At 47.8% G+C, this 114,211-nt stretch overlaps 6 protein-coding genes across 12 annotated transcripts; 4 read left to right on the top strand and 2 right to left on the bottom strand.

The window, feature by feature from the left end:
- Positions 1-3,402: 3,402 nt before the first annotated feature.
- LOC310697255 (vomeronasal type-2 receptor 26-like) lies at positions 3,403-15,308 on the bottom strand. 3 transcript variants are annotated; one of them, XM_083483708.1, is made up of 6 exons: positions 14,537-15,308; positions 13,450-13,741; positions 7,559-8,413; positions 6,579-6,797; positions 5,885-6,011; positions 3,403-4,650 (listed from the first exon to the last, which is right to left on the bottom strand). In XM_083483708.1, the coding sequence occupies exons 1-6, from the start codon at positions 14,749-14,751 to the stop codon at positions 3,746-3,748; spliced, it is 2,613 nt and encodes an 870-aa protein (XP_083339834.1). In that variant the 5' UTR covers positions 14,752-15,308; the 3' UTR covers positions 3,403-3,745. The 3 variants fall into 3 exon arrangements, with proteins under 3 accessions (XP_083339834.1, XP_083339835.1, XP_083339836.1); XM_083483709.1 differs by having other exon boundaries at positions 5,885-6,008; XM_083483710.1 differs by lacking the exon at positions 6,579-6,797.
- Positions 15,309-21,431: 6,123 nt separating this feature from the next.
- On the top strand, positions 21,432-30,253 carry LOC310697580 (cathepsin S-like). The gene is made up of 7 exons (XM_083484307.1): positions 21,432-23,237; positions 23,808-23,933; positions 24,656-24,814; positions 26,333-26,557; positions 27,607-27,766; positions 28,567-28,666; positions 29,993-30,253. The coding sequence occupies exons 1-7, from the start codon at positions 23,109-23,111 to the stop codon at positions 30,084-30,086; spliced, it is 993 nt and encodes a 330-aa protein (XP_083340433.1). The 5' UTR covers positions 21,432-23,108; the 3' UTR covers positions 30,087-30,253.
- On the bottom strand, positions 29,778-40,387 carry LOC310697549 (uncharacterized protein). Its single transcript, XM_083484272.1, has 5 exons — positions 38,922-40,387; positions 38,533-38,620; positions 37,102-37,169; positions 36,792-36,853; positions 29,778-34,320 (listed from the first exon to the last, which is right to left on the bottom strand). Exons 2-5 carry the CDS (start codon positions 38,588-38,590, stop codon positions 34,146-34,148), a joined length of 363 nt encoding a protein of 120 aa, XP_083340398.1. The 5' UTR covers positions 38,591-38,620; positions 38,922-40,387; the 3' UTR covers positions 29,778-34,145.
- Positions 35,909-76,403, top strand: LOC310697434 (cathepsin L2-like). Of its 3 annotated transcripts, none has more exons than XM_083484105.1 (8): positions 35,909-36,088; positions 51,546-51,682; positions 66,907-67,017; positions 67,238-67,396; positions 68,712-68,936; positions 70,741-70,909; positions 73,588-73,702; positions 75,770-76,403. In XM_083484105.1, exons 2-8 carry the CDS (start codon positions 51,554-51,556, stop codon positions 75,867-75,869), a joined length of 1,008 nt encoding a protein of 335 aa, XP_083340231.1. In that variant the 5' UTR covers positions 35,909-36,088; positions 51,546-51,553; the 3' UTR covers positions 75,870-76,403. The 3 variants fall into 3 exon arrangements, with proteins under 3 accessions (XP_083340231.1, XP_083340230.1, XP_083340229.1); XM_083484104.1 differs by lacking the exon at positions 35,909-36,088 and adding an exon at positions 42,040-42,170; XM_083484103.1 differs by lacking the exon at positions 35,909-36,088 and adding an exon at positions 45,672-45,781.
- A 1,247-nt stretch (positions 76,404-77,650) lies between these two features.
- Positions 77,651-87,608, top strand: LOC310697440 (interleukin-27 subunit beta-like). Of its 3 annotated transcripts, XM_083484116.1 has the most exons (7): positions 78,849-79,077; positions 80,314-80,431; positions 81,045-81,290; positions 83,678-83,792; positions 84,420-84,592; positions 86,732-86,895; positions 87,081-87,608. In XM_083484116.1, the coding sequence occupies exons 2-7, from the start codon at positions 80,344-80,346 to the stop codon at positions 87,231-87,233; spliced, it is 939 nt and encodes a 312-aa protein (XP_083340242.1). In that variant the 5' UTR covers positions 78,849-79,077; positions 80,314-80,343; the 3' UTR covers positions 87,234-87,608. The 3 variants fall into 3 exon arrangements, with proteins under 3 accessions (XP_083340241.1, XP_083340240.1, XP_083340242.1); XM_083484115.1 differs by lacking the exons at positions 78,849-79,077; positions 86,732-86,895 and adding an exon at positions 77,651-77,922; XM_083484114.1 differs by lacking the exon at positions 86,732-86,895 and having other exon boundaries at positions 78,830-79,077.
- A 3,587-nt stretch (positions 87,609-91,195) lies between these two features.
- On the top strand, positions 91,196-92,552 carry LOC310697186 (lamin-B2-like; the record flags this gene model as incomplete). Its single annotated transcript, XM_083483508.1, has 4 exons — positions 91,196-91,278; positions 91,403-91,510; positions 92,139-92,258; positions 92,436-92,552. The coding sequence occupies exons 1-4, from the start codon at positions 91,222-91,224 to the stop codon at positions 92,550-92,552; spliced, it is 402 nt and encodes a 133-aa protein (XP_083339634.1). The 5' UTR covers positions 91,196-91,221.
- Between the last annotated feature and the right edge of the window lie 21,659 nt (positions 92,553-114,211).

Genomic DNA, 114,211 nt, shown 5'->3' with positions numbered 1-114,211 from the left:
GACAGCGCTGGCCCCCGGCCTCTTGAGTGAGATGGGCGCACAACCCTAGAGTCTGTCAAGACTGGCCCGTACGGGCAGGGGTACCTTTACCTTTACCTTTACCCATGTACTATCAGAAACTAAAGGGGTGCCCTGGTTGCCAGGTGCGAAATATCTTGGCCTTCTTTCCAGCTCACCTGCCCCCACCATCCTTGCCACTTCTCAGGGCCTCCTGCATCGTTTCCTTTTGGACCTTGATCCTCCACCTGTCATGGGAAAGCCACTCTGTGCATGCTCAGAGGGCCAAAGCTTAGGCTGGAGGATGGGAATAGAGTCCAGCTGGGTCCCTGCTGTGCCCTCTCCTCCATATTCCGTCCCATGTTGGCCGTCCTCCTGTCAGAAGTGTGTAGACAGGACTATTGACAGCTCCTTCTGGCCTCTTCTCCATCTCCCCGCCTGATATTTGCCATGTAAATAAGATGCCCCAGGATGGAGATTTGGGACCTTCAAGCTGCACAGGGGCTACAGAGTTGAATGGGTGGGCTTAGCCAGAGGGTGCATGTTCCTATCTTTGCATATAAAGATATATATTCAGTCTGCTCTGGCTTCCAATGACTAAAGGACTCTGGTGTTGTGCCATTTGAGGGTAAACGCTCGGCATGAAATAAAGAGAATGTTGTACAAAAGCCAATGCTAATTCTGTGTTTGGAATGACAAATTCAGAAGGGAACGGATACATATCCCTGTGGCCAGAATGAGGACGTTATGCAAAGCTGAGCAGGGTGGCTACAGGACCTGCTTAGCTTAATTGCCGTTGCTCATTTATTTGTGTAGCCGAAGGTATTACAAAGCCAGATGCATAAGAACAAAAAAACGCTGCACAGATTTTTTAAAAATTGTTTTTATTAAAGATTTTCTGGGGTTGCAAAAGTACATACATCGTCTCTGTTTTCAAATCACGAAGCCCTTTCTACGGATCTGTGAGGTTTTTACAAGCCCTCTACTCTCAGCAGCCAGGAGCATCATGGCAGAACACTAGAGTGATAACTTTTTGACTTTCTTTTTTTCTTCAAAAACAAAAAAGATTTCCTGTATCATAAAGGGATGAACATTTGCTTAGAAACACTGAAAAATGGACTAATTCTTCTCAGTTGTGAAAAATGGTCACCCCAAAATGAAAAATTGGAATCACTGTATATATAACCTTACTACTCATAAGTATGAACACGTAAAAACTTCAAGGAACTGTTTGGAACTTTTACAGCTGTCTGAAACTACCTAAAACTGTCTTGGAGAAGCCTGGGAAGTGGGAGCCATCCAGATCCCATCTGTGTGCACAACACGCAACCAAACTGATGTGGGAAATTTATGGTGCTTGAAGCAGAAACCAAGGCCTTGATTTATTCTAAGCAATAAGAGGGGGTGTACAATGTATAACACTTTGTGCAAGTATTAGAAAATTTGCAAATTCAATTTCCCCCTGTATTGTACAAAAAATACATTATACAGTTACATATACGAAAAATGATTTGTGGATTTTGGGGTGACCTTTTTTCAAAAGATTTGGAAATGATAGTTCATTCCTTTGTTTTTAGGCAATAGTTTATCTAACTAAGCTTCAGGAACAGCAGGTTGTAAAAAAGTTATAACCCTACTGGAAACTAGAGGGATCGGTCTGGAATGAACATGGACCACTGGTACCAAACCGTATGGATAACAGCTGTACTACAAAAACTAACCAACAGACTGAAACTGACACGGGGACAAATAACAGGACGCCTTCACCCTGGGGTGGCTCCTCTTTCATAGACACACAGCCCAACAAGATAATAACAAGAACCCAATGAGAGCATCCGAATCGATAGGGCTAAGTTGAGCCAACGCACACATGCAAATAATACACTGCACAGTTATAATCATTTTTGGTACCCAGCATTCCATCAGGTAGAAATGTGCTCCCCTGAACTTTTTAACTTACTGCTCCTGCAAGCTGTCCTTAAAAGGGCCGCTCTAGGGGCAGCTCAAGCCACCTCTCAGAAACGGAAGAACTTCCCAGACACACACACACACACCCCCGCCGCAGGGCCTATATGGCCAAGGCCTGGACCACCTCTTGAGTTTGAAGAACCAGGTGCCTCCCACCACCCACCACCAGCCTGGAATTGCCCCAGAAGGGAGGCTCTGGGATGGAGGAGCATCTTCAGGTGACTCTGAAGTCCCTTCCCACAGGGGTAGAGTCTGGGGGACTTAGTCTGGACCCAGAGGGATAAAAGGCCTCTGCTGGCTCCCAACCTCACTTGCAGCAACTCTCTCACTGGGAACTCTCTCTGGTCTGGCAACCTCCAGCCTTTCTCTGTGGGATCTGGCACTGGAGCAGAATATATTATTCCATTGGAGACGGGGGCACAGCTAGGTTTTCAGAGACGGGCATCCTCCACTGCCCAGGGGACAAAGCGATGGTGGGGAGAGAGACAACCATAGAATTGTAGGGTGGGAAGGCCCCTCAAGAGTCATTCAGCCCAACCCCCAAAGCGTCCATGCCAGATGGCCCACCTCCGAGGAAGGGAGAAGACACAGCAACTTCAACACTTGAATAGAATGGCACAATTCTCTCTGGTTTTTACACAGTTTTTATTGATTGAGAGAAAAAGGATATTCGGGGGAAATACAGAGAATTGCTTAGACTTTTGGAAAGTAACCAAACCTGCTCTCATTGCCAAGTGCAGAATTTGACGGGAGAGTTTGTATTGATAACTAGGAAACTGTGATTCATTTTTGTGGGGATGATTAGGGAGGCAGGAGAGGATATATTATTTAATCATATCCTTCCTAACTTGTGCTAGCAAATTCCATATTCTAGCAGAGTTCCAAACATCCCCCTTTTTAAATTACACAGTGGTTAGCTTGTTGCTGGCTTGTCGGAGCTTCACTACTTAAGATTCCTGGTGAGATCCCTTCTACTCCCTCTTAAAAAGAATAGACATGAGAATCTGATTAATGTTACTATAAAAGTAGTTTACTCAGATTCATTCAGGTTCACAGATGAAATATACTCAGAGTCGCAAAGTGATTTCATGCTCTTTATTCAGCTCATAGTGGTGAGGAGGAATGAATGAATAAAAGTCCCCTCAAAGTATCTGCTTTATATACATTATTTACACAATGGGCTGCACATTATTGGTTAATTCTGGAATTCTACTGTAAGCCAATCAGGTTGTGGATTCACTTATATCTGGAGCATGATTGGGTGGTTCCTGCCAACCAATCATACTGCTGCATTGTTCTTGGACCAATCAGACTGCTGCATTCTGGATCCTACTGTTCTAGGACCAATCAAACTGCTGCATTCTGAATCCTATTGTTCTAGGACCAATCAGACTGCTGCAATTTGGATCCTATTCAACTCAGTACATAACAACAGACCTATCCCTGAAGGCAGGCTTGGGTTACATAACAACTAGAACTATTCCATAAAGAAGTGAGTCCCAAGTGACTGTGACTAAGGAGTCACTTCTCCAAACACACAGCAACATACGCAATGGAGAACACACACTGATCAGAACATGAGGCCGTGGGCTCCTCCATGCTAGTACAACAGACAGCACCCTCTGCAAGTCTGTCCCAGCTCAGCAGGAAACAGGAAGTCTCCCGAGTGGGACAAAACATCCCCTAACATGTCCACTGTATGAATGTTGTACTTGACTGCTATAAGTTTTAAATCCTACAATTTTGTGAAAATTTAACTGGCATGGAAGATTGAAGTGGGTTACATTCCCGTTTTCCTCATTAGATGTTCTCTGCTGTTGAGGTTGGGCTTCAGAAGAATAATGTAGCATTTGGGGAGAAAGATGCAAGCCAGGAGACCAGCACCAGAGGCCAAGATGGAGAAGATCTCCACAGCCACCATGATCTTCCCTTTGGTGCTCAGGTAGGTTGGGACGAAGGAGACCCAAACGCTGCAAAAGACCAACATGCTGAAGGTGATAAACTTGGCTTCATTAAAACTATCAGGGAGCTTCCTAGCTAGGAAGGCCACCGTGAAGCTGACGAGGGCCAGGAAACCCAGGAAACTCAGGACATTATAAAACATGGTGGTTGAACCTTCATTACATTCCACTACAATCTCTCCAGCTATGGAATGGAAGTCCAGGTTTGGAAATGGGGGAGAGGTTGCCAGCCAAACAACACAAATAGCAGTTTGGATGAGGGGGCAGATCAGAACAACAGAATTTGCTGGTTGTCTCACCAACAGTTTTCTTGCCATGTTTCCCGGCTTGGTGGCCATGAAAGCCAGGACCACCGTGATGGTCTTTGCCAGGACGGAAGAAATGGCAACAGAGAAGACGATGCCAAAAGTAGTTTGTCGGAGAAGACAAGTGACCTTCCTGGGTCGACCGATGAAGAGGAAGGAGCAGAGGAAGCAGAGCAGGAGGGAGACGAGGAGGACGTAGGTGAGGCTGCGGTTGTTGGCTTTGACGATTGGTGTGTCCCGTTGTTTGATGAAGGTCGCCAGCATGAGAAGTGTGATCAGAGAGAGGAAGAGGGCAAGGGAAGCTAAAAGAAGACCCCCAGTCTCTCGGTATGGAAGGAAATTGATCTTCTTCAGCAGGCACTGGTCACCGTCCTGGTTTGGGCATTGGTCTTCAGGGCAGCTGGTACACTGAGTGGCATCTGGCATAAGGAAACACTGTTGAAATATATCACATGTGCCATTTGTGTTTTCGACTGTGGTTGCCGCTCTGTCAGGCATCAGGGAATTGGCTTCCTCCCCTCTTTGGCAGTAGATAAGCAGAACAAAGGAAAAGGAGTCTTCTTACCAGTTAGAAACTTTAATGATCACAGCGAGAGAACAAAGAATCCATTTCCTAGGGATGGAGGTGCTCCCAGTTAAGAATCCCACCCACTTCCTCCCTAGTCACCTGATCTCGTAACCACTGTGCTTTCTGTGCTGCCTCCTTTTCAGCTCTTCTTGACCTTGGGCTGCGCGGATGGATGCTTTCCAGAGACAGCGAATCTGTTAACTCTCTCTCTCTCCCAGTGCTTCTTCTAGTAGCTGTTCCCCATTCAGTATTTCCCAGCTTCTGCCTTCTGAACTATGTCCCTCTGCAAACCGCTGTTCCAAATCTATACTACTTCCCTGCTCCTGGGAAGATTCAGGATCCTGATCAGGAGCTGAGGTGGGAGGCTCCCACCATTTCTCTTTAGTGCAGCCCTCCTCAGCACGATCCCTGACACACTTGGGGGGGGGGGGGGAGTTAGACAATTCTGTTTTGGATCACAGGGTCAGATTAAAACCCCAATTAGCTGAGTCTTTAACCACAGCTACGGAAACATGTCTTGATGTGAAGTGCTTAATCTGGGCTCATCATCACCTTCACTAATAATAATAATAATAATAATAATAATAATAATAATAATAATAATTTGTATACCACCCTATACCCGCAGGTCCTAGGGCGGTTCACAGGATAAAATCACAATATAAAAACACAAAATACATAATCAAAATAAAAACAAGAACAACCCAATACCCACCACCCCATTTTAATACACTTTTAAAATGTATATGTTTATGAAAACAGAGGCTATGAAAATATGGAACAGTTTCTCATAATTATCAGTGGTTTAGAACTTATTAAACTATTGATAACTATTCTGATGAATCCTAGAGTCATACTTTAGAGTTGGAAGGGACCCCAAGAGCCATCTAGTCAAACCTCTGCAATGTAGGAATCTTTTGCCCAAAATCCACGACATCTTTGTGAACAGGTAAAATCATAAACCCAAATCCAAGTTGCAGGGGGTTTTTCCACTTCTCCTCATCCAGGATTTCTCTCTCTCTCCACAAGCCACGCTTCTCCTAACAACTTCTGCACCTCAATAGGGGTTTCTAGATTTGACATACCTGTCTGGTTAGAAAAGGTCCCTTCTGGGCAAGAAATGCATTCATAGCAGCAAAGCGGCTTCTCCTCTGGGACTCTTCTGCTCTGCCCCGGAGGACATCTCTTCACACACCTGGCAAAGGGGATCTTCTGAAAGAGAAGAGCGAAATTGCTGAGTTTTGCTGCACAAGGTCAATGCTTGTCTTGCAGTGAAAAAGGACTTGGAGGGATTTATCTACTTGAGTGGTCCAAATCTCTTCCATACCTCTGCAGGTTATAGGGAACCACAAAAACTGAGGCTCACAGAATAAATGAATCATTTAGGGGGACATTGTGGACGAAGACCACTTTGCTTTGATTAAATAGATTTTAAGAAACCCCAAAAACTAAACAGGACTTGGAAGAGGTGACGGGAGATTCCCTATTGATGGAGAGAGACAACCAGCTTGGGAGTGCCAGATCCATTTCAGAACTTTGCAGTTTCTTTAAATGTTGCAAAAATGAACTCAGATCAAGTTTGTCAAATGTAGTCCACATTTCAAGACCAAATGAGACTGTGGTTTGATCTGGTCTGGGGAACAGCACCCCCACAATGCAGTGTGCAGATGTGGGGCCCACTGATCCCACCATGAAAGAAAGGGCAGGTAGTGATGGCTGCGGAGAGATGGGAGCCAACTCTTGTGCTGGCCTTGGCCTTATGCCCTCATTTTGCCCCACCTGGGAATCCCACACAATGGTGTCTGGGTTGATGCTGAAGGCCTCGCCTGGCGGAGCCTGAGGATCCAGACCTCCAACTTCCACAACAGCACAAGAGTCATTGGGGAAGAAGGCCCAGTGCAGGATATCAAAGCCAGCTGGTCTCCTGCCATGTTCAGAAAAGGAGACTTCGTCCCCAGCGCTGTTGTTAAACCGAGTCTTCCTCAAAGCGGCAAGAATCTGAAATGGAAGAGACACTCAGAAAACGGGGAGGGGGGGGTTGTTGGTCTGGCTCCCTTGGACCCACTGGTTTCTGACCTTTTTGAGTCCACTGCTCCCTCAACCAGCCACATTATTTCTGCAGTTCCCGGGTAGAACTCCCTTACATAGAGGTTCTGTTACACTAAGTTGGGATTTCCCCATTCCGGCACCATTTTTGGTGCTCATGTAAGTGGGAGCGCATGCATTGATGGGAACCCAAGCAGCTCCGCTGCTCTGCAGGGCCCCGCATGGCAGCCCCAGCCTGCCTTTCCCAAAATTAGGGTGCGCATGGGTGGGTGGGTGGGGGACGAGGAGAGGGCAAAACCAGATGAAGATCAGAAGCAGCCATATTTTGTCCTTGTGGGGAAGGAAAGCAAGAAACACAGCACAGGGCACACGCCCCAATATGATCCTTTCCTGCAACTTTCTCCCCGTCACCTTAAAGCTGGGTGACTATTAAGGAGGACAGTCTATATCAATATATCGCAATGCTTAGCTGGTGATATATCACAAAGTTTAAAAGCAGCTCCACCCTTATTTCAGCCATTGTGATATATATATATCCCAAAGTTGGAAACTAAATCTCGTCCAGCCCTACTGAGGAGTTCTGAGGACCAGAAAGAGAACCCAGATGGGTCACATGAAGCCCTAGACCTGAGGTTCCCCATCTCTGTTGCAGCTTCTGCAACATTCTTGCTGCTCCAATCAAGTCACCAAACTAGGCAGCGCGAGGACATTACCTGCCATGGCTGGAGTTTTGGAAGACGGTTGACACCTCCCATCACTGCACGGTTGGTTCCCGGTGAGCGCATGGTGTCATGCAATGCGTGGGCCACGGAATGAACGGCGTTGTAGATGCTGTAACTGTGGCCAGTCATGGTCACTGAGAACAAGAAGGCCGGCAGGTCCTCTAGTTTTTCCTCTCCTGTGCATTTTCTCTTGCTCCGTGAAGGTCTGAGGCCTGGTCCCAGAAACTCACAGTCAAACACAACTCTCCACCAGCGACAGAGAAAGGCATCTGCCTGTGGTTGGCATGGATGTAACTCTGAGAGAAACTGGGCAAATCCTGGCACTTCCTTTGAGTGGATTTGGAAGGAAAGGGCCCCATGGAAAGATTTCAGCCCCTTCCATTGCTTCTGGGACCCCTCAGAGACGAAATCCCACTGGGCTGTCAGGACCCAAACTTTCCTGGCTGAGATCTTGTTGAGCTTTTTCATGACAGAAATGGGACCCAATAGGTTCCGCAAGGTGTTGGAGTCCAAAAAGACAATCACCACCTGGACGTCGCTCTTGAAAAGATCTGAAACATGTTTCATCCATATTTTTCCATGCTGCAGAAAAGCCACCGTTTCTGGAATGACCCTTCTGGCAAATGCCACACAGATATTGTTCTGGGTGAGGAGGGGTGTCAGAGTCTGGATGAAGTTTTCGCCACTGCTCTCCTCCGGAGAAAGGAGTCCAATCCAATTCCAGTGGAAGTACAGGAGTAACTGGACTAAACCCCGGTACTGGAGGACTTGGTTGGGGTCAATGCGGCAAAAAGACGAGGATACCATTTCATCTTCCTTGTCAGAGTTAAAGGAGCCATAACCCAGCTGAAAAGAGCAAGAAATGTGCTTTGAAAGTGACCTTTGAGACATAATGTGAACGTTCCGTGATGCCTTCTAGGCCCCTCAGTTCCTGCCACCCCGTCCTCCATCAAAACTATACACACAAATTTTTATTACATTTTTTGAACATTTTCACCAGAAGCAGCACCTCCACAGTGTCTTTACTCAAACCTTTTCTACTGCATTCAATCTTTATCTATTACAAAAAGTTTCTTCTTCTTCTTCTTCTTCTTCTTCTTCTTCTTCTTCTTCTTCTCCTCCTCCTCCTCCTCCTCCTCCTCCTCCTCCTCCTCCTCCTTCTCATTCTTCTTCTTCCCCCATCTGACTGGGCAGCTTCCAACATATATAAAAACAGTAAACATTACAAGCATCCCTATTGCAATTATTTTGTCATTTCTGCTGCTTTTATCTCAAATGCTCCCCACAATTTCATTTGGCTGTAATATTTTTTTAAGTCATCCACGGAAGATCTATAAGAAGTTCATCATAAAAACAAAGCTTTCAAAGAGTTACTTGCAGTTTCCAATGAAGCCTGAGCAAAATGCCATCTTTAAAGTTCAGACTGTCTCCCAAAATTCACTTTCAGCATCGACTGAAGGTTGTCCTTTTGAGAATGCAGGACTCTGGATTCCCTGGACTTTGCATAATGCAATTATACCCCCTCCCCAATATAATTTTTATTGAACATAATGCTTCAATATTTTTCACTCTGTCATTTCCCCCTCCTTCATGTGTCTAAAGTTTGAATGAAACTATTATCTGGGTCAACATGGTAGTTTAGGAAACTGCAACAGGTGAGTAAATTTTGTCAACTGTAGCCAAATTTGCTCTGGTAGCTAAAAGCTCTGTCCAAGATATATTAATGCTCTCTAATTTTAAAATCACTTCATGGATCACTGCCTTGCCGTGGCGAAGGGGCTTGAATAACTCAGAGAAGCTATGAGCTATGCCTTGCAGGGCCACCCAAGACGGACAGTTCATAGTGGAGAGTTTTGACCAAACGTGATCCACCTGGAGCAGGAACCGGCAAGCCACTCCAGTATCCTTGCCAAGAAAACTCCATGGACAAAGACAACAGGCATATAAAAGTTATGACGCTGGAAGATGAGCCCCTCAGGTCGGAAGGCGTCCAACATGCTACTGAGGAAGAGCGGAGGACAAGTACAAGTAGATCCAGAGCTGATGAAGCGGCTGGGCTAAAGCCGAAAGGACGCTCAGTTGCGGATATGCCTGGAAGCGAAAGGAAAGTCCAATGCTGTAAAGAAAAATATTGCATAGGAACCTGGAATGTAAGAGCCATGAACCTGAGTAAGTTGGATGTGGTCAAAAATGAGATGGCAAGAATAAATATTGACATCCTGGGCATAAATGAGCTAAAATGGACGGGAATGGGCGAATTCAGTTCGGATGACCATCATATTTACTACTGTGGGCAAGAAACCCGCAAAAGAAATGGAGTGGCCCACATAGTCAACAAAAGAGTGGCGAGAGCTGTACTGGGATGCAATCTCAAAAATGATGGAATGATCTCAATACGAATCCAAGGCAGACCTTTTAACATAACAGTAATCCAAGTTTATGCACCAACTACTGGTGCTGAAGAAACTGAAATTGACCAATTCTATGAAGACTTACAACACCTTATTGAAGTGACACCAAAGAAGGATGTTCTTCTCATTATAGGGGATTGGAATGCTAAAGTAGGGAGTCAAGAGATAAAAGGAACAACTGGCAAGTTTGGCCTTGGAGAGCAAAACGAAGCAGGGCAAAGGCTAATAGAGTTCTGTCAAGAGAACAAGCTGGTCATCACAAACACGCTTTTCCAACAACACAAAAGACGACTCTACATATGGACATCACCAGATGGGCAGCATCGAAATCAGATTGATTATATTCTCTGCAGCCAAAGATGGAGAAGCTCTATACAGTCAGCAAAAACAAGACCTGGAGCTGACTGTGGCTCAGATCATCAGCTTCTTATAGCAAAATTCAAGCTTAAACTGAAGAAAGTAGGAAAAACCACTGGGCCGGTAAGATACAATCTAAATCAAATCCCTTATGAATACACAGTGGAAGTGAGGAACAGGTTTAAGGATTTAGATTTGCTGGACAGAGTGCCTGAAGAACTATGGATGGAGGCTCGCAACATTATACAGGAGGCAGCAACTAAAACCATCCCAGTAAAAAGGAAATGCAAGAAAGCAAAGTGGCTGTCCAACGAGGCCTTACAAATAGCGGGGGAAAGAAGGCAAGCAAAATGCGAGGGAGATAGAGAAAGATACAGGAAATTGAATGCAGAATTCCAAAAAATAGCAAGAGAAAAGAAGGCCTTCTTAAACGAGCAATGCAAAGAAATAGAGGAAAACAATAGAATGGGAAAAACCAGAGATCTGTTCAAGAAAATTGGAGATATGAAAGGAACATTTCGTACAAAGATTACCATAATAAAGGACAAAAGTGGTAAGGACCTAACAGAAGCAGAAGACATCAAGAAGAGGTGGCAGGAATACACAGAGGAATTATACCAGAAAGATATGGATGTCTCGTACACCCCAAGTAGTGTGGTTGCTGACCTTGAGCCAGACATCCTGGAGAGTGAAGTCAAATGGGCCTTAGAAAGTACTGCAAATAACAAGGCCAGTGGAAGTGATGGTATTCCAGCTGAACTATTTAAAACTTTAAAAGATGATGCTGTTAAGGTGCTACACTCAATATGCCAGCAAGTTTGGAAAACTCAGCAGTGGCCAGAGGATTGGAGAAGATCAGTCTACATCCCAATCCCAAAGAAGGGCAGTGCCGAAGAATGCTCCAACTACCGCACAATTGCACTCATTTCACACGCTAGGAAGGTTATGCTTAAAATTCTACAAGGAAAGCTCAAGCAGTATGTGGATCGAGAACTCCCAGAAGTGCAAGCTGGATTTAGAAGAGGCAGAGGAACCAGAGACCAAATTGCAAACATGCGCTGGATTATGGAGAAAGCTAGAGAGTTCCAGAAAGACATCTACTTCTGCTTCATTGACTATGCAAAAGCGTTTGACTGTGTTGACCACAGCAAACTATGGCAAGTTCTTAAAGAAATGCGAGTGCCTGATCACCTCATCTGTCTCCTGAGAAATCTCTATGTGGGACAAGAAGCTACAGTTAGAACTGAATATGGAACAACTGATTGGTTCAAAATTGGGAAAGGAGTACGACAAGGCTGTATTTTGTCTCCCTGGTTATTTAACTTATATGCAGAATTCATCATGCGAAAGGCTGGGCTGGATGAATCCCAAACCGGAATTAAGATTGCTGGAACCTATCAGCAACCTAAGATATGCAGATGATACAACCTTGATGGCAGAAAGTGAGGAGGAATTAAAGAACCTTTTATTGAGGGTGAAAGAGGAGAGCGCAAAATATGGTCTGAAGCTCAACATCAAAAAAACGAAGATCATGGCCACTGGTCCTATCACCTCCTGGCAAATAGAAGGGGAAGAAATGGAGGCAGTGAGAGATTTTACTTTCTTTTTTTTTAAATAAATTTTTTTAATGGGTTTTTCACAATTTATATAGACACAAACAATACACAATACAAACAAACAAACACATAAACAAACATGTATAATTTCATATCCTTTTTTCTTAAACCTTACTTCACTGACTTCCCCATACCTCCCCTTTCTACATCCCAATTTCCAAATTTGTTTCAGCAAATCCTCCCCCTTAAGTTTATCTAATTTTCCCTTGTTCTTTTCTTTTACTTAATCTTTTACAGCTGTAATCCCCTTTTTTCTATAACCTCAACATTTTAGCACTCGAGAGATTTTACTTTCTTGGGCTCCATGATCACTGCAGATGGTGACAGCAGCCACGAAATTAAGAGACGCCTGCTTCTTGGGAGGAAAGCAATGACAACCTAGACAGCATCTTAAAAAGCAGAGACATCACTTTGCCAACAAAGGTCTGTATAGTAAAAGCTATGGTTTTCCCAGTAGTGATGTATGGAAGTGAGAGCTGGACCATAAAGAAGCCGAAGAATTGATGCTTTTGAATTATGGTGGTGGAGGAGACTTTTGAGAGTCCCATGGACTGCAAGAAGATCAAACCTCTCCATTCTTAAGGAAATCAGCCCTGAGTGCTCACTGGAAGGGCAGATCGTGAAGCTGAGGCTCCAATACTTTGGCCACCTCATGAGAAGAGGAAGACTCCCTGGAAAATACCCTGATGTTGGGAAAGATGGAGGGCACAAGGAGAAGGGGACGACAGAGGACGAGATGGTTGGATAGTGTCTTCAAAGCTACCAACCTGAGTCTGACCAAACTGCGGGAGGCAGTGGAAGACAGAAGTGCCTGGCGTGCTCTGGTCCAGGGGGTCACAAAGAGTTGGACACGACTAAACAACAAAATTTTAAAATTTTACGCTGTAAACTTTCTATGCTGTAAACTTTTATAGGGTATGTTGTGTGATTTCAGAGGAAAGCCTTGTAAAGGCCTTTGGCTATGCACAATAAATTGATGGGGGGGGGGGAGTAAATTTTGGGGCAGGAGTTCTTCATTGTCTTTCTAAAAAGAACTCTTCCCTCACAGACAGAGGTGGAATAATACCACCGGTAATATGCAATGGGATTATAATCAGGACATTCATTCATTGGGCTGGAGAAAGAAACTAAGGGATAAAAATGGATTAAAAATGAGATAAGAGGGAATGGGTAAGTGGGCATTAGGATCAATCGCACCATATCTGATCATGATTCATTGTCAACAGCTTAATGAGGCACTTGAAGGCAAAAGACCAAACTGATCACTAACCATCACAGTCACAGAATCGTGGAGTTGGAAGGGACCCCTGAGGATCATCCAGTCCAACCCTCTGCAAGGCAGGAATATGCAGCTGCCCCATGCAGGGATCAAACCTGCAGCCTTGGCGTTCCCAGCACCAGGCTCTAAACAGCTGAGCTATCCAGGCATTATAACAGAAGCAGTTTACAGAGAATGGGTTTTTGTATATTGATAGCTTCTGCAAGTGGCTCTCCTCACCTGCGGGATCTTGAAGGAGCCCAGGATGGATGCCATCTGTCTTGAAGTCGTGGCGTCTAGGCTTCCAATGACGGACAGCAGCTGGTCCCGACTGTCGCACTTGTAGTTAGGCACCATTTGTCTCCGCGTGGAAAGCAGAGACAGCGTGGCCTCCATGGTCTTGCTTGCAAAATTGCATTCTGTGTAGATACGGAAACCCAGAGTGACATTGGGGAGGAGAGTCCGGTCCTCGTTGATCTCTTTGATAGCAAACTGCAAGGCCAGGATGTACTGGTAGTTTTTGGGGACAAGCCTGCGATGCGAGTAAAATGGTTATGGGTGGAACAATAGGAAAGTTGAGCCCTGTATCAGGAAGTTTTCAATGTTTGATGTTATATTATGTTTTGATATACAGTCATACCTTGGGTTGAAGTAGCTTCGGGATAAGTATTTGCGGGTTGCGCGCTACAGCGACCTGGAAGTGACGGAGCGCGTTACTTCCGGGTTTTGCTGCTCGCGCATGCGCAGATGGCCAAAATGACGTCATGCGCATGTGCAGAAGTGGCAAATCACGACCCGCGCACACGTAGACGCGGGTTGCGTTCGCTTCTGGATGCGAATGGGGCTCTGGAACGGATTCCGTTCGCATCCAGAGGTACCACTGTATGTTGGAAGCCTCCCAGAGTGGCTGGGGCATCCCAACTAGTTGGGCAGGGTATAAATATAATAATAATAATAATAATAATAATAATAATAATAATAATAATAATAATAATAATAATAATATATTGGAAACCCAGAAAATCATGGAAATGGGTTTAACTGGGAAGAGAGAGAAACATTTGAATCTCACAAAATTAACAGTGATGTTGAACAATAAGGAAGCAATTGGATGCAAAGCAGTGATTTCTTACTAAATGAAATGGTGACATTGAGAGGGAGACTATACAGCAAATTGCTGTAGAGATATTTTACTCCTTTCAACCTCCCCAGCAGATCCCACCCCACTCCTGCCCTAGCACAAGAAAGATGAACAGCATTTCAGTTGGGGGGGGCAGGGAAAGCAACCCAGTTTCCAACTCAGAGCCCTACCTGTCTGAATACTTACTTTAAATCAGGATGGTCCTGTTCTTTGGAATACTCTTTAAAGGATGGGTCTTTGACCACAGCCCTGAACAGGGGTAAATTCCCACCCACAATGAGATCTCCCTCCCTATGGAAGTGTTCGTAGAGTTGAAAGGGCTTCATGGATCGTGTCTCTGTCCCTTTCATCAAGCAGCTGCCTTGAGGCAGGAGCCAGGACAAAAGCAGCAACCGAATCATCCGCAGCTCAGAGAGATATTATATTCCCCTTGAAACAACAATTGCACCTTTGCAGAACCTGATTTGAAAACTACCAATTTCAGCTGGGGGTTTAGGTCAGAGAGATCAATAGTCAGGCATAAAATGGAGTAGCTCAACATGATCATTTTTCTTATTATCACAAGATGGTTTTGTCCTGTATTTTGCTTTATTATTGACTCGATGGTTGTAAGCCTCCAGAGGTTCAACAGGAATGACTGTTATTGCGATAATTTCAGGGAAGAGAAGATAATTCATGCTGCAAGTTCTTTTTGCACCATCTTAGGAAGAAATGATAAACATGTTTTCTGGAACCATGGAAATTCGCTATAGGCCATACCAGCCTGGATGGACCACTCTCCTGGCAAGCCTATAAAACGATTCATTCAAATCAAAGGGACTAGAATCACAACTTTGCTTTCTAATGGAAAGGTCCATAGTTCAATATCTGAGTGCCTACTTTGCATGCAGAAGGTCTCAGGTTCACCTTCCAGGAGCAGTTCCTGTCTGAAAATATGGAAGGGCATTGCCCATGTTTCATAGAATCATAGAATCATAGAATCATAGAGTTGGAAGAGACCACAAGGGCCATCGAGTCCAACCCCCTGCCAAGCATAAAACTATAACAGTTTTATGAAAGGTGGTTTTTTTACACATTAAACAATAAAATTCAAGCTCATTTATAAGAAAATGCAAAACACAATTATATAGAAAAGAAAAAGAGGGGAAAGATTAGAATAAGGGTAACTAAAAAGACCCTTTATCACATTTATATAGTGCATATCTTATCATTTATCCACACATAGAAAAGCAGACTCCCCCAGCTCTCACCTGGGTGCCCCCCTCTTCTCCCAGCCTCCCACCCTGATGAAAATCCGTCCTACTTTTCTTGCAGGTATCGCCCAAGGAGAGTGAACATTAACAACAGGCCTAACCAATGTTGATGACCTGGTTAGTGGGGTAGAAGGATCATTAGGCACAAGTGATCATGCTCTTCTGAAGTTTACTATACAGCGGAAAGGAGCAGCCAAGCATACTAGGACTCAATTTCTTGACTTTAAGAAAGCCGACTTCATAAAACTTAGGGAAGTGCTGGGTGACATCCCATGGACAGTAATACTAAAAGGAAAGGGAGTTCATGATGGCTGGGAGTTTGTTAAGAGGGAGATAGTAAAAGCACAATGTCAGGCAATACCAATGAGACAGAAACATGGAAGGTGCCTAAAGAAGCCAGGGTGGCTATCTAAAGAACTTTTAACTGAGTTAAGATTAAAAAAGGATGTGTACAAAAAATGGAAAAGGGGGGAAACCACCAAAGAGGAATTCAAACAAATAGCCAGCATGTGTAGACACAAAGTCAGAAAAGCTAAAGCACAGAATGAACTCAGGCTTGCTAGAGAGGTTAAAAGCAACAAAAAAGGCTTTTATGGGTATGTCCGTAGCAAAAGGAAGAACAAAGAAACAGTGGGGTCACTCAGAGGAGAAGATGGTGAAATGCAAACAGGGGACACAGAAAGGGCTGAACTCCTCAATGCCTTCTTTGCCTCAGTCTTCTCCGATAAAGAAAACAATGCCCGACCTGAAGAATTTGGAGCAAATGATTCAGCAGAGGAAACACAGCCCAGAATAACTAAGGAGATAGTACAAGAATACTTGGCTAGTTTAGATGTATTCAAGTCTCCAGGGCCAGATGAACTGCATCCAAGAGTACAGTGGTGCCTCGCAAGACGAAATTAATTCGTTCCGCAAGTTTCTTCTTCTTGCGAGTTTTTCGTCTTGCGATGCACGGTTTCCCATAGGAATGCATTGAAAATCAATTAATGCGTTCCTAGGGAAACCGCCTTCAGATCAGGTCCGGGGACAGTCTGTCCCCCGACCTCTTCTGAAGGCTGGGGGGGGGGACAAGGGCTTTTCTTCCCACCCCCAGCATTTTAAAAAACCCCGGGACAGCGGAGGGCTTCTCCGCTGTCCGGGGCGATCTTAAAATGCTGGCGGGCGGCATTTTAAAATCGCCCCGGGACAGCGGAGGACTTCTCCGCTGTCCAGGGCGATTTAAAAGCCCCTGGGAAGGCAGGCAGGGGGGACAAAGACTTTTGCCCCCCGCCAGCCTTCAGAAGAGGTCCTGGACCTCTTCTGAAGGCTGGCGGGGGCGAAAGTCTTTGCTCCCCCGCCTGCCTTCAAAAGCTGTCTGGCCAAGGCTTCGCGGACCTCTGCCGGCATGCCGAAGCCTGCGCGCGCTGACATTAGCGCGCCCAGGCTTCGCGGAGCGCTCCGCCAGCAGCGGCAACGCTGCCGCTGCTGGCGGAGACTTGCCCGCCTGCCGAAGCCTGCGTGCGCTGACATTAGCGCGCCCAGGCTTCGCGGAGCACTCCGCCAGCAGCGGCAGCGTTGCCGCTGCTGGCGGAGACTCGCCCGCATCCCGAAGCCTGCGCGCGCTGGCATTAGCGCGCCCAGGCTTCGCGGAGCGCTCCGCCAGCAGCGGCAGCGCTGCCGCTGCTGGCGGAGACTTGCCCGCATCCCGAAGCCTGCGCGCGCTGACATTAGCGCGCCCAGGCTTCGCGGAGCGCAGACTTCGCGGAGACTTGCCGGCATGCCTCTCCTGCCTTCAAAAGCCGTCCGGGATAGCGGGAAGCGCTTCCCTGCTATCCCGGACTGCTTTTAAAATGCTGGCGCTGGGGAGCAAAGCCTTTCGGCCCCCGCCAGCCTTCCTGGACCTCTTCTGAAGGCCGGGGGGGGAAGGCTTTGCTCCCCACCGCTAGCATTTAAAAGAGGTCCCCGGAGATTTCCCTATGGGCTTTCGTCTTGCGAAGCAAGCCCATAGGGAAATTCGTTTTGCGAAGCGCCTCCAAAACGGAAAACCCTTTCGTCTAGCGGGTTTTCCGTCTTGCGAGGCGTTCGTCTTGCGGGGTACCACTGTATTAAAAGAACTGGCAGATGTGATCTCAGAACCACTGGCAGTCATCTTTGAGAATTCCTGGAGAACAGGCGAAGTCCCGGCAGACTGGAGGAGGGCAAATGTTGTCCCTATTTTCAAAAAGGGGAAAAGAGAGGACCCAAATAATTACCGCCCAGTCAGTCTGACATCAATACCAGGGAAGATTCTGGAGCAGATCATTAAGCAAACAGTCTGTGAGCACCTAGAAAGGAATGCTGTGATCACCAACAGTCAGCATGGATTTCTGAAAAATAAGACATGTCAGACTAACCTGATCTCGTTTTTTGACAGAATTACAATCCTGGTAGATGAAGGGAACGCAGTGGATGTAGCCTACCTTGATTTCAGCAAGGCATTTGACAAGGTGCCCCATGATATTCTTGTAAAGAAGCTGGTAAAATGCGGTCTTGACTATGCTACCACTCAGTGGATTTGTAACTGGCTGACTGACCGAACCCAAAGGGTGCTCATCAATGGTTCCTCTTCATCCTGGAGAAGAGTGACTAGTGGGGTGCCACGGGGTTCTGTCTTGGGCCCGGTCTTATTCAACATCTTTATCAACGACTTGGATGATGGACTCAAGGGCATCCTGATCAAATTTGCAGGTGACACCAAACTGGGAGGGGTGGCTAACACCCCAGAGGACAGGATCACACTTCAAAACGACCTTGACAGATTAGACGAAGAGAATCACAGAACGGATTATTTTCGTCTTGCGAGGCACCACTGTATCTGTGCTGTAGGTATGATGTATCTGGGGGTGGTCTTGCGCTCCAGGGAGGGAATTAAAAATGTCTCTATAAGGGCGGGCACCCCTTGGTTCGGGGTCCGCCTCCTTTCCCCTTGGTTCTGGCTCTGCCTCCTGTCCCCTTGGTTCGGGGTCCGCCTCCTTTCCTGTTGCAACAGATCAATCAAGATCAGGCTTACCAGCTGCTTTGCTTCTCAATATTCTCTGCTTGGCCTCTGTTCTTTTCTCTACCAATAGGGAACCCATGTAAGGACTCTAGATGGGCTCTTGGATACCCCAGAAGGCAGGTTTTCATGTCATATATATATATATATATATATATATATATATATATATATGATTTTTATTTGTTTTACAATCACATTGCATAACACCATGCCCTCTTGTTTTATCTCTTTGGCTCAACTGAGCCTCACGACTTTCCTTCCTGACACGCAGCGTAAATTCACAAGGCAGAGTTTTAGAGAAGAAGAGCTTTGCTGAGTTGAAATCAACTTCTTCCTAAACAACCTGCTTCCAAAGAGTCTGACTGAGATTCCATCCTGCTCAGAACCGAGGTGACTGACTGACTGACATCTTCCTGAGGACACAGAGAGAAAATGGCTGCCACTTCGAAGGGGAAGGAGTCCCATGCCAGAGTGAGAAAATGGCTGCCAAGTCACATGACAGGGTCACATGACCCCAGTTGGCCATCAGGCCTGGATGACTTGACTCGGCCCCAAGGACTTCCCCGCCTGCTTTGCGGCTTCGGCTCTCCGGGGTCTTGGTCGCATGGCAGCCAGAAGATTGTGGGGGAGACAGTCCCCAAGCCCCTTGTCCTGGCCTGTCCCCTCATCCAGGCTGCTCACTTCTCCCCGTTCCCAAACTGGGACCTTCCTTCTCTACCCAGCGAGATTGTAGTGGAATGGAATGAAGGCTCCCTCGCCATGTTTCCCTCTGTCTTGGGTTCCATGGGTTTCCTGGCCTTGCCAGCTTCACGGTGGCTTTCTCAGCAGGGAGGTTGAAGATATGGGGCTCAGTTTAAATTGCACATGATTTCTGTGGGGTTGGGGTTTTTTTTGCATAGATCTTAGATATGGTTGCTCAGCTAATAAGTCTAAACATCACTCTTGCCCTTCCCTCAATTGATACAGGTTTACATGCTTGTTTTCCTTAACAAATTAGTGTGCCTTTATTAATTAATTCATTCAGCCTTTATTGGCACAATTTAGACAACAAAAGCATTAAAAATTGATAAAACACTGGTAATCCAGACATATGAAATATATAAAACAATAGCCACCAATAAGTAAAAATAAGTAGTTTTAAATTTGACTTTGAAAATATCCTTGAACAATTTCAGTAGTTTCAGAAATATTATCCCTCCAAAAATATTGGATTACAGATACTTTAAGCTTCAAAGGAGTCGCCTGTAGGTCTCTCCAAAGGGTGCTGAAGAGAGGAAGTCCCAAATTATGTGGTATGTTGTATCTGGTGTGTTCATACCACAAGAGCAAAGTCTATTCTGGAAGGGGATTTTTGGGAATCTCCCTGACCATACAAATGAGGGGGGTGCATTTAAATGGGCTAGCATAAAAAGTCTATGATACAATGGGGTATCTAAGTTTTAAAAATAGCTGGGCCTTTATTAATGATGGCTCAAATGTACCGTAAGTGGCTGGTCACTTGAAATTATGCACAGGATTTATTCCCTAGCTAAGAGTGTGGGAATTAACGTTATCAGAGCAGCTGAAGCATCATGGTGAGCTTTCCAAGGAAGTGATGCAGTGTGATAATTTTATTGATACGTGGCTTCTATTTGCAGTGTATTTTAACAAAAGCAGCCAAGGACGTGCTGGGCTAAGTGGCACAGCTCCAAGGTTCTTTTGGTGTGGAAGTGAAGTGTTGGCTCCATCCATCCAGCCCTGCGTGACAAACACACTGCTGTACTTTCCTTGTTGCTATGTTAATGTTCTGCTTATGGATACAATAAAATATACATATAGCAAAATAAAATAAAGTTGCACCACTGAAATGCAACCAGGCTGATTTATTTAATTATTTCTCGAAACCCACACACCCTCTGATTGTGGAAAAACCTCGGAACGGTTTAGAAAAAGGGATAAAACTTTAAAACTACAGTGGTACCTCAGGTTAACTACTTAATTCGTTCCGGAGGTCCGTTCTTAACCTGAAACTGTTCATAACCTGAAGCACCACTTTAGCTAATGGGGCCTCCCGCTGCTACCACGCTGCTGCCGCACAATTTCTGTTCTCATCCTGAAGCAAAGTTCTTAACCCGAGGTACTATTTCTGGGTTAGTGGAGTCTGTAACCTGAAGCATATGTAGCCCAAGGTACCACTGTACCATTATTTAAGAGTTTCAAAAAGTGAAAATGACAATAAACGTCTGCAAGGACAAATCCCATCGCACAACTTTTTTTAGTTTGTTCAGAGTGTCCACAAGCATATAAACAGTGGTGATCCACTAGCTCTGCCACGCTAGGAATCCAGCAGTGAAGATGACAGCAATGAAGACCCCCCCTCTTGGCCTAGCGGATGGGGACCAAAGGAAAGCAGAACAAGACACTGGGCACTTGCTTGGCAGCAGGAGTTGCTGGAAGGAGGCGTACAAGGTGCCACCCCAGCCGTCTTAGGGACTCCACTCCAGATTTGTGTAGGGTTTCCTCCTGAGCCCTTTCTTCTCCTGAAGCTGGGAGTGGAGGTTTAGGGTCCTTCTCCTAGAGGGGGTTCCCTTCCCAGGTGGATGAGCCCCACCTGCCCCTCACTTCCCCCTGCAGCACAGGTAGAAACCACCTGCTTGGCCGTTGGACCCCCTCTTGGCCTCATCCACTCTGTCTTCGCATGCAGGGATGTCCCTAACTCACCAAGGCTTCGAGACGCATCGGCTCCCCTCACCTGGTTTAGCCAACCAGCTAAAGCTGTTCCCAGGATTGTGGCCACTTTCGCCTGCTGACAGCTTCCACAGGTGAGAGCTGAGCACAGGGTGGGGACCAAAGGTGGACAACTGTCCTAGAAGGAGCAGGATGAGTCCCCCACTAGAGGTACTGCCTCTCCCAGCACCCCAAACACCCCTTCCAAAGACTCTATAAATATTCCAAAACCTCTCCATATTTTTTGTACTCATCATCATCATCAAACCTTTTATTGGCATCACATACAAACATCCATAGTAAATCAGTACAGAATTACCACCTCCCCAATGTCACAGAACATTTGTCAAATGAAAAGAGGCGAAAAAGTCTAACGTTACATCTCTAGGTCATTTTTGTACTCAATTATGGTCTGGTCAATGATTAGTGTGAGTGCGGGGGGTGTGGTTGGGTGTGAATGTATTACTTTATGTGTGTATGAAACCAAACAAAAGTTATACAAATAGTGGGTACAGGAAAAAGCTGTGCCTGTCTTCCTTTGGACATTACGTTTCTGAAACTGTAACAAGGTTCCCTAAATTTGTGATAAGGTGAGGTTTTTGAAAGCTGAATCCGGAACGCCCATGTGCTGCTTTTCCCACCAAATTGATCAGAAGGAAGGTACCACACCTCTTCCTTTGACCATGAAATGTCACTATTGCTCTGTTAAGTTTTGACAAATTGTTTCTAGGAACTTAAGGTGGGAGAGGAAATTAGATACGCACACTCTTTATAAAAAGGGGACTGGAACTTATTCTGCCCAGACAGACGGGGTGGACAGACATCCAAGATCCTGTTCTCTGAATATTTCCACTTGAGGGAAAGGTAAGGTTTGTTGGAAGCCAGATTGGAGATTATTTATAAAGAGTAGACGGCATGTTCAGAGAGATTTAAATTAAAATGATTTCCCGCCCCTCAAAGCACCATTGCTGTGAATGTTCATGCTGGATATTACCTGCATTCAGCAAATGTTTGATATTCAGAAACAGCATTTAATAATAATATAATAATTATTTACTATTTATTTTCCCCAGCCACTCTGGGCAGCTCCCAACAGAAATTTAAAAACATGATAAAACATCAAACATTAAAAATTTCCCTAAACTTCATCTAACAAATTTCATGAGTCACTAAGGATAATCAAACCTGAAAATTTCAGTTCCTCTGTTACTTATTTCCCTAGTCTTGAATACAGTTCTCCACATCACTTTGCAATTTTTTTTAATCCTCTTGAAAATTTATCATTTTAGTGCACATTCTTGCACAGCAATTTTGCTATTTTCTCCAGTATACACATTTTTAATGCAGACTTTATCCCGGTGTATGAATTTCACACATTACTTGGCTGCAGAATTGCATTTGATCCAACACAACTAGGTTTCAGTTGCCCAGGAAGACACATTTTGCGGTCCTTTGAGAGCGGTGAAATTACTGAGACAGAGCAACTGGTGTTGGAAGGGACCCAAGGGTCATCTAGTCCAACCCCCTTGCAATGCAGGAATCTCAGCTAAAGCATCCATCCAATCTCTGCTCCCATCACCACCATCACACATAGAGCTTAATGCAAAAATGGAATGAAATTAACATGTATTTCAGAAAAAATGTGTACTAAATGTGTATGTTTAGCAGGTGTATATATTTGGGGAGATGTGTGCATTTTGAAACTTTTTTTAGAGAAAATACTTGCTTGAGAGAAAACATAAATGAAATTATCTTAGAGGTTTAGGTTGTCTCCTGTGCAGATATGCATCTGATCTCTTTGCTGGCATTGACCGGCCTGGTCTTGCTGAAGACGTTCACCTTGGCCAGGGACCCAGCTCTGGATGAAGCCTGGAGTGACTGGAAGAGGACCCATAATAAAATATACCGTGAGGTGAGTTTGCTCCAACTTAACTAGAATGAACACCATGCTTGTGTCTCAGAAAATCTTGCACTTTGAGCCATGTGCTTCTGAGCATGGGTAGTGTGTAAAGGATTCAGCCTTTGTCCAGCAATAGCAGCAAAAACATAGGCAGGGCATGAAAACAATCCCTCTGCCTTCTAACTCCAAGAAAATTGCATGTGCAACAATGCACAAAGACACACATTCCTCGTCGACTGGTAAGAAATTGGTGCATCCTGGTGCAGCTAAATTCTGATCTGGAACCATTTCCCTGCAACTGGCAGACCCTCCAAGTGTCCCTATTTTCCAGGGACAGTCCTGGATTTACAGAAGCCATCCTGGTTTCTGATTTGATCCTAGAATGTCCCACTTTTCTTTAGAACGTCCTTATTTTAATCAGAGAAACGTTGGAGGGTACAAAATAGGATGTGCCTATTTTTATTGGGAAAATGTCAGAGAGTATGAGCTGAGCTCTTCTGGCCTCAAGGCCTTCTGATTCTTTGAGGCAAGAATGATCTTGGGCTCTGTCCGTTCATTCTTAACCAAGAGGCTTCCCTGCAGAGGAATGCAGAAGACTTCCGGAGAACCGTCTGGGAGGACAATCTCCATACCATCGAAGAGCACAACCGCGAAGCTGCCCAGGGGAAACACACCTTTCAGATGGCATTGAACCAGTTCAGCGATTTGGTAAGCAAACTCGGAGTCTGGCTTGTATCATGGATTTTGCGGCTAGTCAATCCTCTCTCAGCCCAATAGACGAGCTTATAATTCTGCTCAGTCCTCTGCTTGTAGCTCGTACGCTGAGGTCCAAAACTAGGTATTTTGGAGACTGGGACAAATAACATGAAAAGCACCCTTAAACCAAATCTGTATTTTATAACATAAGACATTAACAGCAGTTACAATGAAAATCATGTACGTTTCCAGGTTTGGGTAACACTCCACTAGTGAATATTATTATTATTATTATTATTATTATTATTATTATTATTATTATTTAAATAAATAGCTTTATTGTTATGCTAGCCAAAGGCCATGACAAATTGAAAACTAGAACACAAAACAGAAAAATAAAGCACACGTTACATACTACTTAGGGCTGTCTAGGCTTAAGCTAGAAGAAAACACATAACTAGGAGATTCTGTGCTGCATATTCTGTCCCTGTCTAGACCTCTGCATCCTCTTTGCAGTTCCTAGTGAATATTCACGAATTATTTTTAGGAAGTCTAAACTGGTTGTTGACTCTGGAGTTGCAACAGGCAGCCTTGGAGGTTGGGGCAGCTCAGCCCATTTCACCGCCTGAAGCAAACTGGAAAGGGGCCTCCCTGCTCCTGCGAAGCCTGGCTTCCCAGGGGGGCACAGCTACTTCTGGCGAGATTGACATAGACGACTCTCCTCTGCTCCCCAGACAAAAGAAGAATTTAAGGAGAAGCTGAATGGGCTCCGCCCTGACCTGCCCAGGCAGCAGGGGGGCGGCGCAACCGTGCACGAAAAGTCTGGCACTCTGGCGCTCCCTGAATTCGTGGACTGGCGCAACACAGGTTGTGTCACCCCCGTGAAGGATCAGGTGAGAAGAAGGCTGCGTGGGAGGGAAGGCTTGAAGGACCAGGCCAAGGACTCAAGGTGTGTTGCAATGATGAGAATCCCTCAGGTGGGGGTAGGGATGTCAGAAGGTGTCCCCCCCCATCTGAACCAAGGCAACCAACCGAAGTCCATAGCAAGGCCAAGACGCAAAAGAAGCTAACTTTTGCGAGCCCCCTGTTTGCCCTCAAGGGTAAGAGACAGACCCTTCTGTTACTCGATGGCTAGCTGAGCTGTCGCTCCCCGCCAAAATAAAAAATAAAAATCCAAACCTGCTTCGGATCCAAACCCACGCCATCACAACCCACTGTCTCCATGCTTCCTTATTCAGCACCCTGTCTGTTTTAAATTGCGGCATGGGGTGGGGGGAACTGGTTGGCCGGCACACAGCTCTCCCCGATGCTGCTGCGGGTGGTGTGCTCTCAAGGGAGAGTTTCCTGCCCGCATTGGCGTGGCGGGGGAGAGGCTGTCCCTTTGCCCACCCCCAGCAATGGCCCTGCTGGAGCTATGGCGCCATCAGAGAGGGCTCTGGGTGCCCACTCTGGCACACATGCCATAGGTTCGCCGCCACTGGTCTAGTCCAACCCCCTTGCAAAGGAGGTCTTTAAGCTGAGGCTTGACAACCATACGTCAGGAGTGCTCTGATGGTGTTTCCTGCTTGGCAGGGGGTTGGACTCGATGGCCCTTGTGGTCTCTTCCAACTCTATGATTCTATGATTCTATGATTTTGGTCAGAATCAACGCTAAATAAATTTCTTCTGATAAATGAACCACCATAGTCACTAGAGGGCCATGAAAATTTGCATCCTGGGCTTTTTAGACTCATCTACCCATGTACTAGGGACGCAGGTGGCGCTGTGGTCTAAATCGCAGAGCCTAGGACTTGCTGATCAGAACGTCGGCGGTTTGAATCCCCGTGAAGGGGTGAGTTCCTGTTGCTCGGTCCCTGTTCCTGCCAACCTAGCAGTTTGAAAGCACGTCAAAGTGCAAGTAGATAAATAGATACCGCTCCAGCGGGAAGGTAAACGGCGTTTCCGTGCGCTGCTCTGGTTCACCAGAAGTGGCTTAGTCATGCTGGCCACATGACCTGGAAGTTGGACACCGGCTCCCTTGGCCAATAAAGCGAGATGAGCGCCGTAAGCCCAGAGTCATCACAACTGGACCTAATGGTCAGGGGTCATCCATGTACTATCTGAAACCAAAAGGGCTCATTGGTTGCCAGATGTGAAATTATCCAAAACCAAAGGGGCACAGTTGTTGCCAGATGTGATTTTTTTTCCAACTCTCTTACCCCACTAATCTGCTCAGCTCCTGAGTTAAATGCAGAGTCCCAGCATCTGTCAGATTCCTGCCCCAGCTTCATTCGTTTCCCCACTTTCTTAGCCGAAGGCCTGGGAGTATAGAGGAAGAGCAAATTGCCCGAGGTGAGTCTGCTGCAGAGAGTGTGGAGCAGACGCTGACCCACCTCTGAGCACCAAATCAAACTGTTTTTCCCCTTCCGCAGGGCAGCTGTGGCTCGTGTTGGGCGTTTGCTGCCGTCGGAGCCCTGGAAAGTCTCCTATGCATTCAGACTCGTAGGCTGATCACGCTGAGTGAACAAAACCTTGTGGACTGTGCTTGGTCACAGGGGAACTATGGCTGCAATGGAGGGTGGCCGAGTCGGGCCTTCCAGTACGTCCTGCAGAACAACGGAATGAACTCAGAACGCGTCTACCCCTACACAGGACAGGTAGCATTTGAACATGACATGCCATTTTGCAACCAGGGGGCATACGCACAGGGGCCTCCCATTTCATTTTACCACCCGAGGCCAAATGGGAAGTGTTTGCAGCCGGAACTCACCATGAACATCTCCCTTCTTCTCTTATGATGGTCACGGCGCCCACCTGAGAGGGGCCAGAAGTGAGTTTTGGCAAGTTTGGACTGAAGAAAGCAAGCCCTGAACTTCTCACCTTTGTCTGTGAGAGACACCAGCTCCAGTGTGTTTTTGCCCTTATAATTATTCATCAAAATATATATTTCTTTCCTCCCTCAATATTTAGTCCATAAGACTTTGAATTCCTCTGGACAATGGGAAGGAAAGAAACATTTAGTGATAGGCAGGTGGCAAATTTTGGCTCACACCTGTCAATTGCTTGCCACTGCGTGCCTGGTGGTGGTTTTACCACATCCCAAAAAATGGTGGTTATTGTTGTTGTTGTTGTTGTTGTTGTTGTTGTTGTTGTTGTTGTTGTTGTTTTACCACATCCCAAAAAATGGTGGTTATTGTTGTTGTTGTTGTTGTTGTTATTATTTCAATACCAGTAATTTCATTATTGGTACCAAACATTAAAAACCATTATAGTAACCAAAGAGGCGAGAGCCCCATTTGAACAGATTTGTTTCCCCCACCAATGACACATGATGGTGCAGTTTATTGGGATGAAGAATAAGAAAGCTTCATCAGGACCTCATCTGCATCTGCGTCACATTTAAATGTGCCATGCATTGTACTGTTATTAAATGGAAATACTGTGAACCGCCCTGAGATCTGGGTGGTATGTAAGAAATCAATAAACCAAAAAATAATTGTTGGTTTCATAAAAAAAGAATTGTTTCTGCCCTCCCATATACAGAAAACCAAAATATTGGTTACCATTATTTCTGTTACTATAGCTGTTATATGGCTGTTTCTTTGTATATATTTCCATTTTTTAGTATATGGATGTTTTAAAGATAGTCTATATCTTTAATGCCCAATAAAGGTTTGGAGAAAGAAAATTTCCTATTACTTTGCAGGATGGAAACTGTAAATTTCAAAGCTCAGACCGAGCGGTCAGGATCCAAGGGTGGGTCGATCTCCCTCAAGATGATGAGAGGGCCCTGGAAGAAGCTGTGGCCTTCAATGTGCCAGTTACTGTTGCGGTGGATGCTTCCTACTTCAACCTTTATGGTTCAGGTAAGGTGTGGAACAGCAGGGGCTGCAACACTCTTGCAAGAATGAGCCCAGTCTCTGGGTGACGCTCAACGCACAGCAGTCCCCAATATAGGGAATGTGGAGGAGGGGGGTTTATGATCGAGCATAAGAATACAAGAAGAGCCTGCTGGATCAGGCCCATATAAGTCCAGCATCCTGTTCTCACAGTGGTGAAACAGAGGCCCGCAGCGGCATAGCATGTGTTGCCAGAGCCCAGGGCAAGGCAAGGACTGCAGCCACTAACCTCACTGCAGGTGCCGCGTGGGAGGCAGCAGGCGGACTTCACTTGCTGCACCCCTGGGGTGGCTGCTTCTAATGGAGGCCACCTGCTGGTCGCTGCGTTTGCCACCTACTGGTCTCAGCTTGGCGAGCTCTCGGTGGAAGCGACTGGCACTCCTGGGTGGGCTTGGCAGTGTCCCAGCAGCACTTGAGCCGCTGCTGCAATGTGCCTAAGAGGATGGCGTTGGAGAGCAGGCAGGCCAGCTCATTTACTTTGAGAGGGAATCCTAAATTTGCTGCCAAATCCCTCAGCTTTTCCTTGAAGGAAGTGTGGAAGGGCAGTGGCTCAGGGAGCAACCTGCAACTAAGTCCCATACAGAGCAGACCAAATGGAAATAAATAGGCTTAAGTTGGTTGTGTCCCTTCATTCAATGGGACCAATGCTGGATAGTGCCCAGAATGTGAGTTGCCTTTTCCAGAGACAACCCAAGAATGTCCTCCCCATCTTCTCTTTCATTCTCACCTTGTCTCCCTCCCCCTTCCCCAACTCCTTCTTTGTCCAGGAATCTTTGACTACCCCTGCGGGACCAACCTGAACCATGCCGTGCTGGCAGTTGGCTATGGTGTTCAGAATGGAATTCCTTATTGGATCATAAAGAACAGGTAACATGGGGAGCCCAGGAGACAGAGATGGCAGCTTCATCCTCTGACCTTCAGCGTACCTGGCCTGGGCTTTCAACAGCTAAACATTGTGATATACTGATATATGACAACGTCTGAAATCAGGATGGAGCGCTGGAGAGCAGTGGCGTAGCGTGGGTTGTCAGCACCCGGGGCAAGGCAAGTAATTTGCGCCCCCTAACCCGTGGATTTGTGCCCCCTAACCCCCAGATGTTGCGCCCGGTGCAGCCGGCCCCCCCTGCACCCCCCACGCTACGCCACTGCTGGAGAGGCACTGAGCGTCTTCACGGTTTTTCCAGCATTGTGATTTTTGCATAGCACACACACCTCATGATTCGTTTTTGACCAGGTCAAAAACTATGAACCTGATATCACAATATGGACTTCAAATTGGGTTTGGACGATATATCAATATATCACTAAGCCCTACTTGGCACCTAGTAACGGTAATCCTTTTTTGTGCTCCTGTTGCCTCCCCAGACTTTCAGTGGCCACGGGACAAGATCCCACTTCTCAGTGCCCTGCAGATCTGTTGCCAGGCATCAGGTCTGGATAATACAAGCTGGGGCTTGGGTGTCCTCATTTGGACCGATAATATTGAACAGCGGCAAGAAACAAAATTAAAGGATGCACTGGTGATATTTCTGTGGTGGGGACTAAAGCTGCCCTCAGCCTCAGGTGCCCCTTATAGGTCCCCCATAACGCAACCCATGGGTCACTGCAATGCCATGGACTTTTAATTATGAATTAAAGGGTCACCTGTCCTTGAATATAACCCAATATAACCTATGCCATCTGCATAGATCCACTTTGGTCCAATTATACCCCCCCAACCTCGAATCCACCAACGTTTTATTCACTGGATAACCCTAAACTGTTATGGTGCAAGAAATTGGATTCAGTTTGCATTTGAAGGCAAACTGACCCATTTTGCACTTTCTGAAACAATACAGAAACCACACCCATCCTTCGAAATTTGCCCGTATTCGGATTTTACACTGCTGTTCTCCCTCCAAGAGATGGTGAAGCGTAGAACATCAAAATGCATATTACTGAAAATAACAGAAATGCAGTATATTAGGAGACGTTGCTCTGCAGAAATGTGTTTATTGAGGAAAATTCACAGGACAACATGCCTCTGAGTTTTTGGGGTGATTTTTTTTTTTTAAAGCGAACTAGATTTAAGACTGGAAAAATGTGGAACTAAGAGGACTGACAGATCCATGCACCGAGTCTGATTCCACTTTGATTCACCAGACTCTCCTGTCATTTCCTGTTGAAGCATCCTTCTCTCTCTTGCTTCCATAGCTGGGGACCTTACTGGGGTGAGAACGGCTACATGCGGATGCGAAGAGGCGTCAATCTGTGTGGCGTGGCGCGTGTGGCCAGTTACCCTGTGTGACCAGCTAAGGCTCCACAACCCTTCCTCCTGGAATCTTCCAAACTTCAGAGCAACGAATCATCAGGACGCTTCACCTCTTATTTCATAGCTACCAAATAAAGCACATTGAAATCAAATAATATAGAGTGCCATCTCGATTTTCAGATATTAATAAATACTTAAGCATGCGCTTGGCTGTTTTGTGTGAGTTCTTGCAGAAATCCAGCACATTCTGTGTTTTCTGAAGGTTGCATTTAGTTTGGATTTGGGTGAGTATCACATCCAAGGCACTTTTGGTGCAAATCTAAAGCCCATGGCTTCACCCAGAGAATTCTGGTTTGTTGATGGTTCTGGGGATTGCGGCTCTTTGGGTTGGGGGTGGGGTGGGAATCCATAGTTCCCAAGATTCCCTGGGAGAAGCGGCATGTTTTAAATGTCTTTAAATGTCTGGTGCAGATGTCACCAAGGACACCGTTTCAAATCCCCGCTCTGCCAGTATTTGTATTGCATTTTCATTGTGAGTATTTCACAAAGAATAAGTGTCACTGGGGAAAGGAGTTGGTTGGACATTGTGTCAACTGACTCTTTGGCCGAGAACATGGGAGTGTGGTGACTCCAAGGAATTTGTGAGGACAAGCAAGCTATGGATTAATAACTTATTCCCTGCTATGAAGGTGTTTTGAAAGCAAAAGGAATAATAATAATAATAATAATAATAATAATAATAATAATAATAATAATAATTTTATTATTTATATCCCACCCATCTGACTGTAATATGCAGCAGCCACGCTGGGCAACTTACAGTATATATAAAAACATCAAACATTTAAAAAATTTCCCGATACAGGGCTGTCTTCAGATGTCTTTTAAAAATCAGGTTGCTTACCTCCTTGACATCTGGTGGGAAGGTGTTCCACAGGGCGGAGCCACCACTGAGAAGGCCCTCTGCCTGGTTCCCTGTACCTTAAAAATGTAACTGTCTAATTGGCATTATTGGGAGAAAACAAGGTGAGATAGGCAAATAAAAATATTAAACTGAACAGCTAGTGGTAAAGCATGTCTGTTAATGATTGTCAGTCAAATCCCACCAGCAATGTGTTTCTCCCTTGAGCCCAAGAGAAGGACCAAGTTTGTAGCCTGGGAGTAATTTTGGACTCACAGCTGTCCATTGAGGCACAGGCCAATTCTGTTTCCAGGGCGGCTGTCTACCAGCTCCATCTGAGACCCGCCCTGCCTATGAATTGTCTTGCCAGAGTGGTGCATGCTCTGGTTAGGTGCCTGTAACATCATAGTGAGGGAACTGCCAGAAGGCCCTCGGAGCTGGACCTCAGTGTCCAGACTGGACAATGGGGGTGGAGATGCCCCTTCGGGTATACTGGGCCGAGAGCATTTAGGGGTTTAAAGGTCAACACCAGCAATTTGAATTGAGCTCAGAAATGTACTGGGAGCCAGTGAAGATCCTTTAGGACTGGGGTTATGTGGTCCCAGTCTCCAGTCTGGCAGCCGCATTCTGGATTAGTTGTTATTTCCGAGTCACCTTCCAAGGTAGCCCCACATCTTCGCTAAATTATTCAGTGCCAGATATCATCTATAAATAATTTTCACATAATTTTCTTTCAAAGTATAACATGCTATGAATTTCAGATCAGTTTTCCACAATTTATCCCGTAAGCTGAATTCAGTGTCATGTCCTACATCCCTTGCCCCGAGTAGCATCTAAATCACAAAACTTGTTTGAGCTTAGATTGACACCCACCTCTAGCCATCGAGTTGACCACAGAAATTCTTCCTTTTGCTGTTTCGTCTGCTTGTATTTAGACAATTGTTGTGTGGTGAGTTCCACCCCCCCCCCGCCATGAAAATAAAGACACATGACACAATTATTAAGGTTAATGGGCTAAATAAGGCAACAGCTTCATTAGTTACAGGTGATGAGCGGTATTGGCTTAGGCATTGGTCCTAACAGACTGTATCTGACTTCAGCCCGTCTGCTTGAAATCCGGGAAGGGTTAACCACCAGTAGGGGGAGTCCTGCTGATGCACATCAACTAGGAAATGCCCCGGGGTCACCCACTGTGGGCGTGCCTTAGGTGCTCACCTCCACTGGCTTCGGACAGGGCCACGCCCCCCAGAATCCTTTATCGGACTACCCTTCAATATGTGGGGCAGGTGATGGTGCTACCTCCCGTCTTCCTTCTACAGAACTATATGAATGCCTAACCACCAATACCCAGAAAGTTCTGACGATTTACTACGAGGTGGGCGAAAACCAAGTGGTTGGTGCCAATTTGCCAAGTGCAAAAATTCCTACCAGGCCGCTCAACGGCGACCAACTGAGGTCCATAGCAAGGTCAAGGAACAAAAACCTTATAGAGTGGGAGGGTGGGAAACAGGAACAGCTGGCAGGCGGGGAAAGAGGGAGATCCCCGGCCGCATCCTGCCTTAAGTAGGGCAGGCCACGCCCCCAGAGCCAGCCAATTGGGGATGACGCGGCTGGGAATCCCCCCAATCGCTCCAGCCGCCGCGCACGTGGTGGGGCCGTGAAGCCCACAACTCCACCTCCTTTTAGGGCAGAAGTGGCTTTAGAGAAGGCAAATGTTGGAAAACAAGCAAGGCAATAAGGACATGTCCATGCAAGGACAAAGACCCCTTTCTACCAATAGGGGCACAGCAGAGACCGCAGGGGAGGGCGAGGGAGAAGAAGACACATCAAGAAAGCAGATGACGGTATCACCTGGTGTACTTTGCCTAGCCTTGGGAGATGACTCCCCTGGACTATTCAAACTAGCCTGAATAAACCTGTGTTTTCCCACTCGCTTGTTGTCCTGTGTGGCTGGAGAAATGGACTCGTTGGGCCTTTGTTGCTGCAGGGCTCTTCTTTGGTGAGCAAAGTTCAAGCCAAACTCCCCCCTCCCAAACTCACACATTGACTTATGTCAAACTCTGGATGTTTAACACAAGCATGTTTATCTCCAGCTCTGCAGCTGATGCTTGAGCCATTCAAGACTCCAAAAAGTTGCAGAGGTGAAATTTTATCCATGTATAATCATCTAAATCATAGTGATTTCTTCTTTTAAAGCTCAAGAGATATTTCTGCAGGTGGCATAAGCCTCGGAAGCAACAACAACATGACAATATTAATTGCACTGTGACAGGAGAGGGGAAAGCTGGTGCAGAGAACATTTTCTGTGTCGGAGACACACAGAGTCAAGATTTAGAGCTTAGAGATATAGTGCTTAATACTTCTGAAGCCAGATCTGAGCTTCACCCTGATCACGAAAGTCTCTGTCACTTGGGTCTCACCAGAGTTTTCTCTTCTTCTGCTTCCCTGGTCCAGGAAGTAAGAGGAGCTACTGACAATGCAGTTGTAGGAAGGAGAGTCAGAATGAGACCCCTGTGCCTCCTCCTGCTGCTGCTTTTAATGATGCCCCATGGAGTCTGTGGGAACCAGAAGGCAAAGTGTCCTTTGAATCTGGTCAGGGATGAAACAGATGCTCGCAATTCCTACAGGCCTGGAGACTTTCTCATCAGTAGGATCGTATCTTCAAAACTTTACCTAAAACAAGCTGCTGTATTGAGGTGTTTGGTGTTTCACCTCTCTCCATAAAACTGGCTCCTCGCTAACTGTTTTTGAGCCCCTTTGAAGCAGCCAGAGACCAATGCAGCAACTTCCAAGTACAGTGGTAACTCGGGCTACAGACGCTTCAGGTTACAGATGCCTCAGGTTACAGACTTGGCTAACCCAGAAATAGTACCTCGAGTTAAGAACTTTGCTTCAGGATGAGAACAGAAATTGTGTGGCGGCAGCAGCAGGAGGCCCCATTAGCTAAAGTGGTGCTTCAGGTTAAGAACAGTTTCAGGTTAAGAATGGACCTCCAGAACAAATGAAGTTCTTAACCCGGGATACCACTGTATTAGGAAGGATTGTAAGCAGAGGAGGCTGAATGTTGGAAGATTCAGGGCAGGTGAACGAAACTCCTTCTTCACAAAGTGCATAGTCAAACTATGGAACTCACGGCCACAGGAGGCAGTAGGATTTAGGCAAATTCATGGAAAGGAGGCGAATGTCCTGGGTCCTCAAACGCTCTGCGCTTCAATCAGGAGAAAGCTGTGCTTGCAGAGCTCAGGTGATATTGGATTTTGGCAAGCCCACTCGCCACGATGAGGTGATGATCCAGCGAGTGAGTCCAAACTCTTTATCGGGTTCCGGCAGGAGGAAGAACTTTTCCAGAGGGAAGTGTGGGAGAAGAATCTACAGGTGATTAAAGAGCACAATTTGGAGGATTCCCAGGGGATGCACACCTATGAGCTGGGCATGAATCACCTTGGTGACTTGGTAAGTGGTCCATACATTGGGCAGACTTTTCTGCATTCATTCCAGACGGGTTGTTTATTGCTGTGGTCAAGCTCCTCCTTGGGGAAGGACGACAGCATCCGCCTTCCATGCATAGAATCATAGAGTTGTAGAGGCACAAGAGACCCCCTGGGTCATCTATTCCAACCCCCTGCAATGCAGAAATCTCAACCAGTGCATCCATGGCAGATGGCCACCCAACCTCTGCTTAAAATCCTCCAAGGAAGGAGAGTCCACCGCCTCCCAAGGGAGACCGTTCCACTGTCAAAAAGCTTTTCCTGTCTTCTTGACCTTCTTCCTGAGTGTCAGGGAACTGCCATCAGAGGGAAGAGGAGAGGAAAGTCGCTCCAGTGATGCAGGGGAGGGAACTAGCAAGGAGAGAGAGAGGGTTCCCACGGGGGAAAGAAATCCAGGGGACACCAGGGAGAAAGGGGAAGCCGAGAGCAAGGCGGAGGGGAGGCTCAGAGACTCTTCCAGTGAAATCAGCGGAGAGAGCACAGGACCTCCGCTTGGCACGCCCACGCTGCGCAGAAGGCTTCCACGCAGGGAATCTAGGAGGAGACTTGGAGTCAAACAACTCCTATGTTGGCGCAAATTTAGGTCCCGCCCACTGACGGATTCTGCCAGTGACTAAGACAGTCGCGTTTCAAGGGCTGTCAACCGGGGAAAGTTTTAGCTACACGGTTAGCTTGGAGCAGTTTGCAGTTTACGCACAAGCAACCCCAATTCCCATTACACTGAGGTTTAGCCCGAATCTCCTTTCTCGTAATTTGAAGCCGTTGGCTTGAGCAGGAGAAAACAAGCTTGCTCCACCTTCCATGTGACAGCCCTTAAGATATTGGAAGCTGGCGCTCATATCTCTTCTCAGTCTCCTCTTTTTCAGGCTAAACATACCCAGCTCCTTCAACTGTTCCTCATCAGGCTTGGTTTCCAGACCCTTGATAGCCTTGATTGCCCTCGTCTGCACACCTTCCAGCTTGTCAACATCCTTCTTAGATTGTGGTGCCCAGAACTGGACACAGGAACTCCATGTGTGGTCTGAGCAAGACACAATAGAGTGGCACTTTTCACTAGACTTCTGTTGATGCAGCCTAAAATAGCCTTCGCTTTCTTCACTGCTGCCTCGCACGGTGGGCTCACGCTAAGCTGGTGGTCCACTACGTCTCCTAGGCTTGTAGTCTTTCTTTGTGTAAGCATAGGCACAATCTGACGGGCAGCATAAATTAACAATGCCGAGTTTTAAAGAATAAGAGCTTTACTGCGTTAAAATCAACTTCTTCCTAAACAACATGCTTCCAAACAGTCTGACTGAGATTCCATACTGCTCAGAACTGAGGCGACTGACTGACTGACATCTTACAGAGAACACAAAAGTGAAACTGGCTGCCAAGTCACATGACAGGGGGACTCCCCAGTTGGCAGTCAGGCCTGGAGAACCTGACTCGGCCCCAAGGACTGGACAGGCCCAGCACTTCCCAGCCTGCCTTGCTGCTTCGGCTCTCAGGACCCCATTACTTTCAGGAGCTGAGGGCCTCATCACACCTAAATCCAGCCCTGCGTCGGACGTTTGGCTTCCGATGATCATTCACAAACGGGAACACTCACTTCTGGGTTTGTGGCGCTTGGGAGCCAAAACGTTCGAGTCGCAAGGCTTTTGAGATCCAAGGTAGAACTGTATGTTCTTTTAAAGTTGTTTTTTTAATGCTTTCAGCTTTAGGTTTGTCTTTGCTGAATGCAATTGTCTTAAATAGATGCTGTGAGCTATCTTGAGCGGTTGTGGAAAGATTTTGAGTATTTCAAATAAACAAATGGCAGTGAGTGAAGCCATCAGCAGGATCAGTCCTCAGACCAAAAGACTCTGCAATACTCCCAATTTTTTTTCAGGATAATATTTGCCAGTGCTGAGCCTTCAAATCTGCTCTCATGTTGCAGTGCAATGAAATGTATTTTTAACAAATCCGATGCAGGAAAACCCCCAATAGTGAGCCCACCCACTCCAACCATCTGGAACGAAGGACCTGGGTTTTCAGAACAGAGGATAGGACTTCCGGTCTGGATTTCACTTCCGCTCCTTTCCTTTTTTTTTTCTTGTTGAAAACACCATCTTCAGGTATTCCAGTTGCTGGTTGTGGTCCTACCCTGTCTTTTATCCCCCATATTTCTGGACATCTTTTTGAGGCAATTTTGTGCCCCACCCCTCACCTGCGCCCCTGGCGGGGGCCCACCTCATCAACCCCTAGCTAGGGCCCTGCCTGGACCACAGAGAAACCCTCTCCATAAAACTACAGGGATCTCTAAATCAGGCCTTCCTCCTCCACCCCCAGGATCACTGGGAAACACTTCCCCTGCCACATAAGGTCACAACATACCTCCGGATTTTGCTGGGTTTCCCTGCACCGCTGGGCTGCTGCTGGTTCCCCAAACCACGGCCCTGCAAAGGAAGAAGGACATTGTACTCTCTAGGGGGGCAGAACAAGCACCCCTGCCAGGCTGCCCATGCCCACGTCACCACAGGCTGCCAGCCTGCTCCTGCCTGGGCACCTGACCCCTGGCTTGGAAGGAGGGGAGCAAGGGGCTGGGGCGAGACGGGACTGCAACCCCCCAACCCAGCCCTGTTTCACTCAGGTCAGCGCCATGACCCCCCCGCACATGTGGGGAATGGATTCCCCATGGAATTACCACAAACTCCAATGGTTGATTCACTCCAGCCTCCTTCATGGTTTGGCGTCTCAGGAGCCTTTTTTGTCCTAGGAGACAGAAAGGAAAATAAAAAACAGAGGAAGAGGTTACAGGTGGGAAATGTCCGGGAATCCCAAAGTCTAAATTCAGAGACCTAGACTCAGGATCCAGCCTGGACCTCAACCTTTCCCTGTTCCCTCCCTGTGTCCTATTAAAGATTGTAAGCCCCTCGGGGCAGGACCCTTTCGATGAAGGGTCATGTGCAGTGATGGCGCAAATAAATAATTCGGAAGTAATTTCACCAGGCTCCTGCCCCGTGCAAGCTGAAGCCTGCTAGGCGCCTTTCCTGAATACTCCAAATCGCCCACATCCTACCATTTCTTTCTTAAGAGGGCCTTCTTGAATGAGCAATGCAAAGAAATAGAGGAAAACAATAGAATGGGAAAAACCAGAGATCTGTTCAAGAAAATTTGAGATATGAAAGGAACATTTCGTTTAAAGATTACCATAATAAAGGACAAAAGTGGTAAGGACCTAACAGAAGCAGAAGACATCAAGAAGAGGTGGCAGGAATACACAGAGGAATTATACCAGAAAGATATGGATGTCTCGTACACCCCAAGTAGTGTGGTTGCTGACCTTGAGCCAGACATCCTGGAGAGTGAAGTCAAATGGGCCTTAGAAAGCACTGCAAATAACAAGGCCAGTGGAAGTGATGGTATTCCAGCTGAACTATTTAAAATTTTAAAAGATGATGCTGTTAAGGTGCTACACTCAATATGCCAGCAAGTTTGGAAAACTCAGCAGTGGCCAGAGGATTGGAGAAGATCAGTCTACATCCCAATCCCAAAGAAGGGCAGTGCCAAAGAATGCTCCAACTACCGCACAATTGCACTCATTTCACACACTAGGAAGGTTATGCTTAAAATTCTACAAGGCAGGCTTAAGCAGTATGTGGACTGAGAACTCCCAGAAGTGCAAGCTGGATTTAGAAGAGGCAGAGGAACCAGAGACCAGAGATATGCAGATGACACAACCTTGATGGCAGAAAGTGAGGAGGAATTAAAGAACCTTTTAATGAAGGTGAAAGAGGAGAGCGCAAAATATGGTCTGAAGCTCAACATCAAAAAAACTAACATCATGGCCACTGGTCCCATCACCTCCTGGCAAATAGCCCAGTACTGTGAAGCTTGGAGGTGGGATGTGAGGCATCTGGGCTTTAGCAGTGCAGTGGTACCTTGGGTTAAGAACTTCGTTCTGGAGGTCCGTTCTTAACCTAAAACTGTTCTTAACCTGAGGTACCACTTTAGCTAATGGGGCCTCCCACAGCTGCCACTCCACCGCTGCGCAATTTCTGTCCTCATCCTGAAACAAAGTTCTTAACCTGAGGTACCATTTCTGTACAAGCCAAGCCCTGGTTCCATGGCTCACCTGAATTAATGGAATCCTCTTGCAGGCCAAGTTGGGAGAGACCCCCTTCTTTCGGCATTGAACGGCCACATGCTCAGAGCGATGGCGGCTGTATCCAGCTCAGCTTCACCCCCCCCCTCGTGCCCCCTTCTAGAACCCACAGCTCTCAACCAACACTCACCTGCCCCCCCCTTCAAACTCCCTTTCCCCATGGAATTAACTTACCACAATCTCCAATGTTTCTTTCAGTGGCACACCAGCCTCCTTCATGGTTTGCCGTCTCAGCAGCCTTTTATGTCCTAGGAGACAGAAAGGAAAATAAAAAAGGAAGAGGTTATATGGCTCCATGGTTCACCTGAATAAAGCGAATCCTCCTGCCGCCACATCCTGACAGCAATAGCAATGGTGGCTGTGCTGCTGCTTCTAAGTCCAGCTCAGTTTCATCCCCCCCCCCCGTGCCCCCTTCTAGAACCCATCGCTCTCAACCGACTCTCACCTGCCCCCCTTCAAACTCCCTTTCCAAGCCTCCTTCCATCTTCCGTCTCCACCAGAATTCCACTCTCTCTCTTCCCCCTCCCTCCCTGCTTGGCATTCCCTTTGGAATTGTAATAGCATCACCTCACAATAATAATAATGCCACTCATCTCCTCTAGGCCTCCTACCTGGAGAATCCATCTTTCTCTACCAACTCTCACTGTCCTCTGACAGGCATCCCCCTTGCAGGGCATTATAAGGCTTGCTTGCAAAGCAGCACTTTGTGACATCAGCTGGCAAACGGGCCAGGCTGCTGGGTTGTCCGGCAGCTGAATGAAGAAAAATAAAACCAGACTTGCAGAGGCGAGGGAGGGCTGCTGTGGGGTCCCTGGCCCTCAGGAGGGGTACTCCTGTTCAGCGGGAAACTCATGCAAACAGATAACTTACAAGATAAATACTGAATCAAAAGCAACCTAAGAAAAATAACTTTTTTTTAAATGACTGGATAAACCACTCATTCAATTGACTGATTGGTTGGAGGAGTTCCAGATAAATATATAGATTGTAATATTTATTATTATCATCTATATGCTTAGACATATTCCTGGACATCTTTTTGAGGCAATTTTGTGCCCCACCCCTCACCTGCGCCCCTGGCGGGGGCCCACCTCATCACCCCCTAGCTAGGGCCCTGCCTGGACCACAGAGAAACCCTCTCCATAAAACTACAGGGATCTCTAAATCAGGCCTTCCTCCTCCACCCCCAGGATCACTGGGAAACACTTCCCCTGCCACACAAGGTCACAACATACCTCCGGATTTTGCTGGGTTTCCCTGCACCGCTGGGCTGCTGCTGGTTCCCCAAACCACGGCCCTGCAAAGGAAGAAGGACATTGTACTCTCTAGGGGGGCAGAACAAGCACCCCTGCCAGGCTGCCCATGCCCACGTCACCACAGGCTGCCAGCCTGCTCCTGCCTGGGCACCTGACCCCTGGCTTGGAAGGAGGGGAGCAAGGGGCTGGGGCGAGACGGGACTGCAACCCCCCAACCCAGCCCTGTTTCACTCAGGTCAGCGCCATGACCTCCCCGCACATGTGGGGAATGGATTCCCCATGGAATTACCACAAACACTAATGGTTGATTCACTCCAGCCTCCTTCATGGTTTGGCGTCTCAGGAGCCTTTTTTGTCCTAGGAGACAGAAAGGAAAATAAAAAACAGAGGAAGAGGTTACAGGTGGGAAATGTCCGGGAATCCCAAAGTCTAAATTCAGAGACCTAGACTCAGGATCCAGCCTGGACCTCAACCTTTCCCTGTTCCCTCCCTGTGCCCTATTAAAGATTGTAAGCCCCTCGGGGCAGGACCCTTTCCATGAAGGGTCATGTGCAGCAATGGCGCAAAGAAATAATCCCTAAATGGTGTAGTGTGGTGTGGTGGTTAAGAGCAGTGGACTCGTAATCTGGTGAACTGGGTTTGCTTCCCCTCTCCTCCCCATGCAGCTGCTGGGTGACCTTGGGCTAGTCACACTTCTCTGAAGTCTCTCAGCGGGGGGCAAGTTCTCGTCTGCACCATCTGACTGGGCTCTTCTCCCCCATTCCCTGAGCCCGGCATGCACTCCTGGGTGGAAAAGATCATCCTGCAATGCAGCGAAGGGTCTGTGGCCATGTTTTACGTTGCCCTCGGCTACCTGGGCTTCTTGGCTGCCACCTGCTTCATGGTGGCTTTCCTAGCCAGGAAGCTGCCTGGCTCCTTCAACGAAGCCAAGCTGATCACCTTCAGCATGCTGGTCTTCTGCAGTGTTTGGGTGTCCTTTGTGCCCACCTACCTGAGCACCAAGGGCAAGTACATGGTGGCCGTGCAGATCTTCTCTATGTTGGCCTCCAGTGCGGGGCTCCTGGGCTGCATCTTCCTCCCCAAGTGCTACGTTATTGTGCTGAGGCCTGATCTGAACACAAAGGAGCACCTGACAACAAGAACTTAAGATGGCATCGGATTCAGTGTTGACAATGGCCATCAGTGCAGTGATGAAACACAAGTAGTTGTCTTTGGATTACAGCTCCACATAGCTCTCTTCCTTCTACATGAATCATGAAAGATAAAAATAATTGCAGAAAACCTGCAATGGCCACAAGGCTACTGGGTCCAATGTTTAGCCTGTACTGCTTTATCACTGCCTGATTCCCACTAGATAACTGGCGATGAGCTACGTTGGCCGTGATGCTGCTAATAGGTCACAGTCGTCCTATCCTTTTCAGAAGTTGGAGCTTAGGGACACTGTGGCAAAAACTTTGTTTTAGCTTCTTCTCTTTATATTTTAGGGATTTTTCCAAATATAACGGAACTTTCCCTTTGACCCACTATAACACCTTACCATCTGCTCTATTGCCCCCCCCCCCATTTAGTAATGAAAAACGGAATTAGAATGGCAAATAAAAATCCATTAACCCAACAGTTGTTGATAAAGCATGCGTATGAATAAGCCCTGAGTGGCATGCTCCTCAAACCTTCAACGATGGAAATCAGCGGAGCGCTTACTAAACTCCCACCATTATAGAAACAATACCTCATGATTATTGGGGTGAGGATGTGGAGGCTGCAAGAGAGGCTGAAGAGGAGAAGGCAGGGCGACATTTCCTGCTTTGCCTCAAACCGTGAAGCATCCTAGGCTGCCCCTGCCCCTTGCCCAAAGTGTTCCTGGCCTGGCACCTTGGCAAACACTTGCCCAAACACTTTCCCTTCAGCCAGGCATTTGATAAATAATAATCTTCACACACTTTAACTCAGTGGGTCTGACATCTGAGGAGATGCGCAGAGAAACATTCTTGGCTGAGTTGCTTTTACTGGTATAATTTTATTCATTTATTCATTTATTTCATAAAATTTATATACCATATGATTGTAAGAAATACTCCAAAGGGGTTTAATATGAAGTTTCTGGATGGGGTAACTGTGAGGTAGTTGACTGAATGAGCCCAAAGAGGGCTTATAAATGGTTCCTCGTCATCCTGGGGAAAAGTGACAAGTGGGGTGCCGCAGGGCTCTCTCCCGGGTCCGTGGTTGTTCAACGTCTTTATAAATGACGAAGGATGGAGGAGTTGTAGTCCCAAAACAACTGGAGGGCCAAGTTTGCCTATGCCTGCCTTAACATTTGGGTGTACATCGGAAGGGTTGAGCGTCAGGAGAGAGGTACATTTCCTTCTTTTTAAAATCTAAGGGCTTATCCACACTTAAATTTTGCCCTGTTCTTTCCAGGTCTGTGCTTTAAGTCTCCGTCTCTGAGTGTGTTCGGGGGGGGGGGGCTTTCCCTGCTAAAACCTGCTCTTTTAGGCCAGGAAGGTTGAAGTGGCCGAAACTTGAAAGATTTGAGGCCTAGACCTCCAACTGTCTCTCCTCAGACCAGGCAAGGAAGCACTGAAGAGGCTTAATTCCTGACCTTCACACAACCTGAGGCCTTTTATTGAGGTGAGGGGGGAGAGAAGAAAAAGACTGTTTGTTTGGGTTGCACCACTTTGAATTGCAAGGTGCCCCTTGCAAGGACTGCTCCTCCCTACAGAAGCATTCCCTCCCCGCAGAAAACGAAAGGTTTCTTTTATGGCTCAACCCGACCAGCGCAATGAGGAACGCTAAGGAGGTTAGATAACAGCCCTACGGAACAAGTGCAGGTTTCGTCTGCTGATAAAATAAGCAGACAGCCCTCGACTGATATAGCTTTGTTAATTATCGGAATGCCTGCCGGAAGGAGAAAACGAGGTGCAAAGAGCCAGAAGAGCACAATTGGGACTCACAATTCCTCTAAAACAAAGAATCAGCAGAGAGCCAGCACCATCTTCCCTGGCTCAGAAACAGAGCGGGTTGAGGAAGCCGAGAAAACGGAGCAAATAGAGCAAACAGTGAGTAATCCGTCCAAGAGGGCAAGAGCAGGAGCAGGAGGGATTCCTCCCACGCCTAACGCTGACCCACCCAGGCCTCTAGAACAAGATATCAGAGGAGCCTGCTTTCAACCAATTCGGGATACGCACCCCTACCAAGAGATTTGCATGTTGTCTGCAGAAACTATAGTTCTGGTTCTCCAAAGACTGAATGAAATCCTCACCAAAATAGTTAACATTGAGAAACAATTGGATACTAGCTCCTCCCCTTTAAATGCCCAAGGGCTTAAAAGGATGATAAGAAATGACTTTGTTAACAACTCGCCAACTCAAACTAGGGATGAATTGAGGTCCTGTCAAGTCTTGCAAACGAACCAGATAGAATCATAGAATCCTAGAATCCTAGAGTTGGAAGAGACCACAAGGGCCAAGCAGGAAACACCATCAGAGCACTCCTGACATCTGGTTGTCAAGCCTCTGCTTAAAGACCTCCAAAGGAGGAGACTCCACCACACTCCTTGGCAGCAAATTCCACTGTCGAACAGCTCTTACTGTCAGGAAGTTCTTCCTAATGTTTAGGTGGAATCTTCTTTCTTGTAGTTTGGATCCATTGCTCCGTGTCCGCTTCTCTGGAGCAGCAGAAAACAACCTTTCTCCCTCCTCTATGTGACATCCTTTTATATATTTGAACATGGCTATCATATCACCCCTTAACCTCCTCTTCTCCAGGCTAAACATGCCCAGCTCCCTTAGCCGTTCCTCATAAGGCATCGTTTCCAGGCCTTTGACCATTTTGGTTGCCCTCCTCTGGACACGTTCCAGTTTGTCAGTGTCCTTCTTGAATTGTGGTGCCCAGAACTGGACACAGTACTCCAGGTGAGGTCTGACCAGAGCAGAATACAGTGGCACTATTACTTCCCTTGATCTAGATGCTATACTCCTATTGATGCAGCCCAGAATTGCATTGGCTTTTTTAGCTGCCGCGTCACACTGTTATATGATAATGCTTGAGATTCACCGATACACTCATAGGTGGATGAACCGCAGACAAATTACTATGTCCTTGTCTCAGCTCCTGACATTACCGAAATGTAGATCTAGAAAATTTCCACTTCCTGCCTACCTTGAGAAACATCATGCGCCTATTTATGACCTTTAGGTCATCAGCTCTCCCATCTCGATTCATGGAGATAAAGGATACTCTATGGTGGTTCCACTCTCTCCGCCCAGTGAGGGTATTTAAAAACGAAACAAGGAGGCAATTGGTCCCTTACATAGAGTCAAAGCTAATGCGGATAAGGGAAACCAAGCTCAACACTAGAAATACTAATTGCCCGAAGGAAGAAAAGAACTTTGTAAGCCTAGAATTACAAGACCTGAAGAAGAGGCTAATGAGTATAAAGACTGAGATTTCTACCCAAAATATAAGGACAGTAGAGCCTAGAGCACAATATTTAAAGACGTCCAACAGCTCTTTATCCCATAGAAAGATATCAGTGCAACTCCCTGTTCCCTTTTCAAGCGACACCGAATTAGATGAGGAATTTGGCGCCTCCGACATTTTTATGGCAACAACACGTAAAGAACTCTATGTTGCTGACAAACTGGAGAAATCCAGCACCCAATCTACATCTGGACCTTTGCCTAATGTTCCAAAAACTTATCAGAATGATCAACCTTCTCTACTGTACTCCTGGCGAAACAGGATGGACAGATCTTCTGAATTCGAAGCTGGCTCTTTGTTGGCCAGTGATCCACATTTTATAGCACATACCTCATTAATACACCCACAGCCACAGATAGAACCAACAGTCCTCCAATCAATCCAGGAAAGAGAGGGGGACTGACTGTTAACGAAACACCATGGGACTGCCCTCCCCGCTTGGGGTGCGGTGGGTTGGGTTTTATCTTCTAGGGATACTTACCCTATCAAACCTTCACCTCTTCCCCATACCATTTTGACCCAGGAGTCCTGGCCCAGGGATGACTTGTTAGTAGGGGATGTTACCCTATTGGGGAGGCTAGTATGGGGTCTGGGATTTCCACTATTGAAGGGCTAGGGAGGAATGGCGGTGGGCGCTCTGCTTCAGGGCTCGCCGGGCGGCAGGCTGCTATCCGCAGCGTGGAGAGCCCTGTGGGAACTCCCGCAGGGCTCCCCACGCTGCAGATGTCTGCCCCACGCGAGGGGCGCTCTGCTTCAGGGCGCGCTGCGCGCCGGGCGGCAGGCTGCTATCCGCAGCGTGGGGAGCCCTGCGGGAACACCCGCAGGGCTGCCTAGGCTGCGGATGTCTTCCCGAAGCGCCGGGCACTCTGCTTTTGGGGCGCCCGGCACTCCGGGAAGCAGACTGCTATCCGCAGCCTAGACAGCCCTACGGGAACTCCCGCAGGGCTGCCTAGGCTGCGAATGTCTTCCTGAAGCTTGGAGAGCAAGAGGGGTCGGTGTGCACCGACCCCTCTCGCTCTCCAAGCTTCAGCGAAAGCCTGCATTCGCCCCATAGGACGCACCCAGATTTCCCCTTCATTTTTGGAGGGGAAAAAGTGCGTCCTATGGGGCAAAAAATACAGTAACTAGATTGATCCGTCCTGGAGGGGGAAAGAGTTGGGATTTTGTTTTTGTATTTTTTCTCCTTTTTGTAATTGTTATGTATTGGAAATTAATAACACTATATTAAAAAACAGCCTGTTCTTCCAGCAACCTGACTTGTGCAAGCAGGCAGACCAGTGTGTGTGTGTGTGTGTGTGTGTGTGTGTGTGAGAGAGAGAGAGAGAGAGAGAGAGAGAGAGAGAGAGAGAGAGAGAGAACAAAAGGAAGTTGTGCTTTTTAGGGCAAACTATCTGCGTAAGTGTCACGGTTGGTTTTCCTCTCACAGAGTGAGGCAAACCAACAGGCAGTCTATTTCCCCCCGACCCGCCCTGCTGCACAGAGAGGTAGGTTGTGTCTGCCTGTGTGGGAATCAATGGTAGGGGCTGCTTTGTATGCAGGAATTTGCAGGTTTAATGGCTGCTGACCCTGCCAGCTAAAACAGACCGAAGAGCAGGTGGTGGGAAAGACCTGGGTCCCTGTTTTGGGAGGTGGGCATCTTCCTAAGTTCCTGTATTGTATAGAGATTGGAACCAGAGCTCAGTCATTCAATCCCCAGGCATCTCCCGTGAGAAGGAGAGGGTGAAGGTTCTTCCTCAGAGGCTGTAAATGCCTCTGAATATCAGTTTCTGGGAATCACAAATGGGGAGACTTGCTATTGCCCACAACTCCTGCTCTTGGGCTGGGCATCTGTTGGGCCACTAAGAGGACAGGGTTGTGGGTGACAGGGGACACTGGCCTGGCCCAGCTGGCTCTTCTTAAGGAAAGAACACCTCTCTGCTTGAGATCCTAGTAAGCTGCTGCCAGCCAGAGCTAACAGTCCTGGGCTAGATCAATGAATAGTCTGACCTGCTGCCCTAGGCTCAGAGGTCATTTGCACTCCAGCTGCCACCGAACTACAACACCCATCAGTGACATCTGGAGGGCCAAAGGGCCAGATCAGGGCTGAAATTAGACTTGAAAGAACCATTCTGTTGTAGGCAAGAGGCTCTGTCAAGGGGTGTGCTTTGTAAATGTGCCTAGCCCTCCCCACAACCTGCAGCATCCATGACTGGTGGCTGGCTGGCCTGCCTCTTCAGCAAAAGCAAGGCCACCATCTCCTGAGACAGCCTGTTCCCTTGTCCTATACTCTGCATCCTCAGGAAGATAGCAAGCCACTTCCTGTGTGTTTCAGGCTATTGAAATGGGGGGGGGGTAGTGGTGAGCGAATGGACCTGTGGAGAGCTTAGCCAGTAGAGCATGAAACTCTTCATCTCAGGGTAGTGGGTTCAACCTTAGACAAAAGATTCCTGCGTTGCAGGGGGTTGGATTATTTGACCCTCATGGTCCCTTTTAGCTCTACAGTTCTATGATTCTAGAGGCCACTTTCTGTGTGTGGCTTTTGATACACTTGATTTTAAAAAGAATCTATGATTTAAAAAAGAATCTAACAGCAGAAAACTTAAATCTTTTTGGAAGTCTTGTTCCACAGGTGCTGAAAAGGCAACTGAAATGGTGCCTGTCCAATATCTAGCAGGAGGGAGCTTCCAAGAGTTGGGGCCACAAAAGCCTGATCCCTACGTTGTGTGGAACTAGGATTCCCAGGGCGTGCCTGAGCACGCAGCTCTCTCCTCTCAAGCCCAGCCCAGTTCTATTCTCTCCCACCACTAAGTCCTGGAGAAAGAGGTTAGTTGGGAGAGGGGGAAGAGGACACAAACACACACACACACCGCAGGAATCCTGCAGGAATAATTTGCAGTCAACTCCTGAATGTTGCAAGCTGCGTGCCCAGTCTTCTTCTTCTTCTTGTGGACTCTCCTTCCTTGGAGGTATTTCAGCAGCGCTTGGGTGGGGGCCCCTTCCAGCCCTGCAGTTCTGTGGTGGTTGTGCTCCAATTTGTGTGTGGTTTTCTAATGCACAAGTTAGGAAGGGTTGCCATTAAATGCGAACTGAGGAAGCTTCCTATGTTCTGTGATAGGAATTTTGAGGTCATAGATATATGTTCATAAGTGTACCAATCAAGTACATACATAGATCAGCACAGGAAGATCGACCTGGAACCATTTTGATTCCTAAACTGACCAAATGTTTTCTCTGCAAGGTCAAAATGGAAAAGCCTCCCCATTGTCTTTTCCTTCACAAATCCTGTCTTAAGGGTATGTCTGTGTTTGAATAGGGTGTGAGCCTGTGACCTGGCCCAGGAACTAAGTATTTATCATTACAAAAGACTGGCCAGGCTACCCAGGCAATCCAATCAAGTAACCTGCCAGACAGGAGATAAACAAATTTCTGTTTTAGACCCGCCTTTTTGTGATGTAGGTGTGATGTATCTGAGGGGTGGTCTTAGGTTACACCCCTTCTGTGATGTATGTATGATGTTTCTGGGGGTGGTCTTGATCTAAAGGGTAAAGGGACCCCTGACCGTTAGGTCCAGTCGTGGCTGACTCTGGGGTTGTGGCGCTCATCTCGCTTTACTGGCCGAGGGAGCCGGCGTACAGCTTCCAGGTCATGTGGCCAGCATGACTAAGCCGCTTCTGGCAAACCAGAGCAGCACACGGAAACGCCGTTTACCTTCCCGCCGGAGCGGTACCTATTTATCTACTTGCACTTTGACGTGCTTTCGAACTGCTAGATTGGCAGGAGCTGGCACCGAGCAACGGGAGCTCAACCCGTCATGGGGTGAAGGTCGAACCGCCGACCTTCTGATCAGCAAGCCCTAGGCTCTGTGGTTTAACCCACAGCGCCACCCGCGTCTCTGGTCTTGATCTACAGGGTGGCAATTTCAAAAGTCTTTATAAGGCCTTGCGCACCATTTTTCGGGGTTCCTCCTCTCTCCTGCAAGTGAGGGGAACACCCTGTTGCAACAGATCAATAAAGATCAAGCTTACTAGCTGCTTTGCTTCTCAATATTCTCTGGTTGGCCTCTGTTATTCTCTCCTACCAATAGGGAACCTATGTAAGGACTCTATATGGGCTCTTGGATACCCCATAAGGGAAAAGGGCATATTTTTGTTTACAACAGTTTGTAACTGTTCACCCCAATGAACATGTCTGGATAGGCTTGCCTTGGTGAAGAAATTCTTAGCAGGCATCAAAATAATAATAATAATAATAATAATAATAATAATAATAATAATAATAATAATAATAATTTATTTATACCCCACCTTCCCCTGCCAAGACCGGGCTTAGGGTGGCTAACATCAGGTATAAAAACAATTGATTAAAATACAACTTAAAAACAGGATTAAAGTACAACTTAAAATGCAGCTTCATTTCAATGGAAGCCCAGATCAAAAACTGTTTGGGAGGAGAAAATGTCAAATCTTCACCAAGGCCAACTATCCAGACTGGTCCTACGTGGACCAGAAAAAACCAGGGAAGTCCCCAAATAGGAGTTCCATCACAGAGGGAAAAGGGGGGAAAGAAAGGGGGGGAGGGGATCAAGCTGATTCCAAACCAAAGGCCAGGCAGAACAACTCTGTCTTACAGGCCCTGCGGAAAGAAATCAGATCCCACAGGGCCCTGGTCTCAGGAGACAAAGCATTCCACCAGTGTTGAAAAGGCCCTGGCTCTGGTTGAGGAAACTCAATGAAACAACTCAGTGAAGATGCCTGCCTCAATATCAATAGGAAAGGAGTTGTGGAGAATACCTTCTACCACACTGAAAGATCCATTTCATGCAGGTGTGGGGGTGGGGGGAATGTGCAAAAGTAACTTGAATGATGCACATAAATACACAAATAGTTCCAGCGTTAGCTGAAGGTTCAGCATGAAGAATAAGGTTTTCAAAGGCTCTAAGGAAGTGTCCTCTGCAGCTTTGGTTTCCCCCTTCTGCCTTATCTTGCTCAAGCAAGGGGTTTTGCAAAACCGCTAGGCCACATCCGCTGCTGCAGAGGACAAGATAAGCCTCTGCAGTGAGCCGGGTGGGTGGGCTGGGGGGGGGCGGCGCAGGAGAGCTAGTTTTGCAAGGGGAAGGTGAGAACATCATTTGCTTGCACTTCAGCTGGTGGCATAGTTAAACTATGCAACTCACTCCTGCAGGAGACAGTGATAAAAGAGGATTGGATAAATTGTGGAATTTTGTGAAAAAATCGTGGAGGGGTCATGTGATTGGTGCCTGCCGGCCAGGATGGCTCTGCTCTGCTTCCAGTCAGAGGGGGAAATGCTTCTGAATGCGGGGGGGGGGGGGGAGAGCGGCTCTTGCACCTGGCTGGCCCCTGGGAGGACAGAATGCTGGACCGTGTGCCATTGGCTTGATCCAGCAGCCAAGGCTCTTCTTATGTTCTTATGGAACCTCCCAGACCAGAGGCAGTCTATCTGGATCCCAGCAGGGGTGGCCTGTGGGGCTGGGGCTCTGGGTACATTTTTTATGGGGTGCTTAGGTTCGCAGCATCAACACCCCAAAGGGGTCTTGTTTCTCCCATAGCCGCAGCCTTGGACCCCAGCGGAAATCAGCTATGGCTCTCTCTCTCTCTGCCTTCCCAGCCTGCTGCTTCTGCCTCCAGCTTCTAGTTCCAATAACTGCTCCCAAACTCTGGCTTTTTCAAGTTTAGTTGCGATTCATGCAACTTGGGGTCCCTTCCAACTCTGATTCTATGATCTGCCATACTGCACAGAGCCCTCTTTCCTTTGATCTCTTAATGGCCCATCAGGGAGGTAGCCTGGCTTATATTTTAACACATGCTGGATCCAGGGGTTAGAGAGGTCTGTCACCTACAAACTCAGAACAATAGGTAGATAGATGATAGATAGATAGATAGATAGATAGATAGATAGATAGATAGATAGATAGATGTCACCCCAATCTCTTGAGCAGAGAGATATTTCAGGGGTCCCCGGTGCTTACCCAGTGGAGAGCCAGGCGCTGCGTCAGTTTCACAGCAGCGGGACGGTCCCTCTTCAGCCAGCCAGCCTCTGCCGTCACTCAGATCAGGAAGGGTCTTGCCGGTTGCTGAGCAGCAGGCCAGAGAAGCCCAGAGGGGGGTCCCTCCTTCTCACCATAGCTTGCATCTGCTTGGGAGGAGTCCAGGGGGGGCAGATGCCAGTCCCAGCAACGTCTTCCACTAGGGCCAGTCAGCCTAGGCGAACTCTGCTGTGTTTTCCCTTTTCTGAATAAAAAGCTGACTTCACCTTGAGTCTGGCGTCTCCCTTCTGACCTGCGGAGGAACCAGCCTGGGAATCCAGCAGAAGTCCAGCACGGCTCGGTCTCTCTCGCTTCGGCCTGCAGCCTGCTTCCAGTTCAGCTCTCACACAACGGGGGGGGGGGGGGGGGCAAGGCCCGTTTATTTGCCCAGAGGGCACCATCACAGGGGTCCTTAGGTGGCAACTGGGACCATTAAGAAGAAACCTGCCTGGCTAGTTCAACAATGGAAATCTGTTAGATTTTCTCTTTGCTGAGGAGGAATTAGAAGGGCATCATGCTGACTAAATCCTCTCACCAAACTAATATATATATATACAGTGGTACCTCGGGTTAAGTACTTAATTCGTTCCAGAGGTCCGTACATAACCTGAAACTGTTCTTAACCTGAAGCACCACTTTAGCTAATGGGGCCTCCTGCTGCCGCCGCGCCTCCGGGACATGATTTCTGTTCTCATCCTGAAGCAAAGTTCTTAACCTGAAGCACTATTTCTGGCTTAGCGGAGTCTGCAACCTGAGGTACCACTGTACCTTGGTTTACAAACTTAATCCATTCCGGAAGTCCGTTCTTAAACCGAGGTGCACTTTCCTTCGTGAGGCCTCCTGCCGCTGGTGCCCTTCCACCATTTGGATTCCGCTCTTAGACTGAGGTAAAGTTCGCAAACTGGGAGACTATTTCCGGTTTTGTGGAGTTTGTAAACTGAATCGTTCTTAAATTGGACTGTTCTTAAACCGAGGTACCACTGTACACATGCTGCTTCCAAACTTCAGCCTGGCAGGTGCTGGCTGCAGAGATGCTCTGGGGGCCTGGCCTGCTCTGCCCCCTCTCCCCAAGGTCTCTGGTCTGGGCCATTGCAGGGCTGGGGGGGGGGGGCACCTGCTGGGCAAGATCTCCACTCGCCAGGCCTCCATTATCGTCCAGAGGCTTTGGCCTCAAACCTCATCCCTTCCAATGCCTGGCGATGGCTCTGTCTGCCCATCTCTTCCAGACTAAGGCATGCCTCCGGTTTCAAGAGTCCCTCTGATCTTGCTGGTGCTCCTGGGAACATCCGCCAGTGCGCTGGATTGGGCCCTGGAAGGAGAATGGAAAGGATGGAAGGAAGTTCACGCCAAGCAATACCTCAAGGTGAGTTTGCCGTGACAAGATGTCAATTCCCCCGAAGTACTAGCACTGCTGATTATTGCAGAGAGAAATTTCCCTTGGGAAATCCAAGGGACCTAAAGACAAAGACTCTCTGTGCACGTACAAAGTGCCTGGTTACTTATAAAAACGTATTTGCTTTGTTGGATTGTAGCCTTTCTAGGCCTTATTAACCATGGGTAGGAAAATGTTGCACCCGAGCCGGGACGAAAGGAGCCAAACGACACCAAGGGGTTAAATCCAGAGAAAGAGCCTTTTATTCTGCCATGGGGGGGGGGGGGCAGAGGCACCTGTGTGATTCAGTTCACAAAAGACAGGCGGCAGCAAAAAGCATTTTACATCAGGTTTTTATCCTGTTCCCCAAACCCCCATTCTTCCCTCTCCCCCTTCAAAGGTTTTACATAGAAATGTATCTTGCAAGTCAATGTGCCAGAACAAGGTCATCTTGGATCTGGGAAGCAAAAAACTTTGCTGTTCTCAGCTCAGCTTTTTGCTACAGCTTTTTTGTAACGCTTTTTGTCTTAGAGGAAAATGTAGTTTTAAAAATGCTTGAGGTGAGGCCTGGCCGGGGGGGGGGGGAATTCACAAACAGTTTTAGGGCTTTTGGGGGTAACCCTAACTGTTCCCCTTCAGGATTAGACGAAGGTTCCCTCTAAATTCAGCATTGCGTTCAGCCCTTCTGTGCCCCCAGCAGCTGCTATTCAGAGGTAGACGCTCCTGGGCATGGAGAGTCTTAGAATGACCAGCTGGGAAAGGAACATTTCAGAGACAGGCAGCACCAAATGGGCTCCTTTGGAGGAAGGAGAGATATAAATACATATAATAGTGGTGGCCTTTTAGTAGAATAAAAATAATACTGAGGTCCAGCTCCGAGGGCCTTCTGGCGGTCCCCTCTCTGCAAGAAGCCAAGCTACAGGGAACCAGGCAGAGGGCCTTCTCAGTGGTGGCGCCCTCCCTGTGGAACGCCCTCCCACCAGATGTCAAAGAGAAGAACAACTACCCGACTTTTAGAAGACATCTGAAGGCAGCCCTGTTTAGGGAAGCTTTTAATGTTTAATAGGTTATTTTATTTCAGTGTTTTGTTGGAAGCCGCCCAGAGTGGCTGGGGGGTATAAATAATAAATTATTATTATTATTGTTACGGAAAATCTGGGTGCGTATTTACCCTGCCACCCAGCCAATCGGACCAAGTCCGTGGATTCTAGCGGAAGAAAAAGGAAGCTCAGCCGGACGCAGGAGCAAAATGCGAAGATCCGAGTTTATTGCGCAACAGGTTCAAAGTGGAATTGAACCCCGAGCATGGGGCGACATAAACTTTTAAAAGTTCCCTCCAAGTCCCAGAATACAGTGCAACAAAACGTCATGCATACATTAAAAGAAGGCTGGGTTTTCCAGGTTACATCATGAATACATTACAGGAAGGTGGGATTACATGGATTAACATTTCAGGAAGGGAGGGGGGAATATGCAGAGTAAGAGATATGCACAGATAAACACAGATAAGCGTTTCCTGAGTACAGGTGATGGGAAGACAATGGCGGAGATATGCATCGTCTGCCACCTGGCATCGCCCGGAGGAAGGGTATGGCAGACCGATCTGACAGGATTAAGGTCTTCCTGAGTACGTGACCTGTCGCTCAGGGGATCATGGAGATAGGGGCAGCATAATGGAGTCCATAGGGAGCCGAGTTGAATGACACCAAGAGGAAAGGAATCGGAGTTACGGTTGATTTTATATCAATTTCTAAAGGTTTCCTATGCTGTCTGACCTATTCCGTATCGGTGATTGAAAGTGGAAACAAAATGGATACATTGTAGCAAGAATGGATACATTTTGACAGCTTTACGAGGCCCTTGGTTTCGGATCCATTGTTCTCACCGTGGGGGGCCGTCAGCAGCTTGTCAGTAGGCTCAACGAGGCGTGCAAGGGCTCCGTGAGCTAGCTCGTGCAGGATAAATGCATGGCTGTGATTGGCTAAGGCGCAGCCATAGGAATTAGCGGAGAAGCTGGAACGCCAGGTCTACCCGTTCTAAGAATGGAGCGCAAATAGCCATAGGAAGAGATAGGAGGATATGTTCATATATTTGAGCTTATTTCGCTCAGGAAAGAAAGAAGGAAAAGGGGTGACGGGAGACGTGTGGTGCTTGTGTAACGGTGAGGGGGCTGAGGGTGGGTGCATTGTGGGCACCCTCGAGGTCATCGCCTCGGTTGTTCAAAGGAGAAGGGGAAAGGAGGTACCCCCCCCCTTTCCCGGTCCGTATCAGTCCCCCATTCGGAGATAGATTTGCATTAAAGTTCTGAAGGAACTTGCAAATCCTTTCTCCGCACCACAGAAGCGCTAGATTTCAGTGATCTCGTATTCCCCTTCCCCCAGATGCCTCATCTGTACGTAGTCCGGGAAAGTGGGAGCATGTCGGGAGTGGGAATAGGCTCGAAGAGGGAAGGAGCTAGGAGAGGCAGAATGACGGAGGAAAGAACAGCAAGGGGTAATACAATGCATAGTACAACAGAGGATGGAGGCACAGAGGAAAACAGTTAAAATGATGAACACTACGACTTTCAATAACTGCCTGAGCCAACCCAGCTTGGGCAACCATCCCCATAAGTCCACATCGGATAGTCCTTCATGCTGAATGTCGTGGAGCTTCCCTGCTAGTTCATGAATGTTATTTAAATGTCCAGTTATATTCAAGGTCTGGTCAGTCACATATGTGCAGCACTCTGTGCCTATTAATGCGCAGGTGCCTCCTTGACTGGACAAGAGGAAGTCTGTCGCGATTCTCGTCTGTAGGCTCAATTGTCTTACCTCGGATAGTTCCGACATGAGAGAGTCTGTGATCTGAGTCGCCTCCTGCATGAACTTAAGGAGGATGTCGGTGAGTCGGAGTATATCCACATGATTTGAACCGGCACCGTAGGCGGGGAAAAGCGACCGGCCTACGGTCTCTCCATTTGCAGCAACATCTGACAGATCTGACAGGTCCTTTTGCTCCCTTTTGTTCCGTTGTCTTCCAGGGGGTAGGTGTGGTAATATTCTAATTCCGGGAACGATGTAGCCAATGAAGCAGGATCCGGACATGTGTGGGCTCACCCATGTGTAAGCGCGGTGCCCACACACCCAGAATAGGCCGCTGAGGTAAGATTCCATTCGGCCTGAGGCAAAAGTTTGCAGGAGCATGGTGTCTGTGGGTTGTGGCTTCCAGTCCAAGGGGTGTCCGACCGCAGCGGCCCAGGCAACAGTAAGGTTAGGAAAAGTCCGGGAGTCCCTAGTGTTGGAGACGGTGACCAGTCCAGTTGGTAGGATTTCTAGAGTGTTGATGCACGTACTGGATCCGATGAAGGTTCCTTCCCCTGAGAAGCTGCGGCAAAGGGGTCCCTTTGTGGGGCCGGTGAGGTAGAGGTATTGATGCGTTAAGTTGAGTGCGGTCAAGTTCCAGGAGGTAACATTTCCGGAACGGAACTGTTCTAGGGTCACTGGTACAGGGACCAGTGGGAGGCTCTGTTGGAGATGGCTGGGTGCGTGAGCGCAAATCCAGCAGTCCGGGTAGGGTGACTCCTTCGCCACCTGGCTGAGAAGCTTAATGTAGGAGTTCTGCTCCCAAGATGATAGGAGATCTTCTCCCGGGAGTGCCGAGTCAGTGCCGAATTGTCGGGGTGCCGTACCAACCGGATGGAGGGGGTCGGTGGTGTTCAGTAGTCGCCTATCCCTGGCGATACCGCCGCATCGCAGGGGTCCGACGTGGTCCCATGAGGGGGAGCGTGAGGGGTGTATAGGGTGGTGCCACCCTTCGAGATATTCAGCCCCTTTCCACTCATGAGTGACCCCTAAGTCCCATAAACAGCAGAACCGTCGCAGGCAGAGTCCTTGGAGTTGGGGCTTTCGGGTTTCTGGGGTGGAGCGGAGGCATTGGAACCCGAAAATCAAGTTTCCAGAGGGGTGGCTTGATTGCGTATAAGCGTGAGTAGCCCCTCCTGTCTCGACTTCGGTCCAATTTGGGGTTTGTGAGACCTCTCCACTCTCGTAAAGAAGATAAGTCCCATTTCTGCAGGTCAGTCGGTAAGAGGAGTGGTCAAGAGTGAGAGCCGCAGAGCCGATGCGGTGTAAATCCTTGTTCCGGATGAAAAGTTCCCAATATTCGTTTTCGGCGAGTTGGGGAACTAGGGAATGGCGCAGCAGGGTTCGGGACTCAGGAAGGCAGAAATCAAAGTCCCCCATTCGGTCAGGGTTTGACCTTCCCGTCTCGACCTCATGATAGTCTAAGAAGTGGTAGTTCGTTTGCAAGCCCGTGCAGTGGTCTGATGAGGTGGACGCGACCGAGGATAGGGCGGCGAGGAGAAGGGCGGTGCCAGGCAGACCCATGGTTCGGATGCGTGTAGGGAGGGCGCAGATGGTCTAACGAACGAAGGTGTTAGGTAGGGCGAGGCTGTAGAGCGGAGTTATCAAAGGAAGCTGTTGAATGGAGCTGTCAAATGGAGCTGTCAGATGAACTGTCAAAAGGCGAAGCTGTCGACGAAGCAAGCTGTCAATGGAGCTGTCAGACGGAGCTGTCAGATGAACTGTCAAAAGGCGAAGCTGTCAGATGAACGAAGCAAGCTGTCAATGGAGCTGTCAGACGGAGCTGTCAGATGAACTGTCAAAAGGCGAAGCTGTCAGATGAACGAAGCAAGCTGTCAATGGAGCTGTCAGATGAACGAAGCAAGCTGTCAATGGAGCTGTCAAACGTGGCTGTCAGCGCGTCTGAAACGTAGCTTGATGGTGTTGGTATCTGGGATGATTTCAGACGTCCAGTTGGGTGTCGCGGTGTCTAGTCCGGTCTGTTGAGCCCGACCTTGGCCCCGATCTGCTGGTCCGGTCTGTTGAGCCCGACCTTGGCCCCGATCTACTGGTCCGGTCTGTTGGGCCCGAACTTGGCCCCGATCTGCTGGTCCGGTCTGTTGGGCCCGAACTTGGCCCCGATCTGCTGGTCCGGTCTGTTGGGCCCGAACTTGGCCCCGATCTGCTGGTCCGGTCTGTTGGTCGTCGTTGTCAATATATGAGGCCGGTGGAGCAGGTGGAGTCGAAAAGGTGAAGTCCTCGCCGTTGCTTTCTTCAGTCTCTGGTGGAGGGGGTGAGGACTTGCACCTAGTGTGATGTAACCAAGAATTCTTCTCACCTATTTTCACGGCGGTTGGCGATGTCAAGAGTACTTGGTAGGGACCTTCCCACGCGGGTTGGAGTGGTTCCTTCTGGTAGACTTTGACGAGGATCCAGTCACCAGGGTGGAAGGAGTGAGCGTGGACGTCGATGGGCAGGTTCTGTCCCTCGATGGCCGCGTAGTGGTGGAGGCGCTGTAGTTGTGTCTGGAGCTGAATAACATAATTAGTAAGTTCTGCTTCCCCCAGCTCCAGTTCTGATAGTGGGAATAGAGTGTTGTAGACGGGAGGAGGTCTCCCGAATAAGAGTTCGAATGGAGAGAGTTTCAAACGTCCGGTTGGGGCGCTGCGGATGTTATGAAGAACCAGTGGGAGTGCATTCACCCATTTTAGGCCAGTGAGCTCGCAAAGTTTGCCCAACTGTATTTTTATCTCCTGGTTCATACGCTCCACTTGGCCAGAGGATTGTGGGTGGTATGGAGTGTGGAGGTCCCATTTAATTTGGAGTGCCTTGGCCACTAATTGCACCACTTCTGCAGTAAAGTGGGTTCCCCTATCGCTGTCTAGGCGGCGGGGTATGCCATAGCGGGGAATAATATCCTGTAGGAGGGCCCTGGCAACTACGGATGCGGTGGCTTTTCTGCAAGGGAATCCCTCCACCCACGAGGAGAATTGGTCAACTATAATCAAAGCATGTTTAAAGCCTTGGCATTGGGGCAGATCAATGAAATCAAGCTGCAAGTTCTCAAAAGGGACAAAGGCCCACGGTCTGGCTCCTGGTGGTCTCCTGGGCTCCCGCTTGGGATTGAAGCGATGGCAGGTAATGCAATTCTTTGCTGCTGCTGCTGCAGCGGCCGCTATCCCGGGTGCGTACCAAGATCTAATTACATGCTCCATTAATCTCCCTTTTCCCCAATGTGTTCGCTGATGAAGAAACCTCACTACTTTTGGAGTCCAGGCCTTTGGAAGGACAGTTCTTCCATCGGGGAGGACCCAGACACCCTGTTGTTCGGTGGCACCTAGCGATTCCCACGTAGCCTTTTCATCCCCTGGGGCAGATTTGTAAATTTCTGTGAGATCTAGGTCTGCTGGTAGTTGGAGGGCTTGAAACTCGGATTCATTGTTAGGGATGCGTAAGGCAGCCATCTGTGCGGCTTTGTCGGCTCGTCTGTTTCCTTTAGAAACTGAGTCCCTGCCCTTGGTATGGGCCTTGCAGTGGACAACGGCTATAGCGGCAGGTAGGTGGATCGCTGTGAGAAGTCGCTCAACTAGGGCGGCGTGCGAGATTTGAGACCCGGCAGCGGTTAGAAAGCCTCTCTGGAGCCAAATTTGGCCAGTTGTGTGCACAAGGCCGAAACAGTATTTGCTATCTGTATAAATGGTTATTCGCTTCCCTTCACCAATCTCGCAGGCACGCAGCAGCGCAATTAACTCGGCGGCTTGGGCACTGTACTGGGAGTTGATTGGGTTTGACTCTAGTACTTCGAAGTCGGAGACTACCGCGTACCCAGTCTTTCTAACCCCGTCGATTACTTTAGAACTACCATCAGTATATAGTATTAAGTCCGGGTTCTCCAGGGGAAGATGATCTAAGTCTTCGCGGGGCTTTTCGGCTTGCCGGACTATAGTGGTGCAGTCATGATGCGGGGTGCCATCGTCGGGAAGGGGTAGTAGGGTAGCGGGGTTTAGCGAGTTAACACGTTTAATGGTGACATTGGTTGGGGTTAGTAGGAGGGCTTCATACCGGTTGAGGCGGGAGTTCGAGAAATGGTGACATCCTTTTAAGGTTAGGAGGGTTGAGACTGAGTGGGGAACGTGAAGGGTGATTTCGTGGCCCAGGACCGTCTCTTGGGCTTTCTCGAGGAGGACGGCAGCGGCTGCGATGGCTCTGAGGCAACTGACAGCCCCTTTAGCAGTGTTGTCAAGTTGTAGACTATAATATGCTACTGGCCTCTCTTGATCGCGGAAGGGTTGGGTTAGGACACCGGAGGCTACCCCCATTTGCTCGTGGATGAACAGGTTGAAAGGGATTCGGTAGTCGGGTAGCCCCAGGGCAGGAGCGGATTTGAGTTCCCGTTTTAGTCGTTCAAAAGAGCTGTAAGCTTTTTCTTCCCAGACCAATGTGTCTGGGTGGTCCTGACGCGTCATGATAGTTAAGGGCTTCGTTATTTCACTGTAACCAGCGATCCATGCCCGGCAGAAGCCGGCCATGCCAAGGAAGCCGCGCAGCTGTCGCTTTGTTTTTGGGAGAGGGATTTTAGTGACTGCCTCAATCCTGTCAGTGGCCAGACTTCTGGTCCCTACTCCCAGGATGTGTCCCAGATACTTAACTTCTTGTTTACAATACTGGAGTTTCTTTGGAGATACCTTATGTCCTTTCCTTGCTAGTTCTGATAGGAGGTGTTTGGTATCTATCTTACACGCTTCCTCGCTGGTAGAACATAATAAAATATCATCCACGTAAAGAAGTAAGGTGGAGCTAGCCGGTAGGTGGATGTCCTCTAAGTCCTGGTGTAATACGGCCGAAAAAATTGCGGGTGACTCTACGTAGCCTTGGGGCAGTCTGGTCCACGTTAGTTGGCCAGGCCCCCAGGTAAATGCAAAAAGGAACTGACTAGCCGGATCCAGGGGTATACTGAAGAAGGCAGAGCACAGATCCGCAGCGGAGTACCAGGTCGTCCCTGCTGGAATGGCGTTTAGGAGGGAGTTCGGGTTGCCAACTACCGGGTGTCGGGGTATCACGAATTGGTTCACTAATCTCAAGTCCTGCACAAAACGGTACCGTACAGGTGTCCCCTCCTTAGCGGGCTTCTTGACCGGGAGAACTGGGGTATTACAGGGTGAAGCGCATGAGACTAGGATCCCCTTTTCGAGGAAGTCCTCAATCATGGGTGTTAGACCGTCTATGGCTTCTTTGGGCAGAGGGTATTGCTTGGTGCACGGGAAGGGTAGGTCACTTCGGTAAGTGATCTTGACCGGAGTAGCGGAGAGTAAGAGCCCGACTGAGGTTGATTCAGTGCCCCATAGGGAGGGGGGCAATTCCTTTTCCAGGTCTAGAGGGAGCTCGGGAAACTGTCGATCCGCTTTAGATTCCTGAACGATACCTTGGAACATGGGGATAGAGTTCCCTGGCATATGTAGGTAAATGCCATCCGGGGAGCATTTTATAGTGGCGTTAAGTTTGCAGAGTAGGTCTCTGCCGAGGAGATTGACAGGGCTGCTTGTTAAAAGGAAAGTGTGTTCCGCTAGTAATGGTCCGAGGGTGACCTTGGCCGGTCGCGAGAGTGGGCAAGTGCGGGGTATCCCATCCAGTCCCATCACTTTCTTGGTCACTGTCCCTGGTTCCAGATGACTGTCGGTTAGGGTGGAATAGGTAGCCCCTGTGTCCAGTAGGCATTGATAGGGGTGGCCGTCTATTTCGATAGTACAGACCGGGTCCTCAGGTGACAATGTAAGGACAGGGCAGATGGTTTGGGTCTGACTGGGATCCCCTTCTAATTGTCAATAGGTGTCCTGATCATCGGGAGGTGGTTGGTTTGGAGGGTGCAAGGGGGGAGCAGTAGCATTCGCCCAAGGGTGGGCGGGCTGGTCTATGGCCGGCATTTGGGTCCGGGGTCCCGGTTGTGGTCGGGTTTGAGGTATCGGGTTTGAGGCCGTCTGCGGGGTATAAGCCGCTGGGTTGTGGTTGCTGTAGCCTGGAGTTACGTTGGCTTGCGGGGAGAAAGGGGGGTGGGGATTCCGAACAGGGAAAGACTTTGCCTCTGGTCCCCCGTAGGGTGTCGCATTTAGGTAGGGGCAGAATCTTTTTATGTGTCCCTCTTCTTGGCAGTAGTAGCATCCTCCCGTCCCCGGTCCCCATTGCCTATAGGGATTTGGGGGTCCTCCTCCACGGATCCCTTTTCCTCGGGGGAGTCCCCTGCCTCGATTAGGACCATAGGCAGTGTCCATGCTTAAGGCTAGTATTTGTTCAACTTCGGGTTTTGTTTCCTTCTTCTTTCTTTCATCCCGAGAGTTGTAGACAGATTTTGCGATGGACAAGATTTCACTTACGCTCTTTCCATCGTATCCAATTTGGAGATTCAGAGCTTTTCTGATATCTGGGCATGCCTGATCTTTGAAGAACCCTTTAACGATTACTTCATGCTGTGGGTTTTCGGGGTCTATCCCCCCCCATGTTTTAATGGCAGAGACCAATCTAGTGTAGTAATCGGACGGGTGTTCGTTTGGTCCCTGCATGACCGACTGGACTTTGGTCCAATTAACGGTGCGTCGTCCGGCGGCCTTTACACCGTCCAAAATGGCCTTTTTAAATAGGTTTAAGCACCAAATACCCTCGGTGGTGTTATAGTCCCATTCCGGTTCCACTCTAAGACATTGTGCTGTGAGCGCTTGCAATCCCTGAGGCCGTCCCCTTTGGTAGTCGGGTAGTTCTATGGCTTCCCCGGCTTTAGTTAGGATGTCCGCTTTCTCCGCCTCGTTGAAGAGGGCATTCAGAAGGACGTGGACATCTGGCCAGGTGGGATTGTGTGTGGAGAAGATAGCGCTGACCTGGCGGTGGCATTTGTCCGGGTCGTCCCTCAGTGAGGGCATCTGATTTGACCAGGTTACCAGGTCTGAGGTATAGAAGGGTTGATGCGTGTAAACCATCCGTGGGGGCCCATCAGGTTGGAGAGGAGGGATGGGCAGGGCCCTTAAGGGCATCTGGACAGCAGTAGAAGTCACGGTGGAGCTTACTTGGTCAGAAGTCCCCGGAGTCTCTTTATCACAGCCCAGGGTCCCCGTTGCAGAGCCATGAGGTTCCGTGGGAGTAGGCTTATTCACGACTTGGGTAGAGTTCTCAATGGTGTTGTGGGGAGTAGAAGAGGGGGTTTTAGTCCTAGCTTGTCCGGGGTTTTTAACTTGTTTGACGCCCCCTTTGTCCTTTCTCGCTTGTAGTCGTGTGACCCTCCTATTGTCAGTGTCTTGTGTCTCATCCTCCCCCGTTTCCTCCCCACTACTAGAGCTGCTGTCACTGGATGTTGGGGCTCGCGGTGGTGGTCCTTGATAGTAGAAGGGGACCAGGGTCTGTCGTATATCGTCATCCTCGTAAGGGGGGGGCATTGGCTGTCGCCCGGGATTTAATATAGGCAGTTGGTAGGAGGTCGTTCCCTTTGGGGCTTGGAGCATTCTCCTTACTGTCTCAAAGGTGGCCAGATATTCTAACTGGCGGGGTTTTTCTTCTATCAGGGCTTTCCTTAGGTGGTTCAAGCGTTCTTCATTAAATGAACCCCCCGGTGGCCACCGCAATTCGGGTTTGGCGGAGGCGGTACTGGCGGGCCATGTTTCGGAGCAGAGGTCTTCTAATTTTTCTTTAGATAACAATTTGTGGCCAGGAATCGACTTCCAACACGCAATGACGAATTGGAGAGGAGAGTCGGGATCTCTCTGGGAACGGGATGGCTTCCGGGAAGCCTTCCTCCCAGAGTGAGTCCGCTCATGTTTGGAAGCCTGGGTACCCATAGTATATTTCACGCGTGTCTAGATAGGAAAGAGGAGAGAGGAGAGGGCCGATAAGGATTTGTGGGTCTAGGGCTGTCCGACAAAGGACTTGAAACAAAGAAAGGGAAAGGTCTTTAGTCGCTTGGCAACTTCCTAGGGAGGTTTTAAAGAGCTCTAGCTATCCGGTATTCCTTTCTTCCCTTTTCCTTAACCATTCACCTGGGGTCCCTTTTCCACTCTGCCGATCCCGCCCAATTCCTCATGGGCTATTCCCTCCTGGCAACCTCCTACCTATCGTCAAACTTCTCAGGAAAAGGGGCCCTACTGAACGCCCGCGCCGTGCGGTGTCAGATCGGGTGATCCCTGGACAGAATTTTGGGTCGAAAATCCCCCTTGCTTTCGGAAGCGGGCTTACGATACGCGTGGCACGTAGCCCGACCGGTGCGGCTGGGATTGGGATAGAAAGCAAGACCACTTCCTGCCCCCTAGAAAGGACGCTCGGGAAGATCGGAAAGAGAGCTCCAACCCCTTGCTTTCAACTGGGATACCCGTTTGCGGAGAGTCGGCTATCTTTCAAGTCGGATCTCTCCGTCTTACCCTTCGGGCTCCCAATTGGTGCGGCTGGCTAGAGAGTTTAGATAAAGAGATAGAGCTCAGAACCCCCCTTTCGGGTCGAGCAGCGGTCCACGATCTCTCTCACCGACTGGACCAAGAGAAAGACAAGAAGGCACGATAGAGAGGAGGGCAGAGAATTCGGTTGCCAGGAGACTTCCACCCCTTCCCACCAGTGCACTGGATTTTCCTATACTCACGCGTCTTCTACGTCGATCCGATCCCGGGATCGATGAATAAGCCGGCTGGATCCCTTTTGCTCCCCGGCTGAACTCCTGGGGCTGTTGATTACCGCCCGGGAGATGGTCGGAGGTCCAAAAGGGTCTTCTCGGGCAAATTGGCCCGCAGCCGGCTGAAGAATTCGGGGCCCCCGGTCAGCAACCCGGGAGAACCGCTAAGCCCCACGTTGGGCGCCAAGCTGTTACGGAAAATCTGGGTGCGTATTTACCCTGCCACCCAGCCAATCGGACCAAGTCCGTGGATTCTAGCGGAAGAAAAAGGAAGCTCAGCCGGACGCAGGAGCAAAATGCGAAGATCCGAGTTTATTGCGCAACAGGTTCAAAGTGGAATTGAACCCCGAGCATGGGGCGACATAAACTTTTAAAAGTTCCCTCCAAGTCCCAGAATACAGTGCAACAAAACGTCATGCATACATTAAAAGAAGGCTGGGTTTTCCAGGTTACATCATGAATACATTACAGGAAGGTGGGATTACATGGATTAACATTTCAGGAAGGGAGGGGGGAATATGCAGAGTAAGAGATATGCACAGATAAACACAGATAAGCGTTTCCTGAGTACAGGTGATGGGAAGACAATGGCGGAGATATGCATCGTCTGCCACCTGGCATCGCCCGGAGGAAGGGTATGGCAGACCGATCTGACAGGATTAAGGTCTTCCTGAGTACGTGACCTGTCGCTCAGGGGATCATGGAGGTAGGGGCAGCATAATGGAGTCCATAGGGAGCCGAGTTGAATGACACCAAGAGGAAAGGAATCGGAGTTACGGTTGATTTTATATCAATTTCTAAAGGTTTCCTATGCTGTCTGACCTATTCCGTATCGGTGATTGAAAGTGGAAACAAAATGGATACATTGTAGCAAGAATGGATACATTTTGACAGCTTTACGAGGCCCTTGGTTTCGGATCCATTGTTCTCACCGTGGGGGGCCGTCAGCAGCTTGTCAGTAGGCTCAACGAGGCGTGCAAGGGCTCCGTGAGCTAGCTCGTGCAGGATAAATGCATGGCTGTGATTGGCTAAGGCGCAGCCATAGGAATTAGCGGAGAAGCTGGAACGCCAGGTCTACCCGTTCTAAGAATGGAGCGCAAATAGCCATAGGAAGAGATAGGAGGATATGTTCATATATTTGAGCTTATTTCGCTCAGGAAAGAAAGAAGGAAAAGGGGTGACGGGAGACGTGTGGTGCTTGTGTAACGGTGAGGGGGCTGAGGGTGGGTGCATTGTGGGCACCCTCGAGGTCATCGCCTCGGTTGTTCAAAGGAGAAGGGGAAAGGAGGTACCCCCCCCCTTTCCCGGTCCGTATCAATTATATAATAGCATTATTCCCCCCCCTTGCTTTTTATTTTTGTCCTAAATTTATTTGCCGAGCTAAAGAAGAAAATACATTTATAAAAGGGGGAACCAGTGAAATTTATAAAATATTAGAAGAAATGGAGGATCAAAAAGATCATTTAAAAGAGGTGTGAGAAAAGGCGACAACAAGGCAGATAGATTATCAAAGCTAGGGGGAAATATGATAGAAACGTACATTGAAAATGTTGTCTATAAAAATAAAAGAAAATTGTTATAAGTTAGTTTGGAGATGGCATTTAACACCAGTGAGATTAAATCAAATAAGCAAGGGATATTTGGCATTATATTGGTGGGGATGCCAGGAAACAGGGAATTATGTTCACATGTGATGGGGGTGTAAATATGTAAAAAATAGTAATAATGGCAAAGGGTGTTTAAGAAGATAGGAGAAATTACGGGGTTAATGATGATCCAAAGTCCAGAGGTAGCACTATTATCAATTTACGATGGGGCTAGGAAGGACTTGCTCAGAAATATTTTGACAGCCGCACAAATCATTATAGCTGGGAAGTGGAAGGGGCAAGGAGAATATAAAATGGAAGAATGGTACAAAGAGCTTTGGGATATAGCTATTAATGACAAGTTGACATGTACCATTAGGGTAAGACGGGGAGCAATGATTTTGCACAGATACGGAGGGTGGTTTTGGAGTTTGTATTATTAACACAGAAAAGGGTTGGAGCATCACACAGGAGGTGCTGAGATTTTGGGAAGCTGAGCAGGTATTGTGGTCTCAGCGGAGGGGGCACACTTTTATTCTTATTTTTGTATGATTAGTTGTATGATTTTTATTACATTAATAATAAACAATATTTTTTAAAAAGAAAGAAATTCATATCAAATCATTCCCGTGGTGGATTTTCATCATTCCAGCGTTGCTTTACTCAGGGAGAAGATGGCCATCAGAGGAGGGAACTTGAAGCGAGGCCATAATCCCTGAAGCGTGTGGTCACACACTCACCAGCCATACTGCCTAGGGGTTAAGTCTCATCATCCTGACTCAGGATTGCCACTCAAAACCATTCAGAGAACAATGTCCAACTGGTTTCAGTGTACTGGGATACTGGGAGAGACAAAGGGGGGTATTTGACTTGGCCTGGGGAGTCGGAGATTGCAGCTTACCCAGTGATAGGAATGTAGTATGTATCTGATTGACATGGCATCAGTTTTCAGCCCAAATGCCACTCCTAGTTCTTGACATGTTTATGACATATGTGTGACATCAAGGTGTTATGGGTAATCTAGGGAAACTTTTAAAAGAGTACCCCTTGTTTAAAAGAGTACCCCTCACTGCATCTTCTGTGTTGAAGTTTGGAGTCTTGTTGCAACAATAAAGATCCGGCCTCCTGGCTGCTGGTTTGCTTCAATTTCTTGACTACAGTCTTGTTTGACCTTCCAGCCTAAGCCTATGGAACTCATTGCTGCAAGAGAGAAACACGGGGACAGAATAGAGAGAGAGAATGAAGAGAGAATGAATAAGACTCCTTCTGGCCTGTCCAAACAGTGTATCATTGAGATAAGATAACAGGGCTGATCTCAATCCCGCTCAGTCCAGCTGCTCCCAGCTCCTCTGAAAAACCTTCCAGATGAGAATCTTCTGCTTGTTTCTTAGCAGAATGGAGATGTACTGGCCATGCTCTGGCATGTTTCAGCTTCCAGCTTGGAATACACACAATATGCTATTAAACTTCTGTTATTTGAAGTGATTTCTGTCCCTCAGAAATACCATTTAGATTTAATACTTGGCACACATACATCCCCATTTTTAAAGTTGGATTTTCCATAGCATCAATTTATTGTGGGAGAATTGATCAAATTTATTTTTACTAGCCATCATGCTCCATAATTTCCTGACTGACTTAATTCTGTCAGGTGGATTTTGAATTACGGTATAACATATTTTGATCCCAGTGCTGTCCATGCAACTAATGGGGTTATATCTGCATATTCAAGTGACACCCAAGCCAGAAAAACATTGTTGGAATTTACTTTCCAACATCTAACATTTGGTAGTAAATAAACTTGATGGTACAGTTCTAGATTTGGGATGCCAAATCCTCCTTTTTTGTTGGTAACTTGCATTCTTTAGTAAGGATATTCTTGGAGTTGCAGAACCCCTTAGGCATTTCCTAATTAAGGAGTTCATTTTACATAAATATTTATAAGATAAATGAAGTGGAATTCCTCTCAAAATGTAGATCATTCTGAGAATAATGTTCATCTTGAGAGCGTGTTCTGTGTTACAAATCAAGCATTGCTAGGAGGTGTTTCTTTTTGTTTTCTAATGTATTTCTTACCAAGAAAAAAGTCAGTGTGGCATGAGAAAATTTTGGTGTGGCCAGAAAAAAAGCTTGAGAACCACTGATCCGTAATTGAGCTTCCCATTGCAGGAGGAAGAGGCCTTTCGTCGGGCCGTCTGGGAGAAGAACCTGCGGAGGATTGAGCAGCATAACCAGGAGGGGAAGAGCTTCCAGCTGGCAATGAACCACCTGGGTGATTTGGTAACTGGAACTCTCTTGCCTTGCCCTTGTTGAGCTGGCATTTGTGAGCGTTCTCTTTGGGGGAACGCAGGTCTTGGGAATGGCTGCAGTCCAGCTGCTGGGAGTGGAGAGGGAGGATGCCGGTTTTGCCCTGGGATGCAGCCTCAGGAGTAGCTTGGCAGGGGTGGGCATTCTGAAAATCTGGAAGTAAGAGCACAGCAACTATGGTTTCCTCCCGCAGACGGACGAAGAGTTTAACGAGATGCTCAGCAGCTTCCGTTCTGACTTGGCCGACCAACCCGGTAAGAAGGTTGCCTTGTTCCAAGAATCAGCCAGCCTGGAGACCCCCAAGGAAGTTGACTGGCGCACCAAAGGTTATGTCACCCCAGTCAAGAACCAGGTGAGCCCAGAACCACCTGGGGAGACTTAATGGCCAAGCTCAGGATTCCTGGAGGGGCCTTTTTTAACATCTCTCTGTTGGAGCAGGCCAGCATCTGGTTCCCACAGGGCAAGAGCACTCTGCCCACTTGTGATACCCAGCAACTGGCTTTCCGAGGTGAACTGCCCCTGGCCATTGAGGTTCTGCACATGGAGAACACCACTGGATCAGACAAAAGGAGGTCCATCTAGCCCAGCACCCTGTTCTCACAGGACTCCACCTGATGCCCCAACAGGAAACCTGCAAGCAGGACCCAAATACAAGAGCAGGGCCATCCTGGCTAGAAGCCACCCTGACCTTCCCCTCCACATATCTGACCAGCCCTCTTTTGAAGCCATCCAAGTTGGTGGCCCTCACTGCCTCCCTTGGGAGGGAGTTCTGCCCTTTAAAATCTCCTTCTGAAGGGCTTTGCTCCCTCTGTCTGAATCTTCCAGCATCTGCCTTCACTGCATGTCCAGCAGTTCTAGTGTTATGGGAGAGGGAGAAAAACTTTTTGCTTTGTCATAGAATTGCAGAATTGGAAGGGACCCTCGGGGTCCAAACCCCTGCAATGAGGAATCTCAGCTAGTTATTCATAACAGATGGCCATCCAGCCTCTGCTCAGAAACCTCCAAGGAAGGAGAGGCCACCACCTTCCTAGGTACTCCATTTTCCACTCTCAAAGAGCTCTTTCTGTCAGAAAGTTCTTCCTGATGTTTACCGTATTTTTCGCTCTATAAGACGCACTTTTTCCCTCCTAAAAAGCAAGGGGAAATGTGTGTGCGTCTTATGGAGCGAATGCAGGTTGCGCGGCTATCCCAGAAGCCAAATCCCTCTTGCTGTTCTGGCTTCTGGGATTCAGAGTATTTTTTCCCTTGTTTTCCTCCTCCAAAAACTAGGTGCGTCCTATGGTCTGGTGCATCTTTTAGAGTGAAAAATATGGTAGTTGGAGTCTCCTTTTTTGTAACTTGAAGCCATTGGTTTGGGTCCTACCCTCCAGAGCAGGAGAAAACAAGCTTGTTCCCTCAGCCATGTGAGAGCCCTTGAGATGTTGGAAGATGGCTCTCATATCTCCTCAGTCTCCTCTTCTCTAGGCTAAACATACCCAGCTCCTTCAACCTTTCTACATAAGACCTGGTTTCCAGGCCGTCCTCTGCACATGTTCCAGCTGGTCAATATCCTTCTTAAACTGTGGCTCCCAGAATGGGACCCAGGACCCAGGACCCAGGTGGGGTCTGCCCCCACACCATGCCTGTTTGATTTACTTCTGCCTCACCACCTCTTGCTGTTCCCACAGGGCCACTGCGGATCCTGCTGGGCATTCAGCGCCACCGGAGCACTTGAAGGGCTGCGCTTCAACAGGACAGGGAAGCTGATCCCGCTAAGCGAACAGAACCTCATTGATTGTTCCTGGAAGCTGGGCAACCAGGGGTGCCATGGAGGGTACATCACTCGGGCCTTCGAGTACGTGCGGGAAAACGGCGGCATAAACTCAGAGACCAGCTACCCCTACTTGGAGAAAGTAAGACGGAAGGAGGAATCAGTGCACATGCCTCGCTGATCTGGGCCACACACATGGGCACAATTGTGCGGTCAAGACCTTCGCCACCTTCACATTACTTCTAATTTATAGTCTGCCCTATTGCATATGTTTATATTTTGCAGCTTGAAGCAATAGGGTGAATAAAAACTGACTCCTCTTGGAAAAATAATTGTCCAGACCCATATATTGTCCAGACTCTAAAGCTTCACTCACAGAACTTTCTTCAATTACTCCTAATATCGTTTTTATAAGAAGCTGAACCTATGCTGGATGTGCACATGATGTTACACAACTATCTGAATGTAACACTGATTGTTTGATGTTCTGTTTTGAAGAAAGTTCTGTTTGGACCAAAAATCAGAGGTCTGTCTCTCCCCACAGCTTCCATTAGCCCGCAGTTGTTTTCTCTCCAGGAGAGACCTCATTATCACATCCTTTGTTCTCTTGTGGCTTCCGGAGAAACACTCAAAGGCAACTCCCTTCAAAATGGCAGTTTGCAATTTAATAACCCTCTCACATGATCTAAAGTTAAACACGATATGAGAGAGCAGAGAACACCCTAAATTGATTATCAACCCATTTATTTTATTTTTTCAATTTTTGTTTATCATTTCCATTTTTACACATGAAACAAGAACCTCCCCTTACCTGGTTCATTTTGTTACTTTCTTTTCCACTACATATTCTAGTTTCCCCCTATATCTTATTTTTTCTCAACTTTATATCTCAATATTTCTTACTGCTCTTACTGTTAACTTTTTGACATGCTTTCAATATGTTTCCAAATAATCTATAAAACATTTCCAACCATCTTTGAATACTTTTTTTTTATCCTGACCCTTATTCTATTTGTCAATCTTGCCATTTCTATATATTCTATTAACTTTGTCTGCCATTCCTCCTTTGTTGGTAGCTTCCCTCCACTTCTGAGCATACGCCATGCGCAGACCCCTTCTTGATGATCAGAGGGATCTGCTTTGCTTTATTATAGCCCAATGGGATTTTCCAATTTTCAGCAGCACACATACAAGCACATACAGAGTTATTTTCTATTCCAATGTTAATTAAACTAATAGTAAGTATTATTATTATTATTATTATTATTATTATTATTATTAACACACCCTTCACAAGTGGAAAACACAATTAGCCTGCCAAGGAGCTCACTGAGCTGAAAGGGTGAATGTGGTGACCGGCAGGCGACCTTGTGAGGAGTGGTCCCCTCCGGCATGCAGAGAGGTCCACCTGTTGCCCCCTGCACGACACCCACAAGGAGGTTGGGGGGTGCAACCCTTGCCTTGCCCTGGCGCTGTCAACACAGGTTGCACCACTGGGACCAGCGCAGAAGGAAATGCATAAGCCCACACCAAATTTCACACCTAGTTGGGAAGCAGCAAACTGCTCAGTAAAGTCCGCTTCTCGTGGATCCTTCATAGCCTTGCAAAGTCTGCACTGCAGCCCTTCCTCTGAGGAGGGCAGATTGAAATGTTTCCCTTTTTTGTGGAGCTCAGTTTCCAAATCGAGCTTCTGTCATTCATAGAATTGTAGAGTTGGGAGGAACCCCGGGGGTCCTCTAGTCCAACCCCCTGCAATGCAAGAATCCTGCTCGCAGCCCTACGGGGGTGGGCTTGGACCACCAGCCTTCTGACTAACAGGCAGGCGCACTGAGCCCTGGAAGCCCTGGGGGCTCTTTGCAAATGCAGCCCTGGGGAATCTGCCCCAGCCACTCTCCTCACTCGCCCTGCTCTGCAGCCGCCTCCAGGTGATTGTCGCTTCTCTGCAGGATGGATCCATGTGCAGTTACAACTCTCAGGACCGTGCGGCCAACTGCACATCCGTCGTGGTGGTCCCAGTGGGGAACGAGGTGGCCCTGGAGCAGGCTGTGGCAACCATTGGGCCGGTTTCGGTGGCCGTGGACAGCAGGAGCTTCTACTTCCATTTCTACAAGTCAGGTGAGGGGCCAAACGTTCGGAGAGGGTGGCAGCCTCTGGTCTGATTTTGGTGGCAGCTATATTGCCTTTATTAATATTGCGCAGAATGAAGCAATTGGATGCATAAAAACGGACTCCTTTTGGAATAAAAATTGTCCAGATCCATAAATACAATTCAAAGCTTTAAACAGGTACGAAACAATCAGCAATACATCCAGAAAGTTGTATAAAGCATTTGCATCAAGGATAGGCTCTTCTTAAATTATGACCAGAGCAAAAATCCACGCTGTGTCTCTGTGCAGCTCCTGGAGGTGCAACTTATCACGTCCTCCTCTCACTGTGTTTGGGTACAAAAGACTGAGCCAGCTCCCTCCAGAATGATGAATTGGCAATTGAATACATTAACTGCATCATCTAAGGTTAAACTCCCATGTGAAAGCTAGCAGAGAATATGAACAGTAAATTATTGACTCAGTTAGATAGATACAATGGGATTTTCCAATGTTAAACCCTTAGCAACATACTAGATTCAGGTAGGTATCCGTGTTGGTCTGATGCAGTCAAAATAAATTAAAAAATTGTCCAGTAGCACATTAGAGACCAACTAAGTTTGTTCTGGGTATAAGCTTTTGTGTGCACGCACACTTCTTCAGATACCTTAGCAACATACATACAGGCACTCTCTATTTCAGTGTGCAATTATACAATTATACTTAACAAGCTAAGGGATAATAGGCAAGTCCTGGACACAGATGGCTAATTTGTGGGCCTTATCGAAGGTGGGCTGCAGCAGCAGCAGTGCCAGACACTGTAGTCCATGCAGCGGTGAGCTTGAGGTTGGACTACTGCAATGTTCAGCACGTGGGGCTGCCCTTTGCACCTGGTTTCGAAGCTCTGGCAGGTGCAGACTGCAGTGACCAGACTGTTGATGGGGACATCTGGCCAAGGACGAGAGACACCTTTGTTAAAAATATTTGTACCGGCTGCCCAACCCCTGCCAAGCCATGTTTAAAGTCCTTGCATTGATTTACAAATCCCTGAACAACTTAGGTCCAGGCTGCCTCAGGGATCACCTGAAGCCTTCTTTCCCAGCTCAGTTACTGAGATCACCTGCAGGAGCATTGTAGAGTCATTCCCCAACTCAGGCTCACCTGACAGCAACAAGAATCAGAACCCTATCCTGTGACCTTATCCTGTGGAACTCTCTGCCACTAGGAAGCCAGCAGGCACCACCTGTGCCGACTTTTAAACACCTGCTGAAAACTTTTCCACGCCAGGCCTAAGCAGAGAAGGAAAAATGCATCTTCCCACAATAGTTAGCTGATTTCTGATTTAAACTTTTAATATGGTTTTACACTATATGGTTTTATGCACTAGTACTGTAAAGAACACACACACACATAATATTTTTATGTTGCACTGGATGTGCTTGGCTTAAAGGCCTGTTCTGTGCCTGAAAACCTCGGAACTCGGACCCTCCACATGCTAAAAACCAGGATCTTTATATCAAGTTGGATGGTTGGGGAAGTTTGTGCAATTATAGAGGTAGCCCATCTATGAGGCAGAGGATGCTGCCGTTGCTCCATCTAGCTCAGTAATGTCTACACTGGCTGGCAGCAGCTCTCTGGAGTTTCAGGCCGAGGGGTCTCTCTCTCCCAGCCCCACCTGGAGATGCCGTCAGGGATTGAGCTGATGTGGTAAAGGCTCTACCACTGAGCTACACTCCTTCCCTTGTTAATAAAGTAAGATTCTAGTCCTCATGGGCCTGATTTAAAGAGGAAGCTGTATTATGGGAAGTCAGGCCACTGGTCCATAACATGGGTAGGCAACCTAAGGCCCGGGGGCCGGGTCCAGCCCAATTGCCTTCTCAATCCAGCCCGTGGACAGTCCGGGAATCAGCGTGTTTTTACATGAGTAGAATGTGTCCTTTTATTGAAAATGCTTCTCTGGGTTATTTGTGGGGCATAGGAATTCGTTCTTCTTTTTTCTTCCAAAATATAACCCCCCCCCCAAGGTCTGAGGGACAGTGGACCAGCCCCCTGCTGGAAAATTTTGCTGACCCCTGGTCTACAATATATACCTCAGGACTGTCTACACAAAGGGCTCGCCCACACATCTACCTGTGTGCCACAGAAAGTGTGGTCCAAGTGCTCTCCCCTTTCCCTGCTCCTTTCCGAGGGAAAACTGGCTCTTTTGGTGATCAATTGGAACAAATGGCAAACCAGGGAAAACCCAAATTGGCTATTGAGCGCTAAAGAGCAGTTTTCTTGGGGTGGCAGGACAAGCCCTGACTTTCTACAGCTCTTCCTTCTCCATACCCCTTCCCTCTTTGTGCATTACCCCTTCAAAGATACTGGTGCTCTTAAAAAAATAGAACTTGGAATTTGTTTACTTTTTTAAATCCAAAAAGCTTCCCATTGGAAAGTCATACTTGACACACAAGGTAGATAACTAGATTTCAGAGTGATGGTGGTGTTGGAGTGTTTGTGCAGCCGGCTATGGTCTACTCTGAGTGGTCCCAGTTGGTCATTGTTATTTTATTTATTAAATTTGTATTTATGTTAAATATGTCCCTACATTCATATCGGAGGATCTGCTGCAAGCCAGGCTCACATTGGATGAAGCCCCCTTGGGCGCGCCTTCCTCCCCGCTTTGCCCCGTTCTGATCCTGCCTCACTCCAGGTCTCTTCTCCTGCCAGGGGTGTTTGACAGCTCCTCGTGTACCCAGCTGGTGAGCCACGCCATGCTGGCTGTTGGTTATGGGACGCTCCAGGACGGTGGGAACAACATGGCTTATTGGATCCTAAAGAACAGGTGACCAAAGGGGTATTTGAGCCGGGGCGGGGATGGTCGGGAAAAGCTCAGAAGAACGTAAGAGAAGCTCTTCTGCGAGGGCTGGCCCACCCATGAGGTGAGGTGCGGGAACCGCCTCAGGCTGCAGGATCCATGGGGCAGCAGCCTCCATAGTGGCCCCTTGGCAATGGGAAGCTCGTCTCCTCCCACCCTTGGTGGTGGGACACCATTGAGTGATTGTCTCAGGTGCCCAAATGTCTTGGGCCATCTAGGTCATTGCGCCATCTAGTCCAGCCTCCTGTTCTCACAGTGGCCAACCAGATGCCCCCAAGCCTGGGAGCAGGATTTGGGCACAAGAGCAGCCCTCTTCTCCTCCCATTGTCGCCAGCAACCACATGTCTGAAACAGTACAGGAAAATAGTCCTGAAGCCATTTTGACCCCCCAAATTGACCTCAAATATTTCTCTGAAAGGAAGGAAATGGGAAAGCCTCCCCATTGTCTCTTTGCTCACAAATCCTGTCTTAAGGGCATATTTGTGCATGAATAGGGTGAGCCTTCAGGAACTAAAGTATTTACCATTACAAAAGAATGGCCAGGCTGCCACGGCAATGTAATCAGGGATCATTAACAGGTGTCCTGACAGATAGGATGTCTGCTGTAGACCACCTCCTGTGATGTATGTCTGCTGGAGACCACCTCCTTCTGGGATGTATGTCCTGGGGGGCGGGTCTTGGGCTACAGGGTGGGCAATTTCAAAAGTCTACATAAGGGCTTGCACACCATTGTTCTGGGTTCCTCCTCCCTGCTGTGTGTGGGGAGTGGGGACCCTGTTGCAACAGTTTCATACAGTGGTACCTCGGGTTACAGATGCTTCAGGTTATGTGATTTCGGGCTGCACACCACGCCGAACCCGGAAGTACCAGAACGGGTTACTTCCAGGTTTCGGCGCTCACGCATACATGCATGCGCAAAAGCGTCGAATCACGACCCGCACGTGTGGTTTAGACCACAGCGCCACCCGTGTCCTAAAATTATATTAGAAAGTAATTATATTACTAATTATATTCGGTCTCCCATTATTAGAATGGGATACAAAAGACGAAATGAATATACACTGGGCTAAAGATCTGGGACATAATATGGAAATAAGTGCATGAGAAAAGCTGTGGAAAGTAAATATGAAATATACTGCTTTAAAAGTAAATTACATGAAAATTACATGTATTGCTTAAGTGATATACTTAACACCTAACCAATTATCTAAAATGTATAAGAATATTCCTAACAATTGCTGGAAGTGTAAACCCGCAGATGGATCTTTTTTTCATATGTAGTAGAATTGCAAGAAAGTGAGGGAATTTTGGGAAATGAAACATGATGAAATAAAAAAGATATCCAAAATGCCCAAAGCGTTTTTGTTAGGGATTATAGGGGGAGAAATCCCCCCCAAAAAATATTAATGTTGTTTATGTAACAACAGCGGCTAGGATTTTATGTGTGCAGAAATGGAAGGAAGAAGAAGTTCCCACCAACGAAGAATGGAAAAGTAAGATAATGGACTTTGCAGAACTCTCAAAATTAACAGCAAAATTAAGAGAATCTAATGACGAGTGTTTTATGGACGAATGGATGCCTTTTTTGGACTATTTAAAGAAATATTATAGTATGATGAGCTTGCGAGGAGGATTTGAGATATGAGCAACAGAAATAATTAGAGTATAATACTGTGGTTATGATTTAATAGAAGAGAGAGTGTAGCAGAAGGTGAAGAACAACAACTCCATGGAAAACTGGGAAGCAGATAAAAAAATCAAGAAAAGATGAAATTGTGTTTTGATTGTATATGCTAAACATCTGGAAACTTAACAAAATGTAATTTTTAAAAAGAGATTTCACCCCCTTAAAAATATAAAGCGGTATGGAAATGAAAATACTACTGTTACTACTACTGACAATATACAGTTATGATGGTGATAATGGCTTTGAGGGTTTGGGGGGCTTTTATTTTTTTTACAATCAAGTGGTATATAAATTGCATGAAATAAAATAATGTACTGATCCCTCCTTTCTCTCTCTTTCTCTGTCAGCTGGTCTGAGAAATGGGGAGAGCAAGGCTACATGCGATTGGTCAAGGGCACTGGCAATCACTGTGGCATAGCCAATCAAGCCAGCTACCCCGCCCTGTAAGCTTCTCAAGAGCCAGGATCCCACCCCTCCCGACCTGCCCCACCTGAACCTGTTGCACAGCTATGAATCCTCAGTTGTTGAACATGCAATTTCACGTTCTCTGAGAAAAGTTGAAATTGCAAAGGAAATCATGTACAGTGGTACCTCGGGTTAAGAACTTAATTCGTTCTGGAGGTCCGTTCTTAACCTGAAACTGTTCTTAACCTGAAGACCACTTTAGCTAATGGGGCCTCCTGCTGCTGCCGCGCCACTGGAGCACGATTTCTGTTCTCATCCTGAAGCAAAGTTCTGAACCTGAAGCACTATTTCTGGGTTAGCGGAGTCTGTAACCTGAAGAGTATGTAACCTGAGGTACCACTGTACTATTATTACCTCCTGGGCTTCCTGACTCTGCCCTGTTCCTTAGTTGTTGTTGTTTTAAATGTCTCTGTCCTGCATATAATTCTGAAGCACACTTTATCCTTGTATTGCTTTCCATTTGGCAGCGGCAGCCTGCATTTTCTTGCCTTTTTAAATAAATGTGGAATTCTGAAATGCCTGTTGTTGCCAGAAACTGGGATGAACTTCTTGGGGAAAGTGTCAAATGAATATTTTAATAACTCGGTTGGTTGAGCATGAGAATCTCAGGGTCATGAATTCGAGCCCCACGTTGGGCAAAATGATTCCTGCGTCGCAGGGGCTTGAACTAGACTCTAGGATCAATGAATGCCATCTGCATGATACAGAATTTGACCACACCTGGATTTCCTACACCCTGGGGATGTTTGGAAGTTAACACTTAGTTAACAACGCTTTTCTATCATTTGCTGTATTTCAGTTTGGCATCGCGTGTGTGTGTGTGTGTGTGTGTGTGTGTGTGTGTGTGTGTAAGTGCTTCAGGCAAGGGGAACATAGCATGAAATGTGGTCCAGCTACCACCAGAGCAGCAGGGCCAGAGGTTTATAGCTGGATTCCTCCCCAAACAGTATGGCCTTTCTACATTGAGGACATTGTTCTTCCTGTCCATCCTGACATGTTATGACATAGAATTGTAGAGGGACCCCGAGGGTCATCTAGTCCAACCCCCTGCAATGCAGGGATCTCAGCTCAAGCATCCATGAAAGATGGCCATCCAACCTCTGCTTAAAAACCGCCAAGGAAGGAGAGCTCATCACCTCTTGTGGGAGTCTTCCACTGTCAAACAGCTCTCACTGTCAGAAAGTTCTTCCTGATGTTTAGTTGGAATCTCCTTTCTTGTAACTTGAAGTCATGGGTTCGAGTCCTACCCTCCAGAGCAGGAGAAAACAAGCTTGTTCCTTCTTCCATATGACAGCCCTTGAGATGTTTGGAGATGGCTTTCATATCTCCTCCCAGCCTCTTCTTTCCCAGGCTAAACATACCCAGCTCCTTCAACGATTCTTCATAAGACTTGGTTTCCAGACCCTTGATCATCTTGGCCTCCCTCCTCTGTACACCTTCCAGCTTGTCAACATCCTCCTTAAATTGTGGTGCCCAGAACCTGACACAGTATTCCAGTGTGGTCTGACCAAGGCAGAACAGAGCGGGACTATAACTTCCCTTGATCTGGACACTAGACTTCTGTGGATGCAGCCCAAAATAGCATTAGCTTCCCCCCCCCACTGCTACATCACACTGTTGTTAAGCTTGTGGTCCACTAGGACTCCTAGTTCCTTTTCTCATGTACTACTGAATGCCGGGTGTCCCCCATCTTATATTTGTGCAGCATTTTTATTTATTTTTTTATTTTTTGTGCAGCTCTACACAAATTTTATTTTATTTTTGTGTATGCAAACCACTTTGAGATCCTTTAGATAAAGTGGTCTTTAAATTGAAATAATATTATATTTGTTGGCATCCATCTGTTTTGAGAAACATTGGAGTATGCCTCGAGGGGATGAAGTCAAACTGCACTAGCAGCACCGAAGTGACCCCCACAGGGCGCAAGCCTGGGCAGTGTTTCTGAAGGTCCTCGGCTGTCCAGATGACAAGATTCCGGTACTTTCGGATTCGGCGCAACCCGAAATCGCACAACCCAAAGCGTCTGTTACCCGAGGTATGACTGTAGTTTTGAAAACTGTTGATTTCACCTGTCTTTTGATATTTTTTTTATTGTTCCTGGCTGTTTTATAAATTTGATTTTATCGGCATTTTCATATATCGTTTTATGTACCTTAAGTTGCTTAGAGGTGGGTGGTTGTTTCTTTTGATTCAGCAATGTCTCCGAAAATTTTTACACATCACTTGTGGAGACAGGCGAACTAATGCCAGTGTCCTGGAAGAAGCAAAGATCGCCCGTGTCAAAGCAATGATTCTTCAACATCAGCTTCGTTGAACTGGCCGTGTTGTGCGGATGCCTGATTATTGTCTTCCAATCTAAATAAAAGGGTAAACTTGCACACTGGCCAGTTTCCATTTTGACTTGAAATGTTTGTTTCGGTACTCACTGCAACGACACCCGCCTGAGAGAAGCCAGGGCTCCACTTGGCGCCCACTACTCATAACTCTAGCAAAGGAAGCTAAAATGAGTAGCAGGGATATTCTCTCTGCATGAGCCTTTGCAAACTTATTGCTCTCTGGATATTTCAGGCGGCTCTTCCTATCGGCCCCAGCCAGAACAGTTTTGGACTACAACTCCCATCAACCCCCAGTCAGCAAATCTGTTGGATGCCTGCCTTCCAAATCATCTGGAAGGCATCTGTAGGCTTATAGATAAACTTGGCACAATAGTTGTCAACAGCTTTCCCACTTGTGCTTCTAATAACTGCTTTAAAATGAGGGGGGGGGGAATACTGAATAACTCACATTCCCACCCCCATTTCTGGTCAGTTAGCCTACCTCACAGGGTTGTTGTGAGAGAATCAGGAATGCCCCTTGCTAAACAAAAATTGCTCCAAGAAGTGTTAAATGGGACACACACACACACACACACACACGAGTGCACAGCCTTGGGGAAGTTTCGGGAAGCCTGTTTTGTCATTTTGGATGTTCTGTCCGGGATGTGTGACAGGAGGGGAAGTCTGAGCCAGTGGAGGGGGGGGGGCTGTTATGGGAATCCGGCCCCTCTTAGGAGAAAAGGCTTCCTGAGATCAGCTGTGAGCCAGGAAGTGAGGGGAAGGCCAGCGGTTGAGACAAAACCACAGAAGAACCTCCTGAAGAGAGACGTGGTCGGGAACCAGCCCAGCCTCGGAAGGCAAAATCTTTGCTACTGGTGAGTCGTCCCCCCCCCCCTTAAAAATAAAAATAAAAATTTAGGACTCCATTTACTGTTGCCATGACAGCAGCATGCAATGCAGTGCCTTTAACAAATCATAGCATAAAAGGATCTCTGCCCCAATGAGCCTGCAATGGCATGGCATGCCTGTTGCTCTCCCAATGTTCCCGGGGGCCACCCCATCTCCTCCCTTAGTACTGAACTTTGGGGCCCTCGCTAGTCATGGAGAGCTGGGCTAACCTGTCAAATTTGGTTTCTCTCATATTCTCGTTTTTTTCCAGCCTTGAGTTCAGTCCTAGACATCAGTTTACAATTAAAACATCTCTCTCTCAGCTGCCAATTTTAATTGTCTAATTTTAATTATGTTTTTAGTTACTTCTTTTGACTGTTGATAATTTTAATATTTTGTTTTATAATTTTGTAAATCATTTAGAGGTGTTGTGGTTTTTTATTTTAAGAAAAAAATCTAATGGTTTACAAATTTTGTTAAATAAAATAAATGCTAGGTGCCGCTGCCCCCTGCTCACTCTGCTTGCCACCCCTGCCTCCCGGCCAGCCCCTCCTCCCTTTACACCTCACTCACCTATCCCCTTCCGGCTTGCCCCACACATTGCCTCTTCCCCTCTCAGCTTGCCCCTCCGCTCCCTGATCATCATGACCCCCCTTGCTTTTAAAGGAAGGGGGTGGGCTTCACAGAGCGGTTTGCAAAGCACCTCCCCTTATCAAACAGCTCACCTGGGCCACCTGCCATCATGCTAAAGTTCACCACCTACTGGCAGCCACATGAACTACAGTGTGATGACGGCCTTGCATTTTTATGTATAAAAATAAAGACCATTTGTGCCTGTAAAATCTTTCAGGTGGTCATACTGCTTCACTTGCAATTAGTGCACATCCTCTTGTTTCCTGCTAAAATCTTGTAAGTTTTAATAACACAAATTTTCCTGAGTTGTAGTTTCTTGTCCTACTTTTGTTGCACTATAGTACAAGAGTGCCACTCCAGACGGCAATAATGTGGTAACATTGCAGAACTAATAAACCAGAGTGACCTGTAGATGGTCCAGTGTACATCTACCATTGATGCACTCCTACTGCATCAATAACATGCTACAGAATATACCCACCAAAAAACCAGCCGTCTGGAGGGGTCCTTCTTAGTTAAGTTGTAAGCTTGGAAAATACTGCATATTAAGTATTTTACATAAGTTGAGTTTTGATGACTCTTTCACACAGGATTTGAAGCTGCACAAGCACTGAAGGAAGATGCAGCGGATAATACTGACCATCTCATTTCTCCTGTCACCCAGTTTCCCTTCACAAGAGGACATTGTTTGGTTCAACGGATCAAAAGGTATGGCAGGAAGAGAGGCAACTGATGGGAGAGGCTTGGCAGTGTGGCTGCTTTGCTGCTCCAAAGCTGCATGCAAATTCTCCAGAGCTCCACGAGGTCCAGCACCTTGCTTCCTGGAGCAACTCCTGCCATATCATCCAGAGGACCCCTTTCCAACCTTTTAATACTGTGTTGGGTTAAAACTGGTGGGATCCCCCAGTCTTGAAACTCTTACTTAGCAGCCCCTGTGGTCCCCTTTAATTTGTGTTGTGGTTAATCTGGGGACATCACTGCACACTTCAGTGCATTGTGTAGAATCATAGCAAGGTCACATTGAAAACTTTTATAGGGGAACAGGCATTGGTGTTATTGTCCTGGTTCAAAGGCCATATGAAGGGATATCCTTGATGTTTCCCATGTACACTTAGTACCTGAGCAGCAGACTGAGCAGACACAGTCTATAGCACTTGTAAGAAAATAGGAGTTCTTTCTTGTATTCTACTTGTAAGCTCTGGAATAAAAGATAAGTGCTGCAAGCTTATCTCTTCCTCTGGTGCAATACCACGCAACTGTTGTATATTATTAATCGTCCCCCCCTTCCATTGTTCTTTTTTGGGGGATGGGGGGAACACAGGAGTTCCACTAGATCAGCAGTACGCCAGTCTTGGGGCGCCTGAAGTCCTCTTGCATTGCCCCGTCCCTGAAGGCAATTCTACGGTGGGATGGAAAATGAGCAGCACGTCCCGTGGGATTTTGAAGGCAGTGAGAAGAGATGGCAGCCTTGTTTTGCAGAACGCCAGCCTGGCTCAGAATGGGGAATACAGTTGCCATGATCTCGCCACTGGGCGGTTGCTGCGGAGAATTCATCTGAAGCTGGGCTGTGAGTAGAAAAAGACAATTACAGTCCACATTCCTTGTGTCTCAAGTTCTTGATGTTTGGTCTTTTGTGACTCCACCCCTCTCTGGTTGATTCCCCACCAGAGTCTAACTAAGAGTCTGCCTTTCTGTAATCCAGGATTTCCCAAACTTGGGTCTCCAGCTGTTGTTGGACTACAATTCCCATTATCCCTAGCTGCAGGACTAGGACGATGGGAACTGTAGTCCAAAAACAGCTGGAGACCCAAGTTTGGGAAGCCCTACTTTGAATTGGTTGGAAGAGGAATCAAAATTCAGCGTAGCACTTAATTGCATGCTATCGTGCAATGCCTTTCCCATGACCAAGATTCTTCTATAGTATTTTCTTAGAAAGAGGCCCTGCTCACCAAAGGACCCTGCAATGTTTATTAGAAGCTTGCTCCTTGGGTCTTTTTCATCTTAAGGCATTGGCTGCCCCTTAATTTGGTCTGGGCTTGGTCTGTGGGAGGTGACTTAAATCACTAAGCTTCTTTCAATTTTTAAAAATTGGAATAGAGGGGGGATTTGCGGGGGGTGGGGTGGTAAATTAGGAAACAAGTACCTGTAATCTGCCACTTGGGGTGCTGATGGCAGGAAAATGGGAACAGAATAAGTAAAGGCATAAAAGAGAGCAATTCAGCAGTGCTTTTGCTTTTGCAATTGGTTGTAGAAGCCACAAGGAATAAGCTTCTAATTAAAGGCACAGTAGGGTTTAAAAGTTATAACGTCCACAGGAATTTACCCTTAGCGATGGCAACATCCTAATGATTTGGTTTTTGTTTCAATTTACCATATACCATAATTGGCAGGGAAGGTAAATGTCACAGAAGTCCCCATTATTAAAAAAGAGGGTTTCATACTTATGAATATCCTATTGCATCAGCTGGGCAGCAATTTTTCTTCTCAGTTTCCCAGTCTCAAACTCAACAAAGTTGCCAACTGACACCAGTACCTCAATTGCTGTTTTTGCACTTTCTTTTGAGATAATCACATTTCCCACAATGGCATTATGCCCTGTGTTTGTGGTGTTTATTGTGTTAAAAGTCCATTTACACTTTGTTCAAGACTGCTTTCAGCCATTTTCAGGGTGGCTTATAATGCCTGTTTAGTTCTTCTGCATATTTCTTGTAGAATTGCTGTCCAAAAGGGTTGGATCAAAATCCCACTACATGTGGAGGTATGTGCCTGTAGAGCTGCAGCCTCTCCAGCCCAATTAAAAAATTGAAAGAAGCTTAGTGATTTAAGTCACCTCCCACAGACCAAGACCAGAGGTTCCTGGTTGTGTCAGCACTAATTTCTGTGGTGTTAGGTACCATCTATAAGTAAGTTCCCTTCTTTTAGCCAAGATGGCTTTCAAGGGAGGTTTAGACCACATTTTAGTCTATTGGGTAGGGTTTATTTCGTAGCCTATGTCGTGCTCCTATTGTTTTTTGATTGTGTTGAGGGATTCTGGAGAAGTATCTTGCATATTGTGGATACCATCTTCTAGCCGTGTCCCTCTGCTGTCAGGCGAAGGTTTTCAAATGTGGTCAAGGGCCTAGTGGCTACTGATTTTACTGCTGGATTAAGAAGGTGTGGTGTGTTAGCCAAGGTATTTGGGTGTCCCCTAGTTTTGCCTTTGTGGTGTTGGTGAACAAAAATTATTATTGAAGTGATGTAGAACATCTTAGCTGAATATGAAAATGAAAAATGTGTTTGTTGGTTGACATTTTCATGGAATTACTCAAATGTAACTGTCTCCCCACCAGATAGTAAAGTGGAGAGAGAGCAATGACCAAAATGGGTCATGTGACTCATTGACTGGGTAAACACCATGCATTTAATGCATAATTTCCCACCTACAGAATCCTGGGAGCTGTCAGGGACTGGGCCGATGAGAGAGTGGTGCAGTGGCAGATCCCCCTTCCCCTAGGACTAGACATAATCAAGAACATTGTCCTTAGCAGCCACCATAGGCAGCTGGAGGGGTCTGATTGCTAGGAAGCAGCTAGAATTGGCAGTATTACATGTGCCACATAAAACCCATTCTACACATGTAAGAAATCAATCTTTTGGTGTGGCAGCACCTACACTTTGGAACTCCCTGTCTCTAGATATCAAGAAGGCGCCTTCACTGTATTATTTTGGTGCCTGCTAAAAGCGTTCCTTCAGACAAGCCTACCCAGATGCTTAGAAAGTCAAGGTGATTTGAATCTGTTGTGGTCCTTTAACTTTTGTATGCTTTAAAGAATGGTTATGGATCCCCCCCCCCCGTTTTATTGACTTATCTTTTTTTTGTAAACCTCCTTGAGGTTTTTTTTTTATACTATCAAGCAATGCATAAATTTTATGAAATAATTAAGCCCCCTTTTCTGCTCCTCCCCTTTCCTCCAGACCCACCTGATAAGCCTTTAGTATGGTGCTGGTCCACCACCTACCCAGCCATCAATTGCTCCTGGAGGTTGGAGACAAAGACACACCTGCCTACTTTTTTTTCCTCCACGTACAGGTAAAAAGGAGAAACTCCCTCTTATTGGTATCATAGATACAGTTGTGGCAATTCGGCTTCTCTCTTCACAGAAACGGAGGAAACAATATTTATCAAATTAAAGTGAAGCTTTCAGAAGGGCTGCAGGGCTACCCATGGGGTTCATAAACCAACTGGTTTCCTTAGCAGGTGTCATGGACTGGTTGGACACAGGGGTGGTGGGAGGAACCAGCTGGAAACCCCAAGGGAAGAAGGCTCAGAGCCCAGGGACTGCAGGTGGGACGACAATGAGTGGTCAGAGGAGGAAGAGGGGGCAGACTGAGAAAAGGCGTCAGAAGCTGAGGAGGCAACAGGGTTTAGTGAGCAGGGAGAGTCTGTGGCAGAGAGAAGTCCAGAATCAGAGGCAGAAGGGGAATCTGGAGAGGAGGAGACTTAGGCAGCTGTGGGGAGCCAGGGACCTTTAGTCTCAGCAACTGATCCATAGGGCAAGAATTGCTGTGCTCATGAGGCCTGACACTCCTTTTGCAGCTCCTGTTTTGCTAATATAGAGTTAACTCCAGCTCGCTTGGGGTGATTCGTTGCTGGTTTGCTCTTGTCACTAGGTGGCCTGGGCAGCCCATGCTAATCTCTGACTTCTTTGCAATCCAGGCTTGGCATGGGAGGGGTAGTAAAGGAGTGTGTCCAAGCTACCACAGTGGCCAACAGCTGCTCCATTGACAATGTCCAGATGTTCTCCATCAATCCCTATGTGCTGAATGTAACAGCGGTGAACCCCCTGGGGGCAGCAACGACCCACTACTACTTCTTCCAGAATGAGATCCGTAAGTTGTCATAGAATCACGACACACGATTTCCTGCAACTTTTCTAACGGAAGGAAGCAGGATTCATGCTGACGGCAGTAACATGCTGTTGCTCTTTAGACATTGCTGGACTACAGCTTCCATCATCGCTGACCGTTGGTCATGATGGCTGGGGCTGATGAGTCACTAGCCAATACCTGGCCACACTAGCTAGCCCAAAGAAGGATCCCTGGTCCTCTGGTGGAGGCAGATGAGCAAGAGTCTTCCACTGCTTTGTTGGGGCAAAAGTCTGTACAGTGCAGAGATAGGGAACTTGTCCATCACTGGGGGATTTAAAAGGTTTTAAACCACAAGGGTGACAGAAACAGGTTTGTAGGTTCAGAGTTTTCAGGGCACATTGTGTTATTCAGAGTGGCTTTTAAAAATAATAATAATAATAATAATAATAATAATAATAATAATAATAATAATAATAAATTTTATTTATAGAAATATTTTTTTTAATAAATTTATAATAAATTTTATTTTACAAGGCTGGCAGGATTGACTCCGAATGTTGTCCACATTAACACCACACATTTATAGCGCTTTAAACAAGCATGGCTTCCCCCAAAGAATCCTGGGTAATGCAGTTTGTAAAGGGTGCTGAGAGTTGTAAGGAGGGCTCTATCCCCCTCACCGAGCTACAATTCCCAGAGTCCCTCGGGAAGGATTGTTAAACCTCTCTGGAAACTGTAGTTCCATGAGGGGACTAGTGGGGTCTCCGAGGTGGAGCTAAGATGGCGCCGAGGTAAGACGCACTTACCGGTGCTCTTCGGATTTCTTTTAATCTTCTTTTAATCTTTTATATTTTATCTTAACTGACCCACTCAGTCTTTGAAGCATTTTATAATTGCTGCAGCTACATGCTATGGCAACTCTCCGAGAGATTTGGCCCTGCTCCAGATTGCTGCAGACTGCTCCTGGTTCTCTCTTATCAGTGGGCCGGCCTCGGCTACTAAAAGAGAAGTGAACACCATTATCCTAATTGGAGAAAGGACTTAAAAAGAAGACGCCATGTGGTGTTTAAATGTTATGTTTTTAAGAATCGTTTTTAAGAATCGTATAATCCTTGGCCTGAGGAAAGTATGGGTCAGAACAAAAGCTTGAGAGACTTTGACGAGCCCCTATCATCCCCTAAACCAAAACTATCAAGGTTGGGGCCACACCGGAATAGAAGAGGGAGTGACAATGCCGAGCATTGCCTTGGGGTGGAAACCCAAAATCGCTTCCTTCCTCTAAGTGATTTAGAAGCCACTCCAACTCTGACGACTCAAATTTTTTCAAAAGTAAAGTCTGTAAAGGAGAATATGGAAAAACTCTCATCACAGGATGATGGTTTAACATCTGATATGGGGGAGTTCCCCAGTTGTGTGCAGTTACAATTAGTTATTAAGACCCTTCACTGTATCTTTAAAAGGCTGGATGAGGTATCTTCACAATTATCTAATATCCTGCTGAAGGTCGAAAAACTTGAATCAACAACACAATCTTCAGTTTGTGAGGTCAAAAACTTATTGCCAGAGAGTGAGGTGTTGCCTAATTCAGATAAAAGAAAGGAGACTAAAATTAAATATATCTTAAATTCCCAAATGAATAATCAGATATTAACTCTGCAACCCAAGAAAAGTTGCCTTTCGGTCAGGTCGGAAATAGGAAGATGGTCATCGCTAGATGGGGCTAAAGACTGTTTAAGCAAACTCTTAAAAATTAAGAAACACCAGATTGACTTATATGCGGTGATGCCCCTGTTCCGACAGACCAACTTCTTGAAGGTGATACTCGCGTTCCACTCTGAAAAGATACCATCTATTATTGCTAGGCGGAAAACACTTTTGTCCATGGCCGATATCGTAGCAACGAGGGTTTTTGCAGATAGCAAGATCAAACCCCTTCTAAAGAGGTGCCCTGGCGGTGAGGACATTAGGACAAGAGACTCCGCCTTACTTCTCCTAACAATCTTCAGCACCCTTAACAAACTACAGTTCCCAGGATTCTTTGGGATCCATAACCATTTAGTGCGTGGTGTGAAGGTGGCACCGTAGGCCACACATGCTTCTTCCATCTCTCCTCTTGCTTGCTTGTTTTGTATTATTTTCTCTGCACTGGCTTTGTCTTAGTCAAGCCTGACCCTCCAGAAGACTTGACCGTCTCCCAGATCCCGGGCCAGAGGAAGAAGATACTTTTGGTGTGGAAGCCCCCCAGCTCCTGGAAATTCCCAGAATACTTCCCCCTCAAATACTTGATCCGTTACTCAAGGGATGGAACCAACACCAGCAAAATGGTGAGAGAGAGCATCATATATGAGTCAGGGCTCTGCAGCTTTAGGACAAAATTGCTGTGCTTCCTATATTTGACCGTTGTGCTTCTTCTTGCAGCCCTTCCCTTAATGCTTTGGCGCACAGGCTGCTGGTGGGTGTCAGGTTTTTGAGAAATGAAATTACAGCTGTGGTCTTTTGTCTCTCGCAGACAAGGCCCACCGAGCAGACATCCTTTGTGTTGACTGGGATCCGCCCTGGGGTGACGTACCAGGTCCAGGTGGCAGCGAAGGACTTCCTGGATCACGGCGAGTACAGTGCCTGGAGTCCGGCAGCATCAGGGGCAGCCTGGATGCCAGAGTGATGCGCTTGAAGAGCACCTGGAGTTCCTGTGGATTTCGGATGAGCCCCCACTTCCCAGGGATGGCCAAGAGTTCTTCATCACCTTTTGCAATTCTGGAGTTCACACAGAGCCTGAAGTCTAGTTTCTATTTGCATGGGAAAATTTCAGCTCCTTTTCCTCCTTTTCCTTCACTGGGAACTAATCTGACTCCCCCTTTTCTTCTATAAATGTGACAAATGTATACTCTCATTGCACTCTCAGTTGTTTCCCGGTTTCCCCCTCCCTCTGTATTTTCACTTTATTTTTCTATTTGCATTTCTTACATTCATTATTCTCCCTGCATTTTGGTATGTGCTTGTGCCAATAAACATTCTGTATAAAAAATGACAACAACAACAGTTTCTTGTTGAAAAAGAAAAAAACTAGTTTCTTTCACACACCCTCCCCAAAAGATCATAGACCACCAATCCGGAAGTTTCTGACAAGAGCTTTTTGAGAAAGCACTGTCTATATCACACTGCAACCAATGTCAGTATTCAAATTTATCTTAAAAGGAATTAATAACATCTCATTACTCAAAAGGCTCATATCAGCCAATCTTTTTATATAATAATAATAATAATAATAATTTATTATTTGTACCCCGCCCATCTGGCTGGGTTTCCCCAGCCACTCTGGGCGGCTTCCACAGAAACCAAGAAACACTAAAATATCATACATTAAAAGCTTCCCTGAATAGGGCCGCCTTAAGATGTTACTGTTGGAAAACAAGAGCAAGAACATAATAAAAGCCTCCTGAATCAGGCCAGTGACCCATCTAGTCCAGCATCCTGTTCTCACCGGGGCCAACCAGATGTCCTTGTAAGCAGGACATCAGATTATTATATTATATTATATTATATTAGTCCAATTACTGCATTAGTATAGGATACTTCAGTTATTTCTGTTTACATTTTATGAAAATATGCATTTTAACAGTATTGCACATTTATTCTTATATTAACAATGCACTTAAAATTACTACTTAAAGCAATGAATACATACAGTGGTACCCCGCAAGACGAATGCCTCGCAAGACGGAAAACCCGCAAGACGAAAGGGTTTTCTGTTTTGGAGGCGCTTCGCAAGACGAATTTCCCTATGGGCTTGCATCGCAAGACGAAAGCCCATAGGGAAATGCTGGCGGTCGGGAGCAAAGACTTTCGCCCACAGCCGGCCTTCAGAAGAGGACCTCTTCTGAAGGCCGGCGGGGGGCAAAAGTCTTTGCTCCCCCCCGCCTGCCTTCCCCCCCGCCTGCCCCGGGCGATCTTAAAATGCTGGCAGGCGGGAGCGAAGCGTTCGCTGCCGACCCCCAGAATTTTAAAATCTCCAAGGGACAGCAGAGAAGTCTCTGTCCTGGGGAGGTTTTAAAATGCTGGGGGTCGGGAGCGAAGCGCTGCCGACCCCCAGCATTTTAAAATCTCCCCGTGTCCCGGGAAGGTTTTAAAATGCTGGGGGTCGGGAGCGAAGCGCTGCCGACCCCCAGCATTTTAAAACGCTGTTCCGAAGGGGGGGCGGGGACACCTGCCCCAGCCGCCCCACTTCGGAAAGCTGTTCCGAAGTGGGGAGGGGGGGCGGGGACACCTGCCCCAGCCGCCCCACTTCGGAAAGCTGTTCCGAAGTGGGGAGGGGGGGCGGGGACACCTGCCCCAGCCGCCCCACTTCGGAAAGCTGTTCCGAAGCGGGGCGGGGGGGGCGGGGACACCTGCCCCAGCCGCCCCACTTCGGAAAGCTGTTCCGAAGCGGGGCGGGGGGGCGGGGACACCTGCCCCAGCCGCCCCACTTCGGAAAGCTGTTCCGAAGCGGGGAGGGGGGGCGGGGACACCTGCCCCAGCCGCCCCACTTCGGAAAGCTGTTCCAAAGTGGGGCGGGGGGGGGCGGGGACACCTTCTGAAGGCGGGCAGGGGGGCGAAAGTCTTTGTCCCCCCTGCCTGCCTTCCCAGGGGCTTTTAAATCGCCCCGGACAGCGGAGAAGTCCTCCGCTGTCCGGGGCGATTTTAAAATGCCGCCCGCCAGCATTTTAAGATCGCCCCGGACAGCGGAGTCCTCCGCTGTCCCAGGGTTTTTTAAAATGCTGGGGGTGGGAAGAAAAGCCCTTGTCCCCCCCCCCCCAGCCTTCAGAAGAGGTCCGGGGACAGACTGTCCCCGGACCTGGTCTGAAGGCGGTTTCCCTAGGAACGCATTAATTGATTTTCAATGCATTCCTATGGGAAACCGTGCATCGCAAGACGAAAAAACCGCAAGACGAAGAGACTTGCGGAACGAATTAATTTCGTCTTGCGAGGCACCACTGTAATTGCATTGCACACAGTTAAGCAGTATGAAAATGTGTAAACAATGTTCTTAAAAACAATTGTTAACAATGCCTAATATCTTTCTTATTGTGATTAGTGTTACCTTTATTGCTACTAATACCAGTGGCTTACAAGATCAATCCCTATTCTGGGGCCTGGAAACCAAGCCTGATGAGGAACGGTTGAGGGAGCTGGGTTTGTTTAGCCTGGAGAAACTGAGAGCAAACAGGAGCTGTCCGAGAGTGGAGAATGGACTAGCTAGGAAGGTGGTGGCCTCTCCTTCCTTGGAGGTTTTTAAGCAGAGGTTGGATGGCCATCTGTTATGAATGAACTAGCTGAGATTCCTCATTGCAGGGGGTTGGGCTAGATGACCCTTGGGTCCCTTCCAACTCTATGATTCTATAAGTACCAGTGATAAGACAGTCCACAAAAGGAAAAGAGGCTGGAATGGAGGAGGGCAGGGGAAAGAAAACTCCTGGCACTCATTCTTTCTTGTTACAGAACTAAAAGATTTCCCAAGATCAGAGCAGGCAAAACACTTCTTCTTGCTTCATTAACAAATTACAAAGCACTGGACGAAAAAAACAGAAACAACGATAGACACACATAATAAACTATTTCCAGGCCCATTGGCAGAAATGACTGGCAGAAATGACTGGCAGAATCCGAGATCAAGGAGAAGAGTCGGTGAAAGAAGACTGGAAGAAATTTAAAGACTATTTACAGAAATATTGTAAAATTAATGAATGTTAGAAGGATGTTGGATAGAAACTAAGTGGTTTCCAGCTGTAATGCTTTAAGAGATATGAAAAAAATAAGGTTTCACAAATGGGTAAAAGCTTAATGGTAAGGATTTGCTGAACTAACAAATTGAACTGGAATACAAAGAAGGGAGGTATGAGGAGGTCCGAAGTGTAAGAAAGTTATGTTATTGGAAATTAATGGATGTTTTTAACTGTTTTTATTTTGTATGTTTACTTTTCATTTTTTGTTATATCTTAAAAACTTTCAATAAATATATATATATTTTTAAAAAGAAACCCCAACCCTAACACATGGCCCAGGCTTGTTGCATTGGTGTGGGTAACCAGAGGTTCAATTTCACTCCATTGTGAGAGAAATAATTTATGTTGCGTTTTTATTCCCTTTTTAGAACAAATGTTGCTCTTATTAATTGCTTTTTTTTATAAAAGTCATAAGGCCATAAGGTTATAATGGTTGGGAGATTTTTATCTGGGGCTGTTCTAATATTGTAAAAATGGAAAGGAAGAAACGATTTGTTAGAAAATGTAAAGGCAATAGTAAGGTAAGAATTGCAGGAGAAATAATTAAGACGAAAGTTTCCACCTAAAGATTAGGAAGAACTTCCTGACAGTAAGAGCTGTTTGACAGTGGAATTTGCTGCCAAGGAGTGTGGTGGAGTCTCCTCCTTTGGAGGTCTTTAAGCAGAGGCTTGACAGCCATATGTCAGGAGTGCTCTGAGGGTGTTTCCTGCTTGGCAGGGGGTTGGACTCGATGGCCCTTGAGGTCTCTTCCAACTCTAGGATTCTATGAAAGGCTATCAGAGATGCTGAAAGAAGTCCAAATAAGGATATATGTATAATAATTTGTGTGGTATATCTTAAATTTTTTGTATGCTAAAATTAATAAAAAATATTACCAAAAAAAAAAAAAGCATGGAGGACGTGGACCCAGAGGGGAAGTATGTTCAGCTGAAGAACCGCTCTGACAAGGTAGGCTGCGGGAAGAGAGGTCTTGGCTCTGAAGCCCTGTTGGAGCCTTCAGGCTTCCCTCCTTGGCTGGCCTGGCCCTGGGGCTGGTTTTGCTGCTCCCTGAGTCCCGCTGCTTCTCCCTCAGGATCAATCTCTTGGGAACTGGAGGCTGAAGAAAAAGATTGGTGAGGGAGAAGAGGTGGCTTACAAATTTACCCCAAAATATGTCCTCCGGGCTGGGCAGGCAGTCACAGTAAGTCATGGCTCTTTCCTCGGGAGAAAAGGCCTCCTCATTGGAAGGGAGGGTATTGGCTGCCCTGTACAGTGGTGCCTCGCAAGACGAAAAGAATCCGTTCTGTGATTCTCTTCGTCTAGCGGTTTTTTCGTCTTGCGAAGCAAGCCCATTGACAGATTAGCGCTATTAGCGGCTTTTAGCGGCTTATCTGCTGATCGGATCAGCTGATTAGCGGCTTAGAAAAGGGGGGGAGAGAAAAAACCAGCAGGAACTCCCAAGGCATTGTCGTCTTGCGAAGCAAGCCCATAGGAGATTTGTTTTGCGAAGCACCTCCAAAACGGAAAACCCTTTCGTCTAGCGGGTTTTCCGTCTTGCGAGGCATTCGTCTTGCGGGGCACCACTGTATCCAGAGACCTGCTCACGCTCTGCCCACCTTCCGTGCCCAACGCAGAACCTCCTTGGTTGTTTCCTGCAGCCTGTGGAGAAAAGGCTCCCTGCGACTGGGGGGTGGTCCCTGCAGGAAGCCCAGATGCCTCTGCCACTTGGAGGGCTGGCCATTGGGGTCAGCTTGGAGAGCTGCTCCCACTGGCGTGGTGAAGGATCAAGGGTGCCCTGCCTGTGAATGAGGGAGTCTCTTTCTTGCTAGATCTGGGCAGCTGATGCCGGGGTGGCCCACAGCCCACCTTCTGTCCTTGTGTGGAAGCACCAGACCAGTTGGGGCACCGGGACCAGTGTCCTCACCTACCTGGTGAACTCTGATGGAGAGGTAGGTCCTCCGAAGGGGGGCACTGTGGGTGGGGGGTGGAGGTGCTGGAGAAGCCAAATAGTGAAGAAAAGGTTGCCTTGCTTTTGATGCAAGGACATGACAAAGAAGCTGCCTTTGAGCATTCACTGAGCACCTGCTACACTCAACCTGAGCTGTGTTTCTCCTACTTCTTCTCAGGAAGTTGCTGTGAGGAGTTTGACTCAGTCATCTGCTGTGCTGCAGGACAACGGGGAGGAAGATGAGGAGGCAGAGTTTGGGGAGGAAGACCTCTTTCACCAGCAGGGGACTAGCTAAAAAGGATACTGAAATATACTCAGAGTCGCACAGTGATTTCATGCTCTTTATTCAGCTCATAGTGATGAGGAGGAATGAATGAATGTCCCCTCAAAGTACTGTATCTGCTTTATATACATTATTTACACAATGGGCTGCACATGATTGGTTAATTCTGGAATTCTACTGTAAGCCAATCAGGTTGTGGATTCACTTATATCTGGAGCATGATTGGGTGTTTCCTGCCAACCAATCATACTGCTGCATTGTTCTTGGACCAATCAGACTGCTGCATTCTGAATCCTATTGTTCTAGGACCAACCAGACTGCTGCAATTTGGATCCTATTGTTCTAGGACCAATCAGACTGCTGCAGTTTGGATCCTATTCAACTCAGTACATAACACGCCTCCCCTCTAAGTTCCAGTCCTGCCTGGGAGGTCGCATTCATAGTCCTTGAGGTACGCCGGCGGCCTACGTGTGCGTTGCGGCCTGGGGTGTTCCCTGGTCCGGGGTTCAGGTTCTGGCTCGTGTTCCAAGGAACTGGATGTGATGGGCCTGTTTGGTCTGGCGCAACCGGCTCGCTCAGTCGTGGTTCTGGTTCCGGTGTCCTTTTGTCCTCGCGGGTCCTCTCTGTATTTACTGATTCTGCCTCTCCTGCTGACCCCTCCTGGTCTATGGGTCTCACTGCCCCTCTGTTCCCTTGGGACTCCTCTGACCTTTCCTCCTCCTGGTTTTCTCCTGGGAATTGTCGCTGTATCTGGTCGCAGTGGCGGTGCCAGCATTGCCCCCCATCTGTTAGCACCTCGTACGACACGGGGCCAGTGACCCTGGTGACTGTGGCAGGTACCCATGCTGGGCCTGCCCCAAAATTCTTTGCGTACACTGGGTCCTGGGCCTCGAAGGTCCGGGGGTTCCTGCCTTCCCCCACCACTACCTCATCCTGAGCTCTATCGGGGTGAAGGCGGTCCAATCTGATTGCAAGGCGTCGACCCATTAGTAGTTCAGCGGGGCTCCGGCCAGTCGTTGAGCTGGGGGTGCTGTGCTGTGCTAGAAGGAATGTGGCAAGGCGGTACTCCCAGTCCCCTTGCGTCATGCGGCGAAGGATGTCCTTGGTGGTCCGCACCATGCGTTCTGCTTGGCCATTGGTGGCAGGGTGGAATGGCGCCGAACGGATGTGGCAGATGGCGTTCTGCGCTGTGAAGGTTTGGAATTCTCCTGACGTAAATGCAGTCCTGTTGTCTGAGACAAGAGTGTCAGGGAGCCCGTGGGTTGCAAACAGCCTGCGTAGTACCCGGATGGCTGCAGACGTGGAAGTGGACGGTACCAGTGCGACTTCCAGCCATTTGGTGTAGGAGTCCACTACTATGAAGAATGTTTTCCCCTGAAAGGGGCCAGCGAAGTCCACATGCAGGCGTGACCATGGTGCTCGGGCGGACTCCCAGGACTGGACTGGGGCCCTTGGGGGATCTGGGCAGGATTCTGGGCAGTGTTTGACCCAGGCCTCTATCTCTCCGTCGATCCCTGGCCACCACACATAACTCCTGGCAAGGGCCTTCATTCTTACTACCCCTGGGTGTGCCTCGTGTAGGGCTGTGAGGACCCTTTTGCGGAGGGGCTGGGGAACAACGACCCTGCTTCCCCATAACAGGCACCCCTTGTGGGCCGACAGTTCATGTTTGCGGGTTGTGTAGCCAGCGAATTCTGGCCCAGGGCTGCTGCTGGGCCATCCCCTCCACACCCAGTCCAGGACCCGGGAGATGACCCTATCTTTCTTGGAATGGTGTGCAACTTCTTGTGCCTGAATGGGGCGGTCGGGAAGCAGCTCCAGGCTCATAACCTCTTGTGCAGGTGCTGGGTCAGGGCCTGTTTCCAGTAGTGGTGGCCTGCTGAGGGCGTCCGCATGGCCCATTGCCTTCCCCGGGCGGTGAATCAGTGCATACTGGTAGCTGGCAAGGAAAATTGACCACCTGAGGACGCGAGGAGACAGCACTTGGGGGGTCTGCTTTTCGGGGGCAAACAAGCCAAGTAACTGCTTGTGGTCAGTCACCACGGTGAAGGGCCGCCCGTACAAGAAATCATGGAATTTTTTTACTCCCTTCACGATTGCTAGACCCTCCTTGTCTATTTGCGAGTAGTTCCGCTCGGTTGCGTTGAGTGTCTGGGAAAAGTATGCCACTGGTACCTCTCTTCCATCCGGGAGTTGGTGTCCCAGGACAGCGCCAATGCCATAGGGCGAGGCGTCACATGCTAGCACCACCGGCAGCCTCTCGTCGAAGTGTGCCAAGACCGAGTTTGAGACAAGCAAGTCCTTGACTGCCTGGAATGCGGCCTCCTGGTGCTGGCCCCACACCCAAGGGGCCCGCTTGTCCAGGAGTCTGTGTAGGGGCTCCGCTACCGCCGCCTTGTGGGGAAGGAAGGAATGGTAAAAGTTCAATAGTCCCAAGAAGGCCTGAAGTTCAGTCTTGCTCTTGGGTGCTGGGCCATCACAGATGGCCCGTACCTTGTCCCCAGTCGGGTGGACCCCTTCTGCGTCCACCATAAATCCCAGAAAGTCCACCTGAGGCACTCCTAGTAGACATTTTTCCTGCTTCACCTTGAGACCCGCCATCTGGAAACGGTGCAGAACGGTGCGGAGGCGGTCCTCAAACTGCTCTGGTGTGGGCCCAGCAATCAACACATCATCAAAGAAGGGGGTGACGCCAGGAATCCCTTTAAGGAGCGAGTCCATTAGATTCTGGAATATGCCTGGTGCCACACTGACACCGAATTGCAGCCGCTTTACCCTGAACGCTCCTCTGTGCGTCACAATCGTCTGTGCCTCTGCTGTGGCCTCATCTACTGGCAGCTGTTGATATGCTTGGGCCAAGTCCAGCTTGCCAAAAATTTTCGACCCAGCCAGGGTGGCAAGGACATGGCTGACCACTGGCACTGGGTATGCATGGGCCGTGAGGGCCTTGTTTATGGTACATTTGTAGTCTGCACAGATGCGGACCAAACCATTAGGCTTGACGGGTGTGACGATTGGGGTTTCCCAGGGGGCATTAGGCACCGGCTCCAGCACTCCTTGCTCCACGAGCCGGTCCAATTCCTCGTCTATACGGGGTTTCAGGGCGAACGGGACCCGTCGGGCCTTGAGCCTGACCGGTCGTACTGCGGGGTCAAGCTGTAGAGCAATGGGGGGGCCCGTATACTGTCCCAATTTCCCATCGAAAACCCCTGGAAATTCCTTGCAGATGGCGTCCACGTCCACTTGTAAGGTAGTGTGGTTCACCCCGGTGATGGCTAGCCCCAGTGGTCCAAACCATGCCAATCCCAGTAAGCTAATGTAGGGGCCCTTGACCATGAGCAAGTCCAGTTGCCGCGTCCTGCCTCGGTATTGCACCCTGAAGGTCCCCACCCCCATTGTGTCTTCTCGCTTTCTTGCTGCTCAGACCACCGATAAACCGATCCAGGAGAGTCTCTTCCAGATTTTGGAAGTCGCAGTGCTGAGCGAGCTTCCGCAGTTCAGCTAGAAATGCAGATACAGACTCCCCAGCACACTGCTGCCTCTTATGAAACTCCATCCGCGGGGCTATCTTGGTCTCAGTAGGCGCCAAGTGGCTTGTTAGGCAGGCAAGAATATCTTTGAGAGATGTCTCACTTAGCTTCGCTGGAGCAAGCAATGCCTTGGCCAGCTTGAAGGTCTCAGGCCCACAGTAGCTCAGGAATGTGGCCCTCCTTTTGCTGGCATCGGTGATCCCTTGAGCCACTGCGAAGAACTCGAAGCGTTCAACGTTGTCTTCCCACGTGTGGCGCTCTGATGGCTGGAAGGGCTCCAATACCCTTGGACTCTCCATTGTCCTGTGGGCAGGGTCGTCTTCTCAGCTGGCCAGTGAGTCTTGTTCTTAGCTGCAATCCGGACTCTGAGGCAGGGCTGCGGTTAACTGCTCCTCAGCATTCTGGATCCCATCCTCGTCGCCAGTTGTTGTGACGTGGGGTTTGTGATTTCAGCTCTCTTGACATGATATGCTGGAGACAGTTCTCTAGTAACACTTCTTTATTACAGCAAACAAGACTGAGACCTGAGGAGGGGAAAGCTACATTTATAGGGACAGGGGACTAGCTAAAAAGGATACATTTTGGAGGGAACAATATCAGGCAATCACAGTCCTGCCTTTTGGAGGAAACCAATAAGACAGAGGATCCAAATACAGCAGCTTAAATGAACCAATAGTAGCTGTACCCTCTGAAACCAAAAGGCAGTTACTTTACCCTAATGCAAATACAGACAATAATAATACAAATATAAAATCCTTTGACTCAATACACAACAATTTGAAGATCGTAAATTCCTCTGTGGGACATACCAGGAGTGGCGGTCTCGTAAGCACGAGGGATATGAACTTTGTGCTCCTTTTTGTAGGAGTGCAAATATCCAGAGTGTGGGGTGAGGTGGGATTACTATGTGGAATTATAAAATATGCATCAAGCCATTGTGTCCACGATGAATGCATTGTGTTGACTGGGTTTGATGCATTGACAATAATTTCTGATCAAATCCCACAAGCCTCTGCATCTCTGGCCATTTCCTCTCTCGCTTGACAAGTCACGTACACAGCCCAGTTGCTTCGCCAGGCAGGCGTCCTGGGTCATCAAAGACAGTGGGCAAGCTTCTTTGAAGTAGCCTCTCCAATATGTTCATCTTAGGATATTAATCTTAGGGCCAGGAAACAGGTTTCACATAAAGGTGATAATGATTGCTGTCCTCCTGGCCAGCCTCCTTATCATGTATTTTGCTTGTTTATGACCTCAGGGGTTGCCAAATGTCTTCCTTTGTAGTTCTGTTCTTTGTTTACCTCATGCTTAATTAGTTTTAGTAGTTTAACTTGTCCCCAAGTGGGTTTGTTGAAATGCTCAGAAGAATCTGATTGGTTCTTACAAAAATTCTGTAAAAAGCTCTTCTGTGAATAAAACAATTGGGCCAGGGGCTGGACAGGCACAGAGAGACTATTATACGCACCCTTCCCAGCGTCTTGCTGGTTCAAGACTCTGTGTGTATTCTTATTAATCAGAGCTCAATCCTTCCTTTACTTTGTGAATGCCTCAAGTGGTGCCCCATGTGAGGCAAACCTAAAAGGGAACCGTGTGAGGCTTGTAAACAAACCTCAGCGTGTGAGGAGGCAAAGCTGAAAGGAAACTTCAGCAAAAGGAAACCTCCAGGGTTGGACTCCCCTCGGAGCTAGCAACCTGCTATCCCTCGGTTGTGGCGGATCATCTCCTGCAAAACGATTCCCGGACATTACCCTTCAGGTGAGATCATGGGAAGCAAGCTTTCACAAGTGCAGGAAAAGCATAGGAATAATTTGTTATTTTTGCTAGCTCAGGCAGGGCATGATAAGCATTTAGCACCCCTAGTAGAAAAATTGTTGTTAGAGATTGCTAGACTGTGCCCCTGGTTTCCAGAGGGGGGTACTTATGACATTAAGAAATGGAATGAGCTGGGAGATGCACCCCGTAGACATCCTCAGACATCTGTACAAGTCTTGCACCCCTGGCATTTGTGTAGAGACGCAGTTGGAAAGCTCTCTAACCCTTTGCGCTCCAACCACCAGCTCTCTCAGTGAATGTTCCCACATTGTTGCAACCCCTAGCTGCTTTTAAAAATACCATAATATTGTTCCCTGCATCCCAGCCTCTAGATTTCCAGCCTCTCTCCTCAGAAGTCATGCCAAAGGGAATTCCATTGGCACCTTCCTTTGCCAAAAATTTGTCTGGGTCGAATGTAAATTCCATGCCACCTTCAGTGGACCAATGCCCGCAAGGGGCTCAGACCACAGTGCAAAAATTGACTATTCCAAATATGGCATAAGGAAGCAGTGAAGAAAAAATAGCTGACACATTACCATTATTAGCAGTCTGTCCTGTTGCTCAGAATGCACAGGAACAGAGAGCCCATGAATCATTGCCCTTTGCAGTTCTTAAACAATTGAAGCGAAGTGTGACAGAAAATGACTGGAGCATCTGGGTCTCTGGCCTCCCTGGGCTCTGCCCAGGGGCCTCTCGCAACAGCACTCCGCCCCAGTTTGAGATCTGCTCTGGAGGGTAGGACTCGAACCCATGGCTTCAAGTGACAAGAAAGGAGATTCTGACTCAACATCAGGAAGAGCTTTCTGAAAGTAGGAGCTATTCAAGAGTGGAACAGTCTCCCTCGGGAGGTTCAGGACTCTCCTTCCGTGGAGGTTTTTAAGCAGAGGTTGGACGCTGTCCAGGGTGCTTTGTTGAACGGCGGCGGAGCAGCGGTGGGCGGGGGGCTAGCTGACCCTTGGGGGCTGCCCTCCAACTACCATTCCATGACTTTTGCTCCCAGGAGCTCAAAGTGGTGCACACAGGTCTCCCGCTCTTCATTTAAACCCTACAACAACCCTGTGAGGTAGGTCAGCCTGAGAAACAGCGACCGGCCCCAAAGACATGCAATGGGCTTTGTGGCTCAGCGGTGGGATTCAAACCCTTGTCATCTTCGACGACTTCCGGTTTGGATCGCCTGCAGTATGGGAGCGCGGGGAAGTTGCTGAACAACTTCTCCAGACTGCACAGGGGATTTTGAGGGGGCAACGCAAAGGCATTGCGACCCCCGAAACCTCAAGGGGGGCCCCCTTGAGGGAAGTGCAACCAGCAGCGTCGGAGAGACCCAAAGCTCTTCTGGGCTTTCTCTATTTTGGGATGACTCAGGAGTGACGGATCGAGAGACGCACCATGGTAAGCCCTGCGAACCCCGTGCAGTAATGCCTCAAGCTCCCGCTGAAAAGCGGCGACAAATCTCCGTAATTTTAAGAGCAACCGCCTCTGGGGCTGTTTAACAAATGTCAGAACTGAAAATTTGAAGAATAGAGCCCAAGGCGTGTTGGATGTAATCAGATTAAACTAAGGAGCCCGACCTGTATTTCGGAGCTAAGATGGCGCTGGGACGCTAATCGGGAGAGTGAAACAAAGAAACTCTTACTCACCCGCTGTAGAAAAGAAGAAGGGAAAGTCCCCGCTGGGAGTTTCACGGGGCAAAAGTATCCAAGAAAGATAGTGTCAATTTGGAAAGGAGACTTCAGAGACTTTGTATTGAATAGATTGCTAAGGGCGAGCTCGGAGAGAGATTTAGAAGGAGAACGGAAGATCGAACGGAGGCGACAACCAGAGACAGAGACGGAGAAGGCAGGAGGGGGAGAGGAGAAAAACCCAGTATAAAGCACGGAAGAAACGAGCCCTACCCCCTCCCCAACAGCCCCGCTAACTCTGATAGCGGTATAAAATGATTTCGGACCTCCGTTTCCCCCCTCCCCCCTTTTTTTCTCGCTTTTCTCTTTGGACTTTTCGGCTCTTGCCTGCTTCTGCAGCTTTTGCAACTTGCTAGCGGCGGGAGGAGAACCCCGCGTGAGTCCACGCACGTACGCCAGTCTCTATCCCCACTGGGCTGCAACTAAGTTGGAACTTTGAAACCTGGCTGGACCTTGATACCTGGCTGGACATTAATGGACCCAATTATCGTCTCGGATCTAATTTTTAATTTTAACTACGAAAGCCGTGGCCTCCCTCAGTTTTGACTAGTTTGAAGAATATCCTTTTTTTTTTTTTAGGGGCAGTAGAAGCCCCGCCTCTCACCTCATCCCTGCCCGAAACTAGGAGTGAATTTCAGTCACCCTCCCCCCTCGTGGACTATTCAAATCCTGCAGAAAGGCCCGGAAATCTGTAGGACCTCTAGCCCTGTCCTATCCCCTGCTCCCCTTTTCCCCCCCACGTTTGCCCCCCCTCCTTCCCACTCCCCTTCCCCGGTCTGCAGTCTTGGCTGCCTCCACGGAAACATCAACCTGACTAAAGTTTGAACATTGGATTGCCGATGAAAATCAGAACATTGGATTAGGCCAAACAAGTGGCTGAAGTTAGATTAAAAGAAAGACTCCTAAACCTTTTCTTATTGTTTCTGGACCTCTTGTGCCCCCTTCCCGTTTCCTTCTCCCTTTAGTCCCTTCCCTGTTCCTCTCCCCCCCCTTTTTTGTTCTACACTCTCCCTTTTTCCCTTTTCCCTTTTTATTGAATTTAACAACAGTGCTTTGACCTGCCCAAGGGGCAGGACAGTGGAGCCTTTTTCGAAACAACTAAAATTATTTAGATTGTGCGCCCCCTAGGGGAGAGCAGTAAGAAACATAAATCTGTTTACCTTTAAGGATTGGGGAGGAAGGACGAATCGGACTGGGCAGATGGCGGGAAGGGATGGGAAAAAGTCGGAAGGAACACCAATAGAGAGGAAAACCTCACGGCAAGAGGAAATAAGGGACTTAGATGCTTTATGGCTGAAAATAAAAGAGGAATTCAGACAGAATGAAACCCATATGGAAAAAAAGTTAGGAGAGATGCAGGAATCCTTTGACAAAAAAATAGAGGATGTGGTAGGGGAAATGTCAAACAAAATTAAAGATCTAATGGTCCGAACAAAGTCCTTAGAGGACTCAAACAAGAAAATACAGAGAGAGACGAAAGATCAGAGAAGAGAAGTTGAAAAAATCAAGGAGAATTTTGAAGAACTAAATAAAAGTCAAGATCAAGTATTAGATAACTTAGCTATGATGGAAATGAAACAAAAGCAGCTAAATTTAAAATTTAGAGGAATAGGGGAAGCAAGGGATGAAGACATAAAAGGAAAAATGACAAAGGAACTGGCGAGGTGGTTAGTACTGAGAGAAGACGAAGTCGCACAAACCATAGAAAACGCTTTCAGAATAAAAATAAGACCGAAACAAAACAAACAGAAAAAAATCCCAGGAGACTGCTTGGTGATTTTTAGATTGATAGAGATGAGAAATATGATTTTGAGAGAAAGCTATCAGAAGAAATTGACAATTGACGGGAGACCAATTATTATTTTTAAGGAAATACCAATCAGGCTCCTTCGCAAGAGAGAGGGCTACAAACAGATAGTCAACACTTTGAGAAAGAATGGTATACAACACAGATGGGAATTCCCTGAAGGGATTTCCTTTTTTTACAAGGGAAAAAGATTCAAGATAACAGAGACTCAGGAAGTCAGTAAATTCCTTCGCAGATATGAAAAAGACCTTGGGGGGTCGGTGGAGAGATATGGAGGGAGAGGTAGAGAGAGGGAGGGGGAAGGGGGAATGGGATTGGGGGGGAGGCTGGAGGCTGGAGGATGAGGGAGGAGTGGGGGTGGGTGGGGAAGAGGATGAAGAGGAAGAGGCGAAGGAGGAAGAGACAGGCGAGGAACAGGAGGAAGCAGAGAACCAAAACACCCGAATCTAAATCGGTTAAAACTTAAAACCCAAACCGACAAATTACTGACTTTCTAGATAATGAATCTCAAAATTTTAACATGGAATGTAAATGGACTGAACGAAAAAACAAAAAGGAATAAAATTGCAAATGTGTTGAAGAAGAAAAAATTGGATGTAATTTGTATACAAGAGACTCATGTAGCCAAAAAGCACAAACATGTATTAGTAAATAAGAACTTGGGAACAGAATTCATAAATTCCGGGAGAGAGAAAAAAAGGGGAGTGGTAACATATGTTGATGAAAAATGGGAACCCAAATTGACCTACAAGGATGAAGAAGGAAGGATACTGGGGGTTCAAATAAGCTTTAAGGGAGAGAAGATTAACGTGGTAAACATTTACGCACCAAACTCAAATAGGTCAGAGTTCTATAAAAAACTGGAACAAGTGTTACTAGAATTAGGAAATAATAAGACGATACTATTGGGAGACTTTAATGCAGTGCCGACATTAGAAATGGACAGACAAACAGAAAAGAGAAAACGAAAACAAGGAAAGTTACCGGAATCATTTCAAGATCTGGAAGAGAACATGGACCTAACAGACGTATGGAGACATAAGCACCCAACAGAAAAACAGTTTACCTTCTTCTCAGAAGCACACAAAAGCTGGGGAAGAATAGACCAAATTTGGGCCTCAAAAGAAATCACTTTAAGAGCTATAAAATGCGAAATCCAACCGAGAACCCTCTCCGATCATAACTCAATAACTTTGGAAATAAAAGGGGAATTGCAAGGAGGCTTTAGATGGAGATTGAATGATTATCTGCTTGATAACGATGAGGTTATTGAAAAAGCCAAAGCTACGCTAAAAGAGTATTTAGATTTGAATCTTAACACGGGAACAAACATAGAAACAGTTTGGGACGCCAGTAAGGCGGTTTTAAGAGGATTCTTCATCCAGCAGAATAATTATAAGAAAAAAATAAGGCAGCAAAAGATAGATGAAATACTCAGACAGCTAAGGGAGCATGAGAAAAAATTAATAGAACACCCGAAAGATGAGCAAAGTATACAAACAATAAAAATATTACAAAGACAATATTCAATATTAACGAACCAGGAAATAGAATGGAAAATCAAGTTAATGAGGCAGAGATATTTTGAATCGGCGAATAAAACGGGGAAATTCCTAGCCTGGCAACTAAGAAAAAGACAGAAGCAGAATGTTATAAATAAAATAATGGTAGAAGAAGAATTAATAGTAGACTCAAAAAGAATACAAAAAAACTTCCTTAAATTTTATGAGGAACTATATAAAAAAGGAGAAGAGGACCCAGCCCAAATAGAAAAATATCTAGAGAGCTGCATAGGGAAGACTGTTACAGAAGAAGAAAGAACCCAACTAAATAGACATGTAAGTATGGAAGAGATTGAGAATGTGATAAAAAAAATGAAATTGGGAAAAGCACCAGGCCCGGATGGTTTATCGGCCAAATATTACAAAGTTTTGGGAGGTCAACTGGCACAAGTACTTTGTGATACCATGAATAACATTCTAAGAGGAGGGAAAATACCCGAGTCGTGGAGGGAAGCTTTTATAACACTAATCCCCAAACCAGACACAGATAAACTGAACATGAAGAACTACAGGCCAATATCGTTACTAAACAACGACTACAAAATATATGCTGACATCATGGCGAACAGACTGAAAAAATGTTTAACAAACCTAATTCACAAAGACCAAGCGGGTTTCCTCCCAAATAGATTCCTGAAAGATAATGTGAGACACGTTATAAATATAATTGAATATTTGGAGATTAACAATAATATACCGGCGTCCTTGATTTTTATAGACGCAGAAAAGGCGTTCGATAACGTCTCCTGGTGGTTCCTACTAAAATCTATAGAAAAGGCAGGGATTGAGGGTGAATTTTTGAAAGGAATACAGGCAATATACTCAAACCAACATGCTAAATTGGTAATAAATAATAATTTTACGAATAGTTTTAAAATAGAGAAAGGAACAAGGCAGGGATGCCCCCTTTCCCCGCTCTTGTTCATTTTGGTTTTCGAAGTCCTGGCGAACAAAATAAGGTTAAAGTCAGACATAAAAGGGATTAAAATAGGAATTAAAGAGTATAAACTAAAAGCTTACGCGGACGACCTGATGTTATCCCTAGAAGAACCGCAAGAAAGCATGGGTAAAGCACTGGAGATACTGGAAGAGTACGGTAAACTATCGGGCTTCAAGTTGAATAAAACTAAAACAAAAATGCTGATGAAGAACCTGAGAAATGATCAAAATAAAAAAATTCCTTCCAGTAGCACCTTAAAGACCAACTAAGTTAGTTCTTGGTATGAGCTTTCGTGTGCATGCACACTTCTTCAGATACACTGAAACAGAAGTTGCCAGATCCTTCTATATAGTGAGAAGGTGGGGAGGGGTGTTGCTGAGAAGGGTGGTGGGAATGGGAGATAGGCAGATAGCTGAGAGAGCCTCTTGACGACTCTTAACGACTGTAATAGGTCTTACAGGAAAAGGCAAGGGGTGGGAAGGTGAGAAATGGTTTAGTTATGTATAGTGAGATAAGAATCCAATGTCTTTGTATAGTGAGATAAGAATCCAATGTCTTTGTGTGGGGTCTGAATTGGACTCAGACCCCACACAAGAATACAAGAAAGAACTAAACAAGATTGTTAAGGAGCTACCCCCACACATCCAAGAACAGATCCTCACCAACACACCAACAGAACCTCGACCAGGAACTTTCTATCTTCTACCCAAAATACACAAACCAGGAAATCCAGGACGCCCCATCATTTCAGGTATTGGCACTGTTACAGTGGGTGTCTCCGGTTATATGGACTCTGTTCTGAAACCATATGCCATCAATTCTCCCAGCTATGTACGTGACACCACAGATTTTCTGAGGAAAATACAATCTTTAAATAATCTTCCCAACAATACTATACTAGCTACTATGGATGTGGAATCTCTGTATACCAACATCCCACACAACGATGGTTTACAAGCCATAAGGAACACCATATCAGATAAAACCACAGCGGACCTTGCCACCAAACTCTGCCAATTTGTCCTTACCCACAACAACTTCAAATTCGGTGATGACCTGTTTCTTCAGATCAGCGGCACAGCAATGGGCACCCGCATGGCCCCACAGTATGCCAACATCTTCATGGCAGATTTAGAACAACGTTTCCTGAACTCCTACCCACTCAAACCTCTCTTGTACCTGCGATACATTGACGATATTTTTATCATCTGGACACATGGTCAACAGACCCTGGACACCTTTCACCAGAAATTTAATGATTTTCACCCCACAATCAACCTTACAATGAATCAATCTATGCAAGAAATACATTTTTTGGACACTACTATAAAAATACAGGATGGGCGCATAGACACCACCTTATACCGCAAACCAACTGACCGACAAACATATCTACATGCCTCTAGCTACCATCCCAAACATACCAAACAGTCCATTGTATATAGCCAGGCACTACGTTACAGCCGCATCTGTTCCAATTCTACAGACAGAGACTCTCACCTAAGGGATCTACAGCAAACCTTCTCAGAACTAAAATACCCAGCAGATGAAGTTAGACAACAGATCAACAGAGCCAGACTGATACCCAGAGAGAACTTGCTGCAAGACAGACCCAAAAAAGAAAATAACAGAACACCTCTAGTCATCACATACAGCTCCCAAGTTAAAACAGTACAACGCATCATCAGAGATCTACAACCTCTCCTGGACAATGACAGTTCTCTTTCTCAAGCTCTGGGAGGAAGACCTTTCATTGCCTACAGACAACCACCCAATCTTAAACAACTCCTAACCCACAATAATACCACAACCAGACTTAACACAGACACTGGCACCAGAGCCTGCAATAAACCCAGATGCCAACTTTGCTGCCACATACACCCGGACAACACCATTACTGGCCCCAACAACATCACACATACCATCTCGGGACTATTTAATTGCTCATCGTCTAACATTGTGTATGCCATCTGTCAGGGGTTCAGGAGCAGAGACGCAGAGAAGGGAGGAGACAGAGAGCGAGGGGGAGGAATACGAAGGAAGGATGAGTGGGGATGACGACCCGAGATCACCGAGCCTGTCTAGCGAGTCCGAGGATTCCCAGAAGGGAGCGCCAGCAGCCAGAGCAAGGGGGGAGAGCAGGGGGACACCCCAGGAAGAAGGGTCCAGAGAGGGATCAGAAAGCAGCAGTTGGAGATCGGGACCCACGTTCCCAGCCGGGAGCAGCGGGGAGAAAGGGGACCAGATATCGGGTTCCGGAGACTTTCAGAAGGAGGGAGGGCATGAGTCAGGAGTAGTCACGCCCACCTCGGGGAGCGAGGAAACGATCAAGAGGAAAGTGGAGAGTTGGGCGCGCGCGCCAAGTTCAAATGTAACGGAAGCTGGCGCAGTCAGCAGCCCAGAGAGTGAACCGGGTCCCAAAGCCCGCCGCAAGGAGGCGGAAGGGTCAGGGGGGTCCGCGTCAGAAGAGAGTAGGAAAGGAGAGACCCAGGGGGGCAGGAGGACCCAGAGACGGAAGGAAAGGCGCAGGAGGTGGAGCAAGGCTAGGGTATTAAGCTGGTGCGCTAGAGGCGGAGACTCAGACGGGTCTTCGTCGTTCTGACCTAGAAGAAGTAGGGCTGCACGTTGCAGTTTGGAAATGGAACCTGTAATCCAATAAAGACTCTTTGAAACTGAACGCTGGCTGACTTGGTCCTATGTGAGCTGGGACTGGGCGGCAGCCCTGACAGTAAGACCCGTCTCACAAGCTTCTGACACCTGATACCTCGCAGCGGAGACAGAAGCAGCTGGAGGAGGGGATCGGTGTGTGGGAGCAAGCTCACGACGGTTGGCAAAGATGACGGAAGCAGAGAAAGTTTCAGCGCTGCAACAGGCAGTTACCCAATTGAATGCGGAGGTACTGGCATCCAAGAAAAGGGAGGAGGATGCGGCAGCCGCCTACCGAGATCTCCACGCCAGGTTTGAAGCATGGGTTAAGCATGGGCAGCCAGGACCCAGACCGGAGGGGGTTGGGTTGGCACGGAGAGCAGGAGGGCTGGTGGCTCACTTCGATGGGAATTTACAACAGTACCCCAACTTTCGAGCAGATGTGATGTGCGCACTGCAACTGCTGGCAAAAGACTTTAGAGATGAGCAAGAGAAAGTGGGGTTTATACTGTCCCATTTGCATGGGGATGCGAAAGCGTGGCTGCGCAATTTGTGGAGGGATAAAGATCCGGCGCTTCAGAGTGCAGATGCCTTTATCAAAGCGATGGATGCATGTTTTTTGTCTACCATTGATGTGGATCTTGCCCGACGGGAGATTCATGGACTGAAACAAGGGAGGGCGAGCGTCCGGCAGTACCACGCCCGCTTTTTTGCGCTGGTCAGTGCATTGGAATGGGACCGGGACTCGCCCCCAGTCAGGGACCTGTTCTGGGAGGGTCTCAGCTCTGCTGTGAAGGATGAAATTGCGAGGGGGGAGAGGCCCCGAAGCACGCAGGAGGTGGTCCAAAGGGCGCTGACTGTGGGGGTGAGGCTGGAAGAACGTCCATGGTGCAGAGATGAAGGACGTGGAGGGCGCGAAGCAGCGAGAAGTTTCTCTTTCGTTCCAAGGGAAGCAGCGCGTGCGCAATCCACACCTCCGCCAGGAGGGGGAGTGGAACCTATGGAAGTGGGAGGCGCCAGGGCTCAGTCAGCTAGCAGAGCCTCTGCACCGACAGCAGTCAAGACTAAACCTCCTAGAGGGACCAGGAAGTGTTACATATGCGAGAGCCCTCAACACTTGGCGAAAGAGTGTCCCCAGAGGAGCTCCAAGCACACTGCAGCCTCCGCAACGGTGAAAGTGGCCACGCAATGCAGCGAAGCTCAGCAGGGAAACGACGATGTCTGGCTGGAGACAGAGGCACTGGGGCCCAGCCAGACGCATCAGTGAAGCAGTCCCCAGCGATATTGCAACCCACGGACCCCCTCCCACCCAAACCAGTAGTGCAACTCACAGCGTCTCTCCAGCTACCCAATGGAGTCACCATCGAAGTGCCGCTTTCTGTGGATTCTGGAAGCAACGCAGACTTTATAGCACAGGATTTTGTGGAGCAGCACGCTATAAAGCTGCTGCCTGCCACTCTGCCCCTGCAAGTCGTCACAGTGGATGGCAGAGAGTTGCTAGGGGGGCAGGTGGTGAAGCAGACGCCACCAATGGTGATGCAACTTGGTAACCACAGGGAAGTCATCAGTTTTAATGTCACCCGACTGTCGGACACGCCCATTGTGTTGGGCATGAGTTGGCTGGACAGGCACAGTCCAACGCTGGCTTGGTACCAGAGACAGCTGATCTTCGGCTCCTCTTACTGCGCAGAACACTGCATCCTGCCCAGGCAGGAGGGGGAGGAGGAGGACTCACAACTGCAGTTGGGAACGTTGCAAGCAGTTCCCCACAAATACGCGGACTTTCTGGAGGTCTTCTGCGAGAAAGAGGCAGACAAGCTACCACCGCACAGGCAATATGACTGCAAGATTGACCTCCTGCCAGGGGCGACGCTGCCGAAGGGGAAGCTATATTCCATGTCTGAGGACGAACTACAGGAACTCAAACAGTTCATCGATCACAATTTGCAGCGCGGTTTCATCCGGGAGTCCAGCGCAGTAGGGGGCAGTCCTGTTTTCTTCGTGAAGAAAAAGGACACGCCCCAAAAAAGATTGGTCGTGGATTACCGCCTCTTAAACAGAATGACCAAGCCCTCCGATTTCCCTATGCCCAGGATTGACGACCTGCTGGCGACGGTGCGCAAGGGACGCGTGTTCACCAAGTTGGACCTGCGAGGAGCGTACAATCTCATCCGCATGAGGGAGGGCGATGAGTGGAAGACAGCCATGTTCACGCCTCTGGGCACCTACGAATACAGAGTGATGCCGTTTGGTTTGCAAAACGGTTCTCACTGTTTTCAAGCTTTTATGCATCACGTGTTGGCGGGACTCCTCTACAAGAAGTGCGTCTGCTTTCTGGATGACATCCTGATATTCTCTGACTCGCAGCAAGCACACGACCAGGACGTTCGGGAGGTGCTGAAGAGGCTGCAGCAGCATAGACTGTACGCCAAACTGGAGAAGTGCCAGTTCGACACGACGGAGGTGGATTTCTTGGGTTACAAGCTGTCGGACACGGGGCTAGCCATGGACAGCGCCAAGGTTCGTGCGGTGTTGGATTGGAAGAGCCCGCGCAACCGGAAAGAGGTCCAGAGGTTTGTCGGATTCGCCAATTTCTATCGCAAGTTTATCAAGGGGTTCGCGATGCAGACGGCAGCTATTACGGACACGCTAAGCTCCAAGAAAAAGAAATTCATCTGGACGGAGCAGGCGGAGCGGTCCTTTCAGACACTCAAGCATCTCTTCGCGTCGGAAGAGCAACTGCTGCATATCGACCCCAGCAGACCGCTGAGGGTGGAGACAGACGCGTCCGATAGAGCAGTGGGAGCGGTACTGCTGCAGGAGGACCCGCAGGGGGTCTGGAGGCCGGGGGCGTTCTACTCCAGAAAGCTCAGCAAGTCGGAGCAGAACTACACCATCTGGGATAGGGAGCTGCTTGCCATTCATGCAGCTTTCAAGGCGTGGAGGCACTTCCTGATCGGCGCCAAGCACACGGTGCAGGTCTGCACGGACCACAAGGATCTGGAGCACTGGCGCACGGCTCGGTTCCTGAACCAGAGGCAGATCCGTTGGGCGAAGTTCTTTGCTGACTTCAATTTCCGAATTGAGTACGTCCCGGGCGACACCAACATCATGGCGGATGCCCTGTCCCGAAAACCGCAGTACCTCGAAGAGGCGACGCCAGCGGCGGCCATGCACATCTTCGCGCCAACAGCGTGGGCGTGCGCTTCAGCCACAGTAGACCTGGATGCGGTGCGAAGGGCGTTGACGGACGACTCATTCGCGCAGGCGAAGATGGCAGAGGTGCACAAGGGCACGGCGAAGGGCGACGAGTTCCAGATACGAGACGGCTTGCTCTTACGTAAAGGGGCCGTCTACGTGCCGGGAGACGAACTTCGCGCCCGGGTACTGCAGCAGCTGCACGACGCACCCACGGCCGGGCATTTTGGCACAGAAAAAACGGTGGAATTGGTCGCAAGAGACTTTTGGTGGCCCAGACTGAGGGGGGAAGTCGCGGACTACGTCGCGAGGTGCGACACCTGCCAGAGGGCCAAGCCGGTGCACAAACCACCGGCGGGACTGCTGGAACCGCTGCAAACGCCGTTTGAACCATGGGAGAGGGTGGCCCTGGACTTTGTCACGGATCTACCCAGCTCGAGAGGCAAGACAGCTGTACTAGTGGTGGTGGACTTGTTCACCAAGATGGCACATTTCATACCGTGTGCGAAGGTGGCCACGGCAGAACAAACAGCCAAATTGTTCATAGATCACGTGTTCAAAGTGCACGGGCTGCCGCGGTCTATACTGTCCGACCGCGGCCGCCAGTTCATCTCGAATTTCTGGCAAAAGCTGATGGGCTTCCTGAACGTCAAGATCAACCTGACATCGGCAAGGCACCCGCAGACCAACGGGCAAGCGGAGAGGGTCAATGCCATCATGCAGCAGTACCTGAGATGCTATGCCAATCAACAGCCTGCGACGTGGGTGGATTACCTGCCGCTCGCCGAATTCGCCTACAACAACACGAAACACGTATCCACAGGGGTGACGCCGTTCTTCGCCAACAATGGGAGGAATCCCAGAACCTTCCCGGGACTGGACAGAGTGGGGGAAGGGGAACCACAGACGGCGGACGCTTTCGCATCTGAGTTGCAAGAGGTCCACGATCAACTCAGACGGCAGCTGGAGCTGGCGAAGCACGCATACAAGGTCCAAGCTGACAAGCACAGGCGAGTTGGCGAGGAGATCCGAGTGGGAGACTGGGTCTGGTTGGCAGCCCACGCGGTGCCGACCCGATCGTTAGCCAAGAGGAAGCTAGGGCACAAGCAACTCGGTCCATACCGAGTCGAAGCGCAGATCAACCCGGTGGCTTTCCGGCTGGTGCTACCAGAGGGTTCCAGGATGCATCCGGTGTTCCACAGGTCGGTGCTCACTCCCTACAGGGCACCGCACAGGTTCCAGGAACCAGGAACGGCACCGAGTCAGTCTCCGGAGCGGACGGAGGTGGGAAGATTGCCACAGCAGGACCCCATCAACGAAGTCACGGAGATTTTGGACTCCAGATGGGGGGAAGACGGAGTAGAATATCTACTTGCAAGGGAGGGCACCCGGGCCAGTACTAATAGCTGGGTGCCGGACTACGCCTTGGAGGAACCCCTGCTCAAGGATGAGTTTCATGCCCTTTTCCCACACAGACCTATGCCAGCGGGCTTCTTCGACGACTGGTTGTTCACGCCCACGCTTTCCTCCAGCACGTTCCATGGCTTCGACTCGGAAGGGGAACCCGCACCGCGCACACGTTCCCCAGAGGGGTCACCGGAGGGTTCGGCGTCCGACAACTCGTATTGGTGGGACGATCGGCCAGAGGAGCAGTGGCGCCGGAAGTGGCAGGAGACACCAGGTCCAGCGACAGACGCAGAGACGGACATGGACGTTTGCGGGGAGGACCTTGGTTTCGAGCACGGCGGCACCGAGATGGAGGCGGAGGAGACCACCGTTGACGAACGCGGGGAGGAAGACTCGGAGGTCTTCAGTTGGCGGCCAGCAACGGGGAGCGAACTGTATCCGACATTCACTCCCGTGATGACGGAGCACCCACCAACCACCCTTGAAAGCGGGGAGGGGGGAAGGGGGGGCTTCGAGGGGGGGATGGATGTCAGGGGTTCAGGAGCAGAGACGCAGAGAAGGGAGGAGACAGAGAGCGAGGGGGAGGAATACGAAGGAAGGATGAGTGGGGATGACGACCCGAGATCACCGAGCCTGTCTAGCGAGTCCGAGGATTCCCAGAAGGGAGCGCCAGCAGCCAGAGCAAGGGGGGAGAGCAGGGGGACACCCCAGGAAGAAGGGTCCAGAGAGGGATCAGAAAGCAGCAGTTGGAGATCGGGACCCACGTTCCCAGCCGGGAGCAGCGGGGAGAAAGGGGACCAGATATCGGGCTCCGGAGACTTTCAGAAGGAGGGAGGGCATGAGTCAGGAGTAGTCACGCCCACCTCGGGGAGCGAGGAAACGATCAAGAGGAAAGTGGAGAGTTGGGCGCGCGCGCCAAGTTCAAATGTAACGGAAGCTGGCGCAGTCAGCAGCCCAGAGAGTGAACCGGGTCCCAAAGCCCGCCGCAAGGAGGCGGAAGGGTCAGGGGGGTCCGCGTCAGAAGAGAGTAGGAAAGGAGAGACCCAGGGGGGCAGGAGGACCCAGAGACGGAAGGAAAGGCGCAGGAGGTGGAGCAAGGCTAGGGTATTAAGCTGGTGCGCTAGAGGCGGAGACTCAGACGGGTCTTCGTCGTTCTGACCTAGAAGAAGTAGGGCTGCACGTTGCAGTTTGGAAATGGAACCTGTAATCCAATAAAGACTCTTTGAAACTGAACGCTGGCTGACTTGGTCCTATGTGAGCTGGGACTGGGCGGCAGCCCTGACACCATCAAATGCCAACAGTGTCCTTCAGCTCTCTATATTGGACAAACAGGCCAAACCTTACGCCAAAGAATAAACGGACATAAATCTGACATCAAGAATCACAGAACAGAGAAACCAGTAGGAGAACACTTCAATCTCCCAGGACATTCTATACAAGATCTCAAAGTAGCTGTTTTACTACAAAGGAATTTCAGAAATAGACTGGAAAGAGAAGCTGCTGAATTACAACTCATTACCAAACTTAAAACCATGAAAAGACCTGGGCTGAACAAAGACATTGGATTCTTATCTCACTATACATAACTAAACCATTTCTCACCTTCCCACCCCTTGCCTTTTCCTGTAAGACCTATTACAGTCGTTAAGAGTCGTCAAGAGGCTCTCTCAGCTATCTGCCTATCTCCCATTCCCACCACCCTTCTCAGCAACACCCCTCCCCACCTTCTCACTATATAGAAGGATCTGGCAACTTCTGTTTCAGTGTATCTGAAGAAGTGTGCATGCACACGAAAGCTCATACCAAGAACTAACTTAGTTGGTCTTTAAGGTGCTACTGGAAGGAATTTTTTTATTTTGACTATGGCAGACCAACACGGCTACCTATCTACTACTGAGAAATGATGTGAAGGAAGGATTAGAGAGACAATATGGAATTAAAGTGGCTAAAAAAATAAAATATTTAGGAATTTGGCTAACACCCAAAAATATAAACCTAATCGAAGACAATTATACACCAACATGGAACAAAGTAAAAAAAGATTTGGATGTTTGGAATAGGGTGAACCTTTCGTGGCTGGGCAGGATGGAAGCAATAAAAATGAACATACTCCCTAAGATGCTGTTCTTATTTCAAAATATACCTGTCATTAGAGGGCCCAAAATATTTAAGGACTGGCAGAAAACTCTTTCAAGATTCATATGGCAGGGAAGAAGGCCAAGGATTAGATTTAAATTACTCACAGACCGAAAGGAGAGAGGAGGGCTGGCAGTACCTAATTTAAAATTATATTATGAAGCGGCCTGTCTTTGCTGGGTCAAAGATTGGATAACTTTAGAGAACACGGACTTATTAGACCTAGAAGGGGCTGACAACAGGTTCGGCTCGCACGCCTACCTCTGGTCAAATAAAGAAAAAGTGCACAAAGGGTTTTCGAGTCATATTATCAGAGGTCCCCTGTATGAAGTTTGGGAAAAAAATAAGAAATTGTTAGAGTGGAGAACACCCTGGTGGCTATCCCCAACAGATATCTTATCAATCAAAAAAATAAACCTGGAAGAGCGAAAATTGACATATGAAGATCTACTGGTAAGATCCCAAGATAGCTGGAGATTAAGGCCGTATGAAGAATTAAAGGAGAGGCTGACGGGTTGGCTACAGTACCATCAGATTAATGCAAAATGGACAGAAGATAAAAAAACAGGAATGAACGAAAAGAAGTCTAAATTTCAGATCGAAATAATTGAAAGCAAATCCAAGATATTATCTAAGATGTATAACATACTATTGGAATGGGAGACTAAAGATGAAGAAATTAAGGAAGTTATGGTCAAGTGGGCGATGGATCTGGGGCATAATATAGAATATGAAAAATGGTCAAAATTGTGGAATGAGGGATTAAAATTTACGGCAAGCGCTGCAATTAGAGAAAACTTAGAAAAGATGGTATATAGATGGTACTTAACACCAGAAAAATTAAGCAGGATGTATATAACTGCAAATAAGGCCTGCTGGAAATGTAAAACAAAAGAAGGCAATTTCATACATATGTGGTGGACATGCGAGGAAATAAAAAAAATTTGGAATCAGATA

Source organism: Podarcis liolepis, assembly GCF_965112155.1.
Source record: "Podarcis liolepis genome assembly, chromosome: 18".
In the NCBI taxonomy this organism is placed as follows: domain Eukaryota; kingdom Metazoa; phylum Chordata; class Lepidosauria; order Squamata; family Lacertidae; genus Podarcis; species Podarcis liolepis.
This window is presented reverse-complemented; position numbering and strand designations above follow the sequence as displayed.

What these genes read in the sequence shown, in the direction of transcription:
- LOC310697434 (XM_083484105.1), top strand. Translation starts at nt 51,554, where the DNA reads ATGCCTCCGGTTTCAAGAGTCCCTCTGATCTTGCTGGTGCTCCTGGGA. An exon ending in TCACCCCAGTCAAGAACCAG is followed by an intron (nt 67,397 to 68,711) that starts GTGAGCCCAGAA and finishes CTGTTCCCACAG; the next exon opens with GGCCACTGCGGATCCTGCTG. An exon ending in GCTACCCCTACTTGGAGAAA is followed by an intron (nt 68,937 to 70,740) that starts GTAAGACGGAAG and finishes GCTTCTCTGCAG; the next exon opens with GATGGATCCATGTGCAGTTA.
- LOC310697580 (XM_083484307.1), top strand. Translation starts at nt 23,109, where the DNA reads ATGCATCTGATCTCTTTGCTGGCATTGACCGGCCTGGTCTTGCTGAAG. An exon ending in ATAATAAAATATACCGTGAG is followed by an intron (nt 23,238 to 23,807) that starts GTGAGTTTGCTC and finishes GCTTCCCTGCAG; the next exon opens with AGGAATGCAGAAGACTTCCG. An exon ending in CTTCAACCTTTATGGTTCAG is followed by an intron (nt 27,767 to 28,566) that starts GTAAGGTGTGGA and finishes TTCTTTGTCCAG; the next exon opens with GAATCTTTGACTACCCCTGC.
- LOC310697255 (XM_083483708.1), bottom strand. Translation starts at nt 14,751, where the DNA reads ATGATTCGGTTGCTGCTTTTGTCCTGGCTCCTGCCTCAAGGCAGCTGC. An exon ending in CCATTGTGTGGGATTCCCAG is followed by an intron (nt 6,012 to 6,578) that starts GTGGGGCAAAAT and finishes CTTCTCTTTCAG; the next exon opens with AAGATCCCCTTTGCCAGGTG. An exon ending in GACCTTTTCTAACCAGACAG is followed by an intron (nt 4,651 to 5,884) that starts GTATGTCAAATC and finishes TCCTTATGCCAG; the next exon opens with ATGCCACTCAGTGTACCAGC.
- LOC310697440 (XM_083484115.1), top strand. Translation starts at nt 80,344, where the DNA reads ATGCAGCGGATAATACTGACCATCTCATTTCTCCTGTCACCCAGTTTC. An exon ending in AATTCATCTGAAGCTGGGCT is followed by an intron (nt 81,291 to 83,677) that starts GTGAGTAGAAAA and finishes CCTTTCCTCCAG; the next exon opens with ACCCACCTGATAAGCCTTTA. An exon ending in TTTTTTTCCTCCACGTACAG is followed by an intron (nt 83,793 to 84,419) that starts GTAAAAAGGAGA and finishes TTTGCAATCCAG; the next exon opens with GCTTGGCATGGGAGGGGTAG.
- LOC310697549 (XM_083484272.1), bottom strand. Translation starts at nt 38,590, where the DNA reads ATGCCGAAAGAAGGGGGTCTCTCCCAACTTGGCCTGCAAGAGGATTCC. An exon ending in AGAGGATTCCATTAATTCAG is followed by an intron (nt 37,170 to 38,532) that starts GTGAGCCATGGA and finishes TCTGTCTCCTAG; the next exon opens with GACAAAAAAGGCTCCTGAGA. An exon ending in AAACCCAGCAAAATCCGGAG is followed by an intron (nt 34,321 to 36,791) that starts GTATGTTGTGAC and finishes AATCACCTGTAG; the next exon opens with ATTCTTCTCCCACACTTCCC.